The sequence below is a fragment of the Haemaphysalis longicornis genome, unplaced genomic scaffold, assembly GCF_048455015.1.
Source record: "Haemaphysalis longicornis isolate Haplotype H1 unplaced genomic scaffold, Haemaphysalis longicornis Haplotype H1 scaffold_1, whole genome shotgun sequence".
NCBI lineage: Eukaryota > Metazoa > Arthropoda > Arachnida > Ixodida > Ixodidae > Haemaphysalis > Haemaphysalis longicornis.
This window is the reverse complement of record NW_027526203.1, coordinates 318,395,622-318,539,800: the sequence shown is the minus strand read 5'-3', so window position 1 is coordinate 318,539,800 and position 144,179 is coordinate 318,395,622. Positions and strand designations below refer to the sequence as shown.

Genomic DNA, 144,179 nt, shown 5'->3' with positions numbered 1-144,179 from the left:
ACGCTGAAACGGCAGATACCGCCGAGCGGTTGAATCACGCATCGGCTTACTGTGTTCACGAATCTCCCCTCCCTTCGAGTGGACCCACTTGCTTTAGGGGCTCGAATTGGCCACCGCGCAAGCGAAACACTCCAGTGATGGCGTGTTGGTTGAGCAATGCAGGCATTAATCATTCCTCTGCTTATAACCCATGTTTTTCTGATGTCGGATTTAGAGACAATTCTTTCCTTCATCAACATCGTTAGCAGCAGTGGCCGCCATTATTGCAGTTGCGCCGACTGGCACATCACATCGTAATGTATGCAAAATGATCTCCGCGGGAAATTTCCCTCGGCCCATTAGTTACCTTATTGCCGAATCGCTTATCGAAGTCGCCAGCGAGCTGCACGGCCAACCGAGGGATTGTTCGGCTGCCGATGCTACCCGCGATCAACTACTTCTCTTTCTTCTCTCCTTTACGACATGCTGCCGGCGATCGCTTTTGCGTGTCTTCGAGGAAGGTTATAGCTGGCGCGTGCTTCAGTTGCTTCCTCATTAGGCTACTGAAGTGCTCATCGTGTGCGCATCGTACGAAAGGAATGAAACAGCGGAACCTCAAAATAATGGAAAGGGAACAAAATCTCGTGTCCATGTCATAAAACCCTGCTTGATCCAAGTGTAGAAAAACCTCCGCGCGGAAAGTGCTTGCTGCGGCAAGCACAATCCAGAGGCATCGCTTGGGAGCAGTTCGCGCGCAACTAATGCTCCTTACACGAATGCTTCATTTGGGTTAAGTTGAAGCAATCTCTCACTTACGGGTCTTGATATCTCCGCCGCTGCCTCGTTGCTATGCTCCTTTATTGCACCCTCACTTCCTTTTCAAACTTGGCGGTCGCCTAGGCTTACCGTACGCGCTGTGGCTGTTCAATATACTGGGTGGAAGTAAGGACACCATGAAACGCCTCGTTTGTTATTTTTTCATCCAAGGTTTTGGAACATGTTCATAATTTCTTGCAGATAAGCCATTCCTTGGAACGAACGCGTTTTACTAAGCACAAACAACATCCGATTAGAGGTGGCTGCGCCTTTAAAGGGAGCCAGCGAGGGAGACTCTATATTGCATAGGACAACGCAGATAGGTTTTTCGCCATGCGTTCACCAGAATTCTATTCTGCGGGGAAGAAGGACAGGGGGCAGAAGAAGGCTGTAGCGCAACACGCCATCAACATAGTACTCCTTGAAGAGCACTACCACAGCGCGACAGTCGCTGCCCCAGTGTGTGCCAGCGTGATAGAAAATAATCTGCGCTGTTGTAGAGACTCTTGCGTGCGTGCACGCGTGCATGTGTGTGTGTGTGTGTTTGGGGGGGGGGGTGCACGTTGTCGTTATCCTCTTAATATTGTTGAGCTGTTCTGTTTCTGGTGCGCATTTTACACGACTTTCTACTTCGACGTTGTACAGGAGGTCCCCACGCAGTCTTTAACTGCGAGACCTCCATCGGAATATCATGCACAAGTTACCAGTTACGTATCATTGGCATTTATAAGCTGCTTCCGATTTTGAACCATATGGCAGGCGCACGGGACGGCATCTAGACGCCAAACACGAGAGGCCAGGTAACGCAACTGTGGTATAAATTTCACTGCACGAGCAGGAGTCATGAGCGGAACCAAAAGGGTGTCTAGAGAGCAGTTAACCCTCGAGATCTCATTCGAGTAGGCACGCGTGACGGCGCAGGCTCAATGTGACTGCCCCCGTGATGGTGCGGCGCCTTCTAGGTATACGAGGGGAGCTTCTGCGTCGTTTCTCGGGCGCTGTTTTTCCCGTGCAGTGATTAGTAAGCAAAGCTGCGAGAAGAAGGTGGTGGGGATGGCGGGCGCGTAGAATAAATAGAGGTCGTGCAGGGTGACCCTGCCTCTGGGCTACAAGGTCGGCGGAATTCCCCGACGCAATGCGTCGCGCTCAGCAAGTCGAGTGTGTTGGTGAGGCCGCTGCCTGCCGTTGCCTGTGTCGAGTCGTACACCCCGTGGGAGCCCTAGCGCTACTTTTAAACGCTTCCCTGCGTATTCTGTTGCCGCCACCTCCGACTTCCGTCTTGGTGGGGTTGGGATATCTGAACTGGTGAAGAATGCAAGAATCGTGAAGTACGTTACTCACTCGCACAAAGTCGGCCTCTCTGTGCCTGTAGCATATATGAAGTATCTGGGCGCCTTGGTCTCGTAGCTTCCGTATGCTGACGGTTGATTTGGCATTGTTTTGTGTGGAAAGGGTGAGAACCCTGATCCGGGAGCTGCCGGGCAATTTGTCTTCCTTCGATGATGTGCAATTATACCTGCCTCCGGCGAGTATGCTCTCCGTACCACCAATAGTTCGTATTTCTCGGCGTGGCGAGCGATACGTATTGGGAGGTTGCGTCAGCTACGTCTTACAGGGCCTGCTATATCTGGGCTGGAGATCCATTCGTAGCTCAAATTGTGATGTCGTCCGTGCAAATGCCAAGTCTAATACCGCTGATACGGGCGAGTTAGAGCCGTGTTTTCCATGGCGGGGTTTTGTACAGTGCTGACGGTAAGGGAGAAGGGAGGTAAGGGAGGGTGAAGTATAAGCGTGAGCGATAGCCAGAAGATGGTGCCAGTGACTGAGGGACTCCTTGAATGGTCAATTTCACAACGCTGCTTTGCAAAAAGTGGCAAAAAGAGAGAATTAATTCCCCTTGTTGAAACTTTTGTAGAAGACGAAGACGATGCAGGCACCTAGCTCAACAGACGCATATGCGATGAAGAAAACGAAGACGACCAAGCGAGGCGTCAAGATGGCTGCTTTGACGACGGTTCTCTGTAAATAGTGTAAATATATCTGCCTTCCATCGACTACGGCCTCCTCCCTTGCCTCTCTGGACGTTTTCCACACCCCTCAATACGAGGTTAAAAGTAAATTATCCAGAGATGCGGGATACGGCAATTGTTTGTCAGTGAAGGCAGGTTCGTTGATTTGTACCCAGGAGCGGCTGTGATGAACGTTCTTGTTTTGTTCATCCATCGTTGAAGGTAGCGACAGACGCGCACCGTCGATATGAGCAAATACGAATCCTGTTCGCGCCACGATTGGCAAGCACTTGGGACAGTATTCTTCAACCTAGGTGACATTGAATTCGCTTTTTTCTTTCTCACCTTTTCTTGAGTCTGTATATGTAGCGGAAATCGCCAAACACTCAGCGGTAGTTTCAGATATTACCTAGAATAAAATCTAAGGCCGCTTTTTACCATGAAGGTGATTTAATTGCTGATGCAAAATAATAACATCTTCACATGTAAGGAAGTATCTGATGAACACATATTTTTCTTTAAAGAATTGTGTGGGTATATCTCGGCTGCCAACTGTTGAAATCGCTTGCAGTTTCTTCAAGGCTGATAAACTAGCATGAGTGTATTTTTTGTTACGCTTCATCGTTGTTAACTGATTTAGTATCCCACCATGTGTCGCTAAAATCTCCGTCAGTTATAAGTGTTGTCTCTACCGCTACCGGCTAAAACAAACCTTGGGTTTAATTTTTGCAAATACATGGAGAGGGTGATCCTCCCCCTTTTGAATGCCGTCTGGTCTGGCACTGATGGGCCGGCAATGCGTGCTGTTCCCCTTCCTAGCCATGCCTTGAAAAATCCACCCTTCCCAAAAGAGACGAAAAGCAAAAACGCCCGTGTGTACGAGATTTTGGCGCACGTTAAATATCCCCAGGTGGTCGAAATTACTCCGGAGCCCTCCACTACGGCACGCCTCATCGACTGCATTACGTCGGTGCGTTAAACCCCCAATCAATCATAATCCTAAAAGAGGCTGTCCGGAGCGTCACGGCCCGGCTGTGATGCCTTCCACGATCGCCTCGCCGCAGTTTCCACTCCGAGCGGCCACTTGGCCACCGGAGCACGCACTGTCCGAGCACCTTGGGCTCACTCGTGGGAAAGCGGCCGAGGAGCCCGCTCCCTTCTATGAGCAACCGAACTGGTTCGGCTCCACCTTGGACAGACCACTGATCGGCATCTGGTGCTACTTGCGATAAGGAGTATATTTCACCCTCGTGTTTCGTTGGGTGTTTGCCGCGTGAGTTCGACGGCCAGACCACGAAGATCATCTCCATAGGAGAAAGGAAGGTGTACGGGTCGGGTTGGCGCACAAGAAACCCTGGGTCGAACCCAGGAGCGCCAGAGGTTTCCCATGTGTAATAGAGAAAGAGTCTGCCACACATGGCTCAACGATTACGTTTGATCGCCTTCTGCGTGTTTCTTCTAGTACAACCTCCCGCACAACTTCCTTACTCGGAGTAGAAAAGCGTTACTGGAAGCAAACTTAGTAGTGCAACAGCTAGCGCCCATGCGTGGTGACGTATTCACTTTGTAGTAGCAGCAGCTGCTTGTGTGTTCAAGGGTTACACATTTCTGGATGTAACCTGAAGGACGTGGAGGGATTAAAATTCCGGAAAGACCTCACCAGGACGTCATTGGCTCGTGGGAGTAAGAATTCATCAAGTATAGCGCCAGGCATCTTTTAACGTAAGGCCACCAATACGATGAAAAACTATAGATGTTGGAGGCTGGCAGTAAGGAAGTAGGCTATCGCGATCTGGCAACATCGGCAAGCCGTAGTTTTGAGAATATTCGAAATTCTGCTTGCCAAAAAAAAAAAAAAATCCTGAACGCGGGATTTCTTGGGCTCATTTAGAGTTTTAAGGGACCGGGACAACAACGTCACGAGACAAAGTGACAACAAGATATAAACGGGCGCTATTAAAGACTCTTTGCAGTTCCATGTGGCTTCGGGGAGGATATGCCACTGGAGCATATGGCTCGAAGTGAAAAAATATTTATTGTACTCAAGTCCGAAAACGGTATGTAGACAGTAAGTCAAGTTCAAGTACAATACGAAGCACCGAATGTGTAGGCTCAAGTAGCCACTTCCGCTTTCAGCAAAATTTTAGCTAGTACGTGAACGCAAGAGACGAACGCAGGAATATTAACTGCAGCGCCGAATACTAGCGGTCGCATGAACCGTCGTTCCATAACATAGCTGCGTGTCTTTCTTGACCGGCGGGTCTTCGTCTTTTTATGCTACCGTGGATTAAAAAGCAGTATGTAAAAAGTAGGGAAAAATAAACAAGGACAATTATTTAGCGGTAAGCTCTTGCCATGGCGACCCGTCAAATGTAAGCAAGTGGTTCCCATGGACATTGTTCAAACTTTTATTTATTTACACATATTTTTATACCTTCCAATAATGTATGCGTTTATTAATTGCTTTGTAGTTACCACATCATTGTCCCCACCGCACGCACTATTAGCGTTCCGCCGTCTTCATCATCATCAGCGGCGCGTGGCCCCGGCAAGTGAAGCGAGCCATGCTCAATAGCGCATTCACGGCCGCGAGCTCGGGCGGTTGCAGGTTACCGCCACACCCACCTTCGGTATACCTTCGGCCGGACTTCAGACCGTACAATAAATGCAGGAGGCCACAGTCGTGCCCACGGCCCGCTCCTATATACAGTTTCATATAGATCTCCCTCTTACCTTAGCCTTCCTTGATTTCTAGCTCCCCTATCGCCAGTGCCGATGTTGGGCGATAATTCTAGCTCCCTTGGACGCGCCAATGATTATGACTTTAACCACAGCGTTCCGGATACTAAAGAGTCTTTCGAATGGGATACCTTAGAAAGAAGGCGCCTGTGAGACAGAGTCGAACTATTTGATCGTGTATATTTTAATAAAACTGTAATCGATAAGAGCGCGTACCTTCACCCATCCTAGTTTGTATTGGCGCGCTGCGACCAGGATTTCGAAGTTCGTGAATTCAGCTGTCACACAAATGTTTTTCAGAGCTCGTTTTTTCTACGTATTGTTTCTGTTTGGAATAAGTTGCCGAATCGCATTGTTAAATGTACAAGTGAAGCTGTATTTAGTCATGCATTATGCCTGCCAAACTGATTGTTTATGCACTTGTACTTGTTTATGTTTTTACCCCCCTCCCCTCCCTGGAAAAATTGCAGCAGGTTTTCTGAAATAAATAAATAAATATGGGCAAATCGCTACTTCGCCTATAATTGTGGCCTGAATGTATTGCCAGTTTCGCACGCACCGCAATTACAGTCGGTATTCATTTTAAATTGCGCTGGATGATGGAGAACGAAAATATTCTGTAGAGCCTGGTACCAAGACGCCACCCTCCCCCCTTCGCTTTCCCACCAACACAGCTCTGACGTTTAAGCTGCCACTTCCACCTGCCCAACCTTCGCTAAAACTTCCATCATACGATAGATGTCCACAGCCTAATCAAGACCCTTCTCAATTACTTCAGTCCCTAGCTCCATTAGCAGTTCCAATTTGGGCTCCCAATATTCTTATCCCTGCCCTAGCGGTCTGCCTCGCCCTGATTATCTTGCCGTCTGACTGTGAACCGCCGCTATACCTTCATATTACGAGCCCTGCACAACTCCGCTTATTATTTTTTTTTTTTGCTTTCAACCTGGTTGTCCTGACTCCTGCGCACTGCATTGCTTCTTGACCCATGATGCACTTTTTATCTTTTTGTTCTTAATAGAATTTTAAACCAGCATTTTCCTGGACATAAATCTTCGGCTTTCTTCTTCATCCTTTTCGGTGAGCGCGTATTTTTTTATGTGGCTTCTTCTGGACTGTTTTTTTATTTGTAAACATCTTGGTAAATTGAACCAAGGAGAAAACTAGAGACAGGAGCATAAAACACCCATCTTGGAACTGCCAGGTGATCGCGTGAAAGCCTGATTTATGAAAGCAAATTCAGTTCGACTGCTGTTGTTTTTCTGACATTTTCCTGGTAGCGGATGACGCCATAGTAGAAAGTGGCCTTCTTCTATGAGGCGTATAATCGCTGTGTTCGCCGTCGAAGCTGGCAGCAGCGATTATGCTTTATAAGTTCGGGCCCGCGAGGAAACGCAATTGCACACAACAGACGGCACATAGCTGAGTCTACGTTCGCCGTCGATGGAAGCGACAACGTTACACAGACTTATACATTGCGTCTTCACGCATTTGAGCGCATGACTTTGGTGCCCCGCGCTCGCGTGTTTTGAGTAACAAACTAAAAAAAGAAAGACGATGTGCTGCGCAGTGCCTTGTTAAAATGCAAAGCGGGAAATGACAATCAACCAATCGCGATTAACCAATGCAGCCACGAATAACTAAGGCGCGTTGAACCAATATCAATATTAAGCAGAATACAGGAGACAACAAAGTTAGAAAAAAGGCTCCCTTCCCAAATTAAACCGGCATCCAGCCGCACGTGCACGGTTATGCAAGTTCAGGCAGCATAATATAGCGGAAGCCATGTTCGCGTACACTTCGCTTTTTGTCGCCAGTCAAAGAGTGGCGCACTGCACACCTCTCCTTGCCAGACGAGTACATCACAAGCAGTGCAGAGGCGGTCTTCACGCAGGAAGGGAAAAAGTCGGGGCGAGGCAGGGCAGCAGCTGCGGCAAGGCCCCGCGTAATGGGATGTGAGCAAGGAGAGGCGCGGGACAATGCTCCCACTCGTCATTCCGCTCTTCGCGTTAGTCGCCACCTAACGCCGCTTCATACGATGCGTTTATTTGCGTCCCTTTGCATCCCTCCGAGCAACGTAGAATACCTACGTTGCTCAGAGGCGGGCAAAAGGATGCCCATTTCGCATTCAACCACGGAGTATTGTGCACGCTTGATCAAATAAACTCTGTCTCGTGTACGCACGTGTGTTTATCACGAAATTCCTTCTCCTCAGCTAAATCGCGCTCCTATAGAGCCCTCGCGCTCTGGCGAAGTCCGGAGCACTGAGAACCATGGGAGTTCGGCTGCCATGCATGTGCATGCGGCTCCGGTTCCCGACCGCTGAGGCTGTATTTATAACAAATCTAGATCATATCGCACATACGTGTTATCTATCGCTGGCAATCGTCGAGAAGAGAGGAATGACGCCTCAGGCCTCTTTATCGCCTATAAATTCCGTACCTAAGCTGGTTGCATGGTACACACCGAAGGACTTCATTGCCGAACCTTCGGTGCCATAGAGCTAGGAGTGGTGCCATTGTAGATCTTTTGTAGATCTTTGTAGACCCCACAAAAACACTACATCGAGTTCGCCGTGTTCATCTAAAGCACCCTTTCCGAACATTTCAGAACCACTCGAGGGCATCCAACTCGCAATCGCAATCAGTTGGCCATGCAGGTCGCCAGCGGTACACCGAGGGTGATCTGTCCGCTTGATAGTCAAACACCCTTGAGATCTCGCCGTTGTGCAACACGGCGCCAATCGGTTCGCCTTGAAAGTCAGTGTCCTAGCCAAGGTACGGTAACCATTATGTGGTTCCTCAGGGTTACACGGATCTCGGGCTTCTTGCATGAGTTTCCAGCAAAGAAACATATATTTTAAAGCTTCGCGCGATGTTCACAGCTGATTTAAGTACGGGGAGAAGTTTAAGTCGTGCTGTAATGTTGCTGCTTTTTATTGTTTTTAAACATCGTGGTTTGCTTCTTGCGTAGTATCATTTCTATTGTGAAATGAGCCCCCCTGCGCAGATCGATTACTGACCACGACAGAGCAAACCGACGCTCCTCGATTCACGTCACGAGAAGCGGGGACTGACATTTATGCGACGTTTTGTATGCAGGATTGTGTGACGGCATTCTAAGAAACTTTTTCACCGCTGAAACAAGTTTTTGACGTAGCACCAGAACGGCCTGGTCACAACTTTTTTATCAGCGTTATACCAACAAAATACGCAACTGCCGACTATATGAGGTTAATGACGGACGCCTATTAGCTAATCGCCTGTACGATAAAAGTGGGCTTCAGGTCCTGCCGGATTTTTTCTCTCAGTTACTCAAGTCGATAACGGCGGTGTGGTATTCCTTGAAATTTAGGCAAGGAGATAAATTCACTCTCGACAACGGTTTGGGTATCGCCTTCATTTCTTCTTTTCAGTTTCTCTCTTAATAGACGTCAACAGGTGGTGTTATACAAACGCACTACACATTTCTCTGCCTAGGATACGGTTGCTCGAACTTAATTTCATTGTTTATCGAAAGTAATTTTGGTGTAATGTTGCTATTTTAGCCCATAAAATCGGAACTGGGCCTTCTTTATTGGGCGCTGCTGTTCGTAATTTTATTGACTTAGGGTTAGAAAATAGATTTTCGCTTCTTTGGCCGCAAAGGGAATAGTTTAGGCGCGTGTTTGTTCAACTACGGCGCCCCGCACAAAACCACGGCTTCAGACTCCTGCCGCAGAAGCTGCATTCTTGAAGGCTAAACTAAAGAAATACGCCAGCGTGAGCAGGATTTCGGGCCCGTTGAAAGGTGCCAGGAGGCCCGCATTAATCTATGCACTCCGCTGCCGCGCACTTCACAGGGCTGAGCTCGTGGACCCCACTTTAAGCTTAAGTTTGTATACAAGAAGCGGAGTACATTCGGAGCACTCTCGGTGGGGCTTCGTGTTTGCCTCTCCCTGCGAAAGATGACGACGTGTTCGGAAAGGGGGTTCTAGATGTCTCTGCCTGTTTGATTGCCGGGGAGAACGTTCATTCTTGCATTAGAACGTGTTCTATGCCTTCCATATAGAATTCGCAGACTCTCAGAAACGGCCGTGTGTCTGTTTCTCCGCAAGATACCTTGAATGATTAAGGAGTACGATCGAACGGGCTAAGTAGCCGATAATGACCAGGGCCATGCAGCATAGAACTTGTCACGAAAAATGTAATCTCCGCCCATAAATTGCGCAATAGAAGTATGATGTCTCGCGTTGCCATTTATCGCAGGACAGGTAAAATTTCTGCGCCAAATCGCTTTTCGGGCCCTTTTACTCAAACCAGGTTTCTTGTCATTCGGAAGCCCGATCGCTCACACAGGTTGAATGTAGCGAAACTGGCCCAAAGAAAATTTCAAAGGGACAACTCTCATTCAGTGCATGCCCCCGTCCATAAGATACATGCCTCATTCAATATGGTACGTCGCAATGGTGGACACATGTATTGACGGACAAATTGATGTGTTCTTAATGATCGCCGAATAATGATAAAAACGCAGGTGAGCATTTGACGAGCAATCGTGCTCAGGATGATGGCAGTTGCCTGGCGGTCGGGAAACAGAACGATTTTTCTTGCTAAATACACAGCGCCCATTAAGTCTCTGGGCAGCTTTTTGGGCCAAGGTGATCTTAGGCGCCAACGTGTACCGAAAATGACGGGCGAAATTTTTGTTTTCTGCAGCATTCGCAATGGACATTGAAACGTCGTCAAAAAGCAATCAATTTATGCGGCAAAGTGGGGGCTACCTTGACGGATTATGTCAAGTTGATATAACGATTTATGTTCAGTTTTTTTTGCCCCCTTTTTCTAGGGTGACAAGGGCAGCCATGCGGCGCGCTCATTCATTTACGTAGGCGTGTGTAGTTATTTCGTGGCATTCTTATATTTTTTTCGTCGTTGGCATAGAAAAATAAAGGCGTATGACGCACTTTTATTATTCCATCGCTTCTGCATGTAACGTAAAGGACTTGTTTAGAAGTATAATAAAGGCGAGAAAAGAGAGACTTGAGCTTTTTGTGATAGCTGAGGCTTAGGCTGCGGGCATATGTAAGACGTGCCTACTAGCAGGAGCGTAGCCAGAAATTTTGCTAGGAGGTGGAGGGGGGGCTGAGATTGCACCTTGAACTCCTCCGTGTGATTTTTCAAGGGATTAAAAATATGTATAATAAATACATAACTAATAACTGATAATATACATAACTGTTAATCGAAACTTTTAGGAAGAAGTTTTTTGAAGTGCGTTAGAAAAGGACATAAGTAAAAACACTACTACAAGGGTCCCAAACTCAGTAACTGTACCGTGGCCTTCCAATTTATAATTTATAACTATTAACCAGAAAATACATAACTATTAGCTGTCGAGACCAGGCCAAATAAAATATTTCATAACAAAATTTATTCGCATGTTCCGGGAATTGTGTCTATCACTGCTTGTAATTTTATGCTGTGTGTACATGAGAAGAAATAGCACTTAAAAGAAATATTGAAATGTAGAACGAATATAAACATATCAGCTTAACAAATATTGAAGCAAAAAACATGGAAATAAAGAACTAATTCATCTAAAACTAACAAAGCACGAAGCAGACATAATAAACGTGCAAAGCACGAAACAAAGAACTTGTGTGTGGACGTTTTATTTTATTGTCGCTTTGTCATCCATTAATCTTTTTTTGTTTTGTTTTTTCATTTTTGCATACATGCGACCGTTAGGGACAAATCTTAACACCTCTGTCTTTTATGCCTATATATTGATAAGGCATTGCTAAGGCAGACATGGATGAGCCTTTCAGCACTTATTTCTACAGTGTATTTTCGACGGTACATGAGCCTATGCTCCTAATTGTTCCTTATTGCAGAATCAAGGCTGATGTTGTGTGTATATCTGGTGTGATTTCTATGCTGCTTAATCTAAAAACTAAGACTTCACCTGGTCCTGATAGGATTCCGAACGTTTTTATTTCCCGTTACGCTGAAGCGCTCTAACGTTTTCTTTTGGAAAATTTCAATGCATCACTATCTTCTGGTGTCTTGCCCTTTGATTGGAAAGTTGGACGCATTGTTCCCGTGTTTAAAAAAGGCGATGTAATGGTTCCTTGTAATTATCGTCCTATTTTATTAACATCATCTTGCTGTAAAAGTTTAGAACACATTATAGCTAACTACATTTCGAAGTTTCTGAATGGTAAAGATTTATTACCCTTCTTCCAACATGGCTTTAGGAAAGGGTTTTCTACTGCCACCAAATTAACCTCTATTGTTCACAGTTTTGCCGGCGTCCTTGATAAGTCTGGCCAGGTCGACGTAATTTTCCTGGATTTTCGAAACGCCTTTGACCTTGTTTCACACTCGCAACTCATGCAAAAACAAGGCAGGAAGTCAATCGGACTTCCTGCCTTCATAACAAACTGGATTTCTTCTTATCTATCGGACCGCACGCAGTATGTTAGTATTGATGATAAATTCTCCAAGTCTTTATCCGTCATATCTGGCGTGCCACAAGGTAGTGTACTAGGCCCTCTATTGTTTCTGATATATATTAATGATGCTGTCGATGTAATTACGGGCAAGTAGTAATCAGATTGTTTGCGGATGACTGCGTTCTTTTTAACGAATAAACTTGCCACGAGGATCAAATGTAATTAAATTCTAACCTTCTTAGCATTCAGACACGGTGCACAAAGTGGAACATGAAGCTAAATGCAGAAAAATCGGTCTTCATGAAAATTACTGGGAAGAAAAACAGCTTTTCGTTTTCCGATGAGCTCCATGCACGGACCCTTTGTGAAGTCAGTTCTTACAAGTACCTTGGTGTCACCATTACGAACAAAGTTGGAATCAGCGTGTTTCCAATGTCTGTGCGTCCTCTTTTCGAAAGCTCTGCCTTCTCAGACACAAACTTAAATAAGCTCCTCCAAGTGTTAAACTACTCGCATACACATCTATTATAAGGCCGAAACTCGAGTACGCATGCTCAGTTTGGGACCCGCACAAGCAAAAAAAAAAATAATCAGGCTCTTGAAATGATACAGCTCAAGGCTGTTCGCTTTCCCTGCTCAAAAAATCGCTTGACAGACTCGCCCACTACTCTGATGAAAGAGCATGGGATCCAACATTGCAGGCACGACGTAAAATAGAAAGGCTTAAATTTCTTTACCAGCTTAAGAGCAAAAAATTTTGCATTATTCCTGATCAGTATATTCAGCCATTGACTGCTCGGGGTACACGACATCGACAAAGTGCATCTCTGAACCCGTACAGCGCCAGAACCAACGTCTTCAATATTTCCTTCTTTCCGCGCACCATATCCGACTGAAAATGATGTGCCCATATCTGTTGTTGGTAGCATTGATGGGATTGAAGTTCATGAATATATAGAAAATTGAGACCGCATGTTTTTACAAGTTACTGTATTTTAGCCTGTGTTGTTGGTTTGTTTATACTTGAGTGATTATACCCCTTCTGCTTGGGCCCCTGGTGGGCCCCGCAGTATGTCATAAATAAAATAAATGAATATTTGCGTAGGAGCAGCTTGTCAATAGTCGCGTACTGCAGCAAAATTGACAAAATTGACAATCTGCAACAAAATTGTGTCACACAAAAATTACGACAAAATGTGCAGTTGAAAAAAGCGGAAAGATTATATTTTGATCAGGGAAATAAAAGTGGGACTCGAAACAAAGTGTCCGTTTATACAGAAAGCCCGTTCCACATGGTGCAAATTTACTTGCGAATTCGCTGCAGCGGCGCCGCTCGTGCGGCAAAACGACCTATTTTTGTATCTGTGGCAATAGATCGTCTTGCCGCACAAATGGCGCCGCAGCAGCACATTAACAGGTAAATTCGCAAGGGGGGGGGGGGGGGGGGGAGGTGGAATAGAAGAAGTGCGAAGTCGTTACCGCACTGGTTTCCGGCGGCGGCCCTGGTTGTACAGTGGTACTAAAGCAGCCAGGCCTGCTATTTCGCCCACGTATCTCCCCTAGCTTGTTCAAAGCAGCGACTCTCCGGCGCGTAGCGGAGCGCGAGCTCGCGGAACACCCCGGTGGACAGGAATTAGGCATACCAGCAGGGAAACGGGCCATCAAAGGGGAGTAGGCGCGCTTTCCGGATAGGATTCCTAGGGCTCCAGACAAAATATAGACAAAATCATGCGCCGGAATCCTAGGTGGGTGCCATGGGGCCCAATTCTCCAAAAAAGAGGCGTCGTTTTAAGACGACACCTCTTAGACGGGTAAAAAAAGGACGACACAAGTCAGGAAAAGCACTGTGGAAAGGGCGCAAAGCGACAAGCAAAAGTACGGGGGGAAGTGCCCGTCGCTTTGCGCCCTTGCCACAGTGCTTTTCTTCACTTGTGTCGTCCTTTTTTTAACCCCTCAAGGCGGCGCCCCCGCCCAAGAGCACATGCATTTGTAAGGCGCTACCGCGTTGTTTCATAACGACGCCTTTTTTGTGGCGAATTGGGCCCATGGTCACCGTGAATGACAGCACGACAAACTTTCGAGGGGGGGGGGGGGGGCAGGAGCTGAAACCCCATAAGACCCCCTCCCCCGCCCTACCCCCCCCCCCCCCCGCCCTTCCCCCCTTCTACGACCCTGCCTACTAGGTTTGCTAGGGACCCGCCGCGGTGGCTCAGTGGCTAAGGCGTTGCGCTGATGAGCACGAGGTCGCGGGTTCGATTCCCGGCCGCGGTGGCCGCTTTTCTGATGGAGGCGAAAAGCAAAAACGCCCGTGTGTACGAGCTTTCGGCGCACGTTAAAGATTCCCAGGTGGTCAAAATTAATCCGGAGCCCTCCACTACGGCGCGCCTCATCGCCTGCGTTGCGTTGGCGTGTTAAATCCTACAATCAATCATAGGTTTCCTAGGGAACATAGTAAACGAGAGGTGGTTTTTATCTTCCCGCGATGTGAGATCTGGTTGCTTGTCGGCGAGCGCGTTTACTAACTGCTCCCTTAAGCAGCTATAATTACACAATTTCTTAATAAACAAAACAAACAGAAGTACTTTTAGCTGCAAATATTTAACCCACTCGGAGCACAAGCGATATATATATATATATATATATATATATATATATATATATATATAAATTGTAACAGAGATAGTGGCCGTTAGAAGGCGCGCCAGTGTGGCCAAATGGGTGTGTGCTCAACTGAGACCGAGGCTGACTGTTTGGTGGCGTCAATCCCCCAACTGGGTCTATGTGCAAGGCTCAGTCATCGGAGCAGCCCCATCGAGAACGATCTTGCTGAGAGACCTGCGCGTGGACTCCCGAGCTAGCTTGGCTTCTGGTACAACCAGCCCCCGTTACCACGCTCTAGCCGTTTGCTAATAAACCCCATTATAATATATACATACATATATATATAGCGAACCAGAATGGGAAATGAGGGGCTCGTTGAAAATAAGACAGAAATAAGAGTTGGCAGTCAAGAAAACCTCGGAAAGCAAAGGGGAGGATGTGGTAGGTAACTGAAACAGATAAAGAATTTGGAAAGAAAGAAAGAAAGTGGAGAAAAAATGCCCACCAGGTGGGATCCGAACCCACGACCTCCAAAATACCGGTCTGGTGCCGGTAGCGTAGTGGTTATCGCACCAGACCGGCATTCTGGAGGTCGTGGGTTCGGATCCCACCTGGCGGGCATTTTTTCTCCACTTTCTTTCTTTCTTTCCAAATTCTTTATCTGTTTCAGTTACCTACCACATCCTCCCCTTTGCTTTCCGAGGTTTTCTTGACTGCCAACTCTTATTTCTGTCTTTTATATATATATATATATATATATATATATATATATATATATATATATATATATATATATATACATACATACATACATACATACATACATACAACGTCGCACATACACAAAGCGTACACGCGGCCTTGCTCGTGTGACTGGCTCTGCAGCCGTATCCTTTTGAGGCGCCTTCTCACCTTAGTCGCCCGATGAACCTTAACGAATCGTCTCTGTGTCACCGTGGGTGTTCATGACAGTAGTAGGCCCAACTGGCCGTTGCGACCAGCGTGGTATGGCTGGCGGGATGTGGTCTAGGCGCCCGCCGAGGCATCCCAATTATCTCTGAGAATTTCCAGCACAGCCACACCTCTCGTGAGGTGGGCATAATCCGAAAACGCAGTGGTAATCACGTGCGGGTTTTCCGTTGGCTGAGAGTACAACTTATCGCCAAATTCCTATTTTAACACTGTACTGCTTTATTCGAGGCACTGCTGTTTCTTCCTTGAGAAGTGTCCCATTATTGCTCCAACTCTATCAATTATCTGATCTATAATTCCACGTTCTAGCACGATACGGATCGGTGGCTCATGCACTGCTAATGACGTCTAAGCAAAGGACATGCAGGCGCCGAACAAACTGACGACCTTTGAAGCCCGTGCTACTTTAGTCGCTATGGTGACTCGAAATGAAGGATAATGGAAAGGACTCGCATTATAGTTGTACTTCTCCGATTCTATAAACGCCCCATACCCCAGGACTTCTTAATCGCGCATACGTTTTGATTCCTCAGGGCTCTTTAACGCTGCTTTGACATCTTGGCATGCGGTGGTTTCTCGCATCTCGCCCCACGAATGGCAACTTCAAACGCGGCCAAGTATGAAACATGCACTCTTCTTCTAGTCCCTATAGAATGTATTGACACAACTGATGCGCGCATTTGTTCGTTTGGTGCTTAATTAAAAACCACTAACCGACTAACCATGCTTGTAATTAACGGCCCCCATGTTGGGCGTCTAGCCAAAACTCCCAATGCGATAGGTGACTGCAGCGCAGCTTGCACACGGACACAAGGGAGGAGAACTAGACGCACACACGAGCTCAACCATGTTCAACAATGTATCATGTATCATGTTCAACCAACTAGCCCAAATAGCCACTTCAGTGCATTTCACTCCCAATGCAGTTGGGGTGCCCGGGGCAGCGCAAAATTTGCACAGCGGGACGTACAGCGTTGGATGAAGCAAGTGGAGTTTGGTCGGACGTGGAAAGGTATTTGTTTGGAGGAGCTGGACGCAGTGCTCCTGCCCTTTGGTTAGAGATTCGTGAGCGGGGGGATAGATCATTCTTTGGCACTTATAGTACCCTGTCATGTCTTGATATGTAACCAAAGGACATGCAGTCTCTAACCTACACCCTCGTGTCGCCTGGCGGGATAGATCTGGGGCTATGTCGTGGGTGGTCGTGTTGCCCTGGAGGGTTGAGTGGGCTGGCGTCCAAACAATCTTCACTTTTCTTTCGGGTGGCTTTTGCAGCAGGATGTCCATAGCCGTCTTGGAAATTCTATCACGAAGAAAGTTTCGGCAAGCCTGTTGCGAGTCCGTAATAACGGTATCCGCATTTGTCTGGGAGATGGCCACAGCAGTGGCCGCTTCCTCTGCCTGGGTAGTGGTTGTGAAGGGCAAGGTGGTGCTATGGGAGTGTTAGGCAAACCCCAAAATTCAAAGAATAGCGCACCTTTCCCGTGAGTAGTGGGAGAAAGAGCTGATCAGCTCCGGTCTGGATTCCCAGCTTAGGCTGGTGGAAAGGGCCGTGGCGGCAGGGGTCTCCAATGGAGTCCTGGACTGAGGGCCCCACACCACATTACGATGCTGTCAATAAAGTTTATCCTCCTCCTTCTCCTCCCAATGTGGTTGGGAGCTACAACTTTCGCACTACTTAAATCTGTGGATTTAAAGAATAATTAAGCGCCGAGCTTTCTGCACGTCTTATGGGGCCGCTGTGAGGATTAATTTATCTAGAGCGTTTCACCGCATGGCGTGAACCAGTGCTCATGCAAAGGTGCTTTGTTGAGGAAGCCCCCCCAAAGCTTCTAAATTTCTTTCACTAATCTCTCGAAATGTGACACCTGGAACTTTAAAATCTCAGTGAAATGTCGAGAAGTGGACTGAATATAGATTGCATTTGACCTACGAGAGAAAAGGAAAAAGCTGAATGAAATGCAAGAAGGTCACGCTGCATGTTGGAAGGAAGCTCAAGCATGCAGCGCGCCGTTCACAGAACACTGCCACTGTGCTCTGATAGACAGAACACTTCAGCCTGCGCAAAACAAACGTCATAAAAGTTCTAGACGTCATTGCTAACACCTCTAGCTTGCCGGTATTCCTTGTTACCGGTTTAGCGAACAATGCGATGAAACGATCCCTCCTGCACCGAAAGGCCAACATTACGGCGCACTGACGACCGCTTCGTACAGACATGTCGTCCCATGCAAGCCGTGGTTCGTCCCCACAATTGATACAGGCTCAACCTCATACGTCGCCCGTACGCGAGCGCTGGAAAATCACTCTTCTGCTTGGCGCCGTTTCGCGTTCGGCTGCGCGAATGTGAAATGGTTTCGACACGGCACACGGCAGGTTTTGTCGCTCTGCTTGCGACAGACAGAGCCAACAAGCTGGCTGCCGCGCACGCGCAGTGCTGTGCGAGCCAAGGCGCAAGGCGGCTGAATACGAAATACGATAAAATCTCGCCGGAGGCAGCGCTGGTGCCCGCGCCTCGCCTGAGCAACGCCAGCGGGCACAGCAGCAGGCCCGGAACTCTGCGTCACCAACAGGGGGTCCCCGTCACCGAACTCCGCCCTTCTGCACGGCCCAAGTGAACGGAAGCCGGGGAATCCGCGAGGCGGCCAACCGTTGGCCAAGATGACACGAGGCGTGAATGGGGAGGCCACAGGTCTCGTTACCTCTGCGCGGTGTTGACCCGCTTGACGGTAAGTGGGAGAAGAAGGAAATTCTTGAGAACCGCCAAGGATGTCTCCGGAGATGTCACTATCCGGGTCGATGAATACGTATGTCTCACTCGTGTTGACTTTCAGCGAGGCTAAACCAGACCTCGCAGCGATTACTTGTTTTGCTACTTGGAAGGGGCTGTTTACGGGCTGACGCAGGGGCGGGGTGCAGCCAACAACGCGCTGGGCATCGTCGGATGGACGTGCATGCGGCAGCCATCGATTCAGCCAGCGTAATTAATGGGACGGAGAACGACGGAGAAAAGGGAAAACACCGGGCCCAAGAATAAAGAATACGTAATCAAGGGCACGGATCATTGCTGCATTTCTGTTTCTCTCTGTTTTCGCGGGTCGGTGCGTCAGCCTGGGGGTCTGTGGTGTCAATTTAACTGCCTTCCAAAAATCTTTCCACTTATCTCCTTTCCGCTACTCGTAACTTCCGACAAAACAGCCTCCGTGAGGCTCCCTCAGTGCATCGCTTCTCCCACATTGCGTCGATAATGACGTGGCTTTGGTTTTCACCGTGCGATTCTCAAGCAATTAACCGATTTCCTTTGGACCAGAAATCAATAAAAATAGAACGAGGTTAATCATCTTATGCTCACAATTCGGCAAGAAAGGAAACTTTTAAAATGTTCAAGTCAAATGCACGACTTAGTAGCAAAAAAAAAAAAAAAGAATAAGGCCACTGAACATATTATATACGCCGTTCACACTTGCCTACATTGCGACTGACCCGTCATATTCATAAATAGTGTTTGACCGTAGCGACTTCTGAGTTTAATTAGTCAATTTGGGCGCTTCCTTAGAACCCGATTTGCCGCAATCGCGTAGGCTAATATGTTTCGTCAGGAGTCATCACGGGAGGCTGGAGAGTTCTCGAAAATGCAAATTGCACTAAGTTGGTCAATATTCTGTCTACAAAATCTAGGATGCATTTGGAAACTGCAATGCAGCGCCTATACAAGACCGTCTACTTTTTAGTAAAAACAAAACAAAAACAACAAGAAAGCCTTGAGATGCCGTCAGATGCCAGCGCCACTTTGAGAGCTTCGATGCTTTGTTGATATTATTTGCCAAGAAGAGCCTTTTTTTCAGTTTTTTTTTGTCGAAAGCTCGCGCGTCATCGGTTTTGTGAAGTTGGCTGCCAGAAGCTCGCAGTACCCTCAAAACTGTCTGCTCGTTTCTTGTTTCGAGCAATCGATGTGCGAGCTCCTCTGCGAGTAAGGTCGGAGGAGAGACGCTAAAAGCAGCTTTCGAAGGCAAACCTCTCCTGCCCGTCCAAAGCGTCTAAGAAAAGAATGCTTTTAGCGTTCGCAGCTTTGGCAACTTGAATCTGAAATAGCGGGCAGCGTTGCCAGCCCGGTGTCCAAGCTTTAATGATGAGCGGACTTTTCTTTCAGGTTGCTGACATGTGGTACTGGAAGACCCACGCCACTGGTGTGCCGTGTACTGTATGCAATTTTTGGCACGATATTCAAGTCGATCTTTTCACGCAAGAGGTTGCACTTTTAAGCGATGCACGTACAATACCTTCGACTTATCTTATCAACCGCCTTGCTTGTTTGAATGTGAATACGCGCATATCGATTGATTTGGGGCTGCTGCGTGAGTCATTTGAAACATTCATGGGGAAAATGTTTTTTTCTTGTCGGATTGTATCACACAGCTCACGTCGGGGTCTTTAGGTGTTTCGTCTTGCTTACAATGCATAAATATATAGAGATAACATGGGCTCATACTAAAATAAAAACGATTTTATTTTAGTATGATTTCCCTTTCGAATAGGTGGTTGCACAATTTTGCACAATGGCGTCCTGCATTTTTTTAAATCCGACGAGACTGAGCGATTTTTGATTCCACTTTCTTTTGTAAAATGTGTTCAGAAATTCCTGCGTAAATAACTGCCACAGCGACCCACATCAAACAATAGATACGGCAGGACTAAGAACTTAGAATAATGCTCTACCTGGATATTTTTATATCCGAGTGATCAAAACACTCCCCCATGTCGCCCCTCCAAACACTATCCGAACCTAACCAAGTAAGTGAGTTGGCGACGTCTCTGTGTCTATAAAAGGAAAAGCTTCAGTAAAACATAGATAACACATTTTTTTATAATTCATAAACATTTTCTATATAATATAAAATACGGTTTGCATATCGTATAAAAATCACATACGAATTCTGCGACATGCAACGCAGAGTGGCAGAAACGAGTGTAAAGGAATCAGGGAAGAAGTGACGCCTGAGGTCCCCTGTACGTGTGCAAAGGACACCCCAGTCAGCAAGGTACATCGCACCAGCGGGGGGACTGACAAACGCAGCCAGGTACCGAGAACGAAAGAGGGGAGGACGTGAAGGATTTACTCACTCTTGATGGCCCACGGCTTGAGCTGCTTGACCCCAAAGATCATCTTGAATAATCCGTAGGTGCAGTCGCCGGTCAGGTTCAGCTGCGATATGTCTCCCAAGAACTGCGGCGTCACGTGCTCGGTGATGGTCTTCATGAGCGTCTTGACCAGCTTCTCCTGCTTGCGCGCGTAGTACTTGTACGGGTTGCTGGGGTCCGGCCCAGGGTCCTTGGTGGTGGTCCGGCCCGGCGCCCTGGTGCTGCCACTCGCAGTGCGGGGCGTCGTGGGAGCCGGCACGCGGGGCAGCGTGTCACCCTGGCTCGAGGAGTCCTGGGCCATCGTGGCGGCCAGGCATAGCGCCAGCGGGAGGAGCAGGGCGAGCGCGGGCTGCCTGCGCCGCATGGCTCCGGGTCTGCAGCGGCGAGCGGGCGGTGGGCCGACGTCGGACGGGGGACCCTGCGTGGCGGCGGAGCGTGAGGGGAGCAGCCGTCCAAGCACGACCGATCACGAGAGGCGACTTGTGCGCCGTTCACTGGGGCCTCGAGTAAAAGGGAAAGACCATCGGAAACTGCCTCTGATTGCCCTTGGACGAGCCTGGTCGCGCGCCGATCAGGAAAGGGCGGCCGACGAAAGCCCCCGGGGACGTGTGCCGCCCGCAGCGGAGGGAGGCGCCGCCGCCGGTCGCAGACCTGTTCCGCGCTGATCGGCAATGCCGCTGCCGCCGCGGGTCAGCGCTACTGCACGCGGCTACTGACGGCTGCCACTGTCGCCACTACTAATGCTGCCGCTGCTGACCATGCTAATGACGCCTCCACGGCACAACCTCGCACCCCGGCTCCGCGATTTATGCAAGCCCCGAGAAGAACTCGCCTCATCACGGGCCTCGGGATTGCGATGCGGCGCTTGATCCTGTCGGGCATGCCGCGCCGGCCATACAAAAAGAGGGGAACGAACGCCTTCCTTGCGGAGCTCGGCAATACTGACGGATAAGGAAATGTCTGCTGACAGAGGCATGGCAGTGCATAAACTTACCGAGAATATGTCTGTAGACGAATATCCGCCAACCATGGGCGCGAATCGACTTTAACGCAACGCAAATCAACTTACTAACAAAAAAGTTTAACCAAGAGTTCTATCCGCTGATGCTACAGATAGGCTAGGATGAAAGTCGTGGCGAAGGATTGCGGAATAATTTAGGCCACCTGGGGTTCCTTGACGTGGTTCTTATCCTCGTACGCACGAATGGGTTTTTTAAAGACGATAGTCTTTTTTAGGCTACCTAAACGCGAAAGTTTTGGTCTGTCAGTCTGTCCGTCTTTGTCTCACTCGATTAAACCGCAGGACCAAGAGTTGACGGAATGCTTGAACAAGAAGTATATATAGGCAAAACCTCTCTAAACTACTTAAACTGGTGGTCTGCTTCATACATGTCAACATTGTTTAGCAAAAAGAAAACGCTACGGATATTTTAGGTAGAACATAAATACGCAACTCTCACCAGCAATATTTTTTTCAAATTTTTGAGATAGCAAACAACAAAAAATGCGTTCGAAGCGGTGTGGAGCGAGAGCGGCGTGGAGCGAGACGGAGGAGCGAGAGGCAAAGAAAGAGCGTCAGAGGTTGGAGGGGGGATGGAGGAGAGGGTTTTACGTTGCAGGGGTGGCAGAACAAGTATCGTCTTCCGAGAACAGTTGCAGCGAAGAAAGCAGGTACTGTGCCATTTTTTTTTTAAATTTCACCTGCGCAGAACTGAAGCCCTTACTAATGTAATTAATAAAAAAATAATTGACACATTATTTCCTTCACTATTTATCAAAACGTGAACGCACACACAAGTAAAGTGTTATCTATCACTTAAGTTTGCGGCACGAAGAATAAGCCATGGAAATGAAGTGCCGAGCTACCAAACGGCACGTGACTCAATTTCTGAACCCTTGAACTTGAATTACTGGCCCCTGCATGGTGCGGTAGTTATAGTCATAACCTCTCAGCAACGATCCTGAGTGATAAGAAGCTATAATGGCGGGTTTTGTGTTGATATTTTCATCCCTATTTTAAGGCCTAAAGGTACTTTCCCACTCCACCCGCACACGTCGCGCAACGGCCAGCGATCTATCTTGGTCATACCCGGCGGGGCACCTCATCACTTCGTATTCTCGGCCCGACAATCCAGGCCAACACTCGCAACAACAAAGCCATCGCCCAGCTTACCAAAGCCTTTATTCGAGTTTCCCACATGATCCGTAGCATCTCAAATTGGTGGTGGTGGCAAAACGTTTAATGAGCCAAAGGGAAGGGGTAGAAGGGCGTGGTTAGCCTCCTCCGACACAGGGAAACAGAGGAACATGACTTTGTCCGTCTCACTCGTGCCCTATACTTATCTCAAGAATCACCTACGTTGTCCCCTACCTCACAATTACTAAAGGAGATCTGGATGCATTGCATCACTCAGATTCAGATTACGGGGTTTAACGCGCCGGCGTAGTGGAGGACTCAGGATTAGTTTTGACCACCCGTGGATCTGTAGCGTGCGCCGAAATCTCGACACACGAGCGTTTTCGCTTTTCGCCTCCATCAGAAAAAGCAGCTGCCGGGCCTGGATCTAACCTGCGACCTTGGGCTCAGCAACACAATGGCCGCTGAGCCGCTGCGGTGGGTGTCTTCCATCGAATCATCCGAAAATCACTCAAGCAAACTCCTAACCTACCCATGTCCACATCCACTGATCGCGCCTTCCCAGTCTTGGTCTTCCTCTCGCCGATCGTATGCAAACGCTATTCCAGAAAGCGTGCTACCAAAGAGAATGATTAAAAAAAAGTTCGTGCGCTACGCTTACATTTTTCACATGGCTGTGCAAGCTACTTCCCCCTATTGCGATTTGTGTTAGGGCAAGTTCATGCTTTGAACTTCTGGCGCTGTGTTTTTAATGCGAAAGCATTGAGTGAAAAGCCGGCGTCTGCGTCTTTAGCAGCGAAATTGCACCTAAACTCACATTGGCTGTGACACGTCATGTTGCTAATCAAGCCCGCGCCCCTCAAGGTCAAAGCAGACGTGCGTTAAATTTGAAACACAATGAAAATCACAGCAAATCAAATGCTTCGTCCCAACAGCCGGGAAGCCGGCGGGCGCTGCCGCCTGCGCAGCGGGGATGGGTGGTGTCACTGCCGGAGGGTCGTGCGTAAAAAGAAGAAAAGCGGTGGGACGCATCAGAACGCTGGCCTCACTCCGCGGCGCAGCAGTCACCGCGGGCCAGGGTTCCCTGTGAGCGCTACGCCCGCTCTGCTCCATGGCGGTGCCGGCAATACCGGAATATCCAGTCACGTCATCCACAGAGCGTTCATTGAACATTAATGCTTTCATATTCAGATCTGGGAGGAGGAAGAATGCCTTTAATGATGAAGAATCTCATGTGAAGGAAGCACTTAGGAGTCCTCTGACTTTAGCGCATGAGCGTATTTATTGTGCTGCCTTGGTTCCGTTGAAGCGCAAAAAAGGAAGAGATAAAGAGATGACATATGCAGCACGACTTAACATCTTAGCTGTATTAGATGAGGACGATGTTCGGTGCTCTCCACCGCACATAAGTTGCGCTTGATACTTCCAGAGCTCTGAACGTGGTAGAGGTTGTTCAAGAAGCCGGATGACTACCTTCCTCTATAGTACAGTAGGGGTGGGATTGAGGTGCGAAGCGTAAGAACAGAGGACACTTGCTGCGAGCCGAAAAGAGCCGAAGAGGGCTTAATACAACCCATACAGGCAGGCCCGCACGCTCATCGTCACCTATCACAACATTCCATGTTCATATTCCTTCTAAAGAGTGATTGCCTCATTGTTGTTCATTCGCTATTCGTCGGCTTTCACTGATATAGTTGGGATTATTTGGGTTCTTGTTATGCTCGGTTTGGAAGATTGCTCATTTATCTGCTCTATTTGCCCATGCTAGCCTCCCACCCTCCTTTTTTTTTTCATGCCTCTAGCGAAGAGCGTATGCTATTTCAAGTACATTTCGAAACACAAAATTCTCACGCGCATCCGAGTATTCAGGCCATGCCGTGTGTAATAAGGGCGTTGTTACAGATCTCACAGCGCTTCATTATGCGACTGTCGCTGCCGAACGAGGAGGTTTGATTGATTGATTGATTGATTGATTGATTGATTGATTGATTGATTGATTGATTGATTGATTGATTGATTGATTGATTGATTGATTGTAGGGTTTAACGCGCCTACGCAACGCAGGTGATGAGGCGCGCCGTAGTGGAGGCTCCGGAATAACTTTGACCACTCGAGGATCTTTAACGTGCGCCGAAATTTCGTACACACGGGCGTTTTTGCTTTTCGCCTCCATCAGAAAAGCGGCCGACTGAGCCGAAAATCGAACAAGCGTCCTTATGCTCAGCGAACAAGAAGGCGCCCACGGGCGCACACGCCGGACGCTTTTTTCAACGCCTTCAAGTTGCCGCACCACGAGGACCTCATGGCAACGAGCCACGCGCATACGGGGATTAAATAATATCGTGGAACACGAACGGCCAGTCTGAGAGTCCACATTTGCCAACTATGTTAAAATATATTCTTTAGACTTGACCTTTCATGATGTTTGGAAGGTTACAATCTGAAGAGCGATAGGGCTTCCGTCTGGAGCCGTTCGGGAGACGGAAAATGCAGTGGGCGGCCTTGGTTCGTCGATGTTTCGCTCGATATGAAGAGGTTTTATGCTCGTGGCCTTGCGCGATAGTCATCTCAGATAGCGTGACGGAAAGTATTACCTCCTGGCGTGAATATATCATTGTACGCTGACTACATCTGTGTCTAGTGCTCGGAGAGAAACCGCCGAAGCTACGAGCAAAGCTGCAACTGGCGATCCTAAAATTGGCTCGATACTTGAAAAATTGTGGTCTGGTTTTTTCTCATGAAAAATGTGCTGCGATGACATTTACAAGACGCGACGTGTCGCGTTATGCCCTGACAATAGCAGGCTGCAACATACCATGTGTGCGATGCCATCGATTCTTGGGCATTATCTTTGACAGGTCAGTGCCGTGGATCTATCATATTCGGGGCACAAAGACAAACTACAGCGATTCGTGCACATCCTACGGATGCTTGTAGGATCTGCATGGGGTTGCCCGGTTGCTTCGCTGCTACGACTCTACATGGCACTCTTTATTGGTCTGCTTCGCTACAGCCTGCCTGCCCTCGGTGCACTGTCTATGAACAACGTCAAGCAACTAGAGGACTACAGGCACAAGCTCTGCCTATTTGCCTGGGGCTTCCTAAGTTCACTTCAATGACCGGGACACTTTGAGAAGCGAGATTCCTCTCGGCCAGTGTACTCTTAAGGCAGGAAAATATCCGTGTCTGCCTCCGCCATGTTAGCGATTCGTTTGCCCATACTTTGGCAGCTAGGTCCACTAGAATTGTGCAGGAATTCCTGCCGCCATACTATCAGCGTCCCATTAGCTTTGACATACTACACACTTCAGGATATATCTCGCTGCTATAACGGGTATACACACTTATAGCTGATGGGTCAGTGACTTCCGAATCTTCCGCCGTAGGTGTATGGATACAATCTTCGGGGCCCTGTGTGAGCCAGAAGCTCAGCCACAAGACATCGGCTACAAAAACCGACCTGGCAGCAGTGAGAGCTGCGCTGCAGATTGTCAAGGACTGGCCTCCAAAACCCTGGGTAGTTTTTCTGGACTTCCTCTCTGCTCTACAAGCGCTTCTCAAGCGAGGAAGTAATCAAGGCCAGCTGATGAATGAAATAAACGACATACACACAGAGGCACTGCACAACGGACGCCTATTTCGTTGCAGGGGTTTCCAGGACACTGCGGCATCACGGGCAGTGTAATGGCTGATCGGTTGGCATGCGAGGACCATTCCACGAGCTCATGAGCACAACTCCCTTTATTCAAAGAGGACGTCAACAGAATAGTCGCAACTCTCGGATGGGGCATGCAATTTCAGCACTGGCGAACCCGGACCTGAAGTACGCCCCCCTTTACGCTGTCGACCCGCAGTGTGCGTTTCGTATACCTCACGGTTTATCCAGACCAACAGAGTGGGCTGTACATCGCCTGCGCCTCAAAGTAGCCCATACCAATAGCTTCCTTAACAAAATCGGTCTGGTGACATCACCTCTGTGTCCCTTTTGCGGTGTAGGAGAGGACACTGAACACTTGTTCTGTGTTTGTCCACGTTTCAACTCGGCGCGAATGACAGCCCGAAGTTTACTACGGGCGAGAAACCTCAGCATGAAGAACCTTTTAGGCCCCTGGAACAGCGTAGACAGTGCGGTGCGGGATTAAAGCTCTTATTCGTTTCGTTAGAGACTCTGGACTCGACTCTAGCTTGTGACTGCCTCTGTCGCTATTTTTTGTATGCGTGTATGCATGTGTGTGTGTACATCTGATCCATTATCTTTCGCTTTTCCTTTTCTTATTTGTATTAGTCATTTTAGCATTTCACCCTCATTACATGTTCACCAACCATCTGAAGTAGCAAGCACAGCATTATGCAGGGCTGACCTCGTCGGTCTCATTAAAGAATTGTCTCTCTCTATCTAAGATCTTCAGATTTCCAGCTCGCTTACCCTGTCCGTTTCGCCGTTCTTGCAGTGCACTCCAAGGGAAGGGCATTCACCAGGGACGCAAATGGGCTGTTACTTTTTTTAACACGTGTTTTATTCCGGGATTCACGAAGATTTCACTTGCGTCATACCCGTCACAGAAGTGACGCCAATAAACTGAAGCAAGCTTGTAAAGGGTGCACCCCTGCACACAGCGTCTTCTTGCGGGGAAGCAACATTTGGTACTAAAGAGTACGTTATACTTCGGGTTGTTCGTTTTCGGGTTTTATATTTTAACACGGAAGTGTTTTATGCCGGAATACACCAAGATTTCGCTGACGTCATATCCGTCACGGAAATGACGCCAGCACACCTTGGCCGAAGCGACCCGTCAGCAGGACGTCACGCGCCAAGCACACCCACAAGACAGCCGCCGACCCGCAAATTATGCTCAGCTGAGATTATGCTGCACATTTCACTTTCGTATTTTACCGATTCCTATGACAGAGGAATCAACCACAGTTTTTTTTTTTTTTGGGGGGGGGGGGGGGGTGCAAGAATGAGCTAGGATGGCACGGGATTAAAACAGTTCGGAGGAGGCCGTCGTCTGCAGAAGATGTATAGATGATGATGATGATTATGATGATGATAACCAAGGAGCTTTGCGGATATTCCTGCTCACGGCGACAATCACGCTGTCCCGGAGCATTTGAATGAACGCGCGAATGTGCCATGCACTAAATCGAAGCTTTTGCCAGACTTCTTCAATGCTTTTGAAGGACTCTGCTTTTGCCTAGGTACTTTTATTTTCAGCATTGCTGCCAAAGCCATATTCGAGAGCAAAGTGTCCCTTTTCAACCAATTTATGCATTTCTACAAAAAAAAAAAGAGGCACTTTTTATGGGTAAAAATGGCGGCCTTACCACGAAGAACTGCGTAGTGTAGAAGGGCTTCTTGAGGTAGGCGGTGTGCCAGAGGATGAGCAGCGGGTGCACCAGGTACACGAGGTACGTGAGCCGGCTCAGCGGCACGAAGGCTCGCCACGAGAGCACCTTGTTGATGAACCCTGCGAACCGTGCACGCGTGTCACTGAGCACACCTTGCGCGTTGGGGCACGCGTCAGACCCACAACGTGGATACGCAAAGCTGTCTAGAGCATCGTTGCTGGCTGCTCCCGCAGGTACAGGAGCGAGTCAAGGTCAATCCAAAGCTTTTCGCCAAAGCGCTGAAGCAGCTCGCAGCGCGTTCCGCCGCGCGTAACGTGGGAGTTAATGATTGCGTCTACTGTGCCGTGTTTGTCAAGTCGAATGTGGTTAACGATGCTAGCGTTCTCATCAGGGCATCGGTCGCCGCACTGCGAGGTACCAAATAAGAGCACTTGCTCCGTGTGACAATTGGCTCCAAAGTGCGCCCCCCGAAGACGCTGAACATTAATTGTTTCGGTAAAAAAATGGTAGTTTTTTCCACGCGCATTACTATTTTTGCCCAAGTGTCAACAGTGGTATTCAGTAAACAGTTTTCTACAGTCAATGTGATTGCGTTTGTCCGGCCATCCAACTGCAATATCCAGTGTCGCGTGTTGGCTCGACAGTATTTCGACCGCGCTCCGTAATTCAACGATATCCTACAGCAATGATCTCCATCGACAGTTTTTCATGCAATTTTGATGGTATGGGACGTTGGCGTTGGACGTTGGCGTTGGACGTTGGTATGGGACGTTGGATGGTATGGGACGTTGATAGGGGGCCTTTCGCCAACCTTTAGAACTTCACCGCAATTCACTCTCGTTTGGCGGTCACATTTAGAGCCCGTTTGGGCTATCGCCAAAGAGGGCTGCCAGTTACCTTTCTAGAAGAACTTCTTGCTGGGCTACTTGGGGATCAGTCGTCATGATTTGGAGCGCAAAAAAAAAAAGAACATGGACGAAGAAACAGAGTAGACGATACAGGCGCTAACTTCTGCGTTACAAAATCTGCGTTACAAAAACCGTGTGCGCACAAGATGCAGGACAGTTTTATCAATCAAATTGGCAGGCGTCACTTTGCCGGTTTCCCTGGCAATGACGTCGTCACGGTGGCAAAGACGTTGCTCAAAAAAGTGAAAGGAGAGAAGGCTAAAGGTATCTTCCGTCCGAAAAAAAAAAAAAACGCATGTCATGCCGTACATGCACAGAGTGTCCCACAACATGAAAAAGGTCGCCGAAAGATACGGGATCACCCTTGCGGTATCTACCCCGTGTAAACTTGCGCCCCTGTGCTCGCGCATACCGGGTGAACGCATAAAGAAGGCATGTGGGAAAAAACACTCAAATCGGTACGTCGATTGCGCTGCCGGGGTTGTATACGAAATTCCGCGATCTTGCGGAAGGTCTTAAGTTGGCCAAACGGGCCATTGCGTCAACGATGGAGCCAGGGAACATGAATTGTCGCTTGGAAATGATAACGGAGCACATTTGCCCACCCACTCTCATGCCTGCGGTTGTGAGCCACCGTTCAAGGAGGAAAAATACTAAACAAAACCAAGAACAGGGAGGCGAGGGAATTATCCGAAGCGTATTATATCAGGGAGAGAGCGGATAACTGTGTAAGTGATACCTCGATTGCTCTGTACAATAGCGAAATGGGCTTTCTGAAAAACGTGCTGCAAACATGTCTGTCTTTATTATCATCTGAGTATGTGTACGATCCTTCTTTCTCGCCCTCCCTTTTCCTAAGGAATATAAGCACATGCCGAATAAAATAGTTGGAAGTTAACGCCTGTCTCGACTACTCCGTTTCTTCGTCCGTGTTTTTTGTTGCGCTCCAAATCATGACAGTTACCTTTCGCTTTGCTTTTTTTTTTTTGCTTGGAGACGAAAGCCGTAGTTTAGTATAGAAGGTCTCCGCATGCCGGATAAACTATGTAAAACAGATGCTTAAATGTCTCTGCTTAGATACTGTCTCCCCACCATGCTAAACGGGTTGTATGATTCTAACCTTGACATAACCGGCATTTTTTTCAAAAACTTCCGCCGAAGTTTTGTTGAAATCAAAATGTAAACATTTTTGTTGTATCCTTTCTTTGTTTTATTTTCTATTAACTAATGTTTATTGTCCACACACCGCCTTCCCTGCCGGCCTAACTGCCCATGAGTAATCAGGGCCCTTCAAGCTGTTCCAAATTTTTTTCTCATTACCTATAGTGTAATAGTTATTACGCACAAAAATTGAAATTGAAATTGGTATTAAAACAGTGTGTTCATTATGGTCCATGTAATGGGCAGGGTAGGGTCAGATACAAAAGGGGTGAGCGGGTGCTATTATTTTTTTTTCTGTCACGCGTGATTTCATTACACTGAGTACATGCAGACAAGATACCTCGGTAAGCTCACATTCCGAGTTTTTCTCACATTTGTAACGCCCCCCGTGTGCAGAAAAAAATGGCCAGGTTGGAATTTGGGGTAACGTCCACCAAGAAACTGGGTGCCCTAATTCATATTCATAATAAATGTTGTGGTTTCGACCTGTACCTGTAACTAGTGACTTTGCCTGCTTCGGGGCAAAACGCTTGACAATGCCTGACCGCGACGAGGGACGAAAAGAGGAATGTGGTCGGGTACGTGGGCGAGATGGTATCAACAGTAATATAAATATTCCGAGTGTGAGGCCAGGGCACATAACGCAAGCGATCGGGCGCAATTGTCGCGTTCCCTGTAACAGTCCTTTTCGTCTAATAGTCAATGGCGCGGTGTAAAGAAGCCTTTTCGCCGTTACATATTACCGGCAAAACATAGCGAATGAATGGGCGAAACGGGGTTACGTACCTGGCTAGGTAGCGGAAACAATGGCGCAACTCAGAAAATAACTTCGAAGGAACCAACACACGCAATAGCGATTCGGGTGTCCAAATGAATGCGCTTCTGCAGCTGAGAACAAATGCCTTTATCGTGACTGCGCCGTGAGCGAACCCCTGACCGCTAGCCGCCATGAGGTGAAGCCTCCGAACAGAGTCGTTTGAGGAGGGTAGATGGCCTGCGTTTTTGCGTTGTGTCGGCGCCTTATTTCGCTAGGGACCATAATGAGCGTGAGATGTTCGCGGCAAAGTTGCTGGGCATTTTAAAAGTGAGTGGTAGTTGTAGGTCCAGTCAACCCACCTTCGTGAAGCTGGGATTCGAATTGTGCGTGGAGAGGCCTCTTCAAGGCTACTGAAAGTCCGCCTGCCTTACCTGCCCTTCCTTTTTATGTTCCCTTCCCCAGCCCTCGGTGAGACACGTGTCCTTGTCAGGGGGACATAAGTTCCCAGGGTTACATTTATTTTAAAATTTCTGTGGCACAACAGACGAATGTGTTCACAGGTACATGAACAAATTAGCTGCGTGTAGTACGTTCGAGTTCCCGTTGAAACGGTTAGTGCATCCAGCACTGTAGGTCTTGAGGACGGACACGGGTACACATCAGATGCCGCACATTCAAGTGCCTGTCTCCCTTCCTTGCTCTCTCCAAACCGCTGTATTCTTACAAGTGTCCGTTATTGGCGAAGAGGATGATGCTGAGCAGTGTCGAAGTGCGGCCGGTCTCTTGTTGCAGGTCGTAGGGTCTCGAGCACTTGCGCTCCTCGCGCGCTTCCTAGCCCTGGCGGGTGTGGTCGATTATTGAGCACCATCATCCTTTTTGTGTCCCCGCCTCTCCGATAGACCTCCTGCCATTCCTGTATTGCGACGCCCTTCTCACTAGCCGTAGTGTAGGGGTGTGAACAGAATCAAAGGCTTTTTAGTAAATGAAATATGAAAGGGGTTGTGATATTTCGTAGGTTTCTCTATTTGATGAAAGACATAACTGCCGCTTCCCACGATATGCTAGTCAATGGGCAACAGCGTTGGAGACACTTGTGTGACTCTGACGTGGAAGTGCACTAGAACTTTCCAACTTCCTTGGACCCTGGCGAAATCATGACGAGGGAGTGCTGGGGACAAAAACTCTGTTTACTTTTCTTGTGGAAGCAGGAATGGAAGGCGTCCTGTGAACCCCCTGTGTGGACTATGTGTTGACTACACGTAACATCTTAAACATTTGTGGACCCCACTATGGACAGTGGCATCATGTTTTGTGTAGCGATATGTAAAATTGACGTGCCATTGTGTATATCGCCATCTGCATCCCGATATATATTGCGATGTTTTACTCTTGCTTCCCCTATTGTCATATTCTATTTCTCTCTCTCTCTCTCTCTCTCTCTCTATATATATATATATATATATATATATATATATATATATATATATATATATATATATATATATATATATATATCCGCACTTTCATCTCACTGTATTCACCTGCATCTGGAGTAGCAAGCCCTACCGTTAGTCGGGCTTCAGCATTCATTAAAAGCTTTCTCTCTCTCTCTAAATGTGATAAATTGTTGAGTAGCCTTCTCTAAATCTAACCTGCCCTCTTGGTTGTTGAAAATTTAAGGTGTCGCTTCTGCGACTAACTGCAAATAACTTGTATCTAGCACAGAGAAGACTGATAATAATACACTTCTAAGCTGTATAACATAACCCTTTTTTTGAGTCAGAATTACGTCCGAATTTTTCCGGGCTAGTGGTACCTTAAAAGTTCTGGGGAATTCTGAAAATAATTTTGCGAACTTTAATTGTACCTTGTCTACTCCATCGTTTTGATGATCCGTGGTTATGCTGTCGTGTACTGCAGCTTTTCTCTCTCTACATCCACGTAAGCGCATTTATACTTCGTCTTTTGTTGCTATTCAGACCTCGCGAACCGAGTTATTCTTTTCATCACAGGACTGGATACTTTTATAGAGGAGAGAGGAATTACCGATGCAACGTAACAAATGAACGTTAAAGCCTCCAACTGCCATCGAAATTTTAGTGGAGCACGGCGGACTCGGAATACCATTTTCAGGCTCTTAGTCCAAAAACATGCGGTTCAAATGTACTTAAATGCTAGTGGAGGACGACTGTAGATTTACGGGGCCAACTGCTTCACCGACCTTTTAATTCTTTTGGTCACCCTTACAAGGGACGTCGACGGCTAACAATGAAGATCATTTCCTTGTTTTGCGGCGGTGGGGATGAGGGCTTTAAAACATCGACGGGGTTTCCACGTAGAGCATTCCCTGCTTAGCGAGGTAAGGGAGTTTTAATACACTTACGTCATCCGCCAGGGAAACAAAACCACAACATATGAATGAAAAAGAAAGGTGTATCCCACGCAGAGGTGGGAATCGACGTAACGCAAAACTTTTATTGTGGCGTATCTGTGTTGAAAGGGACTGGCATGTGACATTTTTGGGGAGTATTATTGTGTTCGGCATAGTTACTGATTGTTCATAACGGGGAGCCGTGGCGAATGCGTAGAAAAGGGGTCTCAAACCCGCCGCCCGCGGGCCGCATGCGGCCCGCGCACCTATTAATTGCGGCCCGGCCCGGCCCGGCCCGCTTAGGAGCGTCTTCGTTCATTTTTTTTATTTGTTTTGTTTTAGAGCGAATGCGCGAGTGCGAGCCATGCTTGCGTAGCCAAGGAATCCTGACGGCAAGAAATCCTGAAAAAAGTTTCGAATCCTTACGCCAAATTTTATTTAGAAGTGACCCAGGATATTTACAAGAACTGGGAAAGGATCATTTCTTTCAAATGGCAGCGTTAGCTGACATTTTATTGACCCCCCCTAGTTTCAACCTCTTTCGCTGTCCCACCCTTGCGGGACTAAATTAGGTGACTGCGGCCCGCTCACTGATGTGAGTTTGAGACCCCTGTCGTAGAGAAATACGAGACATAAGGGGAAACGTCCAAAGTTTTGATTTCCGTGGGGATGACCCCACCAGTTCCAAACAAAGAGAACGAGATACACGCAGGAATAGGGGTCTCCCCTCCCCGAGCGTTCGGGCGTGGTTCCTGGAGATGTCGACGTCATTGCTATGTTCATTTCTAGGAGGATGGCTTGTAAAATTAGTGCGACTGTGCCTATCGTCTAGGTAGTAAATCGTTGAGTACCTACAGTCCTACGGGAGCCAGTGGCGGCCACTACCATTAAGCGCCGGTCTTCCCGCATGGTGCGATCCACGAAGACGACTCACTCTTCCGTGATTTTTTTTCATCGACCGAGGCTTGCAGGCTGTCACCATCCTGTCTTCCCACCGAGGTGTTCCTTCGAAGTGGGCTGCTCTCAGTGTTCTGTCGTCATGCCTAGGGGAGGCTGGCCTTGTGCTGGGAAGCGGAGTCTGGAGTCATCGTTGCCAGCTCACTGTAATATAACTTCATGTAAACGAGGAAGCTGCCTGCTTTCGCTTTGGTGTGGTGTGCGAGTCCCATAACAACTCGAAGGGCTTGCAGGTATAGGCAGAGATCTGGGCCTACTTCTGCGCGAGGTGGAACCCCGTGCACCTTGCTCTGGAAATTAGCGTGCTATGCACTATCTTGCGTCCTTCCTCCGAATTTATTGGATATTATTTTTAAAGCAAAGCTTTCTACCTCTACCCCCCAAGGGTTCTTTCGCGACCGTTGGTGTCACCAGAAAACTCCAGCGAACAAATAAAAGAATTTACTGGCATCGCTGGGAATCGAACCAGCAACTAATAGACTAACAAAGCGAGAGCCCGTTGTCTTACCGATTTAGCTACGAGCCCACGCGAAGACGGGGAAGACAGCTGGTGTACTCACCAAGCACATCTACGGGTTTACCCCCTGCGTTCTCGCTGAATGCCACGTGAAAGCGTCACGCGACCACTCACGCCCGTCTAGCGGCCCTGTGCGCACCTTGCTCATGTGCTAAGAGTTACAAAAATTAAAGGAAGCTCACACCAATGCATGGCATCTCACTTCTAGTACGCCAGTGTGCTAAAGCCTGTGGCCTCCAGTGTTCACGTAAAAAATCACAGCTCCTTGTCGTCCGCCCTCACGCCAAATCAAGGAATACATTCAAATACTCCATGATGGCCAGGCCATCACTCCAAGCCCCAGCATCAAGATCCTGGGCCTACATCTCGAGGCTAACACCAAGAGGGACGTGTCCTTGCAGCACCTCAAAACAGCATTGATTAAATCATACACATGATCAGGCGAGTTGCCACCAAGAAGCGAGGCCTAAAGGAATCCGGTACCTTTCGATTAATTGAAGCTTTTGTCCTCTCGAGAGTCACTTACGTAAACCCCCTGTCTTCTTCTCGACAAGCAAGACATAGAGATGCTTTATATAATGATTAGAAAGGCGGTCGAGCAGGCCATTGTTCTTCTCATTAGTGCGTCCACACAAAGGCTTCTTAGCACGGGGCTCCACAACACGGTGGAAGAGCTGATAAAAGGCCATCTTTCTAACCAGAAGGTCCGACTCAGAACTGCGGTGGGTAACCGCATGCTTCACCAGATTGGCTGGGCAGCCCAGAATGTCACTCCGCTTGACGTACTCCCAGACTCTTGGCGACTAAAACTAAAGACGTTCCTTTTGCTTAGAAATACGAAGCCCTCACATGACGAGGGTCACCGAAAAGCACGGGCTCAAGCGCTAAACACCACCCTCGGTGGGGATCATGCAGTTATCTACACAGACGCCTCCAAACATCGAGGGCAGAACTACACCATCATCGTGGCTAGCCCCAGAACCAACCTCCTTGCGTGTACCTCGCTTAGGACCCAAGAAATGACGGCAGTAGAAGAGGCAGCCATCACCTTGCCTCTCACTCAACCAGGGTAGTCACCGATTCCCAGCAAGCCTACTGGAATTACCAGTCGGGTTGGGTGTCCTGACCTGCACTGCGCGTGCTAAAAAACCACTCCCCAAACGGTTCCATTCAGCTCATCTGGACACCCCCTCACGCTTCAATGGAGGGCAACAAATACGCCCACCCAACAAGCCTGCGCTTTTACCTCCCGTGCTATGGAGCTGCACGAGGACAGTCACCCGCTTGTCACGTTCAGGAAAATAACCCAGCATTATTGCCTTCTGAGACAGACCATACCTTCGCCTTACCCTGACCTTTCCAGGGAACAACAAACTACCCTACGGCTCATACAATCCGGGCTCCTTCCCACAGCCTACGCGTCTTCACTTAATGCGTCCGAATCGCTACGACGCTGAATGTAAATTTGGCTCAGAAGTTGGAACACTAGCCCCGTAATCGGGGTGTGCGACTTTAGCCCTGAGCACCCTCCTCTATTTCCGTCAACTACCCAACAAGAACAATAGGACATGCTGCTGTCCAGGCCCTCTCTACCTACCCAGCTTCAGCGGGTGGACAGAACACAGGCCGCGTGGAGTGCATATGGGCCCCACAGAAGAAGCAATCACTCCCCAGGGCTGCACTCCGGGCTGTTCAGAAATCTGAACAGAAGTATTTCTTCCTCCTCCCCCTCCTTCTCTGCCGCAAATCTCGTTGCCTCCGTCCGCGGCGCAGAGACGGAGAAGTCAGATCGTCTAACACAGGGTTGGAGCTTACTTTAATTTTATAAAAAAAGTTTAAACTCTTGTGATACACCAATACAGCTCAACCAAACACCGTTCATGCATCATGCATTGCTTTAACTTTACTAAGAATATCTCTTTGAAGTAATAAATGTTGTGGTTAAGTGCATATCACTTCTCTCTGGTTTTAATATTTGTAGAGCGATGTGAGTGAATTTAAGTGACGTCGCATGGGTAATCGTTATGGATGCCGTTTACAGCTTTGCTTTCCAACCACATTCACGGGGTGGATTGACGGGATTTTTTTTCTTCTGCACCAGAAAAAGGGCTGTGGGACCAATCGAAGCCGTGTCTGTGGACTTGGCAGCACGACGCTTTAGCCATTGAGCTACCGCGGTGGGTAATATAGCGAGGATAAAATGCATTTCTGAGACATGTTCCATGTCCAGCCGCATGGCCGTGATTTCTCGTTTTGCGGTGCAATCCGCGGTGTTGTGTAATTATAGTGAGGTATATTTTTCTCCGCAGAAACTGCAGCTTGGGACTTTGGTTCGATATCGCTTTCATCGATAATGGTGAGCTGAGAGTAACCTTTGTATCGAAAATTTCCGGGTGCTACTCCACGAGTTTCTTGAAGAAGGCAGGCTGTTCGCGCTCATTCAACCGATCGGTTTCCTTCTGCCAGTTCCTCTTCGTTGGCACACAGTGTGCAGAAGTTTTATTGCAGGATCTTATCATGTGATCCCATCGTAGGGTTCAGAAAGAGAACGTGATCTGCTGAACCTACGCCTTCAGTTTTATGAATTAGGCTGTCCAAATGACCGATCTTCTCCACCACTTCGGTGAGAATGCGCTCCAGTATGGCGAGTCGCTCGTTATATATGATGCGTTGATTGTTCTGCACTCGAAAATTGTGAGCAGAGAATTTCCTTACTGCGTCGGTAATACGTAGCGTTAGATGACTCGGTGTCCTTGCTGACAGCGTAACGCATAGATTCAGCGTCTCCGGTTTCCCTTGGTGTGCTGTTGTCGCTGGTATGGATAGTAGCCTTTGCGATGGGCGATGCTTTTGTTCTTGAAGGGGGGCCTTGCGTTTATTATTCGACTTTCGCTCGTTTGTGGATGTCTTTCCTTAGTGGCGGGTCGACTTTCCTGCTTCTGAGTCTCGAAACCGGCTTTACGATTCATGCTTTTGGTTTCTTGTACTTGTCGCTGCGCCAGTGCCGGTCAAGCTGGTTTATCCTATTGTCAAATCACAGGGCGCATGGACGTTATTTTCTTAGATCTCCGCACTTGAGCGGGCGTTCGCGGCGGATTTAACTGTGGCATAGTCGACTTCCGCTGCTTTGGAAGTCTACCGAATATGTGGGCTTATCTACCCTGCCAGGTAGCGAGCGAAATTCACATTTCAACGACGATTGATAGGAAGTGACCTTCTTGATCGGCCTCAGGAGCGGCTCTCTATTTTTTCCTGCTGCCTTCCTCGTGCTGCTCTTTCGCTGGGCACTTTTCGGCTGTGGCCAAATGGCCTTTCTCATTGCATGTGACGCCGTGCTGGCTACCTGCTTCGCATTCTGTCATCATGTGTCGAGTTGCGCATTTACCGCACACTTCATTGTTGGACAGTGCTTTTGCATGCATCCTTTCCTGTGGCAGTGATGACATATCAACACGCTCGGATTGTAGGGTGAGGACCTGCGTAGTTTTCTGTAGTACTTCATATGTTTCTGGAATAGCACTGCGTCGATGTGGTGAGTGCTTGAACGCTCTTTACACTTTATTTTACGTTCAGTATTTCTGCTCGCTCCCACCTAAGTACTTCCATTAACTCTTCGTTGGATTCATTGTAGTCTGTGGTGGTGACTTTCTTCAGTACGTCGTTGCCGTACATTTCGCGAGTGTCGATTATCATTCGTCCTATGCTTTCAGTCGGAATTTAGCTTTCCTTACACAGGTTTTTACAATGTATGTCGCTGTGTGGGGCCACCAAAATAGTGGTATCCCGTAGATTCCTATTGATAGTTGCGTACGCCAGTTTTTGCCTCACGCTTGATGGAGTGACGTTGGATAATGTTACTGGAAGCTGCGTGCGCACTGTGTCCCCGATGTGGGTGGCCCTGTTGCCACCTTCGGTCCTCCGGGCACCGGTCTTTATCGGCAGGGGTGTAGACTGCGGCGGTGGTCATGTCCACTTCGTTGGATTCGTCAAGTCTCGTGGGCTCCATACTGTGCGCTGTTCCGGTTCTTAAGGCTGAAGTCTCCTGTTTACAATTGTCAGGCAATCAACACAGCGGTCGCCATCCTACTGCGCGACGTTGGCCTCGTACTCGTCTCCGAACCTAGTTAGCTTAGTAAGCTTAGACGTTGCCCCAGGAGAACTGTTGTTTTAAAAATCTATAACTTTCAGTCTTTCAAGTTCAAACTCTCCGAAGGCGTCCCTCACTTATCCAGAACAGAATGTAGCAAAAAAAAAAAAAAAAGGTTGTTCATAACCATGCTTCCGGATGACATGCTTCCGGAGGAGACGCTTCAGCGGACAAAGCCACTCGCTTGGTCTGGCCTCCCTGACGGGTCTGGCGGACAAGTTACACACGCTCACGCAAACACACACACATGCACGCACGCTCACCAGTGGTTGGATGACTAGGGTGATGACGTTTCAGGTTAATAACTGCACAGGCTATTTTGTGAAGTCACCTTATGGGGCCGTCCGCTCGCTTACTGCGTGGGTGGTTTTTAAGATACAGTAAAATATTGTTAATTCGAACTCCAATAATTCGAATTTAGCGATAATTTGAACTGTGTGATTTCGTCCGGCCAAGTCTCCATAGAAGCCAATATATAAATAAGCCCGTTAATTCGAACCCGAGTAGATTCCACCACGGATAATTCGAACTACGTACCACAGCGCCGGCGTCTTGGCGCCTGGCACTCGGCCATAGAAACGCACTCTGGGACTACAGGCGAGGCTGCGTGGAACGCAGAAGGCAAAATAGGGTAAAAGCAATCTAAATTCCACATTGAGGGCGTTTTGTAAGACGCCTTTTTTGCTAACAAAGTTGATTAGGAAGCGAGTAAAGTGGTGTGTCTGGAGCGCCGATATGTGAGGGCATCATTTCTGAGGGAACTGCAGAAGCTATCGCTGCCAATTACAGCAAGGAGAACGATGACGAAGCATAGCGGGGCTGTCCGCTCAGTAGTCATCGCCGGGTGAAATGCGGCCCATCTGCTTTTCAGTTTTCAAGAAGGCGAATATCAGTCTTTCCGCTACATTCGTTTATTAGAGAAAAAAAGGCAGGCTGCAATCACGGGCTTTTTCAAGTATCAAAGTGTTGACATGCCCTACTGCTTCGCAATTGCGGTGTGCTGTTCTTATTCTCCACTTTCGTTAGCTCAAACTTTCATTAATTCGAACTGAAAGGGCGTCCCCTTGCGGTTCGAATTAACGAGCTTTTAGTGTATATTATGAGCTAAATTTTCTGCTGACAGGGTCAAGGCGCTCTACACGAAAGAGCGGCATGGGGCTGAAGTGCGGCACAGCCGAAGGCCACTTTAAAGAAAGCAGTCAGTCACTGACCTGCTCCAGGGACGAGGGGGTCGCGTCGCGCACCTCCTCTCCAAATTTATCAGCTTCATGTGTTGGGGATGCTGCTGGTAATCATATTTCTGTCGCAATTGGCCAATGTATACCTCGCCTGCACGGTTTCGACATCTGCTTTCACCACGACGGCCAGCAAGTTGCAACTATGCGATGTCCTTGACGAAATACAAATGACGAAGAGAACGTAACGAAGAAAACAGCGGGAGGTTGGGTACCGTACGCCTATTGCATATCAAAATTTCTTTACTTATTATGCTTTTGTTTGATATGTTTAACGCTTTTTTAAAGGGAAGTTGCTATGCCTTTTTGATGGCGCTGACGTCCGATCAAACCACAGCGCAGGAAAGCCAACTTTAAACACACTGCCGCGAAGCCAACTTTACACAGTGGGTTTCACAAAGGGTACATCAATCCTACACAACATAACAGTGGGAGGTCCTTGCTACCTAGCGGTCCTCTCGCAATACGCAAAATATAGTTTGGCAGTGCACATGGTTAGCGATGATGACGATGAGATACATTCTCTAAGCAAAGTTGGACTTTGGCTTTGGACTTTGGTGGTGTGGGGTTGGACGTTGGCTTTGGCTTTTGCACTTGGGATTTTCGACTTTTGGAGTGTGGATTTTGAGCTTTGGCTTTGACTCAGGTTGCATGGAAGAAAGCGCCACGTTTTAACAATTTTCTCCTTGAGAAAGGGGCTTTTTTATCTATAAACGCCATCGAGATGTGCAAGTTTAAAAGTCAAAGCATTTTTCCCCCCTTGACAACTGCCGTTGAAATAAATACCGACTAATTTGGTACCCCGAAGGTGAACAAAAGAACACGGCAGAAATATCGACAGATTGACGATCGGTTATAACTGAACTGAGGCCTTTGGCGCTTGGGTTGGGTTACGAGAAAAAAAAGTGATCAGATGTCTGATCGTTTAGCCGAAGGAGAAGTCAGAGTTTGCGTGAGGCAGCACGATCGACGAGCACCGCTAACGTTTACATGCATATAGAGGAAAACGCCACAGGATTCCACATATTTTCAACACACTATACATAGTCAATTCAAGACAGCTTTGTGAATAGCATGACAGACATTTGTAAGGGCCAGTTTGTGACCGCGTGTATATATATTATTACTTCTAATATTAGGGCGTTCAGCGGTGGCTGTTATAGCAAAAAAAAAAAAAAACACCTACTTTTAGTTATCTATTGGCACTCTGTGCTACCGCAAGCGGTTCCCTCAAAACTGTCGTTACCATGATGCCGTCTGCTGGAGCTGCACGCCCAGGCAAGCTTGCAGCAACCTCAGGACTCGAGCAACTCAGAGGCCTTTTTAATAGTACTTATACTTGAGATTGCTTAAATTCTTTGGATTACTAATTGGGAGGGTATGTGGAGACATAGTGGCCGTGGTAATATTATGAAAGTGAATTGTTTATGCTTGCGTACGCACTCAATTCGGGTTAACAGCAGACTTTGAGAAATACCGTGCACATGCGTGAGCGACCCGACCCGTACAAACTTAGCAAAAAAATTTGTTTCATTTGTCTGCACGAGATAACGGGATATGTAAATATTAGAAAATAATTATCTTGTAGCCAAGACAAGATTGCCCAAGATATCTTTTCTTATGTTCTCCATCTCCTTTTTTTCGGATTAAGTGCGTCCCCACCTCCCCGCGTCTCCCTCCCATGCCTATCTGAAAGGAAGTCTTGCGTACGCTAGTGCGCTTGCCTGATCCTCCTGGAGTAACAAAGAAAGGTTTCGGCCAATCTGCTTCAAACGCGTATTTTCTGTGTACCGAAACAAGTGTGCTACCGGGCCGCTATCGAGAAATTCATGCTTATAGCAGTGTATGTCTGTAATGAGGTGTGCAAACTTGCTCTAATATGGTCCGCGTCGTAGTAAGAGATTGACCGAAGAGCGGAAAATGGCTCTCAGAACTTGAAGTGCTTCTGACTACCACATTTTCAGAATAAGAATCGACTTGGGTAGAACAAGACAGGATGGTGAAGAGGATAGCACTGATCACAGCGATGGTGATGACAGTCAACGACTGCAGCCTTGTAATTGAAGTCATCAGCGTACGGTAGAGAAATTGCACGTGTTGAAAGATTGCCAAGCATCCATAAATCGTCAATTTTACAGTGACAGTTATTAATAAATGATTATTTAGGGCAATTTTATAGCGGGTGGATATTCTCGGCAAATTTTCGTTACCGTGCATCCATCGCCGCGTGTGTGTCGCTGTGTGTGCGTAGCGGGTATCACGGCGCATGCTGCGCCAAGCACAGATCTTTTAAAAGTAATGTGGAAACTTGGTTGGTGGGTAGGTCGTCATCGCTACTTGTAGAAAAAATGGCGAGAGAAGAACGTGCATATTTTTCTAATTGGTACAACTTAAAAAAAGCCCCTAAGCATTCTATTAAAATCAGCCAGACGTCCCTATGGGCCTATTCAACAAATTACGAAATGAGAATTTAGAAACGTGTTCGTGCATTTGGTCACACTGCGCAACTCTCCCTTCGTCTTTATCGCGGGTTCAGTCCTAAAGTCCTAAAGATGCTTTTCTTTAAGTGTTTCTTGGAAGAAAAGAGACGTAGAAAAGACGTATATCGCAAAGTTAAATCGTCATCGCATTGTTACAGAAAGAAATGAAGATTGGCACCTAGCGCCATGATCGTGCCTGCCTGAAGAACGACGAAGCGAGCAAGTGACGCATAGCTTCGAGCTGGGCCAAGACGGGTGCACATAAGTAAAATATCGCTTCTACTATGACCTTCAATCGCCACGTAACAGTATCAATAGGCTTGTACCCGGAGCCAGCATGTTACTACGTTCCACGTAACTATAGCTCCGGCACCACAATTTTATTCGGTTGATATGAAGGAGCAAGGACAATCACCTCCAGTGTAGAATGACGCATGTGTAATTTTGTCGATAGAACTGCTGTGACCGTTCGGGACGCACGGTAATGTGGAGATAGAACACCTCATTAAGTTCCTTCATCAAGCTATGGTGGTAGGAGTACCACTATCTGTGACGCACAGAGGCCCATCGTATCCCGTGTCAGCTGACCAGGGACGATAGCTCGGTGCACCATGCACCGTTTTCAAAAGCCCCCAATCATAAGATTCGGAAACACCTCGGTTTTTCATGCTTGTCTATTGTCGAATGTTTTTACAGTCTGTCAGATAAGGCCTTGTAATTATTCCTTACGTAATAACTTCGCACCGAACAAGTTGAACGTTGAACAAGTTGAACAAGTCGTCTTACCACGGTGCTGTACTAAGGCAGGACGGGTTAATCTTTGAGCCTGGAGCAGTAGTGGTGGTGGTGGTTGAGATGGGATGGCCTAGAGGACTTCTTTAATTGGTGTCATTCGTCTTAGTATCTCAGATGCACACGCTGACATGGCTTCGTCTAGCGTTGCTAAGTGTAGTAGTATTAAAGTCATTCATTGGGGAAAGTAAGGCCGGCTGGCCAGAGGGGGAATTGGGAATAGCAGGGAGGGAGAAATAAACGTTTATTGAGCCTTCAAGGGGCATGGATGCAGCTTCCAATGGAGGAACTAATGGTCCAGTTTGGGGTGCCGAGCTGGGTGCCAGACCCCTCTCAAGGGCAAAAGTGCCTAGCGCGGCGAGGAATTGGGGGTCATGGTATGGGGGATCATATAATGAAGAACCATGGGGGAGTGCACTTTCAAGAATACAGCGGTGGTCTGCGAATGCAGCACAGTGCCAGATTAAGTGATGTAGGCCCGCGATACGGGTCGCTGAACAGTGCGTGCAATGTGGAGGTGGTGACTTCCCGTGGTGAATTCATTTCGATAAGATAGGGGTGAGGGGTGGGGGGGGGGGGTGAATCAGTATTGGCAAAAGTCTTGTTGATGAAAATTTTGGCTGGGCATGGTTGAGAAGGGACGCCGTTGAGATAGCCAGGCAGGGTGCTTGACGCTAGGCTGCACCGGCGCACATGGCGATCGTGGTCTAGTTGCAGGCGTAAGGAGGTGGACGAGACGGCATCAGAGGGTTGGTCATCCAGCGGAGGAGTTACGAGAAGGCTCTTCCTAGCCGCGGAGTGCACCGTCTGGTTTCCATGTCCCTGCATCATGTGTCCCGGCATCCATGCAAGACGAGTTTTAGTGCTGTTCTGAGCGAGTATTGTGACCATAGCTTGAATTTCGTGGACAGTAGTATGGTCAGAGAAGGCCTTGTTGAACTGCTCTATTGCAGTTTTGGAGCCCGTGAGGATACGAATGCGGGAAGGTACCGTAGAAGAGACGTTGCAGGCAAGATAGTCTAGTGAATGGAGTATGCCACGCAGCTTCAGTGGGAGACGGGGAGAATAAGTGCTTTGCAAGAAAGGCGTATGTGTAGCCAATTCTACTGTGTGAGTAGCTGCGATCGGTTCGACATCTTCCAAACTAGGTGATTTTAACACATTGCTTTTCCTTTTACATGGAAAGGCTGTCTACGGCACTTTTTGTGGAATTCTCATGTCGAGTGGACGAAATGCTTCATAGAAACGCCAACCTAACTTACAGGCATCTTCTGTCCACCTGGAACCGGCATGTGCAGCTGTTCCTGCGCGCGTAACTGACATGTTCCAGTCTACATGACTGGAAATGACATGTCCCTGCCCGTGCATTCGCAACTTAGATGTTCTTAACCGCGTGCATCCGTAGGCGACATGGCTGAGTGCGCGTGTTTGTACCCGACATGTCCCGGTACGCCTGTCCACTGCGTCACGTACATGAATCTGTTACTAACATCTCCTGTCCACGTGTCTGTTTGCGAGGCTTACCATACAAGGGCATTCATAACCGACATGCCTCGGTACGCACGTACGTAACCACATATCCCTGTCCTCGGGTACTTAATAGGCATGCTTCATTACCTTGCGCGAGAGTATAAGTGGAATCTCGTTGATACGATTCGGCATATTACGTTTTTCGGCCTAATACGTTTTAAAGCAAAGCTTTCTACCTCTACCCCCCAAGGGTTCCTCGCGACCGTTGGTGTCACCAGAAAACTCCAGCGAACAAATAAAAGAATTTACTGGCACCGCCGGGAATCGAACCTGCAACTAATAGAGTAACAAATCGAGAGCCCGTTGTCTTACCGATTCAGCTACGAGCCCACGTGAACACGGGAAGACAAATGGTGTACTCACCAAGCACATCTACGGGTTTACCCCCTGCCTTCTCGCTGAATGCCACGTGAAAGCGTCACAAGACCACTCACGCCCGTCTAGCCGCCCTGTGCGCACCTCGCTCATGTACTAAGAGTTACAAAAATTAAAGGAAGCTCACACCAATCCATGGCATCTCTCTTCTAGTACGCCAATGTGCTAAAGCCTGTGGCCTCCAGTGTTCACGTAAAAAATCACAGCTCCTTGTCGTCCGCCCTCACGCCAAATCAAGGAATACATTCAAATACTCCTTGATGACCAGGCCATCACTCCAAACCCCAGCCTCAAGATCCTGGGCCTACATTTCCAGGCCAACACCAAGAGTGCGTCTCCTTGAAGCGCCTCAAAAACAGCATTAATCTAATCATACACATGATCAGGCGAGTTGCCACCAAAAAGCGAGGACTAAAAGAATCCGGTACCTTTCGATTAATTGAAGCTTTTGTCGTCTCGAGTGTTACTTACGACAAACCCCTATCTTCTTCTCGACAAGGAAGACATAGAGATGCTTTATATAATGATTAGAAGGGCGGTTGAGCAGGCCATTGGTCTTCTCATGAATGCGTCCACACTGGGGCTGCTTAGCATGGGCTCCAAAACACGGTGGAAGAGCTGATAGAAGGCCATCTTTCTAACCAGAAGGTCCGACTCAGAACTGCGGTGGGTAACTGCATGCTTCACCAGATTGGCTGGGCAGCCCAGAATGTCACGCCGCTTGACGTACTCCCAGACTCTTGGCGACTAAAACTAAAGATGCTCCCTTTGCTTAGAAATATGAACCCCTCACATGACCAGGGTCAACGAAAAGCACGGGCTCAAGCGCTAAACACCACCCTCGATGGGGCTCATACAGTTATCTACACAGACTTCTCCTAACATCGAGGGCAGCAACACGCCATCATCGTGGCTACCTCCAGAACCAACCTCATTGTGTGTACCTCGCTTAGGACCCAACAAATGACGGCAGCAGAAGAGGCAGCCATCACCTTGGCTCTCACTCAACCAGGGGTTCGGAGGGTAGTCACCGATTCCCAGCAAGCCTACTGGAATTACCAGTCGGGTTGGGTGTCCTGACCTGCACTGTGCGTGCTAAAAAACCACTCCCCAAACGGTTCCATTCAGCTCATCTGGACACCCCCTCACGCTTCAATGGAGGGCAACAAATACGCCCACCCAACAAGCCTGCGCTTTTACCTCCCGTGCTATGGAGCTGCACGAGGACAGTCACCCACTTGTCATGTCCAGTGAGATAATCCAGTATTATCGCCTTCTGAGACAGACCGTACCTTCGCCTTACCCAGACCTTTCCCGAGAACAACAAACTACCCTACGGCTCATACAATCCGGGCTCCTTCCCACAGCCTACGCGTCTTCACGTAATGCATCCGAATCGCTACGACGCTGAATGTAAAATTTTCTCAGAAGTAGAAATACTCCGCCCCGTAATGGGGGTGTGCGACTTTAGCCCTGAGCACCCTCCTCTCTTTCCGTCAACTACCCAACAAGAGAAATGGGAGATGCTGCTGTCCAGGCCCACTCTACCTACCCAGCTTCAGTGGGTGGACAGAACACAGGCCGCGCGTACTGCATATGGGCCCCACAGAAGAAGGAACCACTCCCCAAGGCTGCACTCCTGGGCCGTTCAGAAATCTGAACAGAAGTATTTCTTCCTCCTCCTTCTCAGCCGCAAGTCTCGTCGCGTCCGTCCGCGGCGCAGAGACGGAGAAGTCAGATCGTCTAACACCGGGTAGGAGCTTACTTAGATTTTATAAAAAAAAGTTTCCACTCTTGCTACACCAATACAACTCAACCAAACACCGTTCAAGCATCATGCATTGATGTAACCTTACCAAGAATATCTCTTTGAAGTAATAAATGGTGTGGTTAAGTGCATTTCACTTCTCTCTGGTTTTCCTATTTGTAGAGCGATGTGAGTGATTTTAAGTGACGTCGCATGAGTAATCGTTATGGGTGCCGCTTACAGCTTTGCTTTCCAACCACATTCACGGGGTGGATTGGCGCGATTTTTTTTTTCTTTTCGGTCTCGGCCAACGTCCGTTAGAAACAATGCATTTTTGTGCGTTTATTACGATCACATTTTGGCCGAAAATTGGATAATACGATCGCGAAAGCGGATCTCTACCGACATTTCTAGTAATCTTGCGTTTATGCTTCGGTATACTCGCTCAAACCGCATTCCAACAAGCCACGACCTGCGCATTGCCGAGACACCGAGTGAGTAGAAGCGCCGGTTCTGTGACAAAAACGTTAATGCAATGCGTGGCTGTTCCGTGCAAGGATGACGATAAGTCCGGCGATGCACCCCGTCATGTAGCAAATCATATCATAATCAAGGAAGAAGGCGCGCAATGCTTGCGGCAGGCGCGACTTCCCTTCCCGACTGCTCCCATGAACCGTGCTTCCCGCGTAATGATTTGTTCTCTTTTTACCTTGATGCTATGCGTGGTCGGGTTTCCAGGCTTGTAACAACGTCAAAGAAATTCAAGGCTCAAGTGGAAATTGTACGCCAATTCGAAGAGAACCCGAAGAGGAAGTGCGGGGAATTGGCAAGCGAGCTCGCTTTGCCAGTGTCAACGTCCAACACTATTGTAGGTCAGCAAGAGTAACTTCTAAAGCAGCTGCAAGTTTTTGGACCTGGTGTGAAACAAACGCGAGGTGCGAAGCATGAGTAAAAGGAAAACATCCTGCTTACATGATTCAAGGAAGTTAGGGTGACAGGAGTGAACTTCGACGGGCCAGTCGTAGACGCGAAACAATTGACAACGTCGCGCTCTCTTTGGGTATTCGAAACTTTCAAGTATCCGGAGGCTGCCTTCACCGATTTACGGCACGACACGGATTATCGTACAAGGCAGTGTCTGCCAAAGCAACCAGCAGCTTCTTTTGGAACGTTTTAGGAGAATTTACTCCTGGACATTTAAAAGAAGAAAGGATAGCACCAATAGAGCAGTTACTTCAATGCTGCTCCATAAAAGTGAGTTGCTGACGGAGCATGCATATTTTCGTTCTTTTTTTTACCTATTTGGATAATACAATGTTCGGATAATACGTTTTATATTCCGGTTCCCGTGAAAAACGTATCAACGAGATTTCACTGTAAATGTCGTAGGATTTTTTTTACGGCTTCCTCATTTGTTGATCGTATCTGGTTTTGATTGTAGGGTTTAACGCGCCGACGCAACGCAGGCGATGAGGCGCGCCGTAGTGGAGGACTCCTGATTAATTTTGACCACTTGGGGATCTTTAACGTGCGCCGAAATCTCGTACACAGGGACGTTTTTGCTTTTCGCCTCCATCAGAAAAGCGGCCGCCGCGGCCGGGAATCAAACCCACGACCTCGTGATCAGCAGCACAACGCCTTACCTTGATCGTATCCTTATTGTTCATTATGATTCTTGCTTTGTCAAGGAAAGAATTCTTTTACAGCTCCCTCGTTTCTTAATTGCATCGTTATTGCTCATTGTGATTCTTGCCTTGTCAAGAAAAAAGAATGATAATACGTGTCTGGCGGTATTTCCACAGTCGACATTGTTTTCTTTTTTCAATAAAAAATGTGAGCTCAAAGCTATTCCTCTATCGGTCGTCACTGTCCGCTTGACTTCTTTTTGTTTTCTAGGAAGATTAATTGTGGGGTGTAACGTCCGACACTACACCTGGGCTATGAGGCCCGCCGTAGTGGAGGGCTCCGGATTAATTCTGACCACATGGCGATCTTTAACCTAAGCCGAAGTCTCGACACACGGGCGTTTTCACTTTTCGCCTCCATTTTTCTAATATATATATATATATATATATATATATATATATATATATATATATATATATATATATATATATATATATATATATATATATATATATATATATATATATATATATATATATATATATATATATATATATACGGGGAAGCACTGGATGTGTACAGGGGTAACTTAGCAGCAGGTGGGGAATTTAGCAAGGGAGATAGCCGGGTCGTTACGAAGAAGCGTTTATGGGAAATAAAGTAAGATGGACGGCGAAAGCTCATCGCCACTGTGTCCTAAGTTACTATCACGGCATCACGCAGCTACAAGTGCGGCATCCCTAGGCGCCGGACTTGGCTTATGGGACGCTCAGAAACGTGGTACCTGCCCAAGTTCAAGGAATCTGCTCAGAGCTTCCTGTGCAGTGCCGCGCCACGTGTGCTGTTTTATGGCCTCTTGCGAGGTAGTGCCCCGCCCAAGTACATCGAGCGGCTCTTCTTTCTTTGATCGTAAGTGGGACACTCCAGGAGCAGATGGCGAAACGTTTCGGTTTTCCCGCAGTGGTGACACGGGGCGCTTGAGGCCAGGCCCAAGTGGTGCTTGCACTAAGCCGTTCAATGAGATAATGATTAACATTTGTGCAGCACAGTTTAAAAATCTATACAATTTGCACTTTCTATCGTAAAGTGCGTATAAGCCCTGTATACATGAACCCTACTGCGGCTGATTGATTTGATTGACTGGTTCAGAAAAACTTCGACCATCCCGCGTATATATCTGGAATGCGAGCTCACTGGCGATCACTGCGGTGCTTTGCGTAAAGGCAAATCAGTCGCCCGAGCTCACCTTCTCGTTTCTCTGTTTATTAAAGGCAAAACATTTCAAAGACGATAGTCTGTCTTGAGCTACCTTAACACAAATCGTTTGGTCTGTTTGTCTTTCGATTCGACAACCGACCAAAAGTTGAGAGAAATTACCAACCCGAACTGCATATAAAAAAACCGCTCCGAACTACTAAAACCACAAAAACACTGGCATTTGTCAAGCATGTATACACTTTATGCAGCACCAAGAAAACTTAAAGCGAGTTTGAGGTAAGATGTCAGTACATAACCTACAGAAGCAACGTTATTTTCAAATTAAGAATATACGTTGTATTGGGTTTGACGTTAGCAAACGATAGAAAAAGCAATGTCATACAAAAAAGGCGGCAAGTTGCGCCTCTCCCACCAGATTGCGCTCGAGCAGTGCGAGTGCAGGAAACTTGATTTGAACTGAGAGAATCGCCCTCTCATTAAGTGGACACTGAAGTGAATTGGTCAAACTTCTGTTCGTGTCTGTAAACCGGCTCAAATAAACATACTTATTTCTCTCTCCGTGTTTCGGTGCTTACGCCTTTCTTATCTGCACACGGACGAGACGAAAAATCTCCACCAATGCGAAACTAATGGCTTCGCTGAAGAAATCTCGAGATTGGCAGCAGCGTTGTGTATATATGCTGAGCACATATAAGCGACGACTGAGTACAGCTGTATCTGTGTACAGCAGCTGTACTCAGTCATCGTGGACTCCGGATGGGTACAGTACCTTCCAGGTCTAGATCACAAGTAGGCGATAGTCTCGCCATTTGCTTTTGTTTGTAGTTTAGAGGATATCACGAAAAGTTTTGTTTTCTGTTCTACATCCAGCTTTCCGACTACAAATTGAACATGTACTCGTCGGGTCGCAACTGTTGTCTCGTCCGCTGAAATCCGTATACATGATTCACCGAGTTCTAATGTTTTCTTAATGCCTCCTCGTACATTAGTCGTCAGGCACCACTTGTGAACAGTGTGCTCTGGTGGTATATTTTGTTTGTAGTACCTTTGGGGAACATGGACTCGACAAAACACGAAAAAGGAATGTTTAAGCGCACCGCAAAGCTAGTATAGGCACGAACCTTGAAATAGGCACTTATAGTAACAATAAATTCTTGAATAAATGTTTACCATCGCTTAGTTCGTGCCTATATGTTAATTAGGCTTGAAACGAACCCCAAAACATAAACTTTTTGCTTGAAGTTTCCTTCTCCCCATAATACACGCATAGAAGCATGTGAGGTGAGGTTGAAGGAAGGTCGTAATAGGGGAGACTCTGTTATGACCACGTTGGGTTTCCAGACAAGCGATGGCGGGCATGTCAATTCGAGACAAAAAAAATGGGGCATGTTTGTTGTGGATGCACTAACATGTGCATGTAGGTTACGGGCGCTTGACAAGGGGCATGTCAGTTACAGACCCACGGACGAGGTGATGTCAGATGCAAGCTCACGGACATGTCGGTTACTGTTACAGATGACGCTCACATAGGAGCATGTCGGTGGAAGATGAAGGACGGCCACAATGGGGACAGACATCTCGGTTATAAACACGTCGGGTTCTAGACAAGCGAGGGAGGTCATAGTGGCACTGATAAAGGCACGTCAATTAGAGACAAAAAAGAGTGCGGGGGACATGTTTGTTGCGGACGCAAGAACAGGTGCATGTAAGTTACGGGCGCTCGGGAAGGGCCCAAGGGGCACGTCAGTTACGGAGCCACGTGCGACGTGATGCCAGTAGACTCGCGGGCATGTCGGTTACTCTCATGGACGCACGGCCAAGGCCACGTCGCTTCCAAACAATGAAAAAAGGCCAATCGGTTTTGAACGCACAGACATGTTGTTTCCGGAAGGACGGTGAAGAACATGTGGGTCACGGAAGTATCGTGTTCGTTCTATAATCCACGAGAAGGGGCGTGTCTGTTATGAAAGAATGGTCAGGGCCACGTAGGTTGCGGATTCACGGACAGCGCCGTGCTGCTTTCAAATCCGAAAGGACAGCCTTATTATCTCTCTGCGCCACCAAGGATTGCACAGAGAAGGCCTTGGAGAGAGTTTCCTGTAAAGTACACAATTCCACAAGAGCCCTCCGAGGTGCCACTCACAGTATAATGTCGTTCACGCAATGCCTTGTCGGTCCGCTAACGTATCCTCAAGGGCGGCCCTCCATGTATTGCGATGCTTCGATTTTTGGCCGCACTGAACGAAATGATTTTGCACTACGGTTTGTTTTATTGGCGGGGAAGTCGTGCTGCCCTTGTGATTGCAGCTACGCAGGCATGTCTGCGCGTGCTCGTTTCGGAAGCAGGGCGACTGGGTGTGGCACAGTCATGTCGACCCAGCTGGTACAGGCATATACTTTCTTACTACTATATACACTAAAGAGGAACCTGGCGCTAGCGTCAATGCGGCTCACATCAATGCCGTCTGTGTCGTCATAAGCCGCTATTATCCCATGCGCTCGCCTTAGTTTCATCATTGGCTTGGATTAAAACGTTTTAGTGCCCGTATATTGGAACACAGTGCCACGAAAACACAGGGTACTATGGTATTATATAAGTGGAAAATAAACCAGGATGTTTTAACACTAAGAAAAAAGGACGTAAAGCGTATTTTTGCCGGAACGGTTGTGCGTATTATTCTGGAGACCAAGCTAGTTGTTAACAACATTAATAATATATTGTGGGAACCTATTAGAGACTCTTATTTTATATTACCATTATTTCAAATAATAAGTTGTTTGAAGACCTTGCAAATGTTTTTGAGCGTGCCTATGAAAACGTCGCCTTCGTGGCGAACCGGTGCATCGACCGTCAGCTACAGTTTCACAAAACTTGTTGCTGGGCGAGTTGGTTCATACTTGAAGAAAAAGGAAAGCGTGTCTTTAAATAGTCGAGGGCCGTGGTGGGGGCGAAGACAAGATATGGACGGCCGCAGGCGCCCGTATCTATCGTATCTGGTCTTCGTCGAAGTACGTTTGGCTTCCTTTTAAATGCAGAGCATTTGTATAACTCACGATGTCACCCGTGCGTCGGCGTCCGCAGCAGCCAGCCTCCCCCTACATTATAAAAAGAAATAACAGTTACCGGCGCCTGGTACATGGTGCTCTACCCACTGCGCCACAAAGCCGACACAGAATGAAAGGCTACGAACGCGCCTTATATCCTTGACTCATTCAAACTACGTCGTCAGCGGCGTGCGTTGGCGACTCAGCGGCGTGCTAGCGGCGTGATAGCTGCGTGGTGTACACGTGATAGCACCAACCCCCGAAACACTAAACGTTAACGCAATACACCCACCCCCTATGCGACGCATTTACTCGAGTCCCCCTCGCGGGGAGATGGGCCCATTTCTTTTTCGTCAGCTACACCTTTCGCGGTGGCATATTATTCGCTTAGTCATCGTTCCCCTCGAATTCGGCATGACCAACGTTAGGTACGATCACGCACTGCCTGGGGCCCTATTCTCGACTGCACAAATTCCCGGGAAATTCGCCATGTTTTTTGCGTAAGCACAACGTAAGCAATCAGTGACGTGATGCACGTATAGCTCTGACGACATGCAGTGTAATTTGGCGCTTCACTCATAAAGATCACACCCAAGGTATCAAATATTGTGCATAAAAGATATAAAAACACTTGGCATGTACTATAAAAATTAAGACGGTAGCTGAGGCTGGCAAGAAAAACACATTTCAGTAGGTCAAAATTGGCGTCAACACCACAAGGCGATCGAGTAACGTTGATCCAAAAGCGAGCGAAAGGCGGATGTCGAGCTAAAGAACATCACAGAATTTTTTATCGTATTATTTCTTTCAATCGCTTTAGTAACACAGCTGGGCTGTCTGCTTCAATGCAAGCTTTGTTGCGTTATCAACTTCCCTGCCGCCACCGCCACCACACCATCATCTGCTGCTATGTTACAAGTTTATGGCGTGATCACAGAAAAAGACGGCAGCAACCATCGCTTGTATGACACATAAGAGCAGCGAAGCGCTCCGCCTGATAGCCGCGGAGCGCACCGATGTCGCCGGTTCACTCATCCGTCAAGCTCGACTTCAATCTGCGCTGTAGTGAACCTGTAATGCACTTTTCTTTGTTATTTTTCTCTTGAGTTAAATCATGTGACCCAGCAGCTTACTAGGACGAGTGTGGACAAATGCCATGCATTGGGTTCTCTTTGTCATGGAGAGGCTTGTACTGCCCTCTTATGTTGCGGTTACGCCAAACCAATAATTTTTATTTTATTGCCAAACATAAAAGCAAAATACTGCACGTTATTTGTATGCTCCGTGATCGCTGACTTGGAAAAAGTTGAAACTATAATTTGTTTCGGTAGGAAACATCCTTTAAACAGCACGCATGCGAAACTGCGCCTGCTGCAAATTCGCGGACATTTCGCAGCGCCGAAAGCCGGGGCAATTTTCTGCCCTATTTTGCGACAAAATCAGCCGCCATTTTCAAGCTGTTACGTAGCATTACGTCACCTTTACGCAGGCTGAAGTTGCCAATGCATGACGTGATCGTACCCGCCAACTGTTTAAATTACGTCATGCCTTCTCAGCCAATCACAGAGAGGGCGTGTATTACAGGCATTATTGTTGTTGAATAGCAAAGACAGGCCTACGTTGTCATGTCTAGTGGTTTTAGTCTGGTTTATCATTGCCGGCCAAGAATTATGCGCTTTCAGTAAAGAGAAATAAGGCAAAATTTAGAACTGGTGCCCGTAAACGTCATAAAACGTCAAAATGACGACAGCACACACAACCGCTTTGTCAACCGGAAGAACGTGACCAAAATCGAAAGCCAATCAGAAATAACTTCCGGCAAATTCCCAGATTTCCCGGGAATTTGCGCAATCGAGAATAGGGCCCCTGCTCTTTCACCAAGCACGCAGTTGCCACGGCTCACGACAACCACTGAACAGGGAGCATTTCGGCTACCTCGTAGCTCGCAGACGTGTTAATGCATAGTGAAGAAATAAATTAAATAAAAAAAGCCGCTGAAGAATCCAATTGTCATACCAAGCCCAAGCCAGAAGCTGTGGTCTTCCCATAACCCGCCACGACGACATCGATTCCCAGGTGCAGTTTCCTCTCTAGTATACTTACTAAGAAACTCTGTGGGTCCAGGTACCGCGCCTCAAACACGATTGGTGACATTTAGAGCCACTAAATAAGCTACGCGCCATTGTGCAGGAGCGAAACAGGCTTGATGACTTCCCGCACGCTTTTGTGGCGTCAGTCGGATGTTGGCCTTAGTACCGTCTTCGTTGCTCTAGTTCTCTGTATCTTTGCATTGTGACTTCGGATAACATCCGAAACTAGTCCTGCGCACTCAAGCGACCGTACTGTGCCCATGCAGCCTACGCACCTAGACGTAGGTTATGTACCAGGCTATGTATACGTAACCAGAAAGAGTTGCTAAATATCGTTACTCGAGTAACGAGTCACTCGCTTAAAAAGTAACAAGTATATCCCTCATCGTTGAGACTCGAAAGGAATGCGTTGTCCCAACTCGAAAGTAAGAGATTACTGCCTTGTTATCTCGACAACCAATGAAGCAGCTATTGATGTGGCACATTTTGTCGTTCTTGATCAAGCCCTTTCATTGCACTTTAACGCAGTAGTAATCACTCAGAGTTGTCATCTGCAATATTTCCGCGCCCTCTTTGAGGAGCATCTCCGGTTACGCTAAATAGCCACCCTGCAGAAACAGTTCAAGAAACAGCAGTTTTGAGTTTCAGCGGAAGTTTGTGGATCTTCAAGAAGTGAGCCTTCGATGTAAACAACGGATACCCACCCTGAAAAAGCAGAATCAGGGAAAGTTCTTTGCGTGCATCCGTGGGCCTTGTGCTTGGCAAAAAAAGTGAGTCGTCATTTGAATCAGGTTCATTCTCAGTTTGTTCGAACTGGAGTTCCCCATAGATGTGACAAATCGCTGTGTCACATCGTGCCGGAAATGTCCGGATAACCCATGAAGTGAATCCGGATTAAAGGGCCCCTGCAACACTTTTTACAATTTCCTGAGAATCTGAAATTATTTTCGAACATGGCCAGTAAACGTGTCTGGTCTCGGGAGTAGGTGGTCACGAGAGAAGCGAGCCACATTGCTCGCTTATAGAGCCAAACTACTGATCTTCGCACACCAGATGCTGTATACGCACAAAGCAACGCGTTGCGTACACGTCTGGCAGAGGTGCCAGCCGTGGAGGGCGCCGTACCATGACTGGTTCTTCGACCCTTCAGGGTTTGCTCGAATAGGACTGCAATACTCAAATGACTCTGCTTTGTTTGTCAAAACAGAAACGATACTATCTGCAAGTCTACTAGACTTAGTTAAACTTGTTTTAGAAAGTTAAGCAAGAAAGACGCACTTTCCCTCATGGTCTGTCTAACCGCGTCTGGCTGCGTGGCTGACCTTGAACGTTCGCGGACTCTTTCTAGGAAAGATGAATATCTCGCGCAATTTTGCATGGCCGCGTCGGTCGCTTCTTTCGAGCACCTTGTTTCTTCTTCTCAATATTTATAGACTGTTTGTGTACTTAGATTAGAAGAAAAGATATGGCGGGTTGGCAGCTTCGGCGGCTGTACGTAGGCGCACGGAGGCAAATTCAAGAATGAGGATCAACACTTCTGTCGTGGGATATGACGTACATCTGCCTATCTGACAAGTGCCGTGTTTGTGTCTTGCTCCCTCTTGTGCCCTCGTCCGTTCGCGGGGTTTTCCAGTTACGGCATACCAACTCGCCCAAGCTTCCACCCTCACCGAGATTCAACAAAAGTTTGTCCATTTGCACGCACGCATACATGCGTCATAGTATCTCCATTTCAATCGTCATCGTCATCATGAGGACGAGAAAAAACAGAAATCGTAGTGCCATCACGATGATGATGACACTAATTCTCGTTACCGTGAAAAGGAGCACTGCTGGTATGACCACACCTACATCCCTCGTTAGAGGCATTGTCTATAAGCTTCACTAATACGCTCGCGGCTTCCCTCTTTCTCGTGCTCTTTCTAGCATGACCATATCAGTTTTTTGTTGATATGCATAATAATGAATTTATCGATCATTCTGACGTTAATTTTTTGCGTAGAATAGCCGCCGAAAATGGAAATTTTGTAATCGTTTGATATAGATCCATATATGCACGAATCAAGAAGCCCCATAGAGGCTGGACTCAGCGCGGGTTCCGGCCAGCCAGCCACCAACCGTGTGTTCGAACAGCGGTGGTGCGGGAAAAATGGATATTGGGAGAGGGGGGGAGGGGACTAGCGTAGAGGAAAAGCTTTGGCGCATGGGCGGGGCACACCCCGGCGATTTTCGCCACCTCATTTACAGCATTAACTGTTTACCGATCCCTTCAGCTGCTGCCGAACAGTTAGAAGGTTATAAACAACACATTGTTGTGCTCCCCAACGTGCTTTAACTTTATAATCTTGCGACCTGTTCTTCGCTAGACTGCTATGACAAATTTCCGCATTGCAGGCACACATGTGGATACACCTGCGGCATGATAGTCACTCAAGTTAATTTTATATACCTCATGCGTTTTACTGCCACCTTACTTAGTAACAACGATATTGAATTTATGCTATGTTGAAATTTTACAGATCATTTGGGTTGTCACTTACGTTCTGCCATCAGCGCGCTATATTCAAACGTATTCCGCATGAAGAAATACAAAAAAGCTAAAAAAGCCAAAAGCCCTTCTAGCGCGCAACTCGGAGTTGTGCGGTGTTCGGTGTTTTGGTATTTGTTATTATAAACTTATTACCTATCAACTACAAAAACTTATTAACAAGTATACGACTTCACTTATGAAATGACTACTTCGCACTCATTTCTGAAAACGGCCACCAGAAATAGTAAAAGCTGCGACTTACAAATTGTGTTGTCGTTTTGAGAAAGGCAACCGTAACAAATAAACTAACTTTTAGCACAGTTAGAACAAATACGCTGACAAATAGGCCAATGCTTGAAAATGGACGAGGTCCCAAATATCGTACTTTTTGGATGCAGACTACTTAATATGATATCATGGTGCTCGTTCAGCTCGAGCTCATCACGCTGTGTAACAATAATGATCGCTGGCACACTTGTTTTTGTCAAGGCACATAAAAACGACACTTCGATTTTTACGTGGGCGCCCCAAAAAGCTACCAGTTCCAGAGCTTGTGTGCTCACCTTGCAGACTTGACCTTAACAATATTTTCGCACAATTGTGGGCGTTAATCGCTAGGATGGGAATAATTTTCGTGCAATTTATGAAGGTATCGATGAGTATTTTTAGTGCAGGTGATGGGTAAAGGTCCATAAGGTTCTAGTGCACTGTGGGACTGAAGTTTCCAGGCTCCACATAAAAAAGGTTCACTGAACAGAAAACAGGGTATTTTCCCAAGGCTCTCATAACCCATATTTTCGCAATGTGTGGTGCACTACAAAATCCTGTGGGTTTGCTAAGTCCAACATACCAGTTGACTGAAAATATGATTACTCTTCTGTGACAACGCTTCATGGTGCAAGCACTGCACAACTTCACAGCACAGAAATGAGTGAAGTGTCGTGCGGCGCCACTTATTCATCGGATTTCCTCATTTGCGTGCAACCATTGGTAATTTAGGTGCATTGCGATGAACCGCACCGAACATAATTTTTCACAGTGTACGTACGTCAGACCTAATGAATAACGATTTTACAGCGTAGCACTTTCGGCCCTGGCGGTGTCAATTGACGCCACCGCACAAACGTTCCTCTAACGCTCGGAGAATGAAACCAAAACTACTAGTTTTATAGGGAATTGTTCTTCAAGGATGCCTATTGTGATAGTCGTCACCATTGTATTGATTGATTGATTGTAGGGTTTAACGCACCGTCGCAACGCAGGCGATAAGGCGCGCCTAGTGGAGGGCTCCGGATTAAATTTGACCGCCTGGGGATCTTTAACGTGCGCCGAAATCTCGTACACACGGGCGTTTTTGCTTTTCGCCTCCATCAGAAAAGCGGCCGCTGCGGCCGGGAATCGAACCCACGACCTCGTGCTCAGCAGCGTTACGCTTTAGCCACTGAGCCACCGCGGCGGGTTCGTCACCATTGTAGCGTTTTAGCGGAGCTGTACTCTACGTAGAAGGAGAAGCTCGAGTGAAGGCAAAAATAACGACGTGGTGGCTAAAAAACAGATGTCCTAGTTTTATTTCCATACTAGTTAGTCTATAAATACATAGACTACAAACTAAATTTTTGATTTGTAGGCTTAAAATTGAAAAAATTGAAAAAATTAAAAAAAAAAGCACGCAAAATGTTTTTTTCTTCCAAAAATAAAATGTTTAATTGTAAGATGCCCAAATTAATTGTAAAATTAATAAATCGGTTAGTACTCGTCCTACCAGATCTATTTTTGTTTGTGGGCTTATGGGGCATTAAAATGTACGAAAACACACAAATCCATTTCTTTGCTCGAAATGAAAAGATCAGGGCTGAAAGGGGTAGAAAGATGTCACAGGAAGAAACACATGTCTGTACTGCTTTTCCTCCTGTAAAGGGTACTCCACAGCAAGTACCCTGATGCTGTGGTGAAGTTTTAAAACCTAGTTACTACACTCTAAGGCAATCCTGTAGTTAAGCCTCACCACAATGGACTTGATTTACCAATTCATTCACACCGATAAAATTCCGGTAAATGACGAAGCAGAGCATACGATTTGAATTGAAAATTCGGTCGACGATGTGGCATCGCGCAACGCAAGCATGACGTTCTGCATTGCGCAATGCCATGGCGCAGATGAAAGTTTTTAGTGAAATGGTATGCACATTGCTGCCATATGGGGAATCCGCTTTGTTCGTGCCATGGACTGGTCACTCCAGAGCATTGGGGTGGAACTGAACCACGGGATTGCCTTGAAGTGTAGCCAGGAAAAGTAACCGCGTTGGCAAGTAATTTTAATGGTGGCTTATAACATCTGAAGCATTAGCGATTCTGTATAGCAACATATGTCGGTGGGGGCAGAAGCTGCACAGCAGCGAATGCTTCAACTGACCCTGGAACATTTTTTAAACGCTTTCATACTTTCCTTCTCGTCTGTAAGCACTGCGAAAGCGATGGTTATCGCTAGCAAGGAGCGGCACTGCGTGATTTGCTCGTCGCAGCAGATACACCTTCCGTTTCTGCTTCGCTTTTGTGGGTTTCTTTAAAGTACCTATCGAATGCATTCATTACAGCAACTGGAGGAAAGCCAGCCACTGCATCGCTGTAATGACGTAATTCCAGCGGCCGAAGAACGCTTATACCGGGAAAGAGAGAAAATTCTTTTGAGCAAGTTCCTGAGTTATTTGATCGGTATAAAGCAGTAATTTTTGGCTGATGTACTTTGCGACTCCTTAATCTAAGTACTAAATGTGTTGGTTGACTACGTTCTGCAAGTGTTTGAGATTTCGAAAAGAGGTTGAAAAAGAGTTGCAGTGTCCCTTAATTTTTTTATGCCAAGATAATGGTCACAACACGTGAATAAGGGTCGTGGGTGGTTTTGGTTGATTGTATTGAGCTTACTGTAACAGGAAAATTATGTATTCGATAAAACATTTCCGTCGGTCTGCTTCGACAAAACAGACTTGAGTGACCGCTCGCTGCAATGAGCGAGGAAAATTTAGCGTACGTCGAGCCCCACCATACAATAAACTAAACAAGCGATATCTGAATTCTCTAAAAAAAAAAAAAAAAAAAAAAAAAACTCGGGAATCCATTTTACACATTGCATCAGAGTGAGCAGTCATTAGGATGAAAGTCGGTCAATGACGAGGGCCCGACATAAGATTTGACTCGTAAAATGCTGTCTGCCGTGACATTACACAATACAAGCATAGCGTTTTGCATTTTGTGACGGCGCAGCATAAATAAAACCACAGATTCATATCGCAACTAGGTCACAAGATTATCACTTACAAAACAAACAAAAAAAAAACAAGGAAGGAAGCTGCCACTTATTGCAACAATGACGGACTATTATTTGCCTACGGTGCCCCCCTTAAACACGGCGACCATTTGTTTATGTGAATCGTGCAAGGCAGATCCGCTGAGTTCTGTTAGGGTGCGGGAACAAGAATGCCACGCTCGGATTTCGCAATCTGCAGAAATTATATTTCAGAATCACATTTTTGATTGGATTGTGGGGTTTAACGCGCCGACGCAACGCAGGCGATGAGGCGCGCCGGATAGTGGAGCGCTCCGGATTAATTGTGACCACCTGGGCATCTTTAACGTGCGCCGAAGTCTCGTACACACGGGCGTTTTTGCTTTTCGCCTCCGTCAGAAAAGCGGCCGCCGCAGCCGGGGATCGAAACCGCGTCCTCGTGTTCAGCAGCACAACGCCTTAGCCACTGAGCCACCGCGGTGGGTCAGAACCACATTTTGTATTGCGCCTCGATATACGTTAAACTTTCATCGCTGATGGCAGTCAGGGGTCATTTCTGGAACCTTGGGGGACGTGGACCTACGGGTATAGGCACATGAACAGAGCCTACCTTCAACGTACGGTGTGTGTTGAACCTTATCGTTCAGTTAAAGGAGTACTGACAGTAAAATTTTATGTTCCATTTTTATTCCTTTTATCGATGCTTAATGGACCGTCTGGCGAACCCGACACAGGACTTTAAATCCTTCATCGCACGATAATTAATTCCATTTAACGGGCTGAAAATTGTTCGTTTCAATTTCCCGCGTTTTCAGCCCGAAAGGCGCATATGACAGAATCCTGGCATGACCTCATGGCTTTGTGCGGACGTCAAAACACTGCGGAGGCCGGTGGGGGCGTTGTTTCGACCGTGCCGGCGGCGCCGGTGAACGGCTGAGCTGCCTGAAGGTACTATGCCTACCATTGCGGCGGAAATTTTATGACCGCTTTAAATAAAAGTCTTGATGGCGACTTCTATTGCGATTCCGGGCTATATTATCGCTTCCTTTCCCGTGTGTGGAACTTTATTTTTGCCGAGTAAAGCACGTTGTTGGGCTAGTTGGTGTTCCATGATAACAATAAAACTGCGCAAAAGGACGGGACGGAAGAAGAGGTTTGTTGTCCTGCGCCTGGTTTGTTGTCCTCTTCTTCCGTCCCGTCCTTTTGCGCAGTTTTATTGTTATCATTTATTTTTGCCAGCAGCGCCTTTCTGGGCAGCGGTTATGCCTGTAGCTCTGGCTACATGCACCCGTGTATGAATGCGCCGGCGCCCAGTCGCCGCTCACCGGGCCGCGCGCGTGAAGTGACGTCACAAGTTTTTGTCGAGCGCTGTCCGCGCCACTTTTTTTGGCTACCACGGGATGATGTCACGCTGATGTCCATTTCCTGAGTGCCGCTCCGCGTGCTGTTCCGTCGGCGCGATAAATGAGATCCAACTAAAGTATGTTCTTCGCGTTGCAGGCCGCACACAATTCAGCCAGGGTATTATTTTGAGTAAAGGAAGCGAACTGTGCAACAATATTAACCCTGAAAATTGGTGTCAGTACCCCTTTAAGCGATTTTTTTCCCTTCAACACGGTAAAGTGGTGAAAAGTATTTCCGAGACTAAGCAATCGTGCGCACACATTTACAGTCAGGCATAAAACACTTTACGGTGCCCTAAGCTGTGATTTATCTTTAATTCGACGTCACTGCGTGCTTGCTGACAAAGCACAGGGTTGTTTTTCCTGTCCTTACTGTTGCTGTGTCGGCACTTATGTAAACAACTTTTTCATCGTTTAATTAAGTTTCTAGATTATATTCTGTACCTTTCTTTCGATTACTGTACCCTAGCGTCGAACGTATATATTGAGGCTCTTCAAAAATTTTTTTCACGTCATGGATGAAAAAAACAACCAATTAAGCATTTTTTTTGCGTCGCGAGTCTCGTTCAGACGAGGACAGTCAAAGAAAAACGGTCTAAGGAGTCTGAGACTGAGTTGTGATACCAAGTTGTATAAAGATTTTAATTATTGCGCGATTTTAAGAGATAACTTTCTAAAATTCTTCAAAATTTCTTTTTAGACATTTGTACCAGCAGACAACAGAAGCTAAAGAATTTCGATAAGTTAACGATGACAAGCACATACGTAGGGTCCGTGAAGCCACGTTGAAGCCACATGTTATTCTTTTGATTTGATTGATTGGTTGTAGGGTTTAACGCGCCGACGCTACACACGCGATGAGGCGCGCCATATTCCAGGGCTCCGAATAAATTTTGGCCCCCTGAGGATCTTTAATGTGTGCCTAAATCTCGAACACATGGGCTGTTTTGCTTTTCGCCTCCATCAGCAAAGCGGCCGCCGTGGGCGGGAATAGAACCCGCATCCTCGGGGTCAGTAGCACACCACCTTAACCCGTATTATTCTTTCAATGTCGTTAGAAAGAAAATTTCCACAAATCCCGCAATTAGTTTCACATATTTGTACGAATTTTGTTTCGGTGCAAAAATCACTGAGGCAACTTTATGGTACTAAGAAATACCCAGGGATCTGTAAAACACATTGTACCTTTTTTCATATCATGGTTTAATTGAAAAACGTTCCGCATTAGTGAGCCCCGCCTGCATAGATGGAATGTACTGTCAAAATTATAGGCCAAGTGGGTAGAAGTGGGCGGTTATCAGCCATCCAGTCAGCCAGCCAGCCAGCCATTCGTTGATAAGTTTGTCGGTAAGTTGGTCAGTTTTGCCTTTCATTACGTTTCAAAATTGCCCTGGTCACTTCGGAGGTATTAAAAACTAAAATTCAAAATAGGTCTTCAGCTTCCACTACGCTTCAGATGGATAGCGCATTGAGGGAGCAGCCTACGTTAATTTAGATTGTGCGCAGTCACTTATTGTGGCCCTGCTATCTCTTAGCCAAAAGCAGCCATGCCAATAGCGGCCACGTCAGCCTGCGTTTCGAGTCCACAACGTCAGGAGGGGCAGCAAAATGCCTTGGCCACAATGTAAGAATAGCGGTTTCCTGAAAGTGTATTCGAGAAAAGAGCCTAGCTCTTGATGTCCTCGTATCTTAGCACGGTTTCTGTGCGATAAACATAGACATTGAGAAAAGATGTGGACGTGATTGGCTCAGAGCATTTGCTGCAAGGCTTTGAAGTCTATTGGTGGTGCCCTTTCCTTCCTCTTTACCTTGCCACATTTGATATGTTGCACACTAGGCTGGCGACCGCCATCATGATCCATCTTATCGGGAATCACTGCCAGGCGAGTTCTTCGGCTACTTCTTAATGGCCGCTCCAAGGCTACCGTCGTTACGACACTTGACTTTGAGGAAGACCCCCGTACGTGCGCGCCGAGAGCTGACACGAAAATATCACACAGACGCAAGGTTTCGCGGTTGCGCTTCGGCCTCGAATGAGCAACTAGCAGCGGCCTTAAAGGACAGGAAGCGATAATGGAACTTCCTGTTCCTCTAGTGTTCCGCGGGGATGTTTTATTTCCATCGAGATCCCCTACTTATTACTCGTGAGCGGCTACTGCAGTAGCCGCTGTCACGGTCCTTCAACGCTTCCTGAACGCCGGCAGCCGCTTGTCTCTTGCGCAATACTCGTTTTCGTTTTTATTTCTTCCGTCTTAGGAACCTTGCCAGGCAGAGACAATTTATGACGCTGCTAGCATATGTGCGGTTCATCTCCCATTCATTGGCATAACGCGGACTGCCACAAATAAAGTATCGCGGATTTCATGTGCGCCTTCACAATATGCTTCTGGTTCGATTCCATGCCCTAAGAGATGCGTTATTCTATGGGGGTGAAAAATACGTTTCCTGGACCCTGCATGTCGGTAAATTCTTATTTAACCCCAAGGGGTGAAAAGGAATCGGGAGACTTCCACTAATTCGCGCGTCGGGGCTCGTAAAAATGTCTGTTGAACCTTGGGATTAGAACTTCCGCGTAGTATTTCCGGTTAAGATGTTAAGGTTTGCCGCGGGGTGTTCTGGCATAGTGCACTGCAATGGCGGGGCAATATCTCGGAGTTGACCTGAAAAACAAACTCCGAGTTGCACGATGATTAAAATTTTGTGCTTTGAGGGGGGCAGAGTTCCAGGGATTTAAAGCCACAGTGTTGCACGTTGTATGCCTAAAACTGAAGCTGGGTGAAAATAAAACCTGTAAGAATTCCAGCACTGTAATCGTAACTACCGGCCCCACTGTTTCCGAAGAAGGGATTGTTTTTGCGCTTGATCTGTCAGCCCCCAGAGTTTTTCTGCGCAAGGTAACAGAACGAAAAAGGGGGATACTAATGATATCCGCAAGCGGTCTAACACTGGGAGTTGGGTTCAGGACTCACTCCTTCTGAGGAGCAATCGTACCAGTGGCGTACTGGTGGGATTACCTACCCCCGGCCCCCAACGGTGTGTTTCTTTCGCTGTCTTTTCAAACAGCGAAGCTGTTAAAAAAAGAGGACGAAAGAGCGGAGCTGTTGAGCAAATCGTTTGTTTATGGTGTCCGTAGTTCAAAATACCAAGAAAATTCCGAGCGCACGTTCGTCAAGCTAAGCATACCCACTTAGGGAGATTAGCCAATATTGCCCCCCCCCCCCCTCCCCCAAAAAAGCTCAAGGTAATCGAACTCCAGCGTTCGCCGCGTGCCTTGAGCGCACGTTCATCGAAAAACCAAGCGTTCACCGTATCGTGGCAACACTTACTCGGAACGAGAAAGACACGTCATAGCGTTCGCCCCTCGTTCGTTCGTCCTGGTGTCGCCGTGCGCATGCGCTCTGTACCGTTGAAGAGCCGCGATTTTTATGTCGGAGCTGCTGTAGGTGACCATTGAATCCACATGGCCCGGCAGCGGATAGTTCGCACGGCCGCGAAAGAGGCCACGCTTCGAGAGGCTCGGCGTGCAAAGCATCCGCTAGAGGCGATAAGTCCCGCTTGCACAGTGGCGTACGAAGATGTCGACCAAAACGACGAGATCACTCTGGCCTTGCTCAGCATAAGGTCATTAAGATTCCATGCCACCGACGTCAACCACGACACCACAACGATACTAAAACTCAACTTTGTGTCCGTCAATAACCCCCAGAACAGCTTCGCCCTTAAAGTCTTGCGCGTGAGTGCAAGCTTCCCTGAATTTTTATGGCCATTGACAGTTCGTTTAGATCTTCTACTTTATACCTCGTCGTCAGCTTTGCAGTCATCTTCCACCACTGAGTGTCCAGTGTTTTGACATTACGTTTTCTTCGCCAATAGGGACCGGGCGGCTATTGTATGGCACCACCGTCGCTTCAGCGAACAGCGCCGCCCCTAACGAACCTCTTGTCAGTGTAATACCGGTGGCAGTCAGCGCGGAGTACTTATGCATGCCTCTCGGTCGTTCTGCTGCGCTGAGGCTTGCAAAACCTAGACAATCACGAGGACTTTTTCAGATCGGTAAATCTTGAGAGTGGAGGCGACCTTTACGAAGCATTCCGTGTGTACGATTTACGCCCATACTCAGTAATAGCAAACCGCAGGCGACGCTCAATGCGTCAAGCTGGAAGTCGAGCTGGAAGTCGCAGTCAATTCCTTCGTGAAAATGTTTCACGCAGTATTGTTGCCTGCGTGCAGTTTCACGCATCGAAGAATACATAGCAGATAAATGATCCTGCAAAGACGACGTGGGCAGCAGATCCAAATATGCTGCGACGACGATTACCTTAAGCAGTTGGGGAAGAAACGGCGTCGTGCACGAGCAAAAGACAAAGTTGGGGGGGGGGGGGGGGTTACCTTCTAAGATATACCCCAAATTAAACAGGCTGAGGGATGACGTTACGTAAGCTCATTATTATGGTAGATACGCGATTGATTTTACAGAAATACGTTTGCAGTAGACATCAAGAATCTTTTCTAGAATAAATACCGCATGACAGTAAACAGTTGTTGCTTGACGTGGAAAAGCAGATAATTGCTTTATGCCTGTAATAGGCCTAAATGCTTTATGCCTGTAATAATATTTGGTTGCCGGCTAGTTGGGTCATGGTCTTTGGAAAAATAATTGCTGCGTGGCTGAACGACAAAGAACATGAGGGGGACAAAAACCTGCCTTCAGTTTCACAACTGAATGTGTTGGCCGTGTTTTACCACAAGCTACTACCTAACGTCTGCCTAAACAGAAACTGCGTCGCTTGCGCTGCACTGAAACCGCTGTCACAAGTTGTACGACCAAATAAGGCCCGCGGCATAAAAATAAATGCAGAAAGTTTGAGAGTTGTCTATTAATGAGTGAAAATTCTTATGCTTATTTCCGCTTCACCGACATTGCGTTTCCTCGGAGACGTTAAATGCCTAAATCCAGACAGCTAATCAGTGCGAGGGATTGGAATACACGTTGATTTCGTCAGTTAATTTTCAGTTTTCTTTTTTTTTTGTTTTTACACACGCATAAAAACGCAAGATTACGTAAAAATGATTTATTGATTCATTTTCAGTATAGTACTTCTATTTTTCTGCGCTTCCTGCAACGGACGGTGGTTGCCAGATTCGGCAGAGTTGGCTGTCACTATCAAAATTGGGTGACTTTGGTTCTGTTTCTTTTTCTTCTTTCAATGATTTATAACGATAAATGTAGTGACAAAGCATTTCACAGTCTGCGTTGAGGTAGTCGGCAGAGAGCGCTTACACATTAAAAACACAGGTTGACGTTAACCCTCCGCCACACTTTTGAACGCCTTGGCCGTCTGTCGGTGCGAGCCCTTATTTCACACAGGTGGTAAAATGGGGGAGGGGAGGGGGAGGGCTTGTAGCTTGGGCTGTTGGGCGGTTGAATTACTTTGGCTCTCAATAAAATGACCAACACAAAAGCGGGAGATCCGCTTCAGCTATCACGCTACCATGCTGTTACTCATGTAAACGGAAGGCACAAAGCTCGCGGTTACAGAAAGAAATGGTAAACTGCCGCGATGTTTCCACGGCCTCCAGGTAATCGAACTTGTACATAAGTGCCTTTCTCTTAAAAGCACACGTATAGAGCTATCCCACCGTTGAGGCAGTTGTGGAAACCTTAGTCATTAAAAGAAGTCGAAATAATTTAAACTGGTTGAGGAATACTAATACTAATATTCCATTCGGGCTCATATCAGGAGGAACCCGACGTACAGCGCCGCGAAGCGCGCCCATATCAATGGGGCTCATACCCAACCTTAGAAGCGTCCCACGAGTTTACACAGCCGTTAGTGCATCTAAGAAATTAGGCTATCTGCCCAGACATCGTTCCACCGCACGTATCCTCTCACAATACCACCTAAACATTAAAAGCACCGAATGAAACACGACAAAAACAAAGGAAGGCTGCGTATATAGTCCAATGCACCGGCCCATTCCAGTACCGCCTGTCCACCTGTCCAGCTGACTCGTCCCTGTACCTTTTCATTCAAGTTTTGAAGGCTCTACTTTAAAGGTGCTTGCTTTCCGAGCTTCAACAGAGGCCCATCTCACACCTTCCTTACTGCCTCATTAGTGACTTTGCGATGTGTGCCTAAAGCAACATGGCCAACTAACTTCTGAAATATTTACAACCCAGACAGGGTCTCTGATTTCAAGCACAGTACAGCATTATGCCTTTCGAAATTCCTCGTGCCACCTTACTGACACTCCAAAGTGCTCCATGTGTTTCACAATATCCGCATTTCAGCTCCCTTTAACCTGACAGTATTTTTCACAGCCATTAGAAGCACTTTCCCTCTTTAGTCATTTCCCCCAAGTAATTGTATTGCTTTGCTAACGGTATCCTTTTTGGTAATATAATTACCGAGCACTCTTCGCTTCGTCATTAACGACCACAGCTCCTCATTTCTCTGTGATAAAATTTAGGCCGAGATAGACATGCTGCTTCCTTCCGACAAACATCGCCAAGTTTCTCTTTCGCCCTGTCCGCTAGTCACACATCCGCCAGCGTACACCAGTCTTGAAATAATCTGTTACACCAGCTGGGCATTGTTTATGTATCCTCGCAGACTAATAGTTCGCGTCGATTTAAGTTCAACCCCCCCGCCCCCTCCCCATATCGCCATGTGTACATTTATTACCGCGAACCCCGCTCGCCATCGAGGTGTCCGTCCACTGTATCGCTATACATAACAGGCTGTCTTGTGAAGAAGTGTTTTGCTTGCGTTTTAGAACTTCCTGGAGAGATGCAGACGGCATTCGCCGAGGTGGCTGCGCAACGAATTATAGTAATTCTGGCACAAGCTTCACTGCACTCTCCTCCGGCTGTCGGTACTTGACTGCAGTGGACTAGCTACAGTATGCTCAGCTTGCGCAGTCAGGGTACCGTGCCAACGCTGCAGGTATAATTCCGTCAGCTTGACGATGTCACTTCAGAAACAGGTAATAATGATTTCAAAAATTAGGAGCCTCTCTACTGTGAAGGTGGACTACCAGCGAAGCTGCATAAAATTCACATCCCACACATGGTTAGAAAATGTGCGCGTACTGATTTTTCTCATCATTTGGCAATGGTAGTGGCGATGGCTTTGGGACTGCTAATGAAACTTGGAAGTAGTAGAGTTTTACCTCAACAGACAGACATGCGGCTGTAATTCTGTTTCCCTCCTGCAGAGGCCCATGTAGTGACATTAGACGGGTATTTTTTTTTCCTACCTGTATGTATTGGTAATTCGAAAACTGTATACATGAACTGTATTTTCATTGACATTTGTACTTTGATTGTTCCCCCCCTTATGTAATGCCCCGAGAGAGGCCTTTAAGGGTAAAATAAATGATGATGATGATTAGACGGGTATTCTGTAGCTTGTATAACTTCGCTGTGGACTAATTACGCCAAGTAAATGAAACTTGCCTTAACGATAGAGCCATCTTAGCGACTAATTCTTGCATAATTTGCTCCGGATAGCGTAAAAACAATAGCTACAGCCGTTTTCTGTAGCCATACTCCTACAGTAGCCATGGCCCATGTGTTGGCAGCAGACGGGAATTCCGTACCGTCTGCAACGTCACAGTGAACTAACAAATTATCACAATCAAATGAAACTCGGAGTAGTGATAGAGCCTTTTCAGTGGCCAATTGTCATAGAATTGTTTTGGGGGAAGTTTTGATAAACCAACAATGTCAAATCGTTTCCCGCTGAGCATTCATGGTAAAGTTGGCTTTGTCGCAGGGCTTTGACGTATGCACAGGAAAAATGCCTACAATCCTAACGGCATCATAAAGCTTCGCTTAAAAAAAACACTCGTGCCCCGTTTGTCGTTCGTAAGCGATGATCACAAAAGCTCTTTCACCTAAAATTTGTAGCCGGCTCCATTGCGCGGAACGCGCTAGCACGCATTGCGAAAAAAAGTAATAGAAAAGTACTAGCTGCGGAACATCGGCTCTGACGCGGAGCGACTGCTCGGACGCATGCCTGCCCTCCATTGCAGGCAATCAATAACACCTCATGTGCCATTTCTAACAAACATTTTTGTGCAACTGTGACTAATATTGAAACATGACAGACACGTCAGGCGCGCGACGGCGAAGCGAGCCGGAAACGCTCGCTCAGCAATCCGTGCTGCGCATGGTTGCAAGGGAGAATAAACTCTCATTGTTTTACTTTGGAAAACGAGCGTCCAGGTGCGTGTGCTATTGGAACGCGGTCACCACCAAACTTGCGCGCCGTTCAAAACATGATTTGGACCTCAAGCTTGTACGTTTCATTACCTAGAGTCTTGAGTTAATTAGTTATCAATGGGCAACACTTGCAAGATCAAAACATAACTCAGATGTTTCATCACTTGGGTATGCATTTTGAGTACATTATTTATGAGTTCAATAGCCACCATTTTCAACATCAGTAGAGTCAAAAAAAGTTTATATTTCGGGGAAAAGTTTATTTAGCCTTTGTGAACAAGGGAAGTCAAAATATTTATGGCCGCGAAAGCGAAAGCCTTTATTCCTACTTACTGCCAGCCCAGATGAATATACGACATGCCACGACATAAGGCAGATATTACTGTGCGCGATCGGGCACGCAGAGCCGCTCGCCGGACGGCCGTCTCATTTATTCATCGCATTTGTGTTCGGGAATTTTCTGTACCTTTTGCTAGGTGTCTGCTCCAGGTGGGAGCAGCGTGCCCAGCGGGGATCGCTGTTTGCATTTTGGACTTTGGACGCTCTCTTGTAACGTCGCAACAACCAAATGGAGGGAAAGCAGGCGGGAAAAACGGCAGATTTAATTACGAGTACCTATAGAGCTTCGTTTGTCGTCTAACAGAAACTAAAGAACGACAAAATGAGTGGTCTTTCCGTTAAAAATTATCCAGCCTAATTTAGTGTCCCTTTAATAAAGTTGTCGCCTCAGTCACGTAACTACTGTGAACAATCTGAACTCGCAGTTAAAAGTGGCACGAGTGAACATTTTCCCTGTGAGCCAGTGCGAAGACTCCAGCTAATTTCCACTCTTCGCAATTGTTTTTATTACACACGAGCGAACCCTATAACCAAACGAGTTATGAAAGGCCTTCAAGGAAGTAAAAGTAATTTTAAGATCTTAAAATTATTCTATCGTGACATATTTAGACCAGATTGAGGATCGCTCTCAAACTTTTGCACCTAGAACATTTTTTTTTCGCGGGAGATGTGCGTTTCCGACTACGGCCGTTTTTGGTATCAAAATATTTGTGTTTGCGTTGGGGAAGAGCTGAAGTTTAACCTGATTAGCATCGACGTAGTGCGCATTGCAAAAATCTGGCAATATCAATTTTCACCTGAAAACGAAGGACCCTGAGTATGCGACATCAGAAATTGCATGCGGCTAGAAGGCCTCAGTAGGCTACCTGCAGCCTTACTGACGCCGTCTTGGCGCTGCAGAGAGGGTAGTATTGCGACTGCAATAAAGCGGCCGAATACTCTACCGTTCACAAGGAGCAAGGGGGCTGAGTTGCTTGGCCGCGCTTCGACAGTCCTGAATTCTACCAGCTACATATGTAATGTCGTTCAATTAATATGAATGGTTTTTATGGCGGATTTATTAGCTCTTTGTGTACACCCATCTCTTTCGCTACATTGAAAATGTGTATGTTGAAATAGAAAACCATATTGTCAGGTGGCGGAGATCCAGTGCAAATACCTCGTTCGGCGGTGAAACAGGTCTGTACTCCATATATGCTTCATGGTGACTCTCAGACGTTTTTTTTACTCCGTTAAAAAAACGTGGAATTCATTAGATTTAAAAAATGGACATGTTAGGATGTAGCGGTAAGACCCCTGGAATGTCCACCTGCCGCGTAGCGATCAGGAAACAGATGCAGAATGGCCCCCTGTGGATGCCATGGTCACCGGTGCAGTGGGGGATGAGATCTTCACCTTGGTCAGAGGAAAAGCGCGATCTAGCTGCTCATATTTTTTTTTTTTTGCTCTTAAATTCCGTTTGGCCTACGTCCTTCAGCTCACCGCGGGTTGCCTGGTCAACAACGCCATCGTTCGAAGGCGATCATTGATTTGGAATGGACCCAACTTTGTCCCGTCGTTATAGTCAATGTCCACGGATAATGTCGTAAGCATTACAGGGCTTACCGTGACACCAAGCGAACTCCGCATACAATAACAATTGGTAACAGGATAACCTGAGACCGCTTTTAGCACTGGCGGTCCAGCGAGTTTCCAATGCTGCTAACTACTTGTGAAACGGTACATTGACTAGAGGCACAGTTCCGGACGCGAAACACATTAGAAACGTGTACTCCAGAAAAGACGTCCACAGTGAATTCATGGTCATTTGTTCTTATAAGTGCAATGAAGTTTTTTCGCCTAAAACGTACACGGAGCCTCTGACCTGCATTTAAACAGCTTGAAATGCTATCAGCATTGGAGTTGATTTCGCACGCAGTGCACTTGCCGACGCGAATGAGATACTGAAACCTAATTGATACGGCTTTTAAATGCGAGACACATCGACACGTACTTAGGCGAGTTTCTTCGCCACTGTCGTCACTGGCGCCTGGGGCTGCTGAAGGTAAGATTTGCAATGCGCATAATGAACCATTTATAGCAGGAATCGACCCCAGGTCCTATGTGTGACAGATAAACGCGCCACCATGTTGTCATTGCGAAGTGCCGCTAAACAGCTTAAAGCAGAGGTCGTGTCGTTCAGTCAAGGAATAGAGAAAGTTGGGAGGATCGAATTTGTTCCTCTTGGGTGGAAGCCCTGTGATGTAATTACAAGTCTAAATACGACAGGTTGGTGAATTAGTTGGGAGGGAAGCAGATATTGCAGAGTTGAGAAGAAAAAAAAATGGCCAGCAGGAAATTCTAAGTTGCTTGTCTAGATCGAACGCGGGTGTCATAGACGGGGCTTTGTTGGTCGGCCTGCTTGAAGGCAAGTGATAAACATATCCAGGATGTCCTGATCCAGTGGGTTAGTTTGTAGGAAACCTATCAGATAGAGGGAGAGAGAAGATTTTGAAATGGACCACTTGACTCCTTTCATTCAGTAAAGTTTATTTTTTCTCTGTTTAATGCGACAGAATAGGTCAGCCCTGCGAAATGCTGGGCTTTGTACGTCAGAGGAATCCTTGCTACTTCACACACACGCACGCACTCACTCCATATAGCTGGAACGCATTCGTACCAGCTATATAGCGTCAAATGGCAAGCGAAGGGAAGCGCGAAATTTTCAGGCTACCAACGTGATCCAGGCGTCTTTCTAGACGGTGCTTCTCTCTTACGTACGGGTGGCGAAAGTTCTGGCATCAACACCGCCGCGCAGTCGGAAAGCCGCGCGCTGCAGCAACTATTTTTCAGCGTTGTGCTCAAAGGTCACCCCCGCGCCATTTTTAGACTACGCCTGTGCAGTCAACATCTGTCCGCGAAGGTCAATCTCGAGGAAGAATTCTAAGAGTTTCACTCTAACAGAGCCATGCTAGAGGTGTCTGCTTGCAGGGGAACCGCCTTGCGAAATCTTTCCTGTTATGGCATGTCTGTCTGTTCGCATGCATTCCTACATTCTAAAAAAGCGTTGGTTCCTTGTCGGGGCGACATTGTCGGCAATGAAAGTGTGGAAGTTGCAGCTTGTTCTGCGAGACAAAAAGCTGCGAATATACAACTTCCGTTATCTCGAATGTACTTTGCTAGGGCTTCTCACGTCCTTTCCTAAAGGACAACAATGTCCAAACGAAATACAAAATAATTCACAAGTGCGTGTATTAGTGCCATTGACACGCCCCTTCAGCGCCACGTCCATTCGGTCAGGGGCCGAATGGAAGGGGCGCAGGACCTGACCCAACCACTCTTCGGTGTCTCTGGACGGGGGTGGCATTCCCCAATGCTTAAATACTTGATCGCAATGGCAGCAAGTGGGGCGTAGGAAGTCAGTGGCATGTCGGAGACCATACGACGCGTACCTCTGATCTTCATCGAAAACAGGCAGCTCTCGTCAACTCGGTGGAAGCTGTAATTCACAACCTCAACTTTATCATTCATAACTCACTGCAATTTTTGCTCGGAGCAAAATATGCTTCCCTTACAGAAGAATTTTCATTTTGGAAAATACACATTCCAAACTGCCGGCTTCTGAAACAGATTCACGGCGTACCAAAAGTTCTCATGCCATATCTGACGGAGCAGACAAAAAGGGGAAGCCTGCACGCTGACTGCGTCGGTATAGCATCAGTACGACAGGAAGTGGCAGTCGGCAATCACTGTTTACCTAGTACAACTACTACAACGTTTCATAGGTGTACTAGCACGCTGTGTGACCCCAGGTTCAGCCCGTGGTTCGGATGATGAACCTCAGCTGAAGTTGAATATTGCCTAAAATAGAACGAATTGAGCTCAACTGAGCTTTTAATGTTCCAATGAGGAAGCGGGCGTCCCGAGTTCATATTTATTCCCAGTTTGGCAGCGCACGGCCAGAATAAAGTGAGCGGCGCTTTAGCGTCGCTCTGTCACAGGTGCCACATAAAGATGGCGCCAAATCCTTGGCGCAACATCTGAAATCTGCGTTAATTAGCATTAACCAATGCACATAGGTCGGTCAGTGGCGTTCCTTGGGGTTGTCAATCAGCGAGGGGGGGAAACGCCTCGAGGGTCCGCCACCGCCACAACCTTATGTTCGCCTCTCTTCTTCAACTAGCCTAATTAAATGCAGTTCACCTTAAACATGACATATTTGTTTTTAGGAAACAGGTATCTTTTGACAGCAGAGGAGTTATATGTTGTTTTCGTGGTCCTTCTAACTGGTCAATATTGCCTTAGATGCATGTGATACTCTTGTGAATAAGTTCAATCCTCAGTAAGCATTTTTTACGTGAAAATTGTCCTGTATCGTAACCGAGTTAGTGTAGGTAGTTATTATTTTGTTCACTTGGGATGCATGTTCATTTCTAATTCTTATCCGTTCGTCTTGGCGTCCCGATCCACTTCACTGCTGATGGCACAGAATCCGGCCGTCTGACCTAATGCCTGTAACCCGCTGCGTGAAAATTATGCCCGTTGACCCCGTGTTATCGCAGGCGCCAAATGCCGCCTATGATGCAGCGGGCACTTTTTAATGCCGTGACATATACACAGCGGCGGTTTGTCACTGTTCCTTTCGTGTCGGCAAGACCACTATTGTGTTGAAGAAAGGGGGCACTCGTAGTACGTCCTAAAGCGGACGCCATCACCCTGCTTTCAGCACTGAGAGTTGAAGGACTCAAAAGGGTTTCCTGGCAACAACAAAATTAAATGAAAATAGAAAATTAGATTGAACACGGCGTATTAGGTTTAATTTTCCAAGCGATGGATACGGGAAAAGGCCAAGAGTCCATGGACACGGAGTCCATGACAAGCATACACAGGCGGGACCGGCGCTTGTTCAACAATTGCCGAGCGACTAAGCATATCGAGAGGAACAGTTCAACTGTCCTCCCAGGAGAAAACACATACAGCGTGGCCCGGAAAACAAACTCCGCAAAAATTTTCATTGGGATTGCGACTATCCTTGGGACTGAAAGTTGGAAGTGAGCCCGCCCACAAACTGCTTGTACTGGCGGGTCGTTGTGCCTGGCGGGTAGTCCACATCCCTCGGCGCACAGTGAAGCCTTTGCATTGCTAAAATTAATGTTTGGGGGAAAACAAATAAAACAACGGAAGATTAACAGGTGTATCGTCAAGAGTGCGTGGGCATCTCGTCCCTCTCCCTCGCGAACTGGAGGCTCGGCCCGATGCGCACGCCTTGCTCCGGCTTTTGAAGCCCTCAGCAGGGCGTTTCTCGCGCGCCGTTCACACACCGTGCCAACTGTTCTTTGCGTTCTGATCGACTCAGTGATCACGTCTGCTCGCTTTAGCAGCAGCATTGGCTGTCTGTCACTGCGTTTGTTGTCTACCAGTGTCGGCATTTAGTCACCCCTAAACCTATTCATCCTTTTGTGTCACCTCCTGGGCGACTCCAATTAACGCTGGATGCCGGGCTACGGACACGTCGGGCGGCGAGGAGCCGCCACTTTCAGAGCAATGCCAGCACCTGCGGGAAGGCAGCGCCACCACTGCAGCTCAGCTTGACGTCACCTCTCTCTGCACGCGCCCTGTCGTTCTCTGTTCTTCTGTTGCTCTCTGTCCACGGATCGACGGCGCAATTTTTTCCCGACGTAGGCCATCTATTATTGCTCACGCGATAAAAGAAACTTTGAGTGACAGTAATCGGCAATAGCGACTCGGGCTTCGTACAACATGGGGGGAAACATCGTCCAATCTTTTCCGAAACCTGTGTCGTCCTGCTAGGGTACCGATTGTAGGGGTGACGATTCGCCACGAAAAGGGAAAGAAAGCGGGGGGAAAGATCTCCGAATTGGCAGCACAGCCTCTGCTGGCTGGAGGATGGGGCCGCACGGGAAGCGAGGCAGGAACACCCGTTTACCGCGAAAACCGTGCAAAGCGGAGCAGCGCCGACTATCCCAAGAGGCGAAACAAGAAGGAACATCAGTGCTTACAAAATGTTGCTGTAGTATGAAGTCCCGCATCTGCCGGCAGGTTTTTCAGTTATGAAGCATTACTTGTTTTAGGCCTCCCTGGCATACCGAGAAAGGGTGGCCCTTTTTTTTATTTTTCGTTCCTTCGCACGCAACAACTTGCGAACTCCCATAGATTATACTCTGCTGCTTAGACGTTTTAGTGCACGGCTTTTCGTAGGAATATACGATATACCAAAGCTTCAACAAAGTGGGTCCAAAATACTATGAACGAAGGTATTCACTGACGACCAGTTTAAGGCAAGCCCTCCATGGTGGAGTAAGTCTCTGCCGAGGGAAAATTTTGCATCCAACCGACATTTAGGGTGAATGTGAGACTTTCGCTTCAAAAAGATATTGCCTAATTTCCTGCCCCGTAAATTTTAAAATCATCTTTTAATGGATGACCTCAAATACAGAAACATTTTGCCCTCGACTATTTTGGTTTAGTTCTTCGTTCTTCCGCAAAAAACAAAAATGTTAGATATTATTCGTAGCAAAAGAATTATTTAGAGGTACGCATCAGATACAAAGTTATATCATGAGCGTTCCAAAATTATCCCACGCTTTGCGATTTTAGACATATAATAAAAATTGTGTCAGAATTCTATACTTAGCTGCCGCCACGAATTAGATTTGACCTTCTTAATGTGTGCCATCCAACGGATTCAGCGGTTAACAAGAAGTGTTTACGCGCTGCCGCGTATTTTCCGTGGAGTGGCAGGTAATGTGGACAAGCTTACGCTTCTGCTTCGAGGGAGGGCCGAGTTGGGACACAGACAAATTGGAAATACTTTTCTTTTTCTTTGTTTGCGAAGGCGACTCCTTGGGAGGAGAACCTGCTATTAAAGAAAATTTTTCCTCGTTACAAGCGGCCTGAGTCATGAATAAATGCACTTTAAGTGGTGCTCCTATACCCGCCGAACCCTTTGCGCGTATATTATTGTTTTTCCTTATTTCGAATGACGCTAGCTATTCCACGAAACGCGAATGGTTCGCGAGAGAACGACTGCATGATGACGAAATGAACCACATTCGATATTGCTGTTTTCTGCCCGTCGTAGGGGTTACCTGCAGGTTCGTATCTGCAGTTTCGTAAGCCACCCTTCTAGATTTCTTTCTTTCATTTTTATCTTACAGTGAAAGCTGCATACGGGGCGGGACGCCTCCGGGAATTTTAGGTTGGTTTCGGGTTTCGTTCAGATTGTCGCTTTCTTGTACCTAAAACCTGCGGGGCTTTTGGCTACAACACTGACCGAAGTCATCACAACAAACACATTAGCAATAGAAAAAATGAAACCTAGCTATTACAGTATAGTAAAAGAAAACATGGTAACAATGCAAAACTGACTCACTACCCAATGTGATTTCGTCCTGCTAAGCCTATCATCTAATGTAAACCGAGTAAATCCTCCTAAGATGAAAAGCTCGAAAGGGTGACAAGATACCAGGAAACGGCAATTCAATTCCTGTGAAGCTCTGCCGTCGAAACACAGTTTAAACACCAGGCGTTACCCACGACTTCGTCTCACTTCCCTTCTTCTCATACTCTTTTGGTTAATTCCTATTCGTTTAATTCAGCAGCGTAGAATGGGTATAATATCAATAACTGCAGCGCCATGCCTGAAATACAGTGCCACGCTAAATAAATAAATAAATAAATAAATAAATAAATAAATAAATAAATAAATAAATAAATAAATAAATAAATACAATCAATCAATCAATCAATCAATCAATGCTTATTTGACATTCATAGATACAAATTCCAGGAGCAAAGGTTAACGCAGGTAGACGAGATTACCGCGCACGTTAACGCGCAGTTCACGCGTTACGCGCAGGTTAACAAGACGCGCAGGATAACGAGACCAAATGACAAAAAGAAAATGACCTCCGGGCGTTTTCGTCGACGGAAGAGGACTTTTTCGAACCCTCCACCTATCCCCCGGTCCCTTCCCGATACACTGCAATGCTATATCATTATCACCAACTCCGGCTTCAATACCCGCCTCCTCACCCATCCCTCAGCACACAGGTGGCTCGCATTTGGCGTCGACTACAGACCAACACATTCTACAACACCTCGGTACTCCACTACATCTCCCCCTCCACTCACCCCTACACCTCTTGCTCCGTCCCGAACACCCCTTACTACCCAGTCTGGGAATGACCCTACGCGCCAAGCCCCCTCCCTTCCCCATCCCCTGAGCAGTGGGAGCGCGATCTGGCGAGCTCACGGTGCGAGGACCAGGAACGCCTCATCGCTCGCGTCCAGCCTGCGGCGCTGGCTCGCGGCTACCTGCAGCCGCACACTTTTATATGCTCAATAAACGTTTCCCGATGCAATCTGAAAATCCAAACAGCGGCAAACATTTTCGTAGAAATAAGCATGTGTAAACATAGCTTCTTCTTCGTCAATCGAAATAAAACCCCTCTGACATAAAAAAAAAATGAAAACTATCAAGGGCACCAGGTACCCATTGAGGGAGCTGTAGCATTTTCGTGTGGTCATGGGGGCTGCGACTGCGTACGCAGTTTGTGTTGCGACTTTCCTTCTGGCGTGTTTTCGCGTCCAGCGGGTACCAAGAACGTGCCGTCGCTGTTGACACGCGACGTGTTGCGTTGCACTGACAGCGCGAGCCGCATCTCGATTACTAATCGATCCGGCCTTGGCAGCCCGTGCCAGTGCTCGCTGTCTGCACACAACCGCCACTAGTGCGTGGTTCCTGTGCCAATGCGCAGCCACTCTGTTCGCCAGGCGGATGCCACAACGTTTGTTTTAAGGCAGGAGCTTTATATGTCCTATCACGAAAGCAGGCATGACCGCAACATTGCCATAGAATGACATTCTGTTCTGAGATGAATAAAAGCCCGGCGCAATGCAGAGCGTTAACAAGCAGCAAGGATAGGCTGCACCCCGCCCCTAAACCGATGTAAAAGATACCACACCACGCTTATTTACGCAGAGAATGCGTAGAATTTATATACGAGAACATCCGAGTACTGAAAGTGGCCCTGTATCTGCTGACTCCGCTGCAAATGTTGGCGAAATACGATAGTCTTGTGCCGCCCGTGCCACGTGAATGCATCTCTTCTCTTCCCCGCCCATCACTCAGACTCTCTCCTTCCAGTCTCGTTCCTCCTACGATAAACACGGCGGAGGCTTGCTCAAGTCAATTCAATTTTCCCCCGTTCCACTGCTCGCGCGCGAACTTTGGCAACCTTTCGTTATTGTCGGGCTTGGAACGCCGCCACGAGTGGTAGGCCCGGTCGCCAGCCCTTTCTGTATTTTTGGCTCAAAACACTTTCTCAACGCGCGCGTTTTATTTGCTATCGCAAAAATCAAGCACCTACATATTTTCAACTAAAAGAACACTGCCTGTGTCAGTTATATATTGATGCATCGCTTCAAATATGCGTAATATCTTCTTTTTGCTCAACAATGTGGAAAAGATGAAGTGTGATACTGGATTTTTAACGGTTTGGAAAAGTTTCGCCTATATTAACTTCAGTGCTCGTTTCAGATTTTCTGTAACTTTTGTTCGGGTTGCTGAATTGGGGGACAGACAGACTAAAATTTTCGAGTTTATGTAGCCCTAGAGAGACTATCGTTTTTTGAAAAAAATCCTCGGCCATCAAACGTGAAACCTGAGGGGCGAAGCATGCACTCTATAAGTGTATTCTTGGCGCCTTGGCGTTTTTGCCAAATGAGATAAAACCGTTAGGGGGTAGAGGTATACTGCTTTGCTGTAAAAGTCTGGTGTCTTTGAAGCACGAAGCGTTCTAGCGCGAGGCGTTGGAAGACGAGTGTCCCGGTGGGCTCTTTTAGTACGCGTTTTTGCCCAAGGAGGTGAAACGTTCTAACGCGAGTCGTTGGAAAACGAGTGTCCCGGTGTGTTGTTCTTTTAGTGCGCGTTACATTCTAGCGCGAGGAGTAAACGATTGCCGGTGTTGTAGTACCGTCACTACATCGACGATGGCATGAGACGACGATGACGTTCTAGCGCGAGGCGTAAACGAGTCTCCCGGTGTTTTAGTACCGTCACTACATCGACGACGACATGAGACGGCGACATGAGACGGCGACATGAGACGCCGAAAGCCCGAGCCCCTAAGGGGCTTCGCCCCTAAAAACCGCGGCTCGAACCACGGTTCGAACCCATGTCGTTAGCGTCAAAACCCGGAACTCTACCAGTTCTACCCGTAAGGCGATGCAGACGCAAGAACCGAGTTGTTTTAGCAGCTGGTCAAGAGAATTGTAGGGGTGTTCACGTTCACGGGCGCAAAAAGACGCAGACGAAAAGGCGGAGGTAAACACACGCAGGGCCCCGTTTTTGTGCTTACCTCCGTCTTTTCGTCTGCGTCTTTTTGCGTCCAGTGAACATGAACCTAAACCAATTCGCCCAGCTATCCGTTTTTTATGCAAGGGGTGTTTCAGGGGAGCCGGTAGATGGCACTCGATGCGTACAGGAATGCGTACAGGCTTCTACCTAAAGCCCATCATCGCGTCCACGGTCGCTTGGAGGGGCTTTAATTGTGCCTACATGAGAACGGAATGTTGATGGCCAAGAATTACGTTGTCAAGCTTGCGGCGCGGGGTCCGAACAGCGGAAAACGAACGATGGAACAACGGAGAAGGAAGCATGAGGGAACGTGTTATTCCGCCGGCGACGGCGGCTACTCAGATTCGCCCCCCCCCCCCCTCCTCCCCCCTACGTGCCTTATCCAGAGGTGGAACAGTCACCAGCGCATCAGGGCGCTCTGCGCGGTGCACCGCAGCACTTCTTGCTGGCGCTGCACCCGCTGGGGGGCGTACGGCCGTATTGCCGGCTGCAGCGCCCATAATACCAGCTGAAACAGCCTTAATGCATTTAGAAACATTATTTTATTATTCTTCCTCCCTCCCTCCCTCCCTCCCTCCCTCCCTCCCTCCCTCCCTCCCTCCCTTCCCTCCTTCCTTCCTTCCTTCCTTCCTTCCTTCCTTCCTTCCTTCCTTCCTTAATTATTTATACTAACAACTCTTATAGAAATGGTGACACACGATCGAGTAGACTTGTCGAAAGGGACTGCCAAGAAAGCAATACAAAGCCGGACAACGCCATGTCCCCCTCGCCCATTTTAAACAGCGGAATGGTTTAAGCTTGGCCAGTGTGTACGAGATCTCGGCGCACGTTAAAGATCCCCTGCAGGTGGTCAAAATTAATCCGGAGCCCTCCACTACGACGCGCCTCATCACCTACGTTGCGTCGGCGCGTTAAACCCTGCAATCATTCAATCAATGGTAAGTTTGATTTCCAACCGTGCCGGGCGTCACTCAAAACTCGGCGCAGCAAGGTAGAGAGGAGAAAAAATGCTAGGCCAAGAAGTGTGAGGAGAAGTGGAGAGGAGGCAATGAACAAGTGTGCGAAGTGCGCGTTGCGGCTCAGATGTTCGGGTGGGGAGTCGCGCGTCGGGAATTGGCTGCGCGTAGTGATGACGTATAGGCTCCGACGTGAAGGTGTTCATTCTCCTAGTTGAATGAGACGGCGCGCGGTCGGCGGCATCAGTGTCCGATCACGGCCGCTGGATGAGAGCGCAGGAGTGTGCCTTTCACCCAGCGGCCGTGGTTCGATCTACCCTTGAGATGGGCAGACCGAAGAACGTGCTCTCTCCAGTGGAAGAAGCGGAGCGTCGGCGAGAGAATCTGATCGCGAGCGTGTCAAGCGGCGTCGAGAAAATCCGGAATTCCGAGTGAGGACTGCCGAAGCTAATAAAATTCGTTTACCTGTGCAATTGAGATGCAAAGACCGAGGAAACAGCGGAGAAGGCTGCCTTCACTACCACAAATTGCAGCACCCTTACCAGAAGAAAATGATGTAGTTGGGATGGGTGTGAGGGGAAGCTACTGGATAGCCAAATTAAAATGCCATAGAAAAGGTTAAGTTAGAGCTAGCGAACGGCCATTGTATAGCTAAAGAAGCGCCAAGTAAATAGAAAAAGCCAAGTTAACAGCTATAGAAAAGGCCCGTTAAAGCTAGTAAAGACCATCAGCTCAGCAGTTTCCTCAGTCTCCGCATCTCAATAGCGAAAGTGGCCTAATTCTTTTGACCTTGTCGAACAGGCAGCGCGAAGTGTGCGAAGTGTAGGTGTGTCCCTATCTTTCAATACACTGTAGTAATTGCTAAACATAAGGACCAACGTGTACGGGAAATTATAGAAGCGTATCACATTAGAAAAAAAAAAGGAGACAAGTGCGTCAGCGTTCCGTCAGTGTCGTTAGCTGAAAGTGAATATGTGTTCTTGACTGGTCGCGGTGCACATTAGCCAGTTGTCCATTTTGTCAGTGTTGTAGTCGCGTTTGCCAAGGTGATAGAGTGAATTTGTATTACTGTCGGGTGCAGTGCGCATTGGGTGGTATTTGGCACGTGCTGTTTAACAACGCTTTACTTGTGCTGTAATCGCGGATGACATGATAGAAAGCCACGTGGCTTTTCAGAGTTTAGATGTGGGTGTTTTTTCTAATAAAATTCAGTTGAGAGTTCAGCGCTGTGTCGTCGTTAATTCTTCTTTTGTCCCGTCCTTTCTGCGTTGCCTGTTCGATATGGTCACTATGAACCAACTAGCCCAAGTTGCCATCCTTCTGCAGTGCAAATTATTTTGGCACGCTCAGCGGCAAATGAGATGTATTATAGCACCGCATGAAGTAACGGAAGAGCATAGGTAATACAGACAAAAAAATCTGTTTTCAGCTTCCAGAAAGAAATAGTAATTGGAAACAAAGATGTCACTGTAGTTGTAGGAAGAATATGTCTGCATTCTTTTTGAATACTTGTTCGGATTTGGCATTTTGTATCACGCTTAGAATTGCAGGGCGATTTTTTTAAAAGTCAGTTATCTGGGAACTCCGTTTCTGGTGACTATAGCTTGGGATAATTTTCGGCCTTGCGTAAGTTATCTGCCTATGCTCATGTTTATGCTCTTTCGACGTGTAATTTTTGAAAAGAACACATGAGGGTCAGTTCCAATTTGGTGGCAAGTAATTAAATATAGTTTTTGTTTAAAATGTTGATAATGTTCAATAACTGATGTTTCTTAAATATTGGGAAATTGTGAATGGTATATTGTGCGTATTCATTCATGCTTCATACGTTTTGCTTCATTCATGCTTCATACGTCGATGCTTTCCGGAGGTCTACAGTAAGGACGTAGTCAGGAAGTCCGCGGTCGTACGGGGATCTGTTGATTACCTGTCGTAAGGGCCAGAGGCAGTCGTGTGTTCCAAGGTACGGACGAAAGCCAGTTTGGGCCGGGTGAAACCACGGGTTCACATATTCCAAATGTATTGTAGCCGGTTGTTAATCAGGCGTTCGATCAGTTTACATAACGTGAGTGTAAGAGATATGGGTCGAAGGTTGGAGATGACAGAAAGGTCTTTTCCAGGCTTTCCAATGAGGTTAACCGGGGAAAGTTTCAGGGTGTCAGGAATTTCACCTGTGTTCCAGGAATTATTTATAAGGCCAAGACGTTTTTCTAGCTGAGACTCGTCGAGGTTACGGATGTGTTGCCACGTGGCTCCATCATGTACTCGGGACGATTTCACCTTGCTGTGCGAAGTTCTGCCATCGTAAAAGGGGTGTCTAAAGCTGAGTCCTCCGAGTCTAGTTCGATGGTAGGTAGGTACAGCCGTGAGCTGAAGTAAACGGACCACGGGAGCGGTGGCCAAAACTAATCGCTGCGCCGTCTGGTTGCGCGGCGCCTGTTGCCGAGACCGCGCACAGCGCAGGCGCGGCCTAGCAGTACAGCACACATGCCGCTATCACTCGCTGCTTCGCGATTGTCTCACGCTCCCATAAATTGACGCCAGGGGAGCCGCGCTGCGCTTTTACTTAGGCTCCCTACTTTTACTGCCTGCGGGTCACACACCTTCAGTTGAAATGGCGCGCTGGCGCAATCGGCGGCAACGCGGCTCCGCTGGCAGAGTTGGCGCGCTGGTGATTATCTCGGGCTTCAAGCTTTTTTTTTTTTTTTTTGCAACCCCCCCCCCCCCCTCCCCCCGTCATATATTAAAATGAAGCAGAAAAAAATCACCCGACAGTCGAAGAAAATAAAACACAACACCATCTTTGTCGGTTTTGAGGATAGATGCGAAATCACAGCCTCCCGAGAATATCAGCGAACTGGGAAAATTATTGATGCTAACCTTACATGCCAAGGTTTTGACAAATACTGCTGTGTTTAGGTATGTACTGCATTGCTTTATGAAACTTCGTTTGCCGCATGCGGCATATGTGCCATTTCGCAATTGCTCGGGAAAATCCAGCTTCGCAATTTTTCAAGTTCGAGGCACCGACACATACATTTTATGTTCAAAAACTATATTGCGATATGAGATACCATTGAACCACGCCTTCAATTCCCAGCGACTATCGAACTGCATGCAAACTACATTTTTCGATTAGATTTATTTGCACTTCAAAACATTACTGACAGTTCTTGCGCATTTCTGTGCCATGAGTTGAAATTGAAGGATTTGATTCAAAGAGGGTCGTTCAGTCGACGATTGAAGATAAAAAGATTACTAGCTTATGGTCGACGGCATGCGGCAAACAAACGACGGTATACTTCAAAACAGCCAAGTTTATTTACACGTAATATTTTACAAAGCATTGCACAGGGCTGTCGTTCATAGATGGGGGTCCGCAGACAAAAAGAGGAACGTGGGAGAAGAGGAACTCGGTGGGTCCCTCCGCGATACTCCCAACTTCCTTTTTAAATGCGGAGCATTTCTTAGGCTCGCCTGGTCCTGCGTCGTTGATGGCGGCGCCGTCCACACGCTCACTGCGCATGCGCAACTCTCCTCCTTACACCCACAGCTCCGCGATACCACACTATAAAAAAAAAGAAATAGTTAATGGCGCCCGGTTTCGATCCCACGACTCTCTGGCCGCAACGGGAGGTACGCGGTGCTCTTCCCACTACGCTACAAATCTGGGACAGGAGCAAGTGCTACGAACGCGCCTTATGTCCTTGACTCATTCAAACTACGTCAAGAAGCTACTGATACAACGAAGGCACGCGAAGCTGAACGTCAACGGAAACGACGAACTGAAAACTTTAGAGGGGGGTGCTGAATTGCCTGTGGGAAAGCTGTGGCGGGAAGCGCCACGCGCCTTGCAGCTCAACCAGCCCCGTCCGCAGCGCCTCTGATGCTGATTGGGGCAGGATGCCCCTAGGGATTGGCCAACCAAAGAATCCATCACGAGATAGGTTCGCGTTCAACCACCGTCGTCATCTTCCCGTAGGGGAACCGCCGAAGAAGAAGAAGAACGAGAAGACAAAGCTGCGAAGAGGAGGGCGTGTACATTGCTCTCAGCCGGTGCACCAATGTAAACAACCTTTATCTCGCCAAAGCTGACGGAGACTACCGATTCTACCACAGAGACAACATCGACAAGAACATGATGGACGACTCGAGAACCACCGCCTATTCACCGTAACACAGCACTTGCGTGCCTTTGCCACCGGTGTGGACCCGGGCGCGGAATTCCCTCTGGCGCTAGTAAAAACCAGATCACTTAACATAACGGCAACACAATGGAACCACACGGAACCGCCACGATGCTTCGCATCCTCATCAGGGTTCCCCACGGGAAGATGGTGTAATTTTTTTTTCCCAAACCCTGCCACGAACTAAAAAAAGTGGATTTGCCGCATGACATGTTAGAATAACGCCTCCGCACAGCACAAATTTTAAAGCTGGCTTTTTGCACAACTTTTAAATTATGCAGAAAAGCCACACTCAAAGGGCGTGCATAGAGATATGTGTATGAGCGACTTTGGCTGCAAGGGTTAATTGTGCGACAATAGGACACGTATCAACATATTTAATCGTGGGGTCCCTCACCACTTTTGCAAGCCCAGAAGGAGTCTTTGGCACGCTACCGGCCGAGTACCACTGGCATAAAAAATCAGAGGCCGGGCAAATCCCAAGTCCTGCGGGCAGCCCTTTCCTTCACCACGCCATAATCTTTATTTAATTACAAAAGTCCCGCCTCCCAAAGAGACGTCTCAACCGAGAGTGAGGAGGACCTATCAATTAGCCAATACTATAGGCCGCTGAGCGGCCACAAAGACAGTCAATTGTTGTTGTGTACACAAATAGCTATGGGACCCAACTCTGTCACTCTCATGCAGAAACTCGAAACTCGAAAAACACGAACAACACGAAACACGAACTCGAACAAACAAAAAGACAGCGGATATCAACTGAGAAACTTCATCACTTAACAAAAAAGAAACCTCCTGATTTTTGAATAAAAAAAGGCTACGAGACCAACGCAGCCACAGCACGCTATGTGTGGCAGCGTAGCACCATTGCCACTTATCAGGTGAGTCGCATCGTTTTCAATGATAGGGCGGTGCCCGGCAGTGTTCCTCTAACTGCGCGGCGTGATTCCCCTGGCGTCAATTTATCGGAGCGTGAGAGAATCGCGAAGCAGCGAGGGATAGCGGCATGTGTGCTGTACTGCTAGGCCGCGCCTGCGCTGTGCGCGGTCTCGACAACAGGTGCCGCGCAACCAGACGGCGCAGCGATTAGTTTTGGCCACCGCTCCCGTGGTCCGTTTACTTCAGCTCGCGGCTGTACGTGCGGGATTGCGTACTTGCTGAAGGGAAAAGTGTTGCTGTAATCTCCCGCTCGACCATCTCCGGGGTGTTATGGAGTGTGAGCGTTGAGAAGAGGGGAAGACGTTATTTGCCCTTTCCTGCCATGCCTCTGTAGATTCGCCAAAGCTTGGTGAGTTTGCGCTCTTTGCCTAAAGTTGAGCATAACTCTTGCCAGTGTTCGTAGGCCAATTGTTTCTGATATTCTTGAATCAGTTTGTATTGGTGCCTTAGTTTCACTAGGTTTTACTAGGTTTCCCTGATGAGAAAACGTAATCTTGCCCTGGCGGTGCACTTTAGCCAGCAGAGGGTGAAGTGGGGTGGTCCGGAAGCTCTCATGCAGCCCTTTCCTCCGCGCCTTGCGCGTTCAACACTTTTCTCTTCATGGTTTACAATCATGCCAACGGCAAACTGCAATTTTGCCTCATTTTTCAAAGACACTACGGGTAAATTCTCTCATTATCAACGTCTTATACTCAGACAATTCTTGCTGCGCTTGTATCTTAGCGACAAGCGCTTGCAGTTGCGCGTGTCAATCATTAACCCAAAACAGTCAGCTTTCAAACACACGGAGGGCGTCTGTAGGGCCTTTTTATGACTAAAATCAAATAAGCCAACGCACAGTCCGCCTTAAAGAAATCTTTTCCTCTCGAGCGCTGCTTCCAAGCAATCTCGTCAAAAATTTAATGCTGTGGTCGGTGATGGTGGTCTTTTCACGGCGGAGAGCATGAATTCATGAATTCATGGTGAAGAGCATGAATATAATTATTTTAACTGGCTATGAAATTATTACTTTACATTTACAAGTATCGTTTTTTTTTAAAGTTTTCGCGAAACTTCTTCCTGCTTGGCAAAACCTGTCAGGAAGAATCACGAGTAAAGCATATTGTTTTTTTTGAAGGAACAAACGCTGCAGGTTTTTATTGATTGATTGATTGATTGATTGATTGATTGATTGATTGATTGATTGATTGATTGATTGATTGATTGATTGATTGATTGATTGATTGATTGATTGTAGGGTTTAACGTACCGACGCAACGCAGGCGATGACGCGTGCCGTAATGGAGGTCTCCGGATTAATTTTGACCACCTGGGTATCTTTAACGTGCTCCGAAATTTCGTACACACGGGCGTTTTTGCTTTTCGCACACTGCAGGTTTTACAAACAGAGTCGGAGGTAACAGAGGTAACCGCAATGAATTAAAAACCCAGTTGTGCGTTTTCTTATTACACGAATTTTTCGTAAAACGTCAAAAGAAATTAAAAAAACTTGAAAATAATAATCATTGGGCTCTCTATGCCAAGTGGACATTTGCCACAGCATGAGCAAAAGACACAACTCAAACCGAACTTACGAGTTGTATACAAAACTGAGGATTGTAATAATGACGTTCATATCATCAGAGATACCCAGGCGGAGAACCACTACAATACCTCTGTCAAGTTTATTCACACAAGTTTATTCACGCGGCCAGATCGTCGTCGGTGGTCTCTATCCGCTGCATTCGCGGGGAGTTGGCCTTTTTTTTTGTGAGTAGGCTTCACTGTGAAAGACACAATATGGGAAAGCCAGCTTACAAAAACCAAGCTTACGCCGATATTTTTAAAGTCGGCTTCACTTCTAAATACAAGTGCACTGCCGGGAAGAAATTTATTGGGGAATAAATTTACATCCCAATATCAAGTGCCGGAGGCGAACAGGGGGCCGAAGGGGGAGGATGTGGGGAAGTGAGGAGGAGGGGAGTGTCTTACCTTGCTTTATGCACGCAAAAAAATGGGTGGTAGGGGAGAGGAGTTTGCCAAATCAGCTCCGCTATATATATATAAAAAAGAACAGAACTCGTCCCAGTTTTGAAGAAACAAGACCGACGGCAATACTATCCCGGCCTACCTGTATGACAGGGGGCGCGCAACCGTGTTTTCATGACGCAGCGCACAGCGTACTGCGTTCGCGACATGCTTTCAATTTTTGTGCTTACATTCCATGGTGTACGCCGCGTCGGAATGTTACTCCCAATGACAGCAGAGCGATCACAGTCGCTCCGCGCAGTCATCCTAGTGGGAACGCAAGGTTGTCGGTACATTGGCTTAGGCCGGGTTCAGACTTTGTCCGCAACTGCCGTAATATCTCTACAGAATGACGTCAGTTCACGCCTCAGCCAACTGAACTGCGTGACACGCCGTTTTTTTACGTAAATAGCTCACGATAAGGCTTTTGCGTCGGTAGTCTGAACATAGCCTTACTCGTAACTTAAGTGAAAAAAAAAAAGGCAGTACCAACATTTAGCATCAAGGTGTGAGCGCTGCAGGAAACACCGAATGAATGAAGGAAAGAAACTTTATTTTTCCAAGCACCCTTCGTCCTGCTGCCTTCTTTGGAATCTGTGGCCAAGCCCCCGTCCACCCCGCGCGTCAGCAGGAGATGCGTCGTTGCTCTGGAGTCAGGCAGCTTTGGCTCCCAGGATGAAAGAGTGCGGTTGGGGATGCTGGTCAACGTTTAGTGCAAACCACAAACCCTTAATGGAGTAACCCCCGCAGAAGGACCAAATGGGGGCTCCTGGAGCCCTATTCTGGACTTCGTGAATCTTTCGGGACTTATCTATGATTACAGCGTAGCTGAGACGTAACCAATGAAGGAGGCATATGCGTATAGCCCTGACATAGCGTCGTGTAACTTTACGCTTCGCTTATGAAAATCATAAACAAGCCATTTGATATTACGCCCAAATAACAGAAAAACATTTGATCCCGATTCTAAAAATACGACGGAAGTTATCTCTAGGGAAATAAACAGTTTTTTAAACTAAAAAGTATATAGCGTTGATACCACGAGGCAATCCAGCAACGTTGATTCGAATGAGAGTGAAATGGTTTTGTTGTATTGAAGAACATTACAGGATACTTTTTTGTGCATGTTTATTTCTTTTCGTCGTCTTAGTAAAATATTTTGAGCTCTATTCTGTAATTTTAACCCGAAAACTTTAATTTTGCTTTGTCATTTTTACGGCCGTCCCTGTCATCGGGATATTAGCTGCAGCTACGGCGCACGCAGTTTATGCTGTGACGGCAGAAAAAAAAAAGACCGAGACTATCGGTTCTGTGATGCGGTAATGACAGCTGGACACTTCGCCTGATAATGGAAAGCCGTACTGCTGGCGCCCCCGATCCACTCATTCAAGCTCGAACATGATCAGCGCGACAAGAATAAAACCATCATTTTGCTTTTTTGATTTTTCTCTTGCTTACTGAAAGACGATGTTTGGGCAAATGCAGCGCGTTGGATTCATTGAAATGGAGAGACAGGTGTTGCCCCGTTGTTATGCTGTTACACCAAACCAATGTCTACGGTGGTATCGCGCCGTTCGTAAAAACAAAACTTGGGACGTTACTATTATGCTCTGTTTCCTTTGACTTGGAAGCAATCAAAATTCTTATTTATTTCGCTAATGAAGTTTTAAACTGCACTTCATTCAGACAGTTTTAAACTAACTGCATGCGAAACAGTGGCTGCTGCAAATTCACGAAGAATTCACGGCGCCGAAGGCCCGTAAATTTTTTTTGCCCCACTTCGGGGCAATAGATGCCGCGACGTGCAAGCTCTTACGTAAAATCCCTTGACCTTCATTCAGCCTGAAGTTGCCAGTGGGAGACGTTCACAGTCGCGCCAACTGTATACGTTGCGTCACACCTTCACAGCCAGTCACAAAGAGGGCGTGTTCTTCAAGCCATATTTTTGTTGAATAGCAAGGACTAGCCTACATTGTCATCTTCGTTGAATTTCTTATAGTTTTTCAATGGCTATCAAGAATTATGCATATTCAGTAACAAAAAAAAAGTAAAACTTACAATTTGTGCCTTTCAACGCCATGAAACGTTGAAATGAAGAAAACACACGCAGTGACTTTGTCAGCCGGAAGCCCGTGACAAAGCTAAAAGCTTGCAGTCTAGATGGCGAATTCACGAAGAACTGACAAAGTCGAGAAAGGGGCCCTAGGGCCACTGGTCTGCAGAGTCGCCTTCGCGCCCGGCAGAATCCCCTGCGAATGCGCGCCAACCTGCGCGGGCTGAGGGATTTGGAGCCTCGGGTGTTCTTCGGGTATCAATGGGAATAACTGCATGTGAGTTTGCCTGCACAGACTCGACTGCTTAAGCCGTGTTCATATTAGACAGTTGGAATGCGGCGCCTATACAACTGAGAGAGTGGCGGCATGTTATACAGTGAATTTTGGGCCCAGCTCAAGTGCTATCACGCTGCTTGTTGGAGCACTCATGTTGGAATTTTTGTCGCAACGCTGTGTGCTAGGATGTAATTATGGTGTTAATACTGTCATACAATAAACAGTTTTAGGGACCCTGCAACACTTTCTGGAGTTTGAATTTTGAGTTGTGCCCGTTTCAAAAATGTCTGTTTCGCTTCCATTGCAGTCATGGTGTAGTTGCGCTTGCGAAGCCTTTCCTTGCTTGTGCTGCGCCACAATTGATCATCTGCTTTCAGCCAATCAGAGCTCATGCGAAGTGGACACTTTTAAGCGGACAGACAAAGACAAATGCCCATGAGCGTAGTCACATCCAGTTCTTAGATTAGGTAGTCATGGAGTACCCCAGCCAAATAGTACTCCTCTATGTCCATGAGATAACTTAGAAACTTGCTTAACAGATTTTTTTGTGTGTTTCCCGGTAATTGCGTGTTTTGCGCGCTCAAATTACGTCATTCGAGAGGCGTGGCGGCTATTGACGGACGCCCTTTCGATTGCAGCGATAAATTCATTTGGTAGCCACTTTACGAAGCTGGAAGGGTATCTGCTGCGACGAGCTAATCATGCAGTGTTGCTCAGTGCTGGCGATAACTATAGCTTTTGCACTGATTCCAGGCGCGACCCGCCGCGGTGGCTCAGTGGCTAAGGCGTTGTGCTGCTGAGAACGAGGACACGCGGGTTCGATTCCCGGTCGCGGCGGCCGCTTTTCTGATGGAGGCGAAAAGCAAAAACGCCCGTGTGTACGAGATTTCGGCGCACGTTAAAGATCCCCAGGTGGTCAAAATTAATCCGGAGTCCTCCACTACGGCGCGCCTCATCGGCTGTGTTGCGTCGGCGCGTTAAACCATACCCCTACCCCTGTGTAGCAGGTGTGGGGAGGGCCTATCCGTAGTCCACATACTCATACAATGCAAGGCACTTGACACAACACGACACAAACACTTCAGAGAACTCTACAGACAACATATTCCCCTACACCCATCGTTGTTTCTGGGTGACGATGCCATGGTTTCTGTGAAACGCGTGTTTAAGTATTTGTCAGACGTTAAGTTTTTAAACCTCATTTCCTATCACGCATAATCAAATCTGGCCCTATACACCAGCCATCACCATTATCTTTATTGATCTTACTATGTCCGGTTTACACGTTTCATACCTACCTTTTGTGGTAATGATTAATTGATTGAGGGGTTTAACGCGCCGACGCAACGCAGGCGATGAGGCGCGCCGTAGTGGAGGGCTCCGGATTAATTTTGACCACCTGGGGATCTTTATCGTGCGCCGAAATCTCGTACACACGGACGTTTTTGCTTTTCGCCTCCATCAGAAAAGCGGCCGCCGCGGCCGGGAATCGAACCCGCGACCTCGTGCTCAGCAGCGCAACGCCTTAGCCACTGAGCCACCACGGCGGGTTTTGTGGTAATCACTTCTTTTCATTAAATAACTTATCTGGCGCTCTTTGCCCTCGTTGGCCTTGCGCCATTAAACACCAATCATCATCATCATCAGCGTTAAACCCTACAATCAATCACTCAATCAATTCCAGGCACAAAACGTTTATCGGAAAACGTTTATCAGAAGTTCTGCAGGGTTTTACGTTTTCCGTAGTCATTACTTCCAAACGGCGGCAACTATCGTACGCAAGAAGCTTGCCAGTCACGCACGCTACCGCTACCCGGGTCGTCATCGGGTACCCGGTCGCAACAACAGGCAGGAAGGAGGAAATCATATATCGTGTGTCGGAAAACTTACGGCGGGGTTGATTTCTCCCGCGGTCTCACGAAAGTGGCGGCGCGCACAATTTTAGAGCGAAGCTTTCATCCTCTCACTGATGTCGTCTGTAGTCCACCCAAGACGCACTGCAGAAAAGCCAACTTTTCCTGACGGTGATTATGATGACCGTGGGGGAAGTGATGAAAAATTTAAAGGGACGGACAACCGATTTTTGTCGCGTATATGTTCTCTAGCTCACATGAAAGCCAGCGGTTTATATAGCCCGGTAACCATAAGCAATTATTTACCCACCGCGGTGGCTCAGTGGCTAAGGCGTTGTGCTGCTGAGCCCGAGGTCGCGGGTTCGATTCCCGGCCGCGGCGGCCGCTTTTCAGATGGAGGCGAAAAGCAAAAACGCCCGTATGTACGAGATTTCGGCGCACGTTAAGGATCCCCAGGTGGTCAAAATTAATCCGGAGCCCTCCACTACGCCGCGCCTCATCACCTGCGTTGCGTCGGCGCTTTAAACAACCAGAAACAACAACAATTTATAAACAAATTGGCGGAAATGATTTTAATTTGGCAGCAAACTTTCTGAAATCGGAAGGGTGGTGCTTCGGAGTGTCGAAACTTGACACTACAATGTGTCCCTGTCACGTGACCTGCAAACCTAGCAGCTACTATAACTGCTGAAACGTTTTTTCACTTACTGATAACCTTTTAACACAAGTATTTGCATAAGTTTAAATTGTATATGTATTTTTAAACATTATTTTGAAAATTTTTAAGACCCGCCGCCCGCCAACGCCGCCCACCGCCGCCGCTGGGTTCCTCTCAGTGTGGCTAACTGAGCCTCCATGCCCAGAATCAACGGCAGCGTTCAGTAAACAGGCCCAGTGAAGGATCTTTGACGATTCTGCCTGACTCAGGGGCGTTTGTTCTGCCAAAATATTCTATTTCAGTTTCCAAATACACCAACGGCACCTTAAAAAAAAAAGCGCGCCCAGGGAGAATCAAACTTACGACCTCCACAACGTGAAGCATGCGTCAAGCCGCATTCTACCAATCATGCATCCCAAAAGATGGCGCCTTCGTGCAAAATAGACTGGTGAATTAAAAAAAAAAAAACTCGCAAAGGAATAACAAAGCCTGCGATTCACAATTTTTTTTTTGCTCGGAACAAGTTTTTAAATATCGCTTTTCATTTCGCATACAGACAAAAGTATGTTGCCACGCTACTGTGTATGTCATGGTTGCCAGCATTATTTTTGGAAGGACACATACGGCTCGTAGATATAAAAATTTCGATTTAAAAAGTTCCAGGGCGTTACCAGCAAAATCGCTTCTCGTGAAGGTGCTTTGAGTGATGCCCTTTCATTCGGGATAGAGAATATATACTCGACAAAAATCGGTTTTCCGTCCCTTTAAACGCTTCCCATAGTCGGAATCGTACCTGGGTTTCTGGCGTTATGAGGCCGACGTTCGTCCGAATGCGCCAGTTTGGATTTGGAGAGGGGTGCATAGACGTGCAAAATATACAGAAAATGCATCCCGCCGTCTAATAAAGAGGATGGTTGAATGCTTTGAATGAGGATGGTTGAATGAGGAATGATGAGGATGGTTGAATGAGGATGGTTTCCGTGGCTAGGGAAAGCCACGGAATGCCCGTATCAGTAAATCACTATAGAGCAAAATCGCAGTACAGTAAACCGTCCCGATAAGAAACAGGTGTTCGCTTGAGGAGCGCACATTTTTGCGTCCTACTTTATACAACACACAAGAAAAAATGATTACACAACTCGCGCCTTGGTTGGCTCGTTTGGAGTTGGACTTGATTTTGGAAAAATTAGCGTTCTCCAGCCGTTGTCATTTCGACAGAGGGGTAGTTGATTTTTCTTTAATGACGTTTACGCCCGCGTAGCCGATCAATTTGCTTCTACCTGTGCAGCAACTTCCTGAACACATTTATTTTGCCAGGCCTTTTTTTACTAGATGATTCAGTCACTCTTGGCGTTATGCATTAGAGCTATTTTTAGAACAGCTGGCCCAAGAGCTTCGGGGACTATTGAAAACGTAAGCGCCACACTTCGCATCAACAAATACGACTATTCTTGTGTAATGATGTTATTTGTTCAAGAAGAGAAATACTTTAGCACGGCAGTCTGCACCGAAAACGTTCGCTTGGACCTCGCAACGTACATTTTGTACAGCATTGCACGAACCTCTATCGTTTCAATCGTTTTGGGGGTTGGGCTTTTTTTCTCAAGACAATTGTTAGCTCAAAAATGCAACGCATATCCAGAGCGACATAGCAGCAATTAGACTGCTGCCCGAAGAATACAGTGATTACATAGAGCGTAATGAAGTACCTCGTAGATATGGGCGTACCAGAAAAAAGGAGGGCGGGGCTACGTCAGGAGTTCGCTCAGCGCCCTTGATGGCGTAAAGCCGGCCATGGCAGCCTCTGGTGGGTTATGAAATAAATTTAAGTCTAGAGCTAAATTAATGAAATCTGTAGAGCTACCACTGGTGGAGGAGAGAGGGGAGTAGCCAAACTTACAGTAATTCAAATCTTCCAGTTAATTTGAGGAAAATTAAAATCCGGCGTTGGTCGTTGTGGTTACCTACGCAAATAACCATTAGTCGATCGCTTCGCTGCCATTCCAGGTCTCAGGCCAGCAGAATCTTATCAATAGGCCGCGTGTGTCTGCTGGGGCATCCGAAATTCCCAGATCACACGGCCCAGTTGCCCGAGTCACCCCCCGACGAAGACCAGTCCTGAACGACGTCTGTGGGTGGCATGGCCCTCGGTGCGAGCCCCTCAGCCCCATTACTGGAAACATGGATGCACCTCCACGGAACCTGCATGTGACTTCAGCTGCCATGCCTGGATCCCGTGGCCCTCTTGGAGAGACCCAGCAGCCACCCACTAAATGCCAGGGGGTATGAAGCCGCTTGCGGTGTTGGGAACCTGCCTACAGGGGTATTTCTTGCAATGCACAGACTGGTAAAGAGTATTGGTCCACTTGTGTAACCGCTAGCAGTTAGCAGTTTCGTCTCCGATGTACGCCACCAGGGAAAGATTCGCGCATAGCTTTTGTCGAAACTACCCGCCACTGTGGCTCAGTGGCTAAGGCGTTGTGCTGCTGAGCCCAGAAACACGGGTTCGATCATGGCCGCGACTGCCGTTTTTCTGCGAGAGGCGAGATACAAAGGCGTCAGTATGCCGGGAATTCGGCGCACGCTTAACATCCCCAGATGGTCGAAATTAATCAGGAGACCTCTACTACGGCGCACCTCAGAGCCCAGGTGTAGCTTCGGCGCGTCAAACCCCTAAATTTATTTATTTAAAAGGACTCCCACAACTGGTGAAATGGTTCGCAATGCTTCAAAAGCCGTGAAAATTCAGCGCTACAGCGCGCAGCTTCCATTGAGTTGAAAGTGACAAGCGTAGGACATAATGAAGTCTCTGAGCTCTCCGGCTCAAAGCTCCGCCAAAAAGGTTGCTGTGGTTTAGCTTTGGTTAACCCTAGTTGATAGCGAAATCTTCACTGCCCTGGCTGGGCCCATTGTCGAGGTGTGGTTTTGCAATGATATACAGACATGTTTGCAATGAATACACTGCTTATTCATCATCTTTTTTCGCCTCACAGCGTTGTTTAAGCCTCGCCGCAGTATGATCGACCACAGCTGGATGTTCGTCTTCCTCCATCGCACACGGCTCTGCGCCGCACGTGACCTCCAGGCCTTCCTTTGTGGCGCGTGCTTATCGCTGCGGCGGCGGCCTCCTCGCCTTCCTCCGCCAGGTGGCGACACGGGCTCCGCGCACGTCTCCGTTCCGTCCTGGTTTCATCCAAGAACAAGCCTATCTCTCCCCTGCCGCCTATCCATCCCCGCCATCGGGCCGCTGCTCCGTGCCGGGCGCTTGCGGAACGGGGTGTGGTTTGACCTCTAGCTCCAAAGGTCAAAACTGGTCACCCCGCGAAGGCTGCCCGAAGTAGCGTAGTGTAGGTTTCGCTACAATATAAGAAAGTCTCCGAGCTATGCGGCCATTATTGTCATCTGTTTTGGCGTGCCTAAGGTATCGCACTGCGCATTCATGACGACGGGAAAAGCAACCTGAGGCAAATCTTATTGCTGCGTGAACCCGATCGATGCGCTTGGGCTAGCCTCACGGCTCTACAGGACCGGCTATATGGGGATTTGTCCAGACATCTACACCCAGAATAAACTCTGGAGCTGTTTATCTACAGCTTGGAGGAGGAGGGAAGGGTACGTACCTTTACTGATACGGAGGAATCAGCCTGGTAAGCGAGCTTGGATTTCTACTCCGATGGGACATGAGAAGGGCGAAAACGGGCGAAACACTCGGAGACACAAAAACGCACACAAACACTAAGAAACACAGACAAGCACAAGAAAAGTGACAAATGCAGGAACGCACACACAGCACACGCACAGGAGTGAGGTTAAGGCAAACGCTCACAGAGTTATGTTCAGAGCGGAGTCACGGAGAAATGACACCAAGGCCCTTTTATAAATCCGTGTTCCCGCGGGAGTCGAATACCACAGACCGATGACATCACGAAGTTTTAGGCGTGCATCGGTGCACTGTCCCAAAGTCGTTTTCTTGGTTACCCGTGGGGTATGAAAACGGGGACACACACACAGTGCATGTTCGATGTCCTGACGAACACTGCAAGCTTGACAGTGAGTGGAGGCAACTCGGCGCATCTTGTGCAGGTAGTGGTTGGTGAAAGTGTAGTTGAGGCGAATGCAGCCAACAACTGCTTCGTCAAGCTTTCCCAGGTCACAAGTCATTCGGAAAGAGCAGGCGGGAATGTTGTGTTTTATGCCGTGATTGCTGGCGAGACCTTCGACATGATCACGCGTAAACAGCTGTATCAATCTGTCTTAGATATATTACAGGAAGCCTGCAAGCGGATGAGGTGTTCGCAGGTGGTAGTTGTATTTTACGCGACCACACGCACACCGAATTGTGCTCTCTTCAATTTTGAGAGATCGCTGTGTAGATTTAATCTGCGTATCGTAACTGTCGTCTGCAATAATTTATGGTGGAGCCGCGCATGCATCCGGTAAAAGTGGTGGACTTCAGCCTATATTATAGCATGCCAGACCTTGAGTGCTGCACTTGCACTGTCTCGCCCCCTATGAACCTGGAATCACAGGACTTGTGCATAGAAATTGGTGTGTGCGGGGATTTTGTCAGCTTGTTTATACAGACGATACATATCGTGAAAAGCTCTCTAAAACGTCTTAGCTAGTTCGGTAAGTTTTGAAAGGAAGAAAATCCTGCATTCAAACAGTTCTGCAAAACCAGATGGGCGCTAAAGGCATCCTTCTTTTGTCTGTTTCGAGCAAGTACTCGAAATTAGTGCAATTTCTAATCAAGGTTTCATCGGACGAAAAGAACAAGACCGGCGCCAACGCCAGTGCCTATGAAAAAAAAAAAAAAAAAACGTTCGGAAAATTCGATGCCAACTTTATTCTTAGGCTGGAGCTATGTTTTGAAAGCCTAAAAACTGTTATATCTACTCTCAAAAAAAAAAAAAAAAGGAATCGGCGATTCAGCCATCCACAACTCTTAATAACGGCCACTCAAGGGAGTGGTGGCCAAGTCCGCGACTGACAACTCTTCGTTTTTGACCCGACGTGTGAAGCAAAGCGTTTTATAGGTTGTATTCACTGGCGTCGCACGCATGGCGGCAACCATGTGTGCGCGTTGTGTTGCTAAGGCGACGCCGCCAAATCACACGCCACTGGTTAAGTCTGGCTCCACGCGATGGCGGTACTTGTCCGTGCTGGCGTCTGATTAAGCACAGCTCACGACAACAGCAAGAGCTGTTTGATATTCCAAACTGCACCCCACCGAAAGCAAAGTAACACCTCGACGCCAAATACTGTTCAATGCAGCACCCTACGAGCTTCCTACCGCCAGACATGATTGAAATCGCCGCACGACTAGGTAGAGCGGTAAAAACTTTGGGGCCTACGTGCGCGTGAAACTGCGTCGTGATGGACCACGTCGCTCGCATATGCTAGTGAAAGCCGATCGCCACTTCAAGGTCTGTCACCTGTTCAAGGACAAAAGAAATATTGTTGCCAAAAATTTCGCCGTGCGGAAGCGAAACTCAAGTGATTTGTTCAAAGGGCGTTCGATTATTTAATTTTTATTTTATTGCGAAGGGCACTTGCGATTCGCCAGCGCTTGTGCCGTCTGATGAGTGCAAGCACGACACGACTCGGGAGTCGGCCTCGCATGCATTAGCTGATACGTTACCATCGTATCTAAATCGGCGTACGCGTGAATTTCTTCAAGGCCATTGTTTGGTTTTAGTATATTCAGCCACGCATTAGAGGGTACTTGTGTCGAAATCCGTGGCCGCAGGCGACTGCAGCGTCGTTCTTTTGCGCGCCCTGTCACTTTCGTTTAGCATCCATGGTTTCTCGAGGGCAAGGAGAGCGCCACCACATAATGTGAGTGCGATAGTATATCTGTTCACACCACGCCCGAGAATCAAGTTGAAACGAGGCAGACTACGCACGCCGGTGTTTATTTTTTTTCTGCGAGGTGCGGGCGCAATGCGCATGCGCAGGCACAGCTGACGCAGACATGACGGTTTTCAGTGTTGCCAGGCGAAGAAGCCGCCCGCTAAACCTTCCAGCGAGTACCGGTCTCCACATTAGGCTTTCAAACCAAAGCATTCTCAAAAAGGAAAGGCAATAAGCACCCCGCCCTTAAGATGAGGGGTCGCACGCACGCAAGATCAACGCTCTTGAAGATTCTACCGGCAATAATTCTTTTCTTCTTAGTTGCTGATAGCTTTCATGCACGTTTTCGCGCGCGTTTTCAGCCAGAAATATGGGATCAAGACGCAGATGAAAAAGCTTGGTAGGCGACAAGCTGAGAGCACGTGTTTGTGCGCATTTTTCAAAGGGACCTTAATCCAGGCCGCCTCGAACTGTATCAAACCGTGTTGGTGGACATTAGGAAGAATCATAATTGAAAGTTGCACCATTTTAAGACGCACAAGACCTTTCTAAGAAAAACGGTAATCCACCGAGGACGCTCCTTCCCCAGATTAAGCTCCTCCTGATCGCTCTGACAATTCCGGTCGCTTCTCACACTACAAAGAGAGATCTTTCGGGCCTCCGAATAATGGTGAATTATCTGCGTTCCACGGTGAGACACGCTAGACTCAACAATGTCGCTTTGGTGCACTGCCACGAAGAGCTTGCTCGCCAAGTGGACTGATATCTCTTGGCAAACGACTTTATCATACGAACAACTTATAGAAAACCCGCATTCCATGTTGCAAGACAACCGGTGTACATTCGCCGCGTATGAAGAATTTTCTGGCTGTGCACACCTGCTTGACCAATATGTTCGTTGCTTGAACCTCTCTTCATGCGCTGTGTTTTGCGTTGTGTTGTTCACGAGCCTTTGGCGGGATGTTTTGCAGCAGCAGGCTTTATTTGCGAGTATTAAAAAGAAGAAAAGACTCGTGGCTGAGTAGATTACTGCTTCACAATTACAGCTGGCACAAGTATTTATTTTTTCAGATGTCTGCTCGGCGGCGCGTCCACTGTGGGACCGCCGATGAATACACGGCGGCGCTCCCGCGCTGATGGACACACGGGGACGGACTCACGGCGACAGACCTACGCCGTGCAAAGTGCCCCCCAAAATAAAATGCTGTATTACTGTCATTATGTGGCGGGTAAATTAACTGGCACTATAGCTCATTCAGAAATATAAGCGCCAGGTGAATCCATTGATTACCATGTTGACGATATTAAGTTTTGTCTTCATTTAAGGAATATTTCTGAGGTAATATATTTTAGACGTAGTGGCTGCAAAGCGCGATTCAAAATTTTTCTCGCTACCTTGTTGCTACCACTAGTACCACAGTTATTAATATAACTGCAAGACAGCGACGCTTTCAGGCCTACTTCCAGCTTGCACACAAAGAAAAGAAAGTGCCCCCCCCCCCCCCCCTTATTGCCCACGGTCTTGTATGAGCCGCCATTGAAGGTGTTGTCTGCTGTCACGTGGCACACACAGTCATTGTTATCTTTATTAAGTGACCTTTGTTCTGCTGTATCGTAGGTTTGTTAAGTATTTTTTTCTACGCGCGTTTTCCTTGCTACTGGAGTCGCTATCTTTTCCAGGTCCGCCACATTCTTGCGACGTCACGCTGCTACGAAATAGGTATACAGCACCGCTCCTTGCTAAAGACTAACGATGACAGCGCCTGTCGGAAAATTCTGTCTTTCTGGTTTTATATTCTCATAGGTGCGCGAGCCGTCCACCGTAAACAGCTTCCGTGTAAGCGCAGGTTGAAAGAGCACGAGCGGTCACAGAGGAGTGACGTTGAATCGCACCTAACGCTGCACTGCTGATAATGTTACGCCGAGGTTTAAGAAGAGATCCGTAGTCGCAAGACACAAAAATCAGCTTTCGAGTGAAATAATTGAGGCATATCACATCGAGAAAAAAAAAACAGGCAATATAGTTGCATCGGGCACCACTCGATTTCCCCGTGCAAAAAAAAAAAAAAAAAGGTGGACTGCCTTGATGTTTTTGCGCGCGGCGATTACCAGAAGTGTTTCAACGCTTTTTCATGGTCATTCATCGCGTCGAAATGACCTTTAGCCGCAGGAGCGCCAGGGAGAGCGGCGGGAAATTCAGGGTAAGTTTCTATTCCAAATGAGTTTTTAAGAACGCAGAACACGATGACAGGTTGGGGTTTTATTCACACCACGTTCATATTATAAGCGAGCCTGCCAATATGTGCGGAAGGTTGAATTTATTTCAACCTTCCGCACATATTGGCTAGGAACAGGCATCCTCCTACTCTCGCCCGCCTCTTCGAACCTCAGTCCCACTCCTGCGGCACTCAGCGGTGGAGATGCTCATGCAACCTTTCCACCACACTCTGCCCGGCTCGTATACCTCGGGGAAATCTTCGCAATGAAAGCGAACATTATAGGAGGAGAATTTCTCCAGGGTCTTCAATTTGGCTATGGCAATAACGTTGGGGAAAATGCAGATACGTCAGTAAAGTGGAAATGTGAGCTGATTGGTGCATTGCAATCTCGCGAAGCACCGTAATGGACGGCGGAGGGAAGGGCTACAGGATGAATCGCCTGTCTCCACAGCTGGCGTTACAAAATCGACGAGGGCGGCGTTAGAATTGAAGCTACACTTTTGAACCCAATTTTCTCGTGAAAAAAGGCGTACAAATAGACCAAAAACCTCACAACATGGCATCTAGTCCATACAATAAAGTAATTTAACACTGGACGACCTCGATTTACTGGACAACCTCTAGGGACGGACCACGAGCAGTCCAAGGGCTATTCTAAAGGTTCCACAGGAATGCACCGTAAAATCAAGCACCCCAACGAGTCCTGGGAAGTGTGCGGGAAATCGGGAAAGTTCTGATAATCGAGGTAGCACTATGTTAACAACGCTCGTGCCCCTTCAAAGGCGCCGTGCGCTCGCATCTTTTAAATGCTCCATATGGGCGCGGCGTTTTTCTCATTAACCCGATGCAACGCTCTGACGCAACGCCTAATTAACAGGTCTTTGCTCTCGTCTGTTAATTGTGAACCATTATTTTGCGTGTTCGCAGTTAAAAATACCAAGAAAATGCCGAGCGCACGTGAGCGCGTGCCTCGCGGCGACCGCCCGGCTGTCAACAAAACCAAGAAAATGCCTAGCGATCGTGTGTGCGTGTCTGCGCGACGACTGTACAGCGTAACTGCGCACGTTTGTCAAGCCAAGCATACCCACTTAGAGAGATTGGCCAGATTGCGGCGACCAGCCCGCATTAAAAAAAAAACCAAGAAATCAAGAAAAAAAAGAACTCCAGCGCTCGCCGCAGTCGTGGCAACACTTGCTCGAAACGAGAAAGACTTCAGCGTTCGCCGTAAGCGTGGCAATACTTGCTCGGAACACACGTCATAGCGTACGCCCGTCCAAGGTGATGTTCAATTATTATCACTTCCAAAAGAATGAAGGAAGCTCACACTCACAGCAACAATTATGAAGTAAAGGTCGTTGCGGCAGCAAAGAAGGAGCAAATCGGCTGCAATCGTGGACTTAAACCATCGTGATGGTCGTGAAGGTTGCGTACAGCTTCGCTACCTTCAAGTCTTACGCGTCCGTGTGAGCTTCCTTCATTTCTTTTTGTCCTTTGAAAATGCTGACAATACCAACTTTCTCACCGAATATAGTTGTACAGAAATTTTACAGGCCTAATACCTATTGGTGGAAAGCAAAGCTGTTGCCGAAGTGTTTCGTGCAACTGTAAGGCTATTGTGAGCTGAAATCAGTTTTAAAAAATGCGCGCCGAAATATGGACACCCACCGCGGTTCGCCACAATATGCTTCACATGTAAATATCATTGGCTGAACTATTCAATAAATTTACATATTTAACAATAAAACGCAGAAACATGATATCGTTGCAAAACATGACATAACAGCTGTTCTATACATACGTTATTTTTATTTCTTGAGTTAAAACGCGGAAATTACGTAGGCCTATCGCCTCAGTATAAGACTGTATTTTGTACGTTTTCAAAAACACCCTGAACAATGGCCAATTTAACGAGCTTTATATACAGCCAGCTTACGCAGGCTTTCTTATAGCACAAGCCATCTGCCCGAGGTTCACTGAACGCCCCCCCCCCCCACCCCCCCAAAAAAATAAAATAAATAAAAGAAAGTATAGCTTATGCACACCTTGTTTTCGCGGTGTGGACATCTAGAGTCTACGCGGCTACACACAAAATGATTTACAAGGGCCTGGATATTGTTCTGCCTGTCACGATGTCAAGGGACAGCACTGGGTGGAACGTCTGAATTATGTGTTTGTCGTATTTACACCACTTCGCAAGAAGGTCGACTGCAACACAACTGCCATTTTTCAGAAGAATGCGTTCAAGTTCAAGCATACTACTTGTACTTCTTACAATAGTCCCAGGAAAGTTTTCATAACGCGTTCACACCCCCACATAAACGCCCCGGAACCCGCAGCGTACGCCCGAGCCTGCACCAAAGCCATGGTGCGGAAACGTGCGTACCCAACGGGAACGCGTTGAGGAGCGCATTGAGAAGATCCCGCTGCTTCGAGCGTATACAAGCTATCCGTGGACGCGTTTCTTCGCGCCATAAGAGTGTCGCCCAACATGTTGCAACCAGCCCGCACCTACCTCTGCCGATGTGCACTGGATGGTCGTCTTTCTGAGGCCGTGCGGAGCGTGAACCCTACATCCGGCGGTAGCGACAAAGCACGCGCGCGCTCCGAACCGGCGGCATCGGTAGTCCTTTTACAATGAACTGTTAACAGCTGTTCGGTTTAATGCCCTCACAGACGAGGACACTCTGAGTCTGGTATGAAGTAATCACAGGCTGCGGGTGGACACTGTTTAATGTATTCACTTGTTTTGCCTTTCACTGTAAACAGTTACAGGAGTATGCAACGATGCACTTATACACTATACAACAATGTAAGGCACCTGAATCTCAAATCACTGCGTCCAACGGAGCAAATATGACGAATAACATGCGTTTTGACGACAAAAATTGATCTACGGTTGAAAGTCACGCATGTGCAACGCCACACTTCTTGCTTGTAGTGAGTAAAATTGCACTGCAAATCCCATTTCGTGCGTCAAATCGCCTGCCTGGCCTCATGATCTTGGCGTGCTTTGACCCCTGGGTGGCAACGTTGAGTCGCTAAAGCACGGTGACCGCCGCGGTGGCTCAGTGGCTTAAGCGTTGTGCTGCTAAACCCGAGGTCGCGTGTTCGATTCCCGGCCATGGCGGCCGCTTTTCTGATGGAGGCGAAAAGCGAAAACGCCCGTGTGTTCGAAATTTTGGCGCACGTTAAAGATCCCCAGGTGGTCAAAATTAATCCGGAGCCCTCCACTATGGCGTGCCCCATCGCCAGTGTAGCGTCGGTGCGTTAAACCTCTCAATCAATCAATCAATCAATCAATCAATCAATCAATCAATCAATCAATCAATCAATCAATCAATCAATCAATCAATCAATCAATCAATCAATCAATCAATCAATCAATCAATCAATCAATCAATCAATCACGATGAGTTGAAGCATACCCGAAAGTGTTTGTTTATTGGAGTACGCTAACACTGCAGGCCGACATAAATGCGAACAGTAGCAAGAGTTATGTACAACTGCGAACGATAGAGGGACAGGAGCTGGAGATACAGCAAAACACGCGCCAAGGTAACAGAAAACACACACACACACACACACGTATATATGTGATTTTTACAGCACTTTCAGCTGTCTCGCAAACCACACGAAAGTGGGTTCGTTGATGTTATAGTATACTGTTCTCTCACTCAGGCGCAAGATATTTTGGTTCACATAGAACACTATAAGCAATTACATAAATAAGTGACAAATATACAGACATATTTTCCTCATAATGGAGTTTTTTACTGTAGGTAAAGCTGGAACCTTCACTTGACTAAGAGATTCCGCGGAGAATCGAGAACTACTTACGGGAGTACGTCTAAGTCGAGGAAGACAAAAATAAAATTACTTCATGCGCAACTGCATTTAACGTTTGTAGGGCACTTGAAGGGCCCACTGGTCCGTTTCACGCCTGATTTGCCAGTGGTCCCTTCTGTTTGTAACTGCAGTGCAGCTAAGAACTCACGTCGTCCAGCTCCGTCTCATACTGTGCGCACGTGAGGGTTAAATAAATAGTCAGCAGTAAGCAGCATTAACAGCAAGCAGCACCAGAAAAGGAAAACTGTGCACGGGTGGTATGCAACGCCTTCACGCAGTTATTGTGAACGCTACCGTGCAAATTACGTTACGAAATTATTTTTTTCATGTTGAAAGCGCAAATTTACTCGACGTATCCCAAATTGTTCCTTGCGCAGAAAAAAAACATTTTAATGCGGTATAAACGCCACTGGCAAATGATTGTTTACTCTATATACTGTAGATATAGCCTAGTGTAAAAAAAACCGCGTCAGGTGTAATAACAGGCTAGTTCAAGGGGCGCCTTCCTTTCTTCGTTCGCAAAAGGCGGGATAATCTCACCAGAAAATGACAATTATCACTGAACATCCGGCTGCACTAAAAAAAAAAAATGCGCCGCAAGACATATTGACTATTCAAAATGCAGCTTACCCTATCTTCAGACCACGAGGCTAACGAACTTGTGAACAACAGACCCTGAAGGCACACACCCTTGCCCGGTACGTCCTGCTCACAAAGTGCACGTTGGTGCGAGCTATTTAGAGACAGCGCGATGATTGCACGTACGCGGTGTCAGTGGGGCTCAGTTGCAGCGCCTCAATTAACTCGTGTCCCGTCAAGCGTTCGCGGTGGAGTTCTAACGGCATCATATGCCCTCCCGCTGCGGCCACCGGCGGCCTTATAGCCGGCAGCTGTCGCTGCGCGCACAGTCCGCACCAGCAGGACTAAAGCGGCCCGCGCTGGACATGTCCGCCATCACCGCACAGTCCGGCGCCCGGCTGTCGACGAGCCCCGCGTCGGCCACCACTGCTGGCCTGGACGATGGCCGGGGCGCAGGCGGCGCTCGAGGGATGCGCAGCTCTCTCCTGCGCCTGCTGCGGAAGTCGCTGATGCCCTTGAAGAGAATCTTCTCGACGTTGATGAAGGGCGTCTCGCAGGTCACGCAGCCCACGAACGCCGCCATGTAGCACGCCAGTAGGTGCGCGAAGTACACGTACACCTGCACTCGCCCGCAAAGCGACACAGCGGGCTTAGGACTGGTCTTTAGGTGCTTATTAAAGAACAAATTGATGGCCAAGTAATGACATTGCTTTTTTTTTTTCGGCCAAAACCTATTATTATTATTCGACATATGCTTTTGTCGGTACTTCCTGTTACACAGAATAGTTGTTCCACAGTTTTGAGAGTGGCATTTTCAAAAGTGTTAACGGATCAGAATTTTCATGATGCAGAAGGTTTATCACAACCGCGATACAGAGAAAAAATACACGCATGAATAAGAGTCCCCTTCTTAATTCCCAAGCACATGCGTACAGGTACGAAAAAAAAAAAGAAGCAAAGCATCGCCGCTCGATAAAGTGGAACAAACGAGTCTATGGAAACAAACAAGATAGAGTAGCCTGCATGCTTGGAATTAGATTGCTACGTCAAGTGGAACGTCACCTTCCGTGGGTGTACGAAAGACTCCAACCCAAATAAAACAGCCTACACGTTCCGAAACTGAGGGTAGTGAAAAGGCAAAAGCCCAATAAATCGAGCCCGAACAAAGCACTAAGACCCGAGGAACCAGCTGAACTCGCAGTGCAGCCATTGAAGAAGAAAAAAGAAGGGGAAAATAACTTGTACAATGACCTCCATTTCTGTTTTGCTTTGACGGCACCTGTTGGACGTTCCCATGGATAAACCGAACATGGCATTTCATTGATGGAAAAATAAATGGACTGCCGTGTTCTGTGTATCCGTGACAGCGCAAGACCTGGGCTTCATGTTGACCTACGGATATAGGCGCAGTAAAGGCCAGCGGCCATCAGCTCTGCCACATGAACAGCTGGCAAGTCAATTGTTTTTCCCAATCGCCTTCCCACGCCAGCTTTTGTCGACAGCTTAGCACGTGTACCCGGACAGCTTATTCTTATTTTTTGACCTTTTAGGGCCATTGTCACCATTTAGAACGTATATGATAAGAGGAAAGCTTGGCGGGAAAACACCTGGTCACGTATACGCTCTGTTATTCAAAAGGAAAGCTATCACAGCGATACAAGTTCTAAACATTTTCTTCATGAAACATTTCGAGAGTTGCATAATGCCTTTTCCCGTCTCTCACTACATTTTTTTGAACAGTGACATCAAACGTTGGCTGGTTTTGTCGAAAGTCATGGATCACAACGCCAATTTTCAGAACCGCTCTTTTGTTTCCTGCTAAATTTCAGACCATAGTGTTGGTGAAACCGCATAGGCAACATTTTTAGACGAATCTGAAGTGCATCTGGTGCCCTGCTGACATCCATTCGATAACCAGCCAGGGTGCAACACTCGCGCATGCTGGAGATGTAAGCGTATTGTCGCATTCACACACCATCCTTCTTCGACTAGAAAGCATGAAACGTTTCTAAACTCTAGTCGCGCATATCAACTTAAACATATTTTGGTGACTAGCGCGCGATGGCAGCGCATCATCTGAGACAGCGTAATCAATAATTGTTTTTTCACTATGAAGGCGTCTAAGGTGACATGTATGCTGAGGTGCGTTCGTCGACTGCACGCGATCCTGTCAGATATTTGAGGAAGGCTTGACCATGCGAAAACTGAGCAGCCCAGAATGTCCTCGACTGGAGAAGAATGATCTTAATGCTTAATCTCGCTGTGTATTTTCTTATTGTTAGTCTGGTTAGTATAGGGAGTTTCCGATGATCTCATGGCCATTTGTAGCTTCAATCCCTTGCGCTCGCATGAACTGTGGAGGAAGGGGAACTGTGATGCAAATCAGCCACTGCCAGCATCATCCGGGCCAAGGCCCCACGAGAACACGTTATTCGCAACATATATGAAGCATTCCTAACTTGATCTCTGCCGGAATGCGCATACGCGTGCAATAATAGCTATAGGACTGATAGCTTCAGCTTAAGTCCCGCAAATTCTCACTTTGTCCTTTCGAGTTTACTATCTTTCTAAAGATCTCACTCCAAGAAGCTTCAGAAAGACTGATCATCCTTTCAAATTTCAGTCAATCCCTTGCGATGACACCTGCCGTCCTATCGCGAGCGTGTGCACGTGAACTAGCGTGCGCCACACCAACTAGTAAAAGTGCTATCGTTGTTTGCCTGGTCCGCCTCGGTTGCTACACTTTGGTCTGAGCAAAGCGTTGGGCTGCTTAAACCACCGACCCGGATCCTATACCAGCCGCGGTGGTCATTTGTCTCATAGAAGGTAAAACGCAGTTTCGGCGCGCGTTAAATATCCCCAAGTGCTCTACATTAATCTGTTGCTATTGATTACGGCACGCCTTATAGCTATAGCCCAGCGTGTAAAATTTCTAAAAGTTGATTTTTTGTTGTTCTCCTGAGTTTTCGATAAAAGAGTGTTAGCGCCCTTGTGCCTATCACGTGCAGGCGATATGAGGCCACAGTGAACAAAAAAAGGAGAGAAAGAAAGAGACCTGGTCCTGCTGAGGGTTGCGAACCACGCATGTGCTCCATTTATCCTATGAAATATATTCCGTCAGTATGATCCTTTCCATTTCTTTTTTTGCCTGATTTCATCTGCCTCACCACCCGTCAGGAAGAACAGAACGACACACTGGCCAGACCTGACCTTTGCCAACGTTATTTTTTTCCGACCCCCTCCTCTCTCCATCCACCGTGCAGTGTAAGCCGCCATGAAGTGGAACAAATGCTTCGCAAGAAACAGGCAAACTAAAACCAGTCGGTACGGTATGACGGGCAGTAGTTTAGTTCCGCTAATTGCCGTGTCCCGCTAGAACATCAGCGTTCACAACGACGCAGTTGTTCAACGCGGAACGGACGTCGTGTTTACAGAGAAGCTGCATACCCCTACTCCCCAATGGCGTAATCGTGTCAGGCATTCAGACACCGAAACTCTTTGCGGCATGGCCAACATTTTCGCCAATGCTTTGTAGCTGTCAATCTGACATAGAGGAGGAAAAAAAAGCACACTGCGACTGGCGGCTAAGACGATACATTACGCCGAGTTCGCTTTACTTGTCATAATTAGTTAGTTTAGCGCGGAGTTGTCGATTTAGTGAGTTAACTAATTCTTCCACATTAAAAGCTTACCTCGTGGCCAAAAGGCGCCTAACAAAAAAGCCGACGGGTGGTACGCAAGATGGCCTAGGCTCAAAGATTAATAAATAAAACAGATGAAAGAAGGCTCGAACACCAAGTATGTATAGACAAGATTGTTCGAAACTACTAAAACTGCTGCCATAGCCCATTATTTCAACATTGTTCCGCGCAAGGGAAACCTTAGGCGTATTTGAGGCGATACAGTGCAGAAGCAAATAAAACAAAAACTGCGCGTTAAAAAATTACTCCCACCTCCCCTCGCGGGAACCCCTGCGTAGATGCGACGCATAGGGGGTTCCGTTGTTGTTTCCGTTAGGTTGATTCTCCCATCGCGTGAAACATGCCGTGAATCCCTGCCGCGGCTATGACGCAACGTGGCGCAGTTATGACGCAACACAATCCAAATCCAATCCAATCCAAGCCAAGCCAAGCCAAGCCAAGCCAAGCCAATCCAATCCAATCGAATCCAATCCAATGACCCTCGCGAGAGAGTGTTCGCTATCGGTACAGTGGCTTATCGGAGAGGAGAGGGGGTGAGCGGCGGAGAGCGCAGCTCGCGCGGCGAGGAGAATGGGGGAGGGGTGCGGACGGACAACAACGCCGTATGGAGGGACAAGGCGAGTGAATGAGATGCAGTCGCATCTAAAACGGTGTAGAAGAGAGGGCAGGTAAAACCGATTTTGATTGTAGGGTTTAACGCGCCGACCCAACGCAGGCGATGAGGCGCGCCGTATAGTGGAGGGCTCCGGATTGATTTTGACCACCTGGGGATCGTTTTTGCTTTTCGCCTCTTAAAAGACGCACGTGGCGGGTATTTGACATTTCACGCAAGCATATGCCCAACTATCTTTGTTTCCTTTTCGTGGAGCTTGATGGAAGTCTGGCTGATGCAGTCATCTTGATAGAGGTTAATGTAGAAGGCCTCTACTATTTCCCTAACCTTCTGATTTCTGTGCTCGAAGAGCACTTCGGTATCAGCGAAAAGTGGTTCACATCCACGCGTTTCACACTTTGTACAATGTGCGGGCAGATTTGTATACGTGCAGTTTTTCATTGTCCCTGCGTGCTCTCCTAGTCTGATATTCAGGCTAGGAGAGCTAGGAGAGCCTCCATCAGAAAAGCGGCCGCCGCGGCCGGGAATCGAGACAGATAAAATCAAACGCTAAAATTGAAGATGGCGGCTCGTGCTGTGCAAGCACAACAACAAAAAAAAAATTGATAGAGGAAAGACGCACGCTGTCCCAAGAGATGACGCCCGAGCAGTGCGGACGCGGGAAAATTTGTTTCAATTCAACGAACTTCCTTGTGTATTGCAACCCGCATCCACCTTGCAGAAATGGTTCACGAACCGGACGGCGAGAGCGGCACATCGGCCTACGGATGACAATGGTAATAATGATGATGAAACTTTATTGAGCAATACGGAAGGTGTTATGCTTGCTTGCCAGTGGAAGGGCTTTTTAGTCCAGGGGGCCTATTCTCGACTGCACAAATTGCCGGCAATCCGCCATGTTTGCCGGCAATTTGCCGGCAGTCTTTTCTGATCGGCTTTCAATTTTGGTCACGTGCTTCCGGTTGACAAAGCGGTTGTGTGTGCTGTCGTCATTTTGACGTTTTATGACGTTTACGGGCACCAGTTCTAAAGTTTGCCTTATTTCACTTTACTGAAAGCGCATAATTCTTGGCCGGCAATGAAAAAGCAGACTAAAACCGCTAGACATGACACCGTAGGCCTGTCTTTGCTATTCAACAACAATAATGCCTGTAATACACGCCCTCTCTGTGATTGGCTGAGAAGGCATGACGTAATTTAAACAGTTGGCGGGTACGATCACGTCATGCATTGGCAACTTCAGCCTGCGTAAAGGTGACGTAATGCTTCGTAACAGCTTGAAAATGGCGGCTGATTTTGTCGCAAAATAGGGCAGAAAATTGCCCCGGCTTTCGGCGCCGCGAAATGTCCACGAATTTGCAGCAGGCGCAGTTTCGCATGCGTGCTGTTTAAAGGATGTTTTCTATTGAAACAAATTATAGTTTCAACTGCTTCCAAGTCAGCGATCATGGAGCATACAAATAACGTGCAGTATTTTGCTTTAATGTTTGGCAATAAAATAAAAATTATTTGTTTGCCGTAACCGCAACATAAGAGGGCAGTACAAGCCTCTCCCTGACAAAGAGAACCCAATGCATGGCATTTGTCCACACTCGTCCTAGTAAGCTGCTGGGTCACATGATTGAACTCAAGAGAAAAATAACAAAGAAAAGTGCATTACAGGTTCATTACAGCGCTGACTGAAGTCGAGATTGACGAATGATTGAATCGGCGACATCGGTGCACTCTGCGGTTATCAGGCTGAGCGCTTCGCTTCCCTAACGTGTCATACAAGCGATGGTCGCGGCCGTCTTTTTCTGTGATCGCGCCATAAACTTGTAACATAGCAGGAGACGATGGCGTGGCGGCGGTGGCGGCAGGGAAGGTGATAACGCAACAAAGCTTGCATTGAAGCAGAGAGCCCAGCTATGTTACTAAAAGCGATTGAAAGAAATAAATAGATACGCTAAAAAAAAACATCCGCCTTTCGCTCGCTTTTGGATCAACGTTACTCGATCGCCTTGTGGTGTTGACGCCAATTTTGACCTCCAGAAATGTGTTTTTCTTGTCAGCCTCAGCTACCCTCTTAATTTTTATAGTACATGCCAAGTATTTTTATATCTTTCTTGCGCAATATTTTATACCTTAATTGCGATCTTTATGAGTGAATCGTCAAATTACACTCCATGTCATAGCTAAAGGTGCAGCACGTGACTGATTGGTTACGTCGTGCTAGCGGAAAAAAACTTGGCGAATTACCGGCAATTTGTGCAGTCGAGAATAGGGCCCCAGAAAACCTTGCGCTTTAGCTGCCAAGCGCGCCCTAGCGAGCAAGCCCCTCTGCGGAAGTTGCGCACTAGAGGGCCCGACCATCGTGCACTTATCAAGACACAGCTCTCTCTCTCTCTCTCTCTCTCTCTCTCTCTCTATATATATATATATATATATATATATATATATATATATATATATATATATAGAGAGAGAGAGAGAGAGAGAGAGAGAGAGAGAGAGAAAGAGTTTTTAAAATTCTTTAAAAATTAGGCTCTTAGAAGTACGTGAAGACCACCTCTGCAGTGAGGAAATGCGCCCAGGGGGACCCACGATGTCGGTGGCTCATGATGTCGGTGGCTCAATTAACTAAAATTGAATAATTAACTTTTGAGTAGGTTCAGTAAGCAGGCATGTTTGTATTGAAAAGATAGACACAATCGTGTTTCTATTCGACGGAATTATTCTAGCGCATCCGTACTCCGAGAAATCGAACTGCGAAGTTTAATTGCCGTTCACATGATCACGCATGCAATACAGTGAGGACCGGCGCAAAGCTCCTCCCTTTTGTGACGCGTCGTTGTGCACGGTGTTAGTTTGACAACGGTGTGGAGGCATAGGCAAAAGTGATAACTGGCACCCTTTAAGTCCTGGCCCGGCGTCATCGCAATCTGCAGTACTCGGAAGTGCTGTCAAAACAGAAAAAAAGGGAGGAGCTTTGCGCTTTATTTCCGGCTTGAGCGGAAAGTGTTGTGCCGTGGCCGCCAATTGCATGAGAAGATAAAGCCGAAGACGAAGTGTGGTGAGCGTGTGACGTGTACAGCACCGAGTGACATGAGCGCGTGGGCGTGGCTTTGCGTCGCTGAGCTTCCGCACGGAGCCTGCTGCGCTCATCTGGAGAACTGAGGTTCTGAGCGCTGTAGCTCTGCACGCAATTGCAATTTCGCAAATCTAATGATGATTAGCGGTTTGCTTGATGATCCTCTACAATTTCCTAATTACAATCAAACACCTAACTAGTATAATTAACTAGGTAATTAACCAATTATAGTTAATTATTTTGGTAAATAACAATTGGAACCCGTTTTATTGCGCCCGCCACGGCCTCTGACCTCTTCGCTCAAGAACAACAATTTTACCCCCGAAAGCCTATTTTTAAAACTTACTTAAAGTATTCCCTGTAACACCCTCTATATACTGTATTGACTCGATTCTAAGTACCCCTTGTTTCCATGATCGCGATGCCCAAAGTGAGGGGGGTGCTTAGATTAAAAAATCTTTTTTTTTTTTTGCGGCCGTATCTCGATGAGACGGGTGCAAGGAATAATGTTTCATTTGGAAAACGTTCAAAAGAAAAATAAGTACAGACTCACCCACCGCTTACGTGTGATACTGAGTCACCCTCACTACCATTCGAGTCCGTTTTACCGCTTGGGCTGCCACTCTCAGTATCCCCCGGCAAATTGTTGAGTTGTTTGTAATTGAAAACTTCATAAATTATTTGGCCACAACGTCAACGTTGCGATGGATGCTTAGAAAAGGGGGTGCTTAGATTCGCATGCAAACTTGCTTTTCCAAAATTTTTCCCCGAAAGTAGGGCAGGGTGCTTAGAATTGGGGGATGCTTAGAATCGCAAAAAATACGGTATATATCTTTTTCTTCGTATTTATCACAGGAAGAGCGAGAGCGTGGGGGATGAGCACCAGTGGTGGGAGGGAGCGAGAGCAGAGGGTGTTACTTGCCATTGCAACAGAAGGCTTTCGTCTTTGGACGACATTTGCGGTGAAGCATGCGTAGGCAGTGAAGTAAAGTGTTCGTTAGAGAAGATTACGACGAAGAAACATTGTCGGCGATGAATGGCCCAGCTATAAAGAAGGTGCGCATAGAATAACTGCCCGCACAATGCATAACTGTCACCCCCTCCCCTCCCTATTTTAAAGCGAAGCTATATATGACGAGGTGAAAAGAAAACTCGGCGGTCCACGCTTTCAGAGCAATCCCATTCGTATATGTGAAGGTTGGAGAGGAGTTCGAAGTTAGGGGAGAGAGGTTGGAAAGGTTTATTGTACACTCGGTTACAACTCAAGAACGGCACCACCTCGTGTAGTGTATCACTCTGCCAAAGCGCCGGACCTGTGACGTCAGTACGCGCGCGTTTTGAAAGGGGTTTGCTATGAATGCGTGATATCGTCTGCCTTGTCACGCAGTTTGTTTGTCGTCACTGGAGTCGTTTATAAGCATATTAAGTCCAAAAAATCACGGGAACGGCTCACGCCATGTTCAAAATATTCCCAGTAACGCCCTGCTTGCGCCGCGCGGAGAAACATCCGGCTACGGTGATAAGGCACAGCGGCAACTTCCGGTGCCGTTCTTAAGTTGTCACCGAGTATAGCAGAGCGCACGTGCATCCAGCTACTGCGTGAAGCACAGCTCAAGCGACGAATGCGAGCAGGGGCACCGGTGGTGCGGACGGAGCAGCGTCAACGCGCCAATGGCAAACACCGGCCGCGCGTTACTTCGAAATGGCTAGGCCATGGGTAAGCAACGGCCGCACTTTACAGCATCGCTGGTTAACCGTTAACCATATGTGCGGAACGGAGGGCCGCATTATTTTTCCTGATTTACTTTTTTTTATCAATTACTGTGGCTGCTGTTGTTGCATATGTTTTCAGCCCCATGTCACCAATTAAAAAAGTAAGCGCGGAGGTAGAGCTGTGGTGACGAACTCGGCTCCTACTCTGGAAACACGGGTTCAACTGCCATACAAATTCAAATGAGCTTTTTGTGTTCTCTTAACAGCGGCGGCTATTTTCTGGGCCGGACAAAACAACGCCAGTTTTTGGCACCGCCTTAAAATGCTGAAACATCCGCCCCTGGCTTCCTCACGTCCGTCACAAACCCGATTTCTAAACAACATTATAAGCACGGCAATTATTTACGGCATCCACATGAAAAAGTTTTACTGTACATTCATATTTTTAGGTGTAGTCGTTCCTATTCAGCAAAATGTATTGCGTTCGCGTGTTGACCACCAGAAACTTCAGAAATAACTTGATTATGGGGTTTAACGCGCGGAAGCTACGCAGGCCATGAGGCGCGCTGTAGTGGAGGGCTAGGGAATAATTTTTACCACCTGCGGGTCCTTAACGTGCGCGGAAATCTCGACATACGAGTGTTTTCGTTTTTCGCCTCCATCAGAAAAGCGGCCACCATGGCCGGGAATCGAACCCGCGTTCTCCGGCTCAGCAGGCCGGTTTTGGAAAGAACTTAAAACTGCATGCTTTTGGTAACACGAAAGCGTTACATTTTATTTTAAGCTATGCGATCTCGTATTCCTAATGGTAGGTTTGTCCTGAGTACGTAATCTCGTGTTGCGAGAATGCCTTCATCATCAGAGCACCATATATATCTGACGTGTAATATTTTCGTCGTGACGATTGCGGGGGGGTTGGTTGGTGGGGGTTTCAGCTGCAGCTGCGTTCCCTCGCATATTATTACAGCGAAGCTTTCTATGTTTCATTGATGGCGTACGTCTGTGCGCACAACAGAACGCACTGCAGGAAATTCAACTTCACACAATGAGAGGGCATATGATATTGATGATGTAGCAAGAAAAAAAAAAGTGCTTCCCATGGCAGGAATCGAACTTGCTTCCCTTGTGTTACGGAGCCGACATCTGCATGATAGCGCCATTCCAACATGGTCAAGAAGGCTTGGATTTTGGACTTCGACTTGCCCCCTGCTACTAGAATTTCCAAATAAATCGAATTCGAACAAATCAATTGCAAACGCCCACTTACTCAATTTCGCGGAGGGAAAGCTTGGCGTTTCAACCCCCTTTCTCGTTAGATGAAAGGGAGTATAATTTTCCGCTGCGCGTTTCCGCGGGCGTCCTCGTTTCACAGCTGCCGCTGGCGAAGACCCTCCAGGTTTCATCGCAGTGGAGACAGCACAGACGGCAGAAACGTGTCCAGTGATGCGATTCTGTCCTCCTCCTCCTCCTCTTTTCTTATAGCGTCGTTTTCTCCTCTTTTATACTATGACTAAGAGGATTAGCCAAACACACTTGTTAGACACACGCATACGCTATTAGCATTAGCGCCAAGGTGCTTTTCTAATTTTGCAAATAACCTGCTCAAATGACAAGTAGGACTCAGAACATGTCTCTAGCACATGTTTCTAAGTCGAAGGCCACAGCGCATTCCTTAAGTCCCCCTCTGGATAGCTACAGCCAATTCCGGAGTCCCAAGGTTCAAATCCCAGTCCCAAATTCAGTCATTTTTTAGTTTTATTCTCTTTGAGCCGTCGCGCATTTTTTGAAGCACCGCTCGGTCTCCCCACTACTGTACCGGGGATTTTCTCGTAAGGGTCCATATAATGATTCCGAATTGGAAAAAGTTGTGCGTGTGTTGTTTTCATGCACGCATGAATTTGTCAGTGCGACTGGTAGAGGGCATCCTGCGCTGATATTATGCATGCCTGAAGAGTAAATCTCCCATACTGCACTCAAATGTTTATATGAAATTTCAACCTATCGGCATCGGCTGCTTGAGCATCCTGCGCCATCTGTTGCCAACTTGATAACAAAATGGCTGGTTTCTGTTCCGTGTGAAACAAACGGCTGGACAGAGGCTTCGCCACAAGCTATATCAATGGTTATAAGTTGCTAGTTGGCTAGCGATCGGCTTTTCTGAGGTCGGGCGCGGCTAGCGCACAGTTGCGAAACACTGAAAGTGCTGATTGTTTATTTCGATGCCTAACAAGAAGGAAACAAAAGACAATGCGTTCGCGCAAACAAACTATGACCTCGAAAACATACCGGCATGATGACAACATAACTACTACGGTTGCAGCAGGCTGTTTCAAACTGCTGCATAGGCCAAGCACGTAGATAAGGAAGCAATGTGACCAGTCCAGGCCAAGATAAGAGGAAGGCAACATGAGCGGAGTACGGCGTGAGCGAATACGCACCACCATGAATTGGGTGACGTAGATGGCGTTCATCGTGTGTGCAGCATACATGAACATCAGGGGCGGGTGCAACAGGTAAACCATGAAGGTCATCTTGCTCAGAGGCACGAATGCCTTCCACGACAGCAGCGTGTTCACAAAACCTGCAAGGGACCGAAATACACAGATTACTGGGCGTTGAGCAGCTATAGAAAACGCACCGCATTACTCTTCACGCGCTTACGTAAAACACATTTAAAAAGGGGAGTGTGGTGTTATTTGCACCGCTCAGATAAATCTCCGTTCGGTTGCTCATTAGAGTTGGTGAATGGTTATAAACGTGTACAGCCCATAATAAATCCTGAAGAGTCATGTCTACAGTGCTAGAAGCCATTTAACTACTACTGCAAGCATAGCATTGTCTAAGGAGGCGTCAGTTTCCCCGAGAAACTGTTCCGTCCTCGTGTCGGTGTATTTTTTTTTTCACTTTAGTACTTAACTTTGTTCGCTTTTTTAGACTGTTTCTCATTTTATTCCTATACACTTTACGAAACGTAATTTCTGCTCCCTTTGTTGCATACCAATACTCTACTGGAAGTCCGAGCTATTCACCTATTTACACCTGATTGCGGAAACAATGAGACTGACAAGCCTTGGAACCGTTCTGAGCAATGTGGCGGCCTAACTATGGCAGAATTGCAAAGTGGGTTAGCGTACGAATTTAGGCTGTTTTTTTTAATAACAGACAATGCTCTACCGATGGAGTTATAAGAGTGGCTGTATTCACCTCTACTTTCTGGTGTATCTATACACATGCAAGAGTGTCTATACGCTAAGAGGTGGTAGCCAACGCCGCTCTGATAACTCCAGGGAAAGTGGCCAAGCGGCCCTTCCTTTTAGACCATGTGCCGCCGGGACTCGGGTGTCTACGACATATCAGAAGCAGGCGACTGGCGGGAAACCCTCTAATTCTTCTCTCTAATGCTGTACCTCACTCTGGCGTCATCGATGCTGTTCGACCGCTCTCGAAACGTCGCAGGCGCTCGAGTCACGGCCCGGGGGTTAGAACAGAAGGTCCCCGTCACTCCGAGTAGTCAGAGGGACGCTGGATACCACACCCAAGCGCAGGAAATAATCACCTTAACACAAATACCCCAAAAAGTGTAGAGGAGCACAGCCCCGCCGGTAGCGTAGTTGGTATCGCACCATACGAATATTCTGGAGGTCGTAAGTCCGGGAATTGGAAAAAAGCCGACTTGTCACCATTGGCCCTTGAACAGCTTCCGATGATGTTACTGCATGCAACGACCGGAAAAATGTATACACGGATGGCTCAGTAACGTCATCTAGTTCGACAGGTGCGGTGGTTTATGTGTACATTGTGATACCTTTGTGAATTTGAGACCTATGCTTTGTATAATACATAAGAAGTGTAGTAATGACTTTGTTTTGTGCTATTTCTCTATTACGATTGTGCTATCATGCTTAAATTTGTGAACAGACGTGTTGTCATGTACGCTGTAAATCGGGTGGCTGAGGCGTCTGTCAGGCCACGTTCGCTTTTAGTCTCAGCCTCCCCTTGGTTTTTGCCAAGAAATAAAAATCAAATCAAATCAAAGATTTTCCCACAACTCGATTCTGTGTGGCCCATACCACGAGCGCGACAGCTACAGAACTTGCAGCCGTTCGTGATGCTCTTGATCACGTTATCGGCGCTACTCCTCAAAACTAGGCTATCTTCTCTGATTCCAAGGCTGCCTTACAAACCTTACGCGCAGCCCTGCGCCATGGCCCCCTCCACCAACTGGTGATGGAGATTAAACAAAAATTCCATGAAGCCATCACAGCCGGCCGTGACATAATATTCCAGTGGCTTTCAGGACACTGCGTAATAATCAGCAACGTATTGACGGGTGAAGCTGCCCGTACAGGCCACGAAAGCGACCGCACCATCCTGCTTCCGCTTTCAAGGACCGATGCCGCGAGGACGCTTCGCTTCTTTGCACGTAGGATGGCGACCAGTGCTGCGCATGGCGGCCACCCTTCTTGGGCTGTCCAGGCCCTCACAGTGGGCCGGCGGCTTACCGATGTCGTGCCTACCCCGGAATACGCGGTCCGTGGCAGCGTGTTTTCATCGCCTGCCCACGCGAGGATTTCAGGACAACGCTGTTCGCTGGGTAAAAGCTCTAAGATCTTTTCCGCCTGCCACACGTCGCCCGAGAACATCAAATGGACATTCGCTGAAGAACGCTTGCGCGACGCTGCCCGGGCATGGCATATGTACGACATACACACGCATTCGACTTGGGCAAGCTGGAGCAGGGCGTTTATCGCTGCGTTCGATAACTTCTCAGGTACCCCTATGACACCCGCTGCATGTAGATGAAAAGCCGGTACCAAGGCCGCGGAGAAGACATCAAGATCTACATCATGACAAGCTCCGCCTGCTCGTAGACTGTGGCCTCCCTTGGCGGTCTCCTGCAGCGAGGCAGTACGTCATCGACGGCCTTGCTGTCCCCGTCCAAGCTGCAATCTTGACGGTGCAGCCGCCTGATTTGAGCCTGCAAAATTTTATCCTCCTGGCTGTAAAACTGCAGCAGAGCGCAACACGGAAGGCAGAGGGCCCTCACCCTGCAAGCCTCGACAAAGACCCTGGTGGACACCTCCGGCCATGGTACCGAATTGGGGGATATGGCAGTGAAGAAAAAGGCGGACACCCGCAAGGGAACCCCAATTGTGACTGAAGACGGGGGGGCCCCGCATTTCAAGGCTCCATACCAAACCAGTGACCTGCCTATGGTTCCCTGCGTGCAGACGCAGGCCTCTCTTCTTCTAGAGCCACCTTCGACTTGCGTCGGTTCGGAGAAATGTGCGATCACCACCGTCGCTCAACCACAGTCCGCTAAAATCCACCGGAAAATGTCGGAGTCAACCAAATCCAAATCCCCAAGAGCTGGGTCGATGAAATGATTTGCCCGGAACATCACCAGGGAAATTGTAAACAACTCGACGATATTAACGTGAGGAGCAACACTAGCCGTTTGAAGCTTTCCACGTTGTCATGCAAGTACCCGCTATCAGCGGCCCGTTGCGTCGATACTCACGTCCGTCACCACGAGTCCGCTACGCGAGGGCGGATCCTACCACTTTGCGGGCATCCCGAGGCTCGCACCCTCGAACCAGAATAATGTGACGCCCGGAAGTTCCTGGGAGCACTTAAACTTCCCCAGGTTGACGGCAGAAGGTAACTTTCCGTCCACTGCGACGTGCTACTCCAACAACCTCACGGAGCGCTTGTTGTCCCCACAAGAACGCGATAAGACGATCGAGATGGGTACCCCGAGGAACTCATCCGCTGACGTTTCCCAATCATGTGTTAAAGAACAAGCCATTGTTTCAGCTCAGTCCGATGAGGTTGAACAAAAATACATGCCGGGGAAAGCTAGGAAGCAGCGAAACATTCAACAGGGTGACAAAAAGCATGACGCACACAAGGATGCACCTGTCACAGACCAGCATGCTCCGGCAACAGTTTTTGAAGCCGACGACGACGAACCTGCGGGAGGCGAGGACGCTGAAACAAATGTAGCCCCCCAACAAAGAAATCAACAACCAGATCTTTAACCGGGGAAAATAATTGTAAAGGAAACCTACTACATGGACTGTATCCCGCGCGTATTCATCGCAAAGGACATTATTCCGATAATAACCATCGCTTACTCGCCAACGGAAGAAATTGTAGCTCCGGCGCGATCCAGAAAGGAAGACCTGAACCGAACTGTGAGAAGCATTCAGCGGAAGGAAATGTACAACGGACTTTTCAGCTGTTCCCTTGAAGCAGAGCCAGCGGACCACACAAACGGTTGGTGGGCGCGCCTCTTCGCAATGTGGCCGGGTGTAGACGAACAAAGCTTCGCGAAGGATCAGCTGCAAGCGGGGTCAGCGGCCAAACAACCAGCAGAGCAAAGAGGACGGTGGCCGGCTGGAATAGAAGTAAGAAGAAGCGGCGCGGAGCTCGTTATAGGGACGAATAAACGTGGAAGCTTTGCGGGCGTTCGTGCGAGCGCGTGTTAAGTATCTTTAGGCTAGCCGCATGGAGTACCTTACTAACGTGCCCCAACTTCCGCGCCTATATCCACCCTCGTACTGTATCTATAGTACTATTAAGAAGGAGCATGCGGACAAAGTTTCTCTTCGAGCCACGCGCGCAATACACTCTGTGCTGGTATTCACCTCCGTGTCCTGAGATACAGGCGAAGGCCACCCACGCCACGCAGAGCGTCCAGGCGGGCCGGCTGGTGGCCCCGTACAGGACGCTAAGCAGCGGGCCCGGAGGGGAGTGCGCGTTCCACTCGTACACCCCGTACACCAGGGTCAGCCCTGTGGTCGCCGCCGACAGCCAGCCCACCAACTGCACCTTCTGCGAGCGGGCACCAAAGCAGAATGGGGCACCAGCAGAAAAGTTGGCCGCCCCTAATCTTCGAAAACAAATGACTTATCCCTTTAGTGTACCACTCTAGACGCCACAAGGCACGTATGCACACACTCCTTCAAAGTAAGTGCAAAGACACACAGGACAGGAGGAGAGGTGTAGTTGACATGCGCTAGTCCTTTGCACTTTCCCGGTCTTCCTGTGTTTTTTCGCACTTGCTTTGAAAATGTTACAATAACAACTATCAATCTGTCGTGTTTACTGCTATACATATACTGCAACACAGTTTTGGAGCTCACCGTTCCTCGAGCAGGTGTCACCTTAGATGACTGATGAGTTTTGATGGCGTGATGTTTTCGCACTGGCTCCCTTTTTGCAAGCCTGGTGGGCTAAAATTTCTTGAAGTAAGCTAGAGCTTCTCAAGTACAAATCGGTTTTTCATGCCGGATGTGGTCCCTCTCTAAATACGATAGCATTTACTGAGCTCACCAGCACATTTCTCGTGTCTGTCCACAGCAGGTATAGCAGAACGACGGGCGATGAGTCCTCCTTTTGTACAGCGTCTCCGTCTATGGTGCGATCCCGATGGATCGGGGCTGTCGCGCATCTATAGCAGACGCTGCCGCGTGACCAGTGCTGTCGGTATGGTCAAGAGGGGAGCGCTCTGCTAGAGCGAGACTGTAGGAGCGCGTAGTGACTCAGCTAAACACCCCTACAGGAGCGCTCCCCAAAAAGGAAGCATCGTTGGTGTGCTAGCGCTTGAACGCCAAAGAATCAATTGCGATGGCTCTTCGAAAGAGAATCGTCGGGGAGGAGGTACGTAACAGAAGACACGCTCGTTACTGCGGCACTCTCATGAATTAAAATAAAATTTCAGTGTAAAATGACAACCTAACAAGAATTTTTATGGTACGAAGCACCTTGTTGTGACAACAGAAGCCCTGTTGTTACGACAAAACCATCTGTTGTTACGACACACGTTTATGTCGTAACGAGAAAGTCAGTTTTCTCAACGACAAACATTCCTGCAGTCACAACAGAACTGTCTGTCGCTACGACAGCCATCACGCTGTCGTGACATAGCGAGCTGCCAGAATCACGACAGAAGAATACGACGAGACGACAGTACAACACGCAAAAATACGACAAACTACAGGAATTTTTCTTCTCGTCATTTTCGGCTGGGATTTCAATATAATAACGTAAATGTTGCCACCATCAAATGCTATATCAGTAAAACAAGTACCCAACAGCATCAAAATAATGGCATGATATCAAAATGTCGCCATGAAGCACCTATGTCGTCGCACTGTCTCCGGTGGTCATGCAGGTCCATTGTATTTTCGCATTATCAAAACTTACAGTTTCTCTGATGGCGTACAAGTTTCCCGGATGCGAAAGAGGGTAGAGTGGCACTTCCAGAAAGTATAAATAGTGCGACAAAGGTTCTCGACCACTCACTCTGCTCAGCTTGACCTGTCTGTACTTGTAGATGACGTATCCGAGGCCGAGGCCCACAGCAAAAGACGGGAAGTGCGTGTACGGCCGGAAGGCGATGTCATTCAGGAACGCGTTCAGGTTGCTGCAGTGGACAAGTGATGGATCACGACCTCGGCAGGTCTTTGTTTCAAGGTCCATGTTTGCAACAAAATTATCAACTAATGTTTTTCTTTTTTTTTTTTTTGCCTATAGCCTAATTCGAAGGTGCCTAGCTTAATACGAAATAAAAATAGACGCTAAGTGCGCCCTTTACCACACTCGTTTCATTCATCACAATGTTACACAGACTGTGCGCTACTGTACTTGAACTGTACTGAACATGCGGATACAAAATCTGGGGGAGAGGAAGGCGTTGTGGCCGTTCTGTCGATTGCTGCCTTTACATCTGGGGAAAATGGGCTACAACTGTTAATGCACGCAGGTGCGATTGCTACAGTAACCCTAAATTTACCTTTTTATTAACAAAAAAAATCACCCTCCGTGGTGGCTCAGTGGCTAAGGCGTTGTAGCCCAGGGACGCGGGTGCGATTCCCGGCCTCGGCGGCCGCTTTTGTGATTGAGGCGAAAAGCGATAACGCCCGTGTGTTCGAGATTTCGGCGCACGTTAAGGATCCCCAAGGGGTCAAAATTAATCCGGAGCCCTCCACTACAGTGCGCCTCATCGCCTGTGTAGCGTCGGTGCGTTAAACCCTACAATCAACCAAATAATAAAAGAAAATCTACGTTGGTGTGACATGTTGTCGCACTAAATGTTTGATGGGTGTGGCAAGCGTCGAGCGGAACCAGATCCATTACACCATCGCTGCAAATACAGACGCATTTTACCTAATAATGGTGGTATTAATGTGCTTAGTTTGTATATTTTATTTTAAAGGTAAACATTTTTTGTGGATGTGAGCACCTGAAGTTTATGCATTTTTACCCCTCCATGTGGTGCCTTATGTTCCTTGAAAGCATTATTTAGGTATATGAGTAAATAAATAAACAAACAAATAAATAAATACTTTTTCGGTCGCCTTTTCATCCCTGCCTCGCCATTTCATCCCTTTAGCCTTTCTGTCTACTTTTGCGGAGTTCACGTACCTACGTCCAGCTGTTCTTTTTTTTTTTACCCTCTTCACTTACTCCCAAACTACAGCGAAATTGGAATTTTGGAGGATCCTCGGCGTAAGATGTCGCTCGTGATTCCTGACAAGTTTCAGCGCATTCTTCGTGTTTTGAGCACGAACATGGATGGACGGCGTAGGAGATGTTCGCCCTCACCGCAATCAATGGGGGCGGTCGCCGGTTCTCCAACATAGTGTGCTAAAAGGCCGATGTGGACCTTAAAGGACAACTGCAACGAAAATTTACCTGCCCCCAATTCTGCTTCAACGTGTGGTATGCAATCAGTAGGTCTCTTGTGACCGAATTTTAAACTCCACAAACGCGCAGTTTTTTTTTTGTTAAAACCGTTCGAAAACAAGCCACTTCAACCGACGCAGCACGTAGCGGTGTATCGCCACAACTTGTCGCCACTGCGGCGAACTTCCGGATGTGACGTGCCAGTCAGGACTCCCGTGCGGCCGTTGCCTCTCCTCATTAGCCCTTTTACGTGCGGCCTCACGCGAGTGAGCAGTGTAATGCGTGCCTCTTGCATGAATAATTGCTTTCACGCGTTTCCGCAATGCGAGCAGCAGAAGAAGCTCTGGGTTGCCGAGACATAGTAAATTCGAAGAGTGCCGGGGCCACTCTACGCGGAGCAATACACCGTCGGAGAGCGAGTACGGTAGTTGCACAACGCCGATTTCGTGGTCGCGACGGCGGCAGCCGGCTCTCGGCCGACTCGACAAGCACGCGACACGCGTGTACGGCCTACGCGAGGATACGCTGTTGGCGCGGCTGGTCGGTGCATCGGCGTGAGAATTACTGCGGCAGCTGTGCGGCGCACTGCAGAGCGCAATACGGAGAACGGCCGGCGCGTGACGATACGCTGTTGTCGCGGCCGGTCGGGGCGCGAACGAGTACGGTAGATAGCTGCGCGGCCCAATGCACGGTCGCGGCCGGCCTACTCTTCGAGAGCGCGAGTGGCGCGAGTACGGCCGACGCGAGGCGATACGCTGTTGTCCCTGTTATCGCGCCAGTCGGGGCGCGAAGAAGTACAGCACGCGGCGCACTGCACGGAATCGGTTCAGTTCAAACAACTTCGTCAAAAATTAAATGAAAACTAGCAGCTGTTAGTAACATTTCTCTCAACAGCTAGAGAAAAAAAAAATCGCGCCAATCCACCCCGTGAATGTGGTTGGAAAGCAAAGCTGTAAACGGCACACATAACGATTACCCATGCGAGGTCACTTAAATTAACTCACATCGCTCTGCAAATAGCAAAACCAGAGAGAAGTGAAATGCACTTAACCGCACCATTTATTTCTTCAAAGAGATATTCTTGTAAAGGTTAAATCAATGCATGAAGCATGAATGGTATTTGGTTGAGTTGTATTGGTGTAGCACAAGAGTGGAAACTTTTTTTATAAAATTAAAGTAAGTTCCAACCCGGTGTTAGACGATCTGTCTTCTCCGTCTCTGCGCCGAGGACGGAGGCGACGAGATTTGCGGCAGAAAAGGCGGAGGAGGAAGAAATACTTCTGTTCAGATTTCTCAACAACCCAGAGTGCAGCCCTGGGAGTGATTCCTTCTTCTGTGGGGCCCATATGCAGACCGCGCGGCCTGTGTTCTGTCCACCCGCTGAAGCTGGGTACCTAGAGAGGGCCTGGACAGCAGCATCTCCCATTGCTCTTGTTGGGTAGTTGACGGAAAGAGAGGAGGGTGCTCAGGGCTAAAGTCGCACACTCCGATTACGGGGTGGAGTGTTCCTACTTTTGAGCAAAATTTACATTCAGCGTCGTAGCGATTCGGATACATTAAGAGACTTCGCGTAGGCTGTGGGAAGGAGCCCGGATTGTATGAGCCGTAGGGTAGTTAATTGTTCTCTGGAAAGGTCAAGGTAAGGCCAAGGTACGGTCTGTCTCAAAAGGCGATAATGCTGGGTTATCTCCCTGAACGTGACAAGCGGGTGACTGCCCTCGTGCAGCTCCATAGCACGGGAGGTAAAAGCTCAGGCTTGTTGGGTGGGCGTATTTGTTGCCCTCCATTGAAGCGTGAGGGGATGTCCAAATGAGCTAAATGGAACCATTTGGGGAGTGGTTTTTTAGCACGCGCCGTGCAGGTCAGGACACCCAACCCTACTGGTAATTCCAGTAAGCTTGCTGGGAATAGATGACTACCCTCCGAACCCCTGGTTGAGCGAGAGCCAAGGTGATGGCTGCCTCTTCTGCTGCTGTCATTTCTTGGGTGCTAAGCGAGGTACACGCAAGGAGGTTGGTTCTGGAGGTAGCCACAATTTTGGCGTATTGCTGCCCTCGATGTTTGGAGGCGTCTGTGCATGTCCCCACTCAGGGTAGTGTATAGCGCTTGAGCCCGTGCTGTTCGGTGACCCTCGTCATGTGAGGGGTTCATATTTCTAAGCAAAGGGAGCATCTTTAGTTTTAGTCGCCAAGTGTCTGGGAGTACGTCAAGCGGAGTGACATTCTGGGCTGCCCAGCCAATCTGGTGAAGCATGTGGTTACCCATCGCAGTTCTGAGTCGGACCTTCTGGTTAGAAAGATGGCCTTCTATCAGCTCTTTCACCGTGTTGTGGAGCCCCGTGCTAAGCATCCTCTGAGTGGACGTACTCATGAGAAGACCAATGGCGTGCTAGACCGCCTTTCTAATGATTATATAAAGCGTCTCTACGTCTTCCTTGTAGAGAAGAAGACAGGGGGTTGACGTAAGTAACTCTCGAGAGGACAAAAGCTTCAATTAATCGAAAGATACCGGATTCCTTTAGGCCTCGCTTCTTGGTGGCAACTCGCCTGATCATGTGTATTATTTGATTAATGCTGTTTTTGAGGCGCTGCAAGGAGACGTCACTCTTCGTGTTAGCCTCGAGATGTAGGCCCAGGATCTTGATGCTGGGGCTTGGAGTCATAGCCTGGCCATCAAGGAGTATTTGAATGTATTCCTTGGTTTGGCGTGAGGGCGGACGACAAGGAGCTGTGATTGTTTACGTGAACACTGCAGGCCACAAGCTTTATAGCACATTGGCGTACTAGAAGTGAGATGCCATGCATTGGTGTGAGGTTCCTTTAATTTCTGTAACTCTTAGCACATGAGCAATGTGCGCACAGGGCCGCTAGACGGGCGTGAGTGGTCGTGTGACGCTTTCACGTGGCATTCAGCGAGAACGCAAGGGGTAAACCCATAGATGTGCTTGGTGAGTACACCACCTGTCTTCCCAGTCTTCGCGTGCGCTCGTAGCTAAATCGGTAAGACACCGGGCTCTCGCTTTGTTAGTCGATTAGTTTCAGGTTCGATTCTCGGCGATGCCAGTAAATTCTTTTATTTGTTCACTGGAGTTTTCTGGTGACACCAACGGTCGCGAAAGAACCCTTGGGGGGTAGAGGTAAAAAGCTTTGCTTTAAAAGGGGGGGGGGGGGGCACATTTGGCAGCATTGAGCCTCGGGAAAAGTGACTGCTTCACCACGCCAGCGAAGACACTGCAGTGCTTTCATAGCTGCATGGCATCATTATCTAAAGATTTGGCGAGGGCACCCTGCTAACAAGAACAAAAGTGCCCGTGTAAACAAAAATAATAATATTCTGAATTTGAACTTTGATAACGTGCGTTGAACCCGAATTCTTACACGCTAACCGGCATGTTTCGACGCTTTCCTCCCACGGTAGCTTTTTTTTTCTTCTCTCACAAACACAGGATGGTTCGATAGGCACAGGGCATATTGGCTGTGCCGGCGCCCATCTAGCGCTGAACACTGCCTTTTGTGTAGCTATTTCAAAGCTCCCAGCTTCGCCACCACGCCTCGCGACGCCTTACGTTTTACCGGATGACTATAGGCGCGTCTGAGTGGCTCACAACGAAGCAATAATGGTTGCACGAACTTCCCAACATTCTTTCCCTCATGTTTTATGTGTTTGAAGAAACGGACGACCCGAAACACACCGAATGCAACTCGTGTTCTCGCAGGCAGCCGCGAGGGAATCCGCTGGCTACGCCCACTCGATTCCTGAGTGTAACGTCACTTACGGTCGGCCGTAATAGCGGTCCTTTTTTCCAGTTTCGGTTTGAAAAGAGCGTTTTTGATCTTCGTTTACAATGCAGCGACGCATATTTGGGCCGCAAAATTTTGCAGGTAGCAACTTTTAAGGTAATACTACCGGAAAATATAGCATTTAGGGCGCCGAAAATTTCGTTGCAGTTGGCCTTTAACAAGCGCGCCGGAGAACTGTCCGGTGACGAGGTCGAGAAGCTCGTCAAGATCATGTCGAACCCCCGCCAGTCCTGCTTCCTCAAAAGGCAGAAGGAAATCAAGGACGGCTAATACAGCCAGGTTGCGTCCAACGCCCTTGAGAACAAGTTCTACCCAAGCCAAGCTCTTAAATTGATGCGCCACACTCAAGGTGCTGATCATGAATTATTGAGAATGCTGGCGTGTTACAAAATAAAAGAATAGAGGACATACTCGTCGTCTGGTATTGAAAACAGGGCAACGGGACCGTAGTCGTAGATGTACGTGACCAGCCCTGTGACGGTCATGCTGGCAAAGCCCAGGGCGGCAATTAGGCCCAGGCCCAGCGCTGGTCGCCTGCGCGATGAGGCATAGATACGGTCATACAGTAAATCAGCCACAATCATAGCTGAAGGGCTGTCGTGCTCACCTGTACAGTGTAATGAAGAAGAGAGGAGCAATGATGAAGTACTGCATGTCACAGGACAGGAACCAACCGTGTGGAAGGCACTGGAAGGTACGCGCGCGAGGAAGAAGGGAAAAAAAATTTCCTGAGAACCTTAAGTCTGCTTACATTCTTTGAAAACGAAAGCATTATGTATAAGTTCCCCTGGCGATACTTATAAAGACTTTTTTTAGAGAAACGCTGTGTTTCCGTCTCCGCCGAAGAAATAGCCATTGCCCTGGCCGCCATTTCCCTCCCTGACCCAGTCACCATCCTCACCGATTCGCAGACAGCCAGCCGAAACTACCAGATTGGCCGAATGTCTTCATCAGCCCTTCACATCCTCAAAAACAGCTCAACGACCCCTCACATCCGCATCGCCTGGGCTCCTAGACACGCCGCCATCCCCGGCAATGAAGAGGCTCCCGCCGCGGCTCGCGATCTGATACACCGAGCCATTGCCGACGGTGGCCAATGTTTACCCCCTCAAGATCGACCCGACCCACTGAGTGGCTACACGGAGATTCTCGCTCATTACAGGCAAACTCACCGTCGCCTCTCACCACCACACTGGCGCCTCTTTAAAGAGGAAGCTACAATTGGCGGCGTCTCCAGACAAATACCTACCCACATCCCACCCGCCCCCACCTCATCTTCCCCACCCAACACCCTTCCCTCTGTGCTCACTGTCCCCAGCCTGGCACCCTCTACCATATACTATGGGAGTGCCAACGTACTCCAGACTTGCCCCCAATTCCCAACCCCACCTACGAGCAGTGGAGGGCTTCCCTGGCCAGCCCAGACCCGGATACCTGCAGCTGATCCTGGTGACCCGAGCAAGGACAGCCAGCCGAAGTCAAGGCATCCCGGACTAGGGATGCCTTCCACGGGGCGAGGCCCATTCATCAACCTGAGCTCGACAAATAAACTATTTATTCTCTCTCTTTCCGTCTCTTTCTTCGGTTTCGTTTTTCGTATTCTGGCGAGAATTACATCGACAGACAGACTGCTACATTTCACACCGCCGCTTCCCCAGAATCACAGTTCCCCTTGGCTGGTGTGCACCTGGTTTACTCACGTGCCGCCATTTGCCCCCGTCCCGCGATATGACGGCAGTGCCGAACGCACCAGGCGTACTCCTGTTCTGCCACTGACTGAGCGCGGGCAGTGCGGGGGTAACGCACTCGGATCCTGCACTGGAGAACCGGGTTCAGTTCCCACACGAACTCAAATACGTTTTTTTTTTTATTTTAGCGACGAAACTGCGCGGCACATTTGCAACTTCGGACCGCAAAGCACTATTTCCTTAGTCTGCACACAACGTTTGTTTCTAAACATCAACGTTCACAATTATGTAAAAGGTTCTATTTTCCGACATGTTGCTTCATAGGAACGCCGTGTGTATTCGAGCGCAGTGAGATCTCTTCCTGCACCGGGGAAAAAAGGGTGAGTGAAAACGCCTGCCACCATCTACCGGATGCCCACTACTGCTCGATTTAGTGCTTACGACTTCCTGAGTCTTCATCCAGGCACTAATGTAGATGAGATTGGTCCACCAGTAGCGCTTGCATCCTTCCGCGAACCGGTCCACAGTCTCGTGCCAGAGAGGGCCATTCATCCATGGTGGACCCAGGATCAGAGTCAGTGACACCATCAAGAAGGGTGGTGTTAATCTGAAGTCGAAAAAAATAACAGAAGCAAATGAGGACTGCAAAGTTGTCAATTTTGCAGCCTGAAATGTTTTTCTTGGCCGCACATGCTCCCAGAGCCGAAAGCTGAAAACCATTTTTTTTTTCCCTTTTCCGTTGTGCAGATATTAGTGGTAACCACGCAAAAGGGAGAGAGAGAGTGAACAACTTTATTTTGTGCCCGGTGGGAAAAGGAAGAGGTTTGTTGCGCTGATGTTATCAGCAGCGTGATTTACGGCATTTTGCCGCAATCGCCTTCTGCTTACCGTTGACCTTAATTGGCAACATTCTTCGTAGCGAAAACAAACTCAAAGAAAATTAAGTACTCTGCATGGCGCGATGAAGCGCTGTCTCGCACGGGCTTTCTTTTCTCGTGTTTTTACGCGCAGGCGATATGTTTGTGTAATTAGAGAGTTTTAGCATAGCGGCTAGCGTACGCCAATACTACGGGGGCGGTTTACTGGGAGGCCCATTGGTCTAACGAATGCGGGAGCCCGGCGAGGCATAGGTGACCATCCACGCGGAACGAATGCGCGCATGGCCAATCGGGTCCTGGCACCCGCCGCCGTTGTGTTAGCGTGCTCTAGCCGCTATGCTAAAACTTTCTATTGAAAGCAGTGTCATACGCCGCATTTTGTTTCGGGTGGAACCGGATCCACGCAAAAAGGAGAGGGAGGACAGGATGCAGAAAGAGAACGTAGCAAAAATTCATCCAAAATGTTTAATGCACTTAAAAAGTGAAACCTTTGCTAAAACGCTACAGAGGCTTTCTTGAACAAAAAAATTTCAAAACTAACAAAATTTAGAAGTAGCCGCGGCTTAATAACCCCCCCCCCCCCGCCCCCCTTTGCATACGCTAGTGAGTATAACTGCAGGCTAGTACTCGAAGATAAGTGCTTGGTTGGTGTTTGGGCAAGGTGAGCTTGATGCCCGTAAATGTATCTGACGTAGTGTTGACGCCTCAACGGGTCGAAAAAATAGCAGATGGTTTTTCTGTGCCAACCACGTATCATCGCGAGAATACACATTTTCTTGGATGAAATTTTTTAATGATAAGGCTTCTCTGCAGCACAAAATGTGAAAAACCCGCCTACAACCTCCCCACCCCCCCTCCCCCCAAGTCGGCTTCACTTCATACATGAATGTCCTGCTTAGAAGACATTTTCTGGGGAAATATAAGCAATGATATATAAGCAATGATGAAAGCCCGCGGACCTGTTTTTAATCAAGCGAGGTTGTTTCGGTTTCCATAGTAATACATACTCGGCTACTTGAGAAAAAACTTCGTACAGACAAGGGTGACATCTTGGTTGGTACGCGAGTAGGATTTTCGCACTAAAATGAAAAGGTGGGATTAAAGAAGGAAAGAAGTGAAATAAGAACACTTGTGATGTGTAGCGACTCCTGGAATTCTTCCCCTGCCCCATTCTCATTATTCGTGGGCGGCCGGTCAACTCGCGCCCAGGCTGGCATTTGGTGCCGTTTATTTTGGCACGCATATCTCTGGAAAGGTGCAGGAATTATTGGGCCAGCCTGCCAACGGGACAAGGCCTCGCTTCCTCAAGTAACAGCTCACTCCTTTTTACGCTCTTACTTCGGGTCTTGGAGCAGATCCCGTTGGATCCGCTCGCAGGCCATCGGGGAGACGGGGGAGAGGAGAAAGAAGTGGGAATGGGGCATGGTTTCAGATGCGCGAGCGAGTGTTTCTGCCATCTTGGTGTGAACGGCCTTCGTAGGCCGCCGCCACCCCCGCTTCGCTCAATGCATGCTCGCTCACTTTGCTCAAGAATTCTCCCGGAGGGGCGACACGTGTCGGGGCCCCACTGAGCACGCTCATTTGCTAGGTCGTCGTCACAGGGTCGCTCACTATCATCATAATGCGACACATCCTGGGGCCCATATGTCACAGTAGGCGGAGAATACAGGCATTGTTTGATGCATTTTCAGATTAGCTGGAATACGTCAATTTATAATACTTGCACTACGTCTTAGGGTGCCCTTAATAAGAGTTCCCAGTTGGGGGTGGGATGTGTTTGCGTACTGTTTATTTATTTAGTTTACTAGGTTCCTGCGCATGATTGTGACCAACACATAGTTTGTTTAGGCGTCTACATAAGTGAGAAGCCCAGGCTCACCTGATGTAACGGTGAATGTAGTACATGAGAAAGTCGAAGCGCCCTTTGTCTTGGCTGAGCCGTCCGTAGCAGACGAACATGAGTAGCAGTCCGCTGCATGAGAAACGATATTTTTACACCCGTTCTGATGCTGCTGCTCTTTTATTTTACTTTTTGATGACATACTTACCATTTTCCCCCAAAAGCTGCAAATACGACAACTAATAACCGATTAAACGTTTCATGCTATGAAGTCACTCATGCTAAAATAGCTTCAACCAACCGCGAAGAAAACTACCGACAACCGACGGATTTGTTCGTTACTTCCGACTCAAGGAGTAAATACTATAGTTGCATCCATTGACAATTAGAATGTTTTCTTTTCATCAAGTTTAAAACACCGGGTCTATAAATGCTGGTCTTTCAAAATTGGTCGTGCTGAGCTCGTTGGTGTATCTTTAAACATGAAATGAGAGGTGCGGGAACCTACTCAACGGCAAAAAATAAGAAACGCACCAACACAAGCCAGTGGGAAGCGGTCACAGGGAACCATAAAAAAAAAACGGTGCCGGTGGGCGTTCCTGAGTTTCTTTCTGTTTGTCTTCGAGTGTGGCACTGACCCGTTCATTTTATGCCGCCCTTGTTCCTAAACGTCGATAGAAGTGTAACATGAAAATTTGTGCTCCTGATTTGTTATACATTACGTACAAGTAGTTTGCCTTTACCTTAGCAGAAAGAACGTGTCCACGGAGAGCGAGGCGTTCAGTACCACTTGGAATGCAACATCCTTTCCCAAGCCTTTGGCACGAATGGCTCCTGCTGCAAAATTGGAACATGTGTAAAGCCTCGAATTCAGCTGCGTGGAGCGACGTTACTATTTTGTGTTTCAGATAAGGAAATAGAGTATACATAACCGGGGCAGAGTGAGAGCCATCGCTAGCTATTTTACATTCGAAGTTCACATGTTATGCTCGCACATATTTTGTCGGCTCCCAACTCATGTAATGCCTCATTTTACGAGCCTGCAACGGCAATTAGGTGCAGGGAAATGGAATGAACAGTTCATGATTTGGATCCTGATATAAACAGACATCAGGCCCGGTTACAACATGTGTACTATGCATTGCAAGCCTGGGAGGCGTTGCTACTCTTCAAATTACTGGCGCTGGCTTCGCCTCAACCATCCGAGTGACTCGGATCACAGGGGTAAGTTTTGCAAATGGAAATGCCGAAGGTGCACAGATTTGGCCAAAAAAGTGATAGCTGTGTGATGCCCAGCGTCAGACCCAGCTCGCGCCTTCAGCCTTGTGCGGGTGGCATCAAATCGTGGCCTGGGCTTCGCCATTCGTAGAATTGACGCCATTGGTAATTTTCTACATCCGTGTGCCCCTGGAAAGCAGAAAGACGGATATTTCCAAGAGCGTATCTCTGTGCGTGGCGTGGGCAACGACTCAGTAAGAAAGCCTCGGAAATTGGCTGTAGGACCCAGCTGGATGCACCCATACAGCCGGAGTACAGAAATTAGAAACTGACAATAAAAACCAAAGCCTTGTTCGCAATCGTCTGCGTACGCAGAGGGTTTGACGCGCCGACGCAACGCAGTCGATGAGGCGCGCTGCAGTGGAGGGCTCCGGGTTAGTTTTGACCACCTGGAGATCTTTAGCGTGCGCCGAAGACACGGGCGTTTTTGATTTTCGCCTCCATCAGAAAAGCGGCCGCCGCGGCCGGGAATCGAACCCGCGTCGTCGTGCTCAGCAGCCCAAAGGTGGGCGGACCTCGTCCCCAAATTGTCTCCTTTGTTAGGGAGAGGGGAGGAGAGAGGGGGTACAAGGCACAATGCAACTGACTCTGCCTATCATTAAAATAAAGGCTAGCGATAACTTTTCCTTGCTGCAAGCGATGCGGCAAGCTTACGTGCCGCAGACGTCTGCTCGTGCCGGGACGATCAGCCGTTTTGCTATGCTTGCGCAGACTATGCCTGTGCAGAAAAGCAAGCATCACAAACTCAAAATTTGTACAGAAGGAGCCCACTGGATCCCGAGGCTTTTTGTTCTCAGCATTGTATTTTCGCGCGTTTTTATTTTCTACTTCCATTTTTATTGCGTTTGTTTCTTCTTCTAAGTCCCACACGTTCCCTAAATTTATATGCGTACGCCAGTGACCCGAATGACCAATCGGTGTGCCAAGAAGGTGAGTTAGACCCATTATGAGTGGCTAAGGCGTTGCGCTGCTGAGCACGAGGTCGCGGGTTCGATTCCCGGCCGCGGCGGTCGCTTTTCTGATGGAGGCGAAAAGCAAAAATGCCCGTGTGTACGAGATTTCGGCGCACGTTAAAGATCCCCAGGTGGTCAAAACTAATCCGGAGCCCTCCACTACGGCGCGCCTCAGTGTCGCGTACGCGCGTTAAACCCTACAATCAATCAATTAGACCCATAATGAGGGCAGGCATGCCATTTGACTCCGAATTTTCATCTGCGTTGTCACATGACGCAATGCAAAACGGCATTCTCGCATTGCGTAACGAAACAGCGCAGACCATAGTTTTTCGAGCCAGATTATATGTTGGGCCTCGTCATTGACATACTTTGTCCTCCTGATCGTCGTAATTGGCCAGTAAGTTGTCTTGTGAGCAGACCCGCAAGCATTTCGAAGACTGTATGTTTTTTTTTCGCTTGTCATGAGTAAAACAAGTCAAGGCATGTGCACTTTACGTGCGGTAGCACGGTACCGAGACAGCACGTAGGCTGTACATGCGGTCGTTCTTCCAGCCTCGATTCTCCAGCTGATAATTTGCGAGCGTATTATTTGGGGTTGCTTTGGTGGTCATTTTACTGTCCTTCAGCCCCGACACAGGCGCTGTACAAGGACCGTTACAGCACGACGCAGTGGCAGTTTTGTCGAATAGCAATAAGAACAAAAAGAAAAAAAAAAAAACGGCCGCGTATCTGCCATTTCGTCGAAAAGCGAAATGTCTGTCGAAAAACGACAGCCGTCGGCTGCCCCTGCGACGTTGCTATGCACTTCTGCGTTCTCCGCACCTACCCCTCATGCTCATCCCCTTCCCCTCGCTCCTCTCGGGATGAATTGAATCAAGGTTTCTTCAATGCAGTTCAATTTACCCGCCTTCGCATTTCTCGCGCGCCATCTGTTGGGACAGCGCTCATGTTTTTTCTTTATATTCGCATTTCTTGTTCTGCCTAGAGCAGCACGAGAGCGCGAGCTCGTTCTTTTTTTTCTTGCTTTTATCTCGCATGACCTGGAGCCTGTCTGAGTCATTTTTAGCGCGTTATTTTTTTCGCTTGCTATCATACAAACCAACCTAACCTGTATCCTTAACTAGAAGAACACGGGATCTGAGGGTTCTATACTTACATTTTGCCTTAAATGTGCCCGAGCGCTAAGAAATTGTTAGCGCTAAGAAATTGGGACATGTCTGACTTAGTCCAGCAGTTCTAGTAATTTGGAACTGTTGCGCCTGCTATATAGTGCTTCTTTTCGACGAATTGTTTTGGCATTTGGCCGGAAGGCTGAATCGAAGGACGGACGGACGGACGGACGGACGGACGGACCGACGGACGGACGGACGGGCGGACGGACGGACGGACGGACGGAAGGACGGACAGACAGACAGACAGACAGACAGACAGACAGACAGACAGACAGACAGACAGACAGACAGACGGACGGACGGACGGATGGACGGACGAACAGACAGACAGACAGACAGACAGACAGACGGGCGGACAGACGGACAGATGGACGGACGGACGGACGGACGGACGGACGGACGCACCAAAATTTTGGTGTTTAAAGAGCCCGAGAAAGACTACCGTCTTTAAAACAACAGGGGTCACTCCGTTCTCGAATAAACTCGTAACGCGCGCACGCACGCATGTACGTACACACTTAGGGCGGTCCTCACGTCAGTGAGGAGGACGCGACATTGTCCGCGCTAGGAGAGAAACGGTGGTTCCGCTGGATAACGCGTCGCCGCACCTCTTAGCAAGAAAGAGAGGCCACGAAACCACTACCCATGCAGGGGGGAACCACGGCGTGCACTTGCAATCCACTGCCCACTCATCTGGCAGTGACCTCCAAGGAGGAGCGATATGATGGTGGCCATGGCGATGTATCGTGCTGTTATACTTTGGCAATGCTGGTTGAGGGAATTTGAGTTGCATTCTTTTGCCTCATTTACTCAAAGTACGTATACCCACGGAGACCGTTGCCCCCGGGGGAAGGCTTAGATTTCAAGATAAAGACCTCATCAAAATATATATACTGGTGGCATAAACGAGATTCCTGCACAGAAACATGCGCAGCAGTGGAACTCCTAAGCAACCGAATGCTTTTGTGCTTAAATCGACATTTCTTTGACTGGAGGCATAGTAAGACAAAGTTTTAGTGGTATAGGCCTGCGTGAGGTGCCCACATTCAGGCAGATTTACCCCCAGATACCGCCCGTTCTGGGACGGAACAAAAAAAAACAGGCTGTGCAAAGTTTAGAGATCATATTTTAACAGAATTGTCCCCGGATACATCGCATTTTGTGACAGCAATATACAAAAACATAAAAACAGGCTGTGTAAAGTTAGACAGAGATCAGATCATCTGTTAATTGGCTGCATTCAAGTCTGTGCGGCTTACTCTCTTTCACTTGCTCTCACTTGCTCTCCCTTTCACTTGCAGTGCTTGTTATGTCATCCTCTCAGCCGTATAGTTACGCGACATTTTCCATCGGCGTTAGACAGGGCGATGGTATTCAGTTCCGTCATGACGGCACCCAACCGAGGGCCGCAGGCCGCAAGCCTTACACTACCCTTCTCGTGTTTGCTGATTGGCCTGGTGGACATAAAGCGACGCTCTGTCTTCGAATTTCTAAGGAGTAACTATGAAACACGCGAGCAGGCTTACAAACTATCGAGTTGTTGCGGCTGAAGTATACGTGACCGAGCATAATCCAGAGCATGCTGATGAACCGGATTCCGTGCAGACATCTCATGCTTCGGTCGTTTGTTTTTGTCGATAGAATCTTTCGTCCATTGGAGTACGCGGAAAACGCCTCCAGTAATTGCCGAGGAATACCTGAAAGAAGAAAAGCATTGGTGGTGTGAAGAAAAGCATTGGTGGTGTCCCCTCAGGACATCTGCAGAAAAACTTCCCCAGCCGCGCGTGATTGACATTATCGCCTACTGTTTTAATTTTATATGTCTGTTCAACGTAGCCCAAGAAAGGCCTTTAAAATGAGGGTTACTGGAGCGGTGAAAGTCCTCCGATGTAATCAGCTTGACAAAGGAATTTCAAAGGAAAGTAAGTCATAGGAAAGTATGTTGAAGCACGTCAAAGGAAAGTAACGTGCTTTAGTCAAGTGAATATCTCGCTGGTTTCACGGTAGTGACGTTTTGTTGTATGGGGAAGCTCGAAAACATTTTTCGTGTTTGTTTGCTTTCAAAGAAGCTAATACCACCGAAAAGTCAGTAAAATTTACGAGTAAATTTTGCGAAACTTCAAAGTCACGGTGAATACTGGTGCTATGGCGATCATAATAAAACAATCAAGGAAGATAAACCACTAAGTGTTGTCATTACACGATTAGTACACTTGCCATTATCGAGACTTTACGCACTTCTTGGTACCACGCAGAATGTTCATGAATGACGCTAATGACAAAATGAATAGAGGAAATTACTAACCCACTCAATAAGTCATGTTGGTGAGGATGTTTCCAGAAACGTGAAACAATTACATTCCCCTCTGACACTGAAAAACTCCTTCGGGCTTCCCATACTATAATAATGACTTATAGACTACCAAAATAGTTTTAACAATAATGAGTACTCATAACTCATACAGTAGCCAATACAGAAATTGTAATTGTTTTCAAGTTTGTTTATGAGCAACAAAACGTTATTTCTGTAACCTAGCAGAGGGTTTATCGAGCAGTCTGCATTGATCCGGGGAAATGTCTGTCGCTTTGGCGTGCCTTACGTTTTTCCGGTTCCTTGAGGGGCTCTGGCTCCCGCCTTACCACCCTTTGGATTTTGGGTACAACTTCGGACAACGTGCCCGCAATGACAAGAAGAAGACCGGCGCCGAACAATGCCCTGGGAAAAGAGGCGGAACCGTGTTTTGTTTATCAAGCATTGTGCGCGCACGCCACCGTGGTCATAACGTTCCATTGCAAAAAAACACCAGCATCGAAAAAAAATGAATTTACTGCTTTAAGTTCACTCATAAATTAAAATTCCTCGGCCGCTCAGGGCTTTTCAAAGGATCTTGTCTTTTGCAATTAGCTGCGGAAAATTTGCATGCCGAAATGTCGGTAATACCTGACTGCGGATAATTTCTAGTGGAGAGCTGTGCACTTATATGCACGGTTATTTGTCACGTGTCAATGGCATGTAGCGCTCACGGCGGATCGTACGGCAGTGTGAGTCACTACGCCTTTTTACAAGAAAACCGCCGTAATCTCACATTCGCCGAGTTACCAACGTTAGCTGCAGCAGGGGGGCAGTGACCGCTAAATGGTTTTGTTTTCCTTCGTTAAGGCACCTGCCGTTTTCAACCAACCAGCGGAGCAGCATAAAATGTCAGCGAGGATCGAGTTTTTCCTCGAGATATTCGGACGTTCCGCTTGCGTGCACCGTATGCATGAAAACAGAGGCCGCGGCCGGGGCTCACAGAATGGCGACGTAGTAATCGGGAAGCACGGCTTTCTGCTTCACTTCGCACCAGGGAACTGTCACGTTGGTCTTCACCTGCTTGCCGACTGAAACAGACAGAAGAGGGCCGGGCCTGAGAGAGGTCCAGAGGGGGAGGCGCCGGGCACGATGGAGCGCCGACATTACGCGTACGAGGAAAGGGGGCCGACGCTCTTGTTTATACGTACAGTAGCCGGCGAGGCTCCGTACGTCTTCAATGCTGCAGCTGGAAGGGACGCAGATTCCGATGCGGAACTTGAGGAAGTACATGTAGGCCAGCGAAGTGTCCAACTCGAGCGTCTGAAAGAGCAATTGATGAAACAGCCATTGAGAATCCCGACGTCCGAACCCCATGGCTCGTCCTTTCGCCGCGCACGTTTACGGCTGAATGTTGAAGAACATTGTTATTTTTTTTTCCGCTGTATGAAATCTTTTTACTGTATTATTGTTTGTTTATGAAAACTGAGAACTGTCTTTTTTTTGTTCTTTCTTGCTGTGAATTCTTGAACTCTACTCATTGTTTCCTGAAATCCGAGAGCTGATGTGTATGTTTTTTTCCTAGTGGAATTGTCATTGTAATTATTGTCTTTCTGTAAACTGAAAGCTGATTTTCTATGTGTTAGTTGTGTGCATTATTTTGTTAATTTTATTGTCACAAAGTACGTGCCATTTCCCGCAGAGTCGCGCCAACACGTGGGGGGGGGGGGGGGGGGGGAGGGGGACGTCACCTTGTCAGGCTTTTTTTTTTTTTTTTCTCCTGTAGCCTTTTTGACCGTCCCCCTCGACAACTGTATAGCCAGTCTTGTACATGTTGTCGCAATAAACTTTCAACTTTCAACTTTCAACTTTCAACATTGTTATCACGGTGCGCGGGTGGCCACTGGCTTGCGAGTGACCCTGCTTAGTACTCTTACAGGGCAAGCTGACCGTAGATCATCATATGAAATACTTTCTCTCGACGAATGTCCGTCGCCGGTATCCCGGAGGCGTGTGCTGCCGGGCACAGACCTGAGAAATGAAATTCTGTTGACACTTTAAGAGTTTCGGAAATCTAGCTCAGGTCCCCCTGCTTCTGAAGGGGCAACCTTAACCCCTTGGCAACGATCTCAGGCTAGCAAGTTCTAATAGCGGGCCTCGTGTCAAGGTTTTGAGGTCAGTTTTAGGGCTTCAAAACTTGGGTGCGTTCCCTTTGAAGCAGGAACCTGAGGTAAAGCCCCGATGGCGGGTCGGATACCCCTGCAGCCACTTGCTCCTCCTGCCGCTCACCGACCAAGGACCAGATGCTGCGACAGTGCCAGCGGATCACCGCAGGCAGAGCCAAGCGGAAGAACGGAACACCAAGATACTATCTGGGCAAATCGCTTCCCCCGGACCTGACGTACCCAAAGATGGCTCTAATGTCCCGGTGGACCTTGCAAGGACCGCGAGTACATACAAGGGGTTCTAGTTAATATAACCTCTATACCCGATTTTTCCCTACTCCGACATAGCCCGAATATCATTTTTAAAAGCAAAGTCAGTTTTTGGTGAGCTCCCTCAGGTTTCAGTTAGATCGGTTTTCAAAAAACTTTAGCTGGCAATGGGTACACATGTTGAGGTTTAGAAACAATGTTTGCAATAGTAACAATAGTTTATGAAGTTACTAGGTTATATGTTGAATGCGTGTATTCGTTATGCACGAAAATCCTTACACTTCATTTATTACTACCGCTTTTTCCAAGCCTATTTTATCGCATGGGTTACGTTCCCGAATTTGGAAAAGTGGCACCGTTGAATGAGGAAAGCTTCTGCCGTAGTTTCAGTACTGTATTGAGGAATTATGACATCAGTTTTTTTATACTTTTAGAATACACTTCGTGTACCTTTATAACACAAAGTCTATTCTTAGGGGCATAAACAAAACCCAAGCGAACACAAAACATTAGAACCACCGCTTTTCAGTTGAGAGAACTCTTTTAAATACATAAATGTTGCAGGATACAAGTCATCCCCAAACGTTTCTCGCTCGGTTCATATTCCAAGAACCACATAAAATTCCAAGATGCTGCTGAGTGAGGAACGCAGTGCTGTTTCTTTTCGCTGTTACACCGCCATTGGAATAAAAAGTACAGCGCTGGATTTTCACTGGCGCTTGGTGCGTGGGATTACTGTGGCTGTAGTATTCTGTTCATCGTCGCTTGTTTCTGTATTGTGAAGTGATGTGAAAATACATTGAGCTGGGCACGTTAGAAAGGCCTTAAGGTCTTCAAAAACGACGTCCAGTCCTCGTTGGACAATTAATTCGTTGGGAACGTTGATGTTCTTTCTAGTGGGGCACTGAAGGATAGCTGAAATAAACTTCTGCTCGTCATACCATGCAGAGAGCCTTTATTTTGCTTGTTTCCACTTTCTCTCGGCTTATGATGAGCGACGGAGAGGGGAAGGGGGGAGCAAAATAGAGTCAGCAAAGGGGGAGATGTTGTTCAGTCCACTGAGAGAGGCGATGCGGGAGATCAAACACGAGCAGCTGTCACTCACGGAGAATCTCTCAATATACCTGTCTAGAAACCCCTATAATACCTCTTTTTATATTTCTAAAAATTTTTACACCAGCTTCATCTCGTCTTCATTGTTTCCTGTAATTTTTTGACCCCAAAATCACGTAATTACTGCACTTTTCGTGCAAGAAAGGGGGGAAACCACAGCCAACATTGCAACCCCCCTGCCCCCGCCCCCAACTAGTTAAAATCTCCAAACCACGGAGGAAAAAAATTACGAATGCTGCCGTTACTGCATATATTTATTTTGTAAGCCTGGCTTGTGCGACGCTCCCGCTGCTCCAAATTGGTTGTCGTTTGCCAAGTCTGATGTCTCACTGGCTTTGCGCTACCATTATCGCACACGTAAAACCAAAATTACAAAATCGTCCAACCTCTCTGCGGGAAGAACCATCGAGTGCACGAAGAGCAGCCAGGAAGGAATATCCCGACGGGAACAAGTGGAAGAGCTTAGCAGAAAAGGATGATAACGCGTTAACTATTATTGCAGCGCATTCAGTGCTTCGCCATGTAATACCCGACGAGCTGGGACCCAACTCAGGTTGATAAACCCCTTCGATGGGGTGGTGCCCCTTCATTGATGCCGTGCTGCGATCGCCATTTGGGCGGCATTGTTGCTTAGGTTAGAGAATTTCAACACTGATGCACAATTCTTTTTCTTTTAACTTCTATGCCGTAAATGTACACGCATGTAACCACGGATACAGAAGCATGGTCATGCGGGCAAAGTGCATTTCGGCTAAATGCCTTTCATGCAGAAGATGAAGACGTAAAAGGGTCTTATCGTGTCAAGATCTTGCAAAGGAACCAAAGGGTCCGCTGAGTGACGTTCGAGGTGCAGACGAATGCTTACGTCCTTCGATAACACACGTTTCCAGGCAAGCTGACTCAGTGTGTTTAAAAAAAGTGTGACGGCGCTGAAAATACATTGTCAAGGTAGAGAATCACTTCAATGTTTACTAGGTCTGCAAGCATTTGCGGAGGACACCAATCATGCAGTGCTGCTGAAATTCTACCCGTGGTTCAGTGCGCGCTATATGCCAACAGCACAGCACGAGCCACCGCAATCAGGATATTTGTCAACTGGGAAGGGTGCGTGTTCGAAAGAGCACAAATGATGCGTTCGAGTGCGGACCCGTTCAATAAGAGGTTCGTTTTCGGTTGCGCTAAAGGGTATCTATCTGAGTCAACGACCTGGGTGATATGTACTATATCTTGCTCGTTG

The 144,179-nt window shown here is 47.7% G+C and overlaps 2 protein-coding genes and 1 non-coding gene across 3 annotated transcripts in view; 1 reads left to right on the top strand and 2 right to left on the bottom strand.

Moving 5' to 3' along the window:
- The window catches only part of LOC144151235 (nose resistant to fluoxetine protein 6-like), a 78,100-nt gene extending 56,676 nt beyond the window's left edge, over positions 1 to 21,424 (bottom strand). Inside the window, exon 1 of the mRNA XM_077682305.1 lies at positions 20,674 to 21,424. Within this exon, the coding sequence (XP_077538431.1) occupies positions 20,674 to 21,055 (382 nt within the window). The 5' untranslated portion in view covers positions 21,056 to 21,424. The remainder of the gene's footprint in view (positions 1 to 20,673) is intronic.
- Positions 15,127 to 15,201, top strand: Trnaa-ggc (transfer RNA alanine (anticodon GGC)). The gene has a single exon. It is a non-coding gene; the product is annotated as a tRNA-Ala (tRNA).
- Positions 21,425 to 28,157: 6,733 nt separating the features above from the next.
- On the bottom strand, positions 28,158 to 140,687 carry LOC144151297 (nose resistant to fluoxetine protein 6-like). The gene is made up of 14 exons (XM_077682311.1): positions 140,606 to 140,687; positions 140,398 to 140,485; positions 139,705 to 139,820; positions 138,631 to 138,801; positions 134,442 to 134,535; positions 133,738 to 133,830; positions 131,422 to 131,587; positions 129,900 to 129,979; positions 129,704 to 129,826; positions 124,110 to 124,230; positions 122,450 to 122,636; positions 118,238 to 118,380; positions 106,754 to 107,321; positions 28,158 to 28,296 (listed from the first exon to the last, which is right to left on the bottom strand). The coding sequence occupies exons 1-13, from the start codon at positions 140,685 to 140,687 to the stop codon at positions 107,001 to 107,003; spliced, it is 1,785 nt and encodes a 594-aa protein (XP_077538437.1). The 3' UTR covers positions 28,158 to 28,296; positions 106,754 to 107,000.
- Between the last annotated feature and the right edge of the window lie 3,492 nt (positions 140,688 to 144,179).

Excerpts from the sequence above, each read along its gene's own strand:
- LOC144151297 (XM_077682311.1), bottom strand. The coding sequence starts at position 140,687 with ATGTACTTCCTCAAGTTCCGCATCGGAATCTGCGTCCCTTCCAGCTGC. Across the intron at positions 140,486-140,605 it reads ACGGAGCCTCGCCGGCTACT|TCGGCAAGCAGGTGAAGACC; the intron begins GTACGTATAAAC and ends TGTCTGTTTCAG. Across the intron at positions 134,536-138,630 it reads CCGCAACAACTCGATAGTTT|CAGGAGCCATTCGTGCCAAA; the intron begins GTAAGCCTGCTC and ends CCAATTTTGCAG.